General features: G+C 41.6%; 1 long non-coding RNA gene across 1 annotated transcript; it reads right to left on the minus strand.

The window, feature by feature from the left end:
• Window positions 1–57,215: 57,215 nt before the first annotated feature.
• LOC134347554 (uncharacterized) lies at window positions 57,216–116,211 on the minus strand. The gene is made up of 4 exons (XR_010018188.1): window positions 116,168–116,211; window positions 82,455–82,592; window positions 79,021–79,196; window positions 57,216–57,349 (listed from the first exon to the last, which is right to left on the minus strand). It is a non-coding gene; the product is annotated as an uncharacterized LOC134347554 (long non-coding RNA).
• Window positions 116,212–144,179: the final 27,968 nt, after the last annotated feature.

The following is a 144,179-nucleotide window of genomic DNA, read 5'->3' on the forward strand; positions in this document are numbered from 1 at the left end:
TGTTGGGTTTGTGGAACAATCTATGTTCCGTGCCTATTCTGGTATCTGTACCCCACTTTTCCTTCGCTACATCGACGACTGCATTGGCGCTGCTTCCTGCACACATGCAGAACTCGTTGACTTTATTAACTTTGTCTCCAACTTTCACCCTGCCCTCAAGTTTACCTGGTCCATTTCCGACACCTCCCTCCCCTTTCTAGATCTTTCTGTCTCTGTCTCTGGAGACAGCTTATCCACTGATGTCTACTATAAGCCTACTGACTCTCACAGCTATCTGGACTATTCCTCTTCTCACCCTGTCTCTTGCAAAAACGCCATCCCCTTCTCGCAATTCCTCCGTCTCCGCCGCATCTGCTCTCAGGATGAGGCTTTTCATTCTAGGACGAGGGAGATGTCTTCATTTTTTAAAGAAAGGGGCTTCCCTTCCTCCACTATCAACTCTGCTCTTAAACGGATCTCCCCCATTTCACGTACATCTGCTCTCACTCCATCCTCCCACCACCCCACTAGGAATAGGGTTCCCCTGGTCCTCACCTACCACCCCACCAGCCTCCGGGTCCAACATATTATTCTCCGTAACTTCCGCCACCTCCAACGGGATCCCACCACTAAGCACATCTTTCCCTCCCCCCCCCCCTGCATTCCGCAGGGATCGCTCCCTACACAACTCCCTTGTCCATTCGTCCCCCCCATCCCTCCCCACTGATCTCCCTCCTGGCACTTATCCGTGTAAGCGGAACAAGTGCTACACATGCCCTTACACTTCCTCCCTTACCACCATTCAGGGCCCCAAACAGTCCTTCCAGGTGAGGCATCACTTCACCTGTAGTCGACTGGGGTGATATACTGCGTCCAGTGCTCCCGATGTGGCCTTTTATATATTGGCGAGACCCGACGCAGACTGGGAGACCGCTTTGCTGAACATCTACGCTCTGTCCGCCAGAGAAAGCAGGATCTCCCAGTGGCCACACATTTTAATTCCACATCCCATTCCCATTCTGACATGTCTATCCACGGCCTCCTCTACTGTAAAGATGAAGCCACACTCAGGTTGGAGGAACAACACCTTATATTCCGTCTGGGTAGTCTCCAACCTGATGGCATGAACACTGACTTCTCTAACTTCCGCTAAGGCCCCACCTCCCCCTCATACCCCATCTGTTACTCATTTTTATGCACACATTCTTTCTCTCACTCTCCTTTTTCTCCCTCTGTCTCTCTGAATATACCTCTTGCCCATCCTCTGGGTCACCCCCCCCCGTCTTTCTTCCCGGACCTCCTGTCCCATGATCCTCTCGTATCCCCTTTTGCCTATCACCTGTCCAGCTCTCGGCTCTATCTCTCCCCCTCCTGCCTTCTCCTATCATTTTGCATCTCCCCCTCCCCCTCCAGCTTTCAAATCCCTTACTCACTCTTCCTTCAGTTAGTCCTGACGAAGGGTCTCGGCCTGAAACGTCGACTGCACCTCTTCCTATAGATGCTGCTTGGCCTGCTGCGTTCACCAGCAACTTTGATGTATGTTGCTTGAATTTCCAGCATCTGCAGAGTTCCTGTTGTTTCAGTTCTTAAAGATCTGCTTATGTCGGTTGCTATCGTTTGACTTTATCTATCCAGGTGACCTACAGCAGCATTTCAGTTTTAATTTGGTCTTTTGCTTGTTCCTTCTGGTTAGACTCTTTTGCTTTTGTTTTCCTATGGGATATCAATTCAATTTGCTTGACTTTCAAATTATCTGAATATATAATATAGCCCATCCATTTACTGTAGGGGCCAATGAAATGCAACGGAACTTAATCTCCTTGGATGCTGCAAGTATCCCTATTCTGAATTACTGCTAAACCTCTAGAAACACGAACATTGATGAGCAATGGGAGAGGATGATATAGTTGAATTCAGTGGAGTTTTAAAATGTTTATCCTTATTACTGTAGAGATCTTGTTCTATTAAAATATAGATATTCCTTCTTTAATAAAGTCTTATATTTGAAATTTTGTCCTCTGTCTCTTGACCATTGTGAACCAAATTATTCAATGGCATTCTACACTTCTGAAATCAAAAGGTGGCTTCAAGTCAGACTGACTGCTGACAGTACTAACATTATGAAATTCTCCAAATTTAGAGGAAGAATAAACAAACTATCCAAGCCCAGACCAAAGTCCACTGAATCGTGAACCTAATGTTGGTTTTGAAGATGACATTTCCCAGAAGGTTCTTAGAAGTCAAGAATGAGAGTGCGAATCTTATCGTTACAGCCATTCTATTTGATGTTCATCATAGTACACTTCAGATAGGGTCAGCCTGCACCAGAAGGTAAGGCAGAGAAGTAACAAGTGAACTATACTGTAACTGTAACAAACAGTATCTATAATTAGCTGTAACAAAGGAATGTAAGCACATGGCTTCCTTTCACAATACAAACCATTTCAGAATCAAAATCAGACCAAGGAAAAGGTTTAATATCACTGGAATATGTTGTTTTGTGGCAGCAGTACATTGCAATACATGATAACAAAAAACTATATATTAAGTTTATATTAAAAATAAATTAAATAAGTCATGCAAAAAGAGAAAAAATGCTGAGGAAGTGTTCATGGGTTCACTGTTCATTCAGGAATCTGATGGTGGAGGAGAAGAAGCTGTTCCTAAAACATTGAGTGTGCGTCTTCAGGCTCCTGTACCTCAATCCTTGATGGTAACAACGAGAAGAAAGCATGTCCTGGGTGATGAGGTTCTTAATGATGGAAGCTGCTTTTTTGAGGCATCACCTTTTGAAGGTGTCCTGGACAGTAATGAGGCTACTAGTGATGGAACTGGCTGAGTTTACAACTTTCCAGTCCTGTGCAATGTCCCCTCTGTATCAGATGGTGAATGAACTAGTCAGAATGCTCTTCGCGGTACATCTGCAGAAATTTGCAAGTGTCTTTACTAACATGCCAATTCGCTTCAAACTCCTAATGAAATATAGCCGCTGTTGCACCCTCTTTGTAATTGCATCAATATGTTGGGCCCAGGATAGATCCTCAGAGATGCTGACACCCAGGAACTTGAAACTGCTGACCCTTTCCATGTCTGATCCTTCGGTGAGGACTGGTGTGTGTTCCCTCGACTTCCCCTTCCTGTAGTCCACAATCATTCCTTGATTGAATGCAAGGATGTCGCTGCAGCACCACTCAACCAGCTGATCTATCTTGTTCCTGTACACCTCCTCATCGCTATCTGAAATTCTGCCAACAATAGTTACATCATCAGCAAATTTATATTTGGTATTTCAGCTGTACCTAGCCATACTGTTGTGAGTGTAGAGAGAGCAGGGAAGAGGACTAAGCACGCGTCCTTGAGGTGCGCCAGTGTTGATTGTCAGCGGTCCAGGTACTTGGTTGGGTAGGAGTTGATTCTAACCATGACCAACCTCACAAAGCTTTTCATCACAGTAGATATGAGAGCCACTGGGTGATAGTCATTAAGGCAACCCACCCTGCTCTTTTTAGGCACTGGTATGATTGTCACTCTTTTGAAGCAAATGGGAACCTCCATCTATAGCAGTGAGAGTTTAAAGATGTTCTTGAACACTCCCACCAGTTGGTTTGCACAAGTATTCAAAGCCCTCCCAGTACACCATCAGGGCCTGATGCCTTCTGAGGATTCACCCTCTTGAAAGAAGATCTGATGTCAGCCTCTGAGACACAGATCACAGGGTCACTGGATGCTGCAGGGATTTGCACAGCTGTCATTTTATTCTCCCTTTCAAAGCATGCATACAAGGTGTTGAGCTCACCTGGGAGTGACGCATCATAACCATTCATGATGTTAGGTTTCACCTTGTCATGGCCTGCAAACCCAGCCAGAGCTGCCATGCATCCCATTCTGTCTCTACTCTCAATCAGAATTGTTTCTTCACCCTTAAACTAGCCTCCTGTAGGTCTCACCTGGATTTCTTCTATAGTTCTGGATCACCAGTTTTGAATGCTACAGATCTAACCCTCAGCAGACTACAAATCTCTGGGTTCATTATGTCTTTTGGGCCAGTTTAGATAAGGATCCTGTTTAGCAGGTGCTAACTGGGTTACACTTCAGCTTTGCAAAGCAACAACAGAAATATTGAACCAACTATACTAAAAGTCACTAATAGTCTACAGACAAAGAGGTGATTATACAAACATTTAAGCTTGTGTGAAGAAAACTAGAATTAAAAGAAGCAACGCATTAAAAACAACAATTTGAACCTTAATCCAATACTAGTTACTCTTATTAGGCTACGTGAGAGAAGCTACATCTTTTACCTACCTGACATTAGATTCCTGAATCTGACATCTTCTTCCACGTTTTTTTTCATGGGAAAAGATTAAGAGTGAGCAAGATTTCAAGACGTGTTGTAGCCTTCTTGAAGCAATGCAACATTCTTCAATAGACTTCAGCTGGAGCACTCTGTGTAGTTGTTGTGAATGCACTGTAGACAGAATAAGAAAGGACTCAGCGAAGGCTTGCTAGAGTTTGGTATTAATTGGCAGTGTTATTGTTTTATTATTGTCAATTATTGGTACCAAGATATCCTAAAAATATTGTATTGCATACTGTTCATATACATCAAGTCATTACACGATGCATTGAATAACAATAACATTGCAGAATAAAGTGTAAAAGCTACTAAAAAAAAAGTAGAGTGCAAGTAAACATAAAGTGCAAGATCATAATAAGGTAGATTGTGAGGCCAAGAGTCCACCTCATGACATAAGAGGTCTGTTGAAGAATCTGATACCAGTGGGATAGAAGCTGACCACGAGCCTGGTGGAGCGTGTTTTCAAGCTTTAGTATATTCTGCCCAATGGAAGAAGGGAGAAGAGAGAATGTCTGGGGTGGGGGGGGTCTTTGATTTTGCTGGCTACTTTACTGAAGCAATGAGAAGGGTAGACGGTATCCATAGAGAGCAGGCTGGTTTACATGACATGGTGAGCAGGTCTTTGCAGTCACGTGTAGAGAACTTGCCGTACCAAGCCATTATGCATCCAGACAGAATGCTTTCTATGGTACATCGATAATAAGTGGTGAATGTCATTGAAAATATGCCAAAGTTCTTTAGTTCCATGATGAAGTGGAGGACTTGGTGTGTTTTCTTGTTTGAGGCAACTATCTGGCTGGACTAAGACAGGCCATTTGTGATGTTCACTTCTAGGTATCTGAAGCTCTCAATCATCTTGACTTTATCACCATTGATGTAGCCAGGAACATGTGTACCATCCCACTTTCTGAAACCAATGATCAGCTCTTTTGTATTGTTGACATTGAGAGAAAGGTTATTGTCATGACACCACATCACTAAGCTCTCTATTTCCTTCTCGTACTCCAACTCATTGTTATTTGAGATACGGCCCACTACAGTGACATCACCTGCAAACTTGTAGATGCAGTTAGAGCAGAACCTGGCCATGCTGTCATCAGCATACAGGGAGTAAAGTACGGAGCTGAGGACACAACCTTGTGGAGTACAAGTGTTTAGAAAATCCTTACTGATTGTAGTCTGTTGGTCAAGAATTCAAGGATCCAGTTGCAAAGAGAAGCACTGACTTTCAGGGTGTAGAATTTCATGATGAGTTTGCTTGGAATCATAGAATTGAAATAACTAGACAATATTTGGGTGGCAGGATAGCGTACTGGTTGATGTAATGTTTTACGTTGTCAGCAACCGGTACATTGAGTTTCCATTCCTGCCACTATCTGTAAGGAGTTTGTATGTTCTCCCCATTATAGCGTGGGTTCTCTCCAGATGCTCTGGTTTCCTCCCACATTCCAAGCCCAGAGTCAGGGTTAGTAAGTTGTAGGCATGATATGTTGGCACTGGAAGCATGGCGAAACTTGCGGGCTGCCTCCAGCACAAAGCAAATGATGACGCCACGACGCATTTCACTGTTTTAATGTTTCAATGTACATGGGACAAGGAAAACTAATCTAAAAATTAGCCTGAAGTAGATGTCCTTACTGTCTAGATGCTCCAGGGATGATTCTATGGCCATGGAGCTGGTATCCGCCATGGTCCTGTTTCAGCAGTGGGCAGATTGCAATGAACTGAGGTTGTCTGCAAAGGCAGAGCTGATGCATGACTCTCAAAGCTCTTCATAATAGTGATGTCAGAGGCACTGGGCAGTAGTCATTAAGGCACGTTATGTTGTTTTTCATGGGTACCAGGGAGATAGTGAACTTCTTAAAGCAGGAGAGAAAAACATCCTGAAGCAGGGAGAGGTTACAAATGTCTGCAAATACCCTGCCAGCTAATCCGCACAGGATATAAGAACAAGGCCAGGGATACCATCCATGCCTGATGCTTTCCATGGGTTCATCTTCCAGAAGACTGAACTGACATCTGCAATGGTGACTGTAGATTCAGGTACTCCGGAAGCTGTCAGGGTGAGTGGTGACATATCCGTTCTCTTCTGTTAAAAATGCGATGTGCATAGAATGTATTAAGCTCATCAGGAAGGGATACACTGCTGTCAGCAAAGTTGCCCAACCTCATTTTGTAACCCAGTATAATATGACAACTGTACTAGGGCTCAGTTTTGGACTGGTACTGTCTCTTAGCATCACTGATAGCATTAAGGAGGTCATATCTTGATTTCTTGTGAAACCAGAGTTATTTCCATTATCTCAAGCAACACACATAAAAGTTGCTGGTGAACGCAGCAGGCCAGGCAGCATCTCTAGGAAGAGGTGCAGTCGACGTTTCAGGCCGAGACCCTTCGTCAGGACTAACTGAAGGAAGAGTGAGTAAGGGATTTGAAAGTTGGAGGGGGAGGGGGAGATCCAAAATCATAGGAGAAGACAGGAGGGAGAGGGATGGAGCCAAGAGCTGGACAGGTGATAGGCAAAAGGGATACGAGAGGATACGCTTTGCTGAGCATCTACATTCTGTCCGCCAGAGAAAGTAGGATCTCCCAGTGGCCACACATTTTAATTCCACATCCCATTCCCATTCTGTGACATGTCTATCCACGGCCTCCTCTACTGTAAAGATGAAGCCACACTCAGGTTGGAGGAACAACATCTTATATTCCGTCTGGGTAGCCTCCAACCTGATGGCATGAACATCGACTTCTCTAACTTCCGCTAATGCCCCACCTCCCCCTCGTACCCCATCTGTTACTTATTTTTATACACACATTCTTTCTCTCACTCTCCTTTTTCTCCCACTGTCCCTCTGAATATACCCCTTGCCCATCATCTGGGTCCCCCCCCACCTCTTTGTCTTTCTTCCCGGACCTCCTGTCCCATGATCCTCTCGTATTCCTTTTGCCTATCACCTGTCCAGCTCTTGGCTCCAGCCCTCCCCCTCCTGTCTTCTCCTATCATTTTGGATCTCCCCCTCCCCCTCCCACTTTCAAATCCTTTACTCACTCTTCCTTCTGTTAGTCCTGACGAAGGGTCTCGGCCTGAAACGTCGACTGCACCTCTTCCTAGAGATGCTGCCTGGCCTGCTGCGTTCACCAGCAACTTTGATGTGTGTTGCTTGAATTTCCAGCATCTGCAGAATTCCTGTTGTTTTTATTTCCATTATCTGGTGTGTTTGGGGAATCTAGGATTGTTCCCATGCAAAGCAGGCCAAGATGAGATCAACTAAAGATATCTTTAATTATGAGAAAGTAATAATTTCTCCTTACTTATTCTATCAAAACTAATTCCTATGTTGGTAGAATACATAAGGAGGAAGACTTTACCAGACTAATTGGTTGGTGACCAGACATATTCCACTTAAAATAGCTGGAAAAGAATTGAAAGAAAATACAGTGGTACCTCATTACATAAGTGAAAGCAAAAGCCTGGAATGTACTAACTGTGAAACATTCATCAGGAATTTACCTTGGCAATTGGGCAATTTAAAATGTGTGGGGATAAAGCTGGGATGTGGGATTAATTTGGAGGATGGTTTCAAAGAGCCAGCATCATGCAGAATAGGTCAAATGCCCTTCTTCAGTACTGCAAGATTCTGTCTCCTCGGTATCAATAACTATGGCTTGCACTGGTACTGGAAATCCAGAATTTTAAGACCTCCCACATGTTGGAATTTTAAATCAGTCTATGCTGCTTTGGCCTTAACTGCAGAGGCCAGCCCAGTATCCATTGAGGAAGGAAATTCAGTGGAACAGACCACAGGAGCAGAAGAGTTTGAATCCGTTAGCGTTAGCTCAGAGTTGACCCAGGCTGAGGTTGTTGTTCCAATTACAAGCCTGGGATTGGTTACTGCAAATCAATCCTGAAGACTGTGAAAGGCTGATCCAAACCCAGTCTTGAGGCAGAAAGGCAAATTTCTCAACAATTGGGTCTCTGAAGGATGTATGGAAGGTACCGGAAGACAAAGGAAAAGCATCTCTGCTCCTCCATTCCCCAACACAGTGCCCCAAAGTTCTCCACTGCTCACTTTAACTGCCTGTTTCTCACAAAAGCTGGAAAATGTCTCTGACCACTCTAAGCCCTATCACATGCTGAAATGTCCATGATAAAACAGGTTTACTATTCACCCAGCATCTAACCTCTAGAAATGCAGGTGTTGGAGTGGGTTTGGGTTGGCCTTTGACTTTTAATACTTAATATTGACTTGACTTGCTTTTAGAGGTCATAGAATTAACCTCTATTATTTTATGATTCTATATTCTTGTGGATCATAATATTTTAGTCACTGTGAACTAAAAAATATAGAAATCCAAACATAACTCAACTCATTATTATAGTTTGTGATTTTCTCAGAAAATACATCTAAAAAATACATCAGTACAGTACAATGCCAATCTTCAATGGAAAGATCAAGGAACTTCATGCATAATTCAATTAGGCTGGTTCTTATACCTTGCATGTACTTCTATGATCGCTTATGCCAAATCAGTAAAATATCTACCGACACGTTTACTTTCACTGGCAATGGTTTATGCTAATCTGAAAAAGCAGAGAATACTTATTTCCTGCTTTTATACCAGCATTTGGAAATTTACACCCCGAATTTTAGAGAGAGCTGAAGCCAGCATTTCTGGTTCTTAATGGCAACTTCTTTTAAGGAATTGTTTAAAAATTTGAACCCCAGGGACCTTACCTATGTTTTCAGAACTGATCCGATTAAAAATTGAAAATTGCATTTTCATATGCATAAATAATGTTTTGATATCTTCAAATTAGATTTTTCACACATAAAGGAGCAGAGATGCAATTTCCATGCTGAAACCCTGACCACAATTGTTATGATTGATTTTTGACAATTTTTGCTTTCCAGTGTGTGTTAATAAGATTTCAGAAAATCTCGACACAAGTTAGCTGACTAATAAGATTTCTGTAGAAGAGGATATAAATCGTATTGTGTTGCATTATCAATCAAAAAATTTCCACAAAAGAGCAAAAGGCATGTGGCCCATCTTACAAGAAAAATTAAAAAGGGATTTATAATTACAAAATTACAGGAACTTTCTCAAATGTAATACTTGAAAAAGAATGATAAAAATTTTTTAATATATTTGGAAGACAACAGTAGAGTTAAGAGAGGCACTTACGAAAATCACTCCACAGGACCCAGCATAAAAGAGAATCAACAATTACACTGGACTGATGTTACAGATTTTTCATTCCAAACATTCTCACAGTAGGTAAATATGAGCGAGTCTGGCTAGGAGAGGAGGTGGCAGGTCAGCAATTTCTTTTCTTTCACTTTTTTGGTATTGTTTCCTCATGCAGCTGTGTAACCACAGGACAACAGATTCGTTAGTTGTACATTACTTCTTACTTCTTGGACCTCAAAGGGCAGCTGAAGTTCCCCAACCATATCGCAGCCACCACCCTGCGGCCAGACATTGTTCTAGTGTCTGAGTCTACTAAGCAAGTGGTGCTGCTGGAGCTGACAGTCCCATGGGAAGATAGCTTGGAGGAGGTCTTTGAAAGGAAGCTCTCCAAGTACGCAGGACTGGTCAGCAACTGTCAGCAGGCTGGATGGAGAGCAAGGTGTCTCCCAGTGGAGGTTGGTTGTAGGGGATTCATAGCCCATTCTTTAGTTAGAGCCTTCAGCATTTTGGGCATCGAGGGAGAGAGGAAGAGGAGAGCCATCCACAGTACCATCGATGCGGCAGAGAGGGCCTCAAGATGGCTGTGGCTCAAAAGAGGGGAGCCATGGGGTCATAAGTAGCTAGCCATCTGGACACAAGCTGGGGTCTGATCACCTGGAGGAGGCTGTATAATTGTTGAAAGACCCGAAACACCCGATGATTCCAGGAACATCACTGAAGATGTGTCCAGAAGCATCAATAGATGTATGTACACAGCATTCCTTCCACGGAATCTGGATAATGAATGATAGCAGACAACTATAAGGTGCAGTCATATATACAGCAACTGTTCTAACATCTAATTTGGCAAGATTAGAAAACTTTACTTCTCTAAGTGAACAGATCAATTTTAGCATCTTATGACAAAAACCTAGCAATGGAAATATGGGATGAATTATCTTCTGCATTGTACCACTCTGAGGATCTATGATTGATGCATAAATACTAAGCCATTCCTAAATCTCTCCAAGGTTCATCATTAATAATTTTTGATTCTGTGTGCATCACTGAAGAATGAAAATGACGAAGTAAGATATCCGCAGGAGAAACACCCATATCTTATCCCAATTCAAAAATACATGGATAGTTAAAGGCACTTAAAGGATTAATGGTAACAGTTCAGAAGCAGTGAACAAAAAAGACCCTATATCTTATTTATTTATTTATTTAGAGATGCAGCACAATAACAGGCCCTGCTGGCTCAACAAGCCCAAGACACCCAATTATACTAAAGTGCACAGGGAGTAAAAGTACAGCCAGGTGATCAGACTTCCTGAAGTGAGGAAATCCTCCACATCAGGGATTTGGTCCTGCGGTGGTCAGCAAGTGGTGAAGGGGGCAGAATTATGAGGTCTGGAAGCCCCTCGGAATATGTAGACCATGGATCTGCCTCTACATCCACCTGAAGAACCACCAATAGACAATCCCTTTGGAGAATATCATCCTCGATTTGAGTGATCGCACTAAAATGCTCACCATGATGCTACCGTGCTGCCTGTGACAAAATCTGAAATAAAAACAGAAAACACTGGAAACACTCAACAGGTCAAGCAGCATTTGTGGAGATTAAAAATGGATTTCCATTTCAGGTCAATTACCTTTTCTCAGCATTGAAAAAGTTAAAATGTAACAGTTTTAAGCTATAGAAAAGGGAAAGAGGCAGGACAAAAGGGTAGTCTATAAGGGGGGGGAATCTAAACTAGAGTAAACTGTGGAATTAGACTGAAAGAGATTGCTGAAATTAGGTGATGGCTGGAGGGAGGTGGTGAAGTTATCGCTGGAGGAAATGTAAATAGGAGACAGCTGATGTCTGAAAGAGCACAAGAGAAATCAAAAACTGGCAATGGCCAATTATCTGAAACTGCTGAATTTGACATTGAGTTATGAAGGCTATAACATGCTCTATCAGAAAATGGATCTCTATTCCTCAATCTTCTATTAGCTTTGCTATGAAGGCCCTGTCCCTGACTGGCTGAACACTTCACAGAATGCCTCTGTTCAGTACGCTAGAGTGATCTTCCTATCACTCCCACTCTGACCTATCACTGGCTTTGAATATTAATTTTTATTTTCTTCCATTCTGGTATTTCTGATATTATTCACCTTCCTACCTTCTCTAGACACACGCTTATCACTCTCTTTCAACCATTTCTACTATCAATATATCATTCCATTTTATCTCAGACTTTCTCTTTTGTTCTTGCCTTGCCCTTCCACAAATTCCACTAGCCGATCCCTTTCCCCTTTGCACCCACTATCCATTCCCCACAACTTTAAACTTGATTTGTTTCCAGCTTTTCCTCGTTCTGATAAAAAATCATCAATGTAAAACATTATAAACATAGGAGATTCTGCAGACGCTGGAAATGCAGAGCAACACACACAAAATTCTGGAGGAGCTCAGCACCTCAGGCAGCATCTATGGAGGGGAATAGGCTGAGTCCCTTCATCAGGACTGGGAAGGAAGAGGAAAGAACCCAGAATAAGAAGGAGGAAGGGAGGGGAAGGAGTACAAACTGGCAAGTGATAGATGAAATGAAGTGAGAGGTAAAATGGTCCCATCATCTCCACTGGTGCCCCTCCTCCTTCCTTTTTTCTCATGGTCCACTCTCCTCTCCTATCAGATTCCTTCTTTGTTAGCCCTTTATCTCTTCCACCCATTGCCTTCCAGCTTCTTAATTCATTCCTCCCCACTGTACCTACCTTCCATTCCTTCACCTGGTTTCACCTATCACCTGCCAATTTGCATTCCTTCCCCTTCCCCCACCACCTTTTTATTATGGCTTCTGGTGCCTTCCTTTCCAGAGTTGGTCCGAAGTATTGAATGTAACACTTTAATTCTCTTTCTCTCTGTATAGATGTCGCCTGACCTGCTGAGCATCTCCCTCATTTTATGGTTTTAATTCAGAGGTGGAAAAGTTCTATTCGGGAAAATGGACAAAATATTCCTCGCCATCAGGAAGGAGTGAAATTTCTGACAAAGTAACCTGCAGGGGTACAAAGCACTCCATTCCTTCATACAGTAACCCAACAAAGGCCTCATGAAATCTGCCAATGACAAATAGGTGGCAAAGGAGCTCAGGAGAATTTGAAACTTACCTTTTAGGAATAAATCTGACAACCTGCTTTCATTGAACTGGTCTAGCGTCTATGAAGACGAAGAACTAGTTTCTGCACTATTTCAATACATTCTTGAGCGAGTTTGAAATTCAAAGGACTTGACCTTTTTCAATATGTGTAAATTAAATATTAAGCAAAGGCAACCTTAAAATGCATTAAAATAATATTACCTTGTAAAAATGCATAATAGAAAACATTCAAGTATGAGATAGTCAAATGAATCTAGTCCTGACTCTATAGTGTTTTAAAAGGTCACTGTATTTTTAATTTGATTGTCTCGATACCACAATCTCTCCTGTTCCTGCTTAATTAGAAAAGTCAATGCACACAAGTTCACTTCTAGTTCCTAACAGCAATGGAACAAAATTTAGAAGAGGAAAATGGCAAATTATGTTTATATATTAAATAATAATAGTGCAACTTTCTGGACTTTGATGTGTTTTGCAAATCTTCTCAGAATGAATGGCACTTTTGTGTAAAATCTACAGTAGTTCTTTTATAACAATGAAGGCTTTCAAATGAGATAAAAGTTCATGTTCTAACTATCAGTCTCATTTTATCTAACGAAAGCTCAATTTTCTTCTTTCTCATGACATGATAATTATTCTCCACACCTCTCCCTACCAATTCCACCATCTCCAAGGCCACATACGCTTTCATTAAAATGAAATATCAAATTCAGCAACAAGGCCTTGTATTGAACTACGGTATCAGTGCCATGATACATACTTTGATTAACAGTCAATATTGTGAAGTTTATGAGGGGCCAACCCAAGAGATTTTTGATTTTTGAAGAACTATAGTTCAGAGGATTTCACCCCAAACAATTTCAATCTCCTTGCAAATATGAAAATAAATTGCTGGATTAAGGTACCATGAAATAACAGATAAATGGATTACAGGAAGGTTACCTGTATAATACATGAGATGTTAGCAAAATGTCACTGAATCACTTTAACCTTTTCTTTGCAGGAGGACAGCATCACAACTTATAAGTTTATTGGTTTATTTATAAAACATTTCAATTCAAGACAATTTTACTTCAAAGACACATTCTTATTGGCATAACAATGCTACTAAAAACATCACTACGCTGCATAATCAAGTATGACTCTCCCTTCACCTTTGGAATTCAGTTATTTGGTCCACGTTTGAATCAAAATTGTAATAGGCCTGATGTTGGTAAATCCCTAAGTTTAGGTGCTTCATCAATGACCTTCCTTCCACCTTAATGCCAGAAGTGGGGAACTCCGCAGTTAATTCACCACTTCAATGCTATTAACAGCTCCTCTGACAAGACAATGTTTGCACACAATTGGATATCATTTAAACATGGGCTGCTAAGTAACAAGTGCCATTCGCATTACAAATTCAACCATCTGCCCTTGATGTGTTGATGTTCAAGGACATGACAGTTCCTGGCTCCCTCATCTTCATCAGTCTGGGGAAAACTCCACTGATCAGTAGCTTAACAGGGCCAGAGGCTAGAAATCGAGGAGTGAGTGATGCATGAGCAATACAATCCTATCCGCAGCACCATGTTACTGCTCTCTTCCCACAGCCATTTTCAATTGTCTGTCAGTCTCTGTCTTGAATTTTTTCATTGACCTCTCCTCCATAACTCCATGGGGGTAGAGAATTCTAAAGGCCAAAACCTTTAAGAGAAGAAATGTCTCCTAATCTCCATCTTAAATGGGTGACAACTTACTCTAAAATTAAGCCCCCTACTTCTAGATAGCCCCCACTTTGAGGAAGCTTCCTCTCAGTCCTCAACTCTGGGAGAGGGTCAATGGATCTAGCTCATTAGGGAAGTGACCTAATATTGCAGAACCAACAATTTCCATAAATCACATTATAGATAAGGTCTTATCAGATAATGTATTGTACAGATATAATAAACTCCAGTTGCTGAAAAGATCCAAGGATATTTCATAGTATCATCTTATTCATTCACTTTTATTTAATACAATTTAGTCATAAAAGTAAAAAAATGTACATAATCCATTCTTTCTGCTCCAATTTATGTTTTAACTTCATTCATGCTGAATATTTTATTTCTTAACCCAATTTTGCCCAAAGTCTGTAACACTTGTTAGATGTCCTGTATTTGAGCAATAACAGTTTTTGTAACAGGTTTGTTAATTTTTATAATAGCTAAGTGTTCGTGGCTTAATTTACATTATATTGTAAAATTTCTGATTATATGGAAGAGTTTAGAGGAATCCAAATTGGTGTTTTTAATATGCAATCCATTGAAATTCTTGGCATAACATTTATCAGCCTAACATTAATCAGCACAAGCCACATTCAGGTATAAAATGAAGCTTTTAACAAGAAATGCATAAAACATTATAATGAACTTCACAGCCAGTGGCGGAAAATTAATCTGGACAGAACTCTACAAATTATATGCATTCACACTGAAAATTATCTCTGAAAATCACATTTCAAAGAAAGGATTGGGCCTAATTTTACTTATCATTTGACAGTGGTTTCATAGGGTACTGCCAGTGATGTCCTGTTCAAAGTTAGCTCATCGCTGTCTTATCTGCACCTGCACATCACAATAGAGAGATCAGAGACAATTTGCAACACAGTTATGAGTGTATCAGGACACCTACTCCACTGATAGACACAGTGATGAATCCACAAGCAAACCACAGAAATCTAAGCAGAGGGGCAAAATGCTCTTCAAATTTGGCTCCACAGCCTTTTACCAAGGATGGTTGACATTGAATGGGTAATCAACCAATGTCCCAACGTTGACAAGCCGAGGAGTAGTAGTGGGAACAAGCTCCCACTACCTAAGAGTGCTCCTCACGGCATGCGCCTCAAATAGCCTCTGACAACCAAGTCCAACTCCTGGCCTTCTCGTGTGGCTTAGTCTCTAAGCCCAGCGGAACTGTTTCTACTGACAGGAGAAGGGGTGAAGGCAGGTCCTGGCGCCTTAAAACCAGTGCTTCGGGTAGATGGAGCTCGTCAGCCTAGGAAGGCAGTCCGTCTAAGAGAGGGAAAACTCTGATTTCAAACCTTCGCTGCCTTGCGGCCATACCCACTCATGGGAGGGGCTTCGGGAGTAAATCCTGGGGACAAATCCGGAGCTGGAGCCCCTAAGGCAGTCCGACGTTGCCTTCAACTTCGTTCTGGCAACTCCTGCGACAACACTGGTGCCAAGCTGTATTGGCCCTTGCCCTTCCCTTGGACAACATCGGTGTCGTGGAGAAGGGAGACTTGCTGCATGGGCAACTGCCGGTCTTCCACACAACCTTGCCCAGGCCTGCGCCCTGGAAACTAACTGGAGACTAACAGATGCCACCACCACTTCAATCAGCCATGTTGAGAAATGCAAACAAGTGGCTTATTTTCTTTTCTTTATTTTATTTAATCTTTATATTTTAATTAATTTCAGACACATAATTAAGTTTTAAGTAAAAGTACTGTAATTTTTAAATTCATTATTATTAGTTAAATATATTTGACTGTTGTTATTGGTCTGATTACAGAGACATTTGAAAATAAATATTGAGGCTTTTGACTGTAATAAAATGCCAGTATGCCATAAGGAAGATTTGAGGCCACTGCCTGCAACCTGTTTGATCCTCATAGCCTGCTTCACTTTGTAGGATTGCTCCAAGAGCCAAACCTCAGAATGACAAGTCTCAGAGGGCCACAAACACTGCACAGGCAACTCTTTGAAAAGTGTGCGGCGGGTGGGGGGGGGGGGAGGAGTCAGGGTAGGCACCATGAGTGGGTGACCAGATGGAGAATAATCCATCCCATCAAAAATTTAAATTCCAAATTTCTTCCCATTTGAGTTTCTGAAGTCAGAACACCAGATGTTAAAAACATTACCCAAAAATAGATGAGCTCATTTAAGTGACGTGCTGATAAAAACAAACAACCCATTACTCATCATTACTGCTTCATTTACATGGTCAGGAATTAGATTTTGACAAAATGGACATTACTCATCCTGAGCAAAAGACCAAAATGGATTAAGATAGCACATTTCTGAGATAACTTCAAATTTGTTTTGTTCATTAATGTCTGAATGTCTAACAGCTGTTCAATCTGTGTGCCGTTTGATGAGAGGCTTCTGTCTCTTATTCCAAATGGACTTCCAATTGGAAATGTCCCTATAAGTATCTATATTGGAGGAAACTAATAAGGTAGCTTGGCGGTACCTCCCAAAGTTTATACTTAAAGAAACTATACTTTGACAAGTGTTTGTGCTATATAAGATTAGGTTTGATGTGTCGCTCCACCACTCCTACTGGTAATTCTGAAACTGATAAATTTATACCACAGAACACACTGTGTGTTGCCACTGGGGACATAAGTAATATTGGTCAATCACCCATTAGTAAACCATGATATTAACTGCAGATTTAATGTCTCCTGAAATGAGACTAAGAATCACTTCACCATTGAAAATCAGAGGCAACATATCAAAGCAGAACCACTTCACATTGCATTAAGATTCTCTAAAGTACAAGGAGTCATGCATTCCACTAATACAGCCATGTATAATACTTCAAAACCTGAAGTAATGCAAAGGGAGTGCATGTGCTGAACAAATGCTTTGTTCTCTGATCTACAGCACCAGATAATATTCATTTTCTCACCATTTGCCCCAGTGCCTGCCTTTTAAGGTTGTCCAGAATATTAGCATTATTTCGCCCAGAAAGGAACATCTGGGAGTGGCTCTGGGAAAATCAAGAATACCACATTTGACTTTTTTATTAATAATTATGCATTTTAGTGGCATCCTAGCAGAGCACCTCTGTAATGAGTTTTCTCTGCTAATACGATCACCTTTTATAGTACAATTGGATGTCTGAAAACACACATCAGATACAGAATTTAATTGGAGGGCAATATGGTTTAACTATTTCTGAAGTACAATGGTGTAGTGTGGCAGAATTATACCTAGGCGAGGTCCTGCAAGGAAGGTTGTGCCACATGGGACAAAGCAAGGCTAGCCAATTGAATACAAAATTGGCATGGTGGCTGGAGACAAAGGGGTGAGGTAGAGCATAATTTAACAATTTGGAGGTCTGTGATCAGTGGTGTGATGCAGGAATCTGTACTGGGTCTCCTGTTGTTTGCCATGTATGTTTATGATTTGGATGAAAATGTGGATGACATGACTAATAAGGCATTGATACAGATAACAGTGAAGAAGATTGTCAAAGTTTACAGCATGATATTGAACAACTGGGAAAATTGGCCAAGGAATGGCAGAGGAAATTTAACATGAACAACACACACAAAATGTTGGAAGAACTCAGCAGGTCAGGCAGCACCTATGGAAATGAATAAATATTCAGCATTTCATGCTGAGACCCTTCATCGGGACTGGAATGGAAGGAGGGGAGAAATCAGAAAAGGGATGTGGGGGGAGGATGCAGGTCATAGGTGAGACTAAGTGAGATGGAGGAGGGAAGATGAAGCAAAAAACTGGGAGGTGATAGGTGGAAGAGGCAAAGGGTTGGAGAAGAAGGAATCGAGTAGGAGAGGACAATGGATGATGGAAGAAAGGGAAGACAGAGGGAAAGCAGAGGGAGGTGTTGTGCAGGCGAGGAGAAGGGATGGAGTGAGAGGGTAACCAGAATGGGGAATGGAAGAAGAGTGAAGGAAGGAAGGGAAAAATTACTGGAAGTTGGAGAAATCAATATCAATGCTTTAGGTTGGAGGCTACCCAGATGGAATCTCTCGCCTTAAGAAAGGAGGGAGGCAACAGAAAGGAAATTATAGACCAGTTAGCCTGACCTCAGTGGTTGGAAGATTTTGGATTTAATTGTTAAGGATGAGGTTATTGAGTACTTGGTGACACAAGATAGGACAAAGTCAGCAAGGTTTCCTCAAGGGAAAATCTTGCCTGACAAACCTGTTGGAATTCTTTGGGAGATTACAAGTAGGATAGATAAAGGAGATGCAGTGGATGTTCTATATTTAGACTTTCAGAAGGCCTTTGACAAGGTGCTACACAAGAGGCTGCTTACCAAGTTAAGAGCTCATGGTATTACAGGGAAGTTACTAGCATGATTCGAGCATTGGCTGATTGGTAGGAGGCAGCAAGTGTGAATAAAAGGATCTTTTTCCAGTTGGCTGCCAGTGACTAGTTGTGTTCCACAAGGGTCGGTATTGGGACCACTTCTTTTTATGCTTTCTATCAATGATTTAGATGATGGAATAGATAGCTTTGTTGCCAAGTTTGCAGATGATATGAGGATTGGTGGAGAGGCAGGTAGTGTTGAGGAAACAGGAAAGTTGCAGAAGGATTTAGACAGATTAGGAGAATTGGCAAGAAAATGAAATGCAAAGTTAGAAAATGTATGGTCATGCACTTTGGTAGAAGAAATAAATGTGCAGACTGTTTTCTAAACAAGAAGAAAATCCAGAATCTGAGATGCAAAGGGACTTGGGAGTCCTTGTGCAGAACACCCTAAAGGTTAACTTGCAGGTCGAGTCAATGGTGAGGAAGGCAAATGCAATGTTAACATTCATTTCAAGAGGTCTAGAATACAAGAACTGGGATGTGATGGTGAGTCTTCATTAGGCATTGTTAAGGCCTCACTTTGATTATTATGAACAGTTCTGGGCTCTTTATCTAAGAAAAGATGTACTGGCATTGGAGAGGGTTTAGAGGAGGTTCACAAGGATGATTCCAGGAATTAAAGCGTTATGAGATAAGAGAAATGTTTGATGGCTCTGGGCCTATACTCATAGTCATACTTTATTGATCCTGGGGGAAATTGGTTTTCATTACAGTTGCACCATAAATAATTAAATAGTAATAAAACCATAAATAGTTAAATAGTAATATGTAAATTATGCCAGGAAATAAGTCCAGGACCAGCCTATTGGCTCAGGGTGTCTGACCCTCCAAGGGAGGAGTTGTAAAGTTTGATGGCCACAGGCAGGAATGACTTCCTATGACGCTCTGTGTTGCATCTCGGTGGAATGAGTCTCTGGCTGAATGTACTCCTGTGCCCAACCAGTACATTATGTAGTGGGTGGAAGACATTATCCAAGATGGCATGCAACTTGGACAGCATCCTCTTTTCAGACACCACCATCAGAGAGTCCAGTTCCATCCCCACAACATCACTGGCCTTACGAATGAGTTTGTTGATTCTGTTGGTGTCTGCTACCCTCGCCTGCTGCCCCAGCACACAACAGCACTTGCTGGAACTTAAAAGGATGAACAGGGATCTCACTGAAACCTTTCGAATGTTGAAAGGCCTAGAGAGAGTAGATGTGGAAAGGATGTTTCCCATGGTGGGGGAGTCTAGGACAAAAGGGTACAGTCTCAGGATAAAGGGGTATCCATTTAAAACAGAGATGCTGATAAACTTCTTTAGCTAGAGGGTGATGAATTTGTGGAACTTATTACCATAGGCAGCTGTGGAGGCCAGGTTGTTGCATGTATTTAAGGCAGATTGATAGGTTCTTGATTGGCATCAGCATCAAAGGTTAAAGGGAAAAGGCCGGGGAGTAGTGGGCTCCTCCATCCTGAGTTTGGTCTCATCATGGCAATAGAGGGGAATCGTGACAGATTGAAGTCAAATTGAAACACATGGCCACAAGAAGATCCTACCTTTAAGTAGGGCAAGTGCAAAGTGATATATTTGGATAGTGAAACCAGGGTAGGACATATTGTGAATGATAGGCCCCTGGGGAGTGTTATTGAACAGATATACCAAGGGATACAAGTACCTAATTCCCTAAAAGTGGCAATCCAGGTAGACAACATATTAAGAAGGCCTATGACAGGCTAACCTTCATTGGACAGGGAACTCGGTTTAAGATTAGGACAACATGTTATGGATGTACAGGAGAAACAGCACCTGGAATATTGAATGTTCACCATACTACAGGAAGAATGTGTTTAAACCCAAGAAGGTGCAAAAAAAATCACAAAGACCTGCGGAGAGACTGGGTCGTCTGGGGCTGTTTCTCTTGGATCAATGGAGGGGTGATTTAAGGAGGTTCATAAAACTATGAAAGGCATAGATAAAAGGGATGACCACTGTCTTTTATCTAGGTTAGGGGAGTGTAAAACTAGTTAATGCAAAAGGAGTATGATTTGAAGAACATCTGAGGTGTAAGCTTTTCACACGGAGGATGATATGGAATGAGCTGCCAGAAGATGTGGTAGAGCCAGGTAAAATCAGAACAATTGAAAGACCATTGGACAGGCACATTAACAGGAAAAATGTGGAGGGAGATGAACAATATGTGGACAAATGGGACTAACTCATTGTTTGCATTGGACAGATTAGGCTGGAGGGCCTATTTCCTTGTTCCATAACTCTATGACTCTATGATCACCATTCACTCAGTATGAGCTGTTGTGAAATTAACAGATGACATTTTATATGTGCTGAGACAATTCCATTTAATGGAATTAAGTATATAAATAATATGCTACGAACTGTCGACCAACAGGTTTTCCCATTGAGATCCTGGGTATTCAATATGATCAGGGCAACCAGTAGCTTTACAAGGATGTTGACGATTACCAGCTATTGGTGGCCTATCTAATATAAAAAATATATTTTCCTTCAATTTGAAGAGTGATGCACAAAGAGTGCAGTCTGCTTTTCCTCTCTCCTACTGCCCAGTATGGTGTAATCTCATAATCCCTTTGTGATCATAAATTCTCATTCCCAAATCCTCAACAGGGTTCCTTCAAACCTAGTCAACATGGAGATTTAAGTTGCTAATTGCTTTTAAGGCAAGCCAGCCTCTTAATGTGCACGTCTGTTCCTTAAGTTTTCTCTCACTCCTGCCAGTACTCTCAAATGTGTGACTCTCCATTTGACTGGTAGAAGTTCATTAAGAAAAGAAAAACAGGGCTTTTAATATAACCTTCCAACTGAACACACTTAAGGAGTCAACTGACTTTCACATAGAATGGTATGCCTTTGCTCTAAGCATTCGCATTTCGTGGAGAAGATGTTAACTTTGTGTGACAGTACAGAATGAATGATAAGGTATTATAATTCAAATCAATGCAAAGAAAAATCACGAAAGATGTAGATGAGGTTTCTGTCGTTCATTTTATACCATTACACATCAAGGTATGCCCCAATGCATTTCTGATCTTGTTATGATATCAAAGAAACTAGAAGGCAATAATTGACAGCAGGTAGTTCAGTAACAGCTCACCCAAGACTGCAATCAGCAGCAATCTAAAACTATGGAGAAAATAAAGCAGATGTCTTTTTTCAAGTTAATAAACGTATGTGATGTAACAAAATAAACTATTGAATAGCTTCTAATCAAAGAAGCACATGGATGTTAAAGAGTGCATTTATACTATGAGAAGTAATGATATTTTCCTGCCAAAACAACAAAATTTGCAACAGTCAATTTAAAAATCAATTGAACTCTTATATAGATAGATCAATTTTTGAAAAAAAGATTTTAATAATTTCAGAACATTTTAGGTTTTTTATTCTGTCATATGATTATCCTTCTAATAAATACCAAATTAGATCGGTGTGCTTTGCCAAAATAAAATAGGTCAATAATCTTGAAAGAATGCAGAGAAAATTTGGAAGGACTTTACCAGCATTTGAGGACCTGAGTCATAGGGAAAGGTTGAGTACGTTAAAACAATATTCCCAGGAGCATAATGAGGTTAGATCATACAGAGGTATACAAAATTATGAGAGTCATAGAAAGCGTAAATACATGCAGGGATTTTCCCCTGAGATTGTGTGAGACTAGAACTAGAGGCCATTGTAAAAGGTGAAATATTTAAGGGGTACCTGAGAGGGAACTTCTTCATTCAGAAGGTGGTACGAGTGTGAAGCAAGCTGCCAGTGGAAGTGATAGATGTGGGTTCAACTGCAAAATTTAAGAGAGGCTTGTGTAGGTCTATGGATTAGAGACACATGGAGAGCAATGGTTCAGGTGCAGGCAGAAAAACAGGTTGGCATGGACTAGTTGGCCAAAAGGCCTGTTTCTGTGTTGTCATGCTCAGTGACTCTATGACTCCATGACTCCATGATTCTAGGTCAAACACATAAAAAGACACTATGAATGTCCAAAGTTAATAATGTGATTTAGTATTTGGAAAATTTAAATCATGCAAGATGAATGAGTGACCTTGTTTTATTATTAATCAGCACTTCAAAACAAGTTTTTTTTAAAATTTGTTACTTAGTTGGGCAGGCAAATTGAAATTGGTTTCCAGGCAAGCAACACTTCAGATTTAAAATTCTTACATTTGTTTTTCAAAGCCCTCCAGGGAACCAAAACGCCCTGGCCATGTAAACTGTTCCAGCCTTTTAACCTTCTTAGATATCCACATTCATTTAATTCTGTCTTCTTATAGGTCTCCGAATTTAAGTATTTGTCCATTAATAGCTGCCGAAGTTCTAAGCTCTGACTTACCCTTCACAAACCCATCTGCCTCTCTACTTATTATAGATAGATGGGGGTTACAGAGAGACAGTCACACGTTAGTTGCAGGAGTCAGGTAGCTGGGTGACTGTCAGGAGAGGGAAAAGGAATAGGCAAACAGTGTAGAATACCCCAGTAGCTGTTCTCTTCAATGAGAAGTATTTTCTATAGGAGTACTGTTGGGGGTAGTCCTGACCCACCAGGTGAAAGCCGCAGCAACCAGAACTCTGGCACTGAGCCTGGCTTTGCAGCTCAGAAGGGAAAGGGTGGAAGAGGAGAGCAGTAGTGTAGGGGATTCAATGGTTAGGGGAACAGACAGGAGGTTCTGTGGATCTAAATGAGTCTCTGAGATGCTATGTTGCCTCCCAGGTGGCAGGGTCAATGGCATCTCAGATCAAGTCCACGGCATTCTTAAGGGAGAGGGAGAACAGCCTGAATTCATGGGAAAAGAGATGAGGTCCTAAAGAATTAATTTAGGGAGCCAGGAAGGAATCAAAATCACAGCACCTCAAGAGTAGTAATCTCTGAATTGATGCCCAAGCCACGTGCCAGTGAAAATAACAATAGGGTGATAAGGCAGATGAATGTGTGGCTGAAGAATTGGTGCAAATGGTGGGATTTCAGATCTGTGTATCATTAGGATCATTTCTGGGGAAGGTAGTGTATGATCTGTACAAAGCAGACACCAAAACTTGAGAAGGACCAATGCCCTTACAGGCAGGCTTGCTGGAGCTATTGGTGAGCTATCCAGGATCTCCTCTCCTGAACTGCGGCAGCAGACAAGCCCGGGGCTTGAGGCCTGGTCCTCATGACAGCCACCAAGGTCACACAGCTCCTCCACCATCTGTGGCACCAACAACCAAGGGCACCTTACATTACCCATGTCCAACAAGTACCTTACATTATCCATGTCCAACAAGTTCTTGAGAAACATCCAAACCAATCACTTGAGATTACACTGTGTATAATGTGTATGTGTAGAATGCTATGGGGTTTTCCATAATCTTACTCATCAAGGCCTTCCCATGTACCCTTTCTAGCTTTCCTAAGACCCTCCTTAAGCTCCTTCCTGCCTATCTTATAATTCATAATTGCCCCTTCTGATTTTAACAACCCTGTTATTTCAGCACCTTTCCGTAATCTGCCTACTGACCTGCCCATTTGTGTCCCAGGTGCTATTGGGGAGGGGGTAGTTTATAGAATACTCTCAATAGAGTGATTGCTTCCTTTCTGTTTCTGACTTCCACTCAGCCTGATTCAATAGATGATCCCTTCACGACATCCTCCCTTTTTGTAGCTGTGATTCTGTCACTGATTAGCAATGCCACTCCTCCAATTCTTTTACCTCCTGTTCTGTCTCAATTGAAATATCTAAACTCCAGAACATCTTGCAGTCATTCCTGTCCTTGTGACAGCCAAGACTCTAAAATAAGACCTTTAATTAATTATTAAATGGATTAACAAGAACCCATGAACCTCCGCTTTAAATATACTCAATGATTTAGCCTCCGCAGCAGTCTGTGGTAATAAATTCCACAGATTCAGCACTCTCTAACTCAAGAAATTCCTCATTTCACTTCTAAATGGATGTCCCTCTAACTCTAAGTCTGCATAACTCCCTGCTTCTTAAACACTACCCGCCCCTCCACCTATCTTTGTGTCGTCTGCAAACTTGGCAACAAAGCCATCAATTCCATCATCCAAATCATTGACATATAATGTGAAAAGAAGCGGTCCCAATTCCGATCTCTGCAGACCACCACTCATCACTGGCAGCCAGCCAGAACAGGCCCCCATTTATTACCACTCTTTGCCTCCTGCCAGTCAGCTAATTTTCTATCCATGCTAGTATCTTTCCTGTAATGCCATGGGCTCTCATCTTGTTAAGTAATCTCATGTGAGGCACCTTGTCAAAGGCCTTCTGAAAATCCAAGTAAACAACATCTACTGACCCTCCTTTCTGTATACTGCCTGTTATTTCCTCAAAGAATTCCAATATATTTTTCAGACAAGCTTTCCCCTTAAAGAAACCATGCTGCCTTTGGCCTATTTTATCATGCACATCGAAATACCCCAAAACCGCTTTAATAATGGACTCCAACATTTTCCGTTTCTCCAGTGATGCAATGATGCTTCAGTCGGCAACCCCAGCATGAAATCAGTCGTCCATAGGACCGGGCAAGGCCACGCACCGAAAGCCCGTGTCTTCCAGGTGACTCCTGGATTTGTTGAAAATGGTCAGTCATAAGCTCTCGAAGGAGAAACACAGCCACCGTGGACAACCACCGTTCATCAACCTTTTCACTTTTGCCCCCATATTACACCTCAACGCATCCCACTGAATAAAAACTTTGCCTTTTCATCTGCCTGTCCTTCCTGACAGTCTCACTACACACCGCATCTACTTGTATACCAACTGCTCCATCCTCTGCCCTATCACTCCAGTTCCCAGCTCCCCCTGCCAAATTAGTTTAAAGCCTTCCCGAAAGCTTGTGGAGATGTTCTTACCAACCTGTACCTCCTAACTCTGGAGTCTTCTATCACTATTGCTCTGTCTGACTTTACCCTTCCCTCTGAGCTTCGGAGCTGCCATAGTGCCACTGGCCTGGCTGCTGCTGCTGTGCCTTGATAGGTCATTCACCTCCAGCAGTATCCAAAGGGGTATACTTGTTGCTGAGGGGAATGGCCACAGGGAAACCCTACACTGACGGCTTGCTCTCCTTCTCCTAGTGGTCACCCATCTACTACCTGAAGCCCACACTTTGGGTGTGACCACCTCAGTAAAAATCTTATCTGAGGTTTTCAGCCTCCCAGATGTTTCTGAGTACATCCAGTTCCTTGGCCTTGGCAGTCAGAAGTTGTAGTTGGATGCACTTCCTGCAGATGTAGTGATCAGAGAGACCATAAGCAACTCTGAAATCCTACGTCTCACAGGAGGAGCATTCCACTGCCTAAACTACCATCTTGCCTATACCTGTTGTGCATCTAACTTCTCAAATTTAAGTTCTAGTCCGCACCTATTCTCATCCAAGCCTGTTCAGCCAAAGCCTGACCGCTCTAATGCTTGTCTACTTCCACAATGGCTGCTCCAACATTGACCACTCTGCTCGCAAATCAATTCTTTTTATTGGCCCCTGCTGAGTGCCTAAAAGATTGCTTGTGATTGCAGCTGTGCTGCCCTCCAGTGTTTGATTGGTGGAATAACAAGCTGGATTGTGTGCATTCGTTTGCACACTGCCGGGAACTGGACAATCAATTTGTGGGACGTCACTCAGGGACATGGTCTTCATATGTACTTGTGTGACTGCATGTTTGCTTGCTATCTTGAATGTGATTCCATTCAAGGTGGCACCAGTGTAAAAACTCCCTCAGCCAACATGTTCCAGATAGCAAACGAAAATAGCTGTTTTACTTCTTTTACACGAGGAAATCTGCAGAATCTGGAAATTCAAGCAACACACACAAAAAATGTTGCATTCACCAGCACTTTTTGTGTGTGTTACTTCTTTTACGTCTGTTTTTCAGCCTAAAAGTATTTCTGGGACTGTCTGCAATTTACAGCTTGGAGATCATTTGAGTGCTTTGCTGGCTCTGAGAAGATTCCAGGAAGCAAGCACATACTTGGATGGCCTCGAGGCGAAGGAACTTTGAGACAAGGTGCGAACCGATGTTTGACTCTGTTTCACTGCTTAAAGCATCCACTGATCGGTGATTAAAACATCAAGGAAGACTGAGACATTGAGGCAAATGCAGAAGGCGACCAAGATCACAGCACCAGCTGCCTTCTTTTTGATCACTGCCAGAGAAGGAGCCTGTGAGCGGCCTATTGATGTGTGGCTCACTGTGGCAGGCCGGTAGGCCTTTCTGCCTCGTGCAGTGTCCCTCTCTTTCGATGAATGTCGGTGATACAATAGGATGGTATCGTGGTTCTGCGTTTATGAATTGGACTATTGTGTTTATGGATTGTGGACTTATTCAGATTTATGGTTTTTATAGTCCTGTTCTTTTTTATCACCCGTTCATCTTCCATTTTGTTGTGCAAGGAAGGGTGCTTGGAGGTCGATGTTCTGTTAGTTTTTTATGCGCAGGAGGGTTTCATTTTGTGGGTCAATGTTCCTGTTTCTATTTTGTGTGGGGGGAGAGGGGTTTTGAGGGGGTTGCTGATCAAGATACTGTTCTGTTTTGTATGGGGGGGGGTTGATGTTTCTCTCTGAATGACTTTCATTTCTCCTATGTGTAAGAGAGTCTAAGACCAGAGGACACAGCCTCAGAATAGAGGGGTGTACTTTTAGAACGGAGATGAGAAGGAATTTCTTTAGCCAGAAAATGGTGAATCTGTGGAAATCTTTGCCACAGGCAACTGTGGAGTCCAAGACACTGGATATACTTAAGGCAGAAGTTGATAGGTTCTTGATTAGTCAAGACATGAAAGGATGCGGAGAGAAGGCAGGAGATTGGGGCTGAAAGGGTGAATGGATCAGCCATATTGGAATGTTGGAGCTGACTCGATGAGCCAAATGGCCTAATTCTACTCCTATATCTTATAGTCTTATGGTCTTTCTTTGTTTCACGGCTATCCGGAGAAATATAAATTTCAGAGTTGTATATGAATGCATGCTTTGATAATAAATGAACCTTGAGCCTTTGAACCTTTGTGTGCCTTGTGCTCTGTTTTGCTGTGTATGGCCCAGAGGATCGCTGTCTCATTTAGCTGTCATGTATGGTTGAATGATAATTTAACTTGAACTTGAATTTATGTGAAGAACAGAAGAATGACTAGAATGAGCATAGGACCAATCAGGGATAAAAGACAAAATGTGCCTGGAAGTGGAGGAGGTAGGGGAGTCCTTAATGAATACCTTACTTCAATATTCACCAGTGAGAGGCACCTTGATAAACATGAGATCACCGTAGAACAGGCTACATGCTGAAACACATTGTGATTAAGGAAGAGGATCTGCTGGAACATTTGAAAAACATAAGGATAAGACCCTAGAGCCAGATTGTATATACCCCAGGTTCTTACAGGAAATGAGAAAAGAAATTTCTGCAAAGAAACTTGGTGAAGTTCTTTGTGTTTCTACAGGCCACCGGAGTCGTACCAGATGATCGGAGGGTGACAAATATTATTCCTTTGTTCAAGAAAGATAATAGAGATAATTCAGGGAATTATGGACAGTGGGGCTTACACCAGTAGTGAGCAGAGGATTCTTAGAGACAGGATTTATGAGCACGTTGGACAAGCATGCCCTGATTAGCGCTAGAAAGCTTACTTTGTGAGGGACAGGTCATGCTTTACAAGCCTGATTGATTTTTTGAGGAAGTGGCAAAGTAAATTGAAGAAGGTAGAGCAGTGGATCAGTATCACTGGTGTATATGGATTTTAGTAAGGCATTTGACAATGTTTTCCGTGCCAGCCTCCTCCAGGAAATCGGGTGTCATGGTGTCCAGGCTGCATAGATTCATAATTGGCTTGCACAAGAAGGCAGAAGATGGTTGGAGATGGAGTATATTTCACCTGGAGGTTCATAGCTAGTGATATTGCACAGGGATCTGTGATTTTTATATATTGTTACGAGAATACACATAAAATTAAGATGTTTGCTGGCCTGGGCTAGCATCAGTGGCATCAGCAGTTGGTCTGCCACCTGCCCTCAGGGGAAGGAGAGATAAGGAACAATGGAGCAGCGTCTGGAGATGTGTAATGAAGGGATGTGGGAGAGAGAGCTGTCTGGAGCGGCTCCCCCCTTTGAACCCTGAACTGTTTGAAGTGATGGACAGGCGATACCCCAGCAGGGGGATAAAAAGGGACAGGTTCGCTAAGACAGACACACGCCACCCGAGGTAACGAGACCCTGGAAGCGGTGCGCCTCTCACGAGTGGGTGAGAAGTGCCAGACAACGACAAGGGTGGAAAGGTATGATCAGCGGGAACCCGGTGTGTGTCCGCCCTTGCCTGGGTGCCGGGCTCATTGCAGAGGATCGACCGCATCTGGAGGAGGGGTCACAGTCGGTGACCTCAGGTGACATCACCAAGGACCCGCCCCAAATGCTGTTTGTGAGCCATCTCGCTGGTCTGTGAGTGAAGCCGTTCTGAATGATCAGTTGTTCCTATTCTATGTCTCTCTTCCCCCACCTTGTCCATCGCCATGGCAACGATTACTGCGAACTGAACTACTAACTGGACTGAACTTTAAGTCATTTTGAAATTGGTCATTTACCCCTAGACAACGATAGAGCTTGATTGATGCTGTTATCTTAATTCTGTGCACATGTGCGTTTATCATCGCTGAACTGTTGCATTTATTATCCTTTTGATTAGAGTACTGTGTTGCTTGTTTCTTTAATAAAACTTTCTTAGTTCTAGTACTGCAGACTCCAACTGAGTGATCCATTTCTGCTGGTTTGGCAACCCAGTTACGGGGTACGTAACATAAGTGGGGTTCTCGTCCGCGATTTTGAACGCTAAATTTGGGACGGAGTAAATTGATTGGGTTAAAATTCCCGAAAGAAAGAAAAGACAAACAGCAGAAATGGAGGTTGAGGAATTTATAAAGGCGCCGACCTTGGAGGCATTAGAGGATGCCAGGAAATCGGAATTGATAGCTGTGGCCAAACGGGTGAATCTTGCTAAGGTAAAGTCGACAATGAGGAGAGAGGAGATACACAGAGCTATTGTAGAGCACTATGTATCTAAAGGTGTGTTTCCCCAAGGTGAGCTGGGGGTGGTGTCTATTGAAAAACCTGCTGGAGACGCGGTACAGGTACAGCTTGAAAAACTGAGACTCGAGCACGAGTTCCGGGTACGGCAGTTAGAACACGAAGAGAAGCAGTTAGAAAGGCAGGAGAGAGAGAAAGAGTTAGAAAGGCGGGAGAGAGAGAAAGAGTTAGAAAGGCGGGAGAAAGAGAGAGAGTTAGAAAGGCGGGAGAAAGAGAGAGAGTTAGAAAGGCGGGAGAAAGAGAAAGAGGTAGAACGGCAAGAGAGAGAAAGACAGTTGGAGAGAGAGGAGAAACAGAGGGAAAGGGAATTTGAGCTGGAGAAGTTAAAGATAAGGGCCGAGCAGGGTCTCGTGCCGAACCAAGGTGGAGGGTTCCGGGCGACCCAGGAGGTTAGGCTGGTTCCCCCATTTGACGATACCGATGTGGATCGGTACTTTCTCCACTTCGAAAAGGTGGCTATAAGTCAGGAATGGCCGAGGGATAAGTGGGTTGTTTTACTTCAGAGTGTACTGAAAGGGAAGGCCCAACAAGCTTACTCCGCTTTATCCGCGGAAGATGCCCAGAAGTATGAGGTGGTGAAGGAGGCCATCCTCAGGATTTATGAGTTGGTCCCGGAGGCATACCGGCAGAGGTTCCGGAATGCGAGGAAGCGGTGGAACCGCACGTATTTGCAGTTTGCTCGCGAGATGCAAACATATTGTGAGCGTTGGTGCGCCTCGAAAGGGGTAGAGGGGGATTATGACAGACTGCTGCAGCTGATTCTGATTGAGCAGTTTAAAGGTTGTGTCCCTGAGGGTATGAGACCCTACCTCGATGAGAAAGAGGCAGCCACGTTAGCCGCAACTGCTAAGTTGGCGGATGAGTATGCGTTGACGCATAAAATGAAGGTTGCCCCGAGTAAAGGCTACCAGAAGGGTAGTCAGGACGGCGGGGAGAGTCCGCCGGAAAAGTCAGAAAGTAAGCCGGGGACTAGTGAAAAGGATAAGGTAGACCGGGAGCAGTCTGGTAGGAAGTCTCCTGGGGTCGTCTGTTATAATTGTGGGAAAGTCGGACACTTTGCGTCCAGGTGCTTTGCCCCAAGGAAGGAGACGGGGAAAGGAAAAGCGGAAATTTTGAATGGCTGTATCGAGCTGTTAAGCGAACCGCTAGGGAAGGACAGGTCTGAAAAAGTCCAGGAAGGGCGCGAGAGGTTTATCTCGGCCGGATGGGTGTCAGTGAAGGAGGGGTTAAAACCAGTTCCAGTGCGGATCTGGAGAGACATGGGAGCGTGTCAGTCACTAATACTGAAGAGTGTATTAGAGTTTAGCTCAGAGACCCAGACTGGGGAGGTAGAGGTCAAAGGTGTTGGGGAAGGGACAGAGTCAGTCCCTTTGCACCAGATACATTTACAGAGCAACCTGGTCTCTGGACTAGTCACGATCGGGGTGAGGTCCGAATTACCGATGAAAGACGTGGAAGTCTTGCTCGGTAATGACATCGCCGGAGGAATCGTGTTCCCAGTCGTGAGATTGACGGGTCAGCCTGCCAGCATGGAGGCCCCGCCCGCGATGGTGAATTTGGCTGAAACATTTCTGTCAACCTTGTATGAGACAGGGTGTAGTGAGATAAGAGGTAGTGAGGGAGCTGGGACGGACGTAGCAGTAGCCAGGAAAGAATTTGTGCAGACGCAGGAGCGAGACGAGGGGCTGATGGTTTTTGCCGAGACCGCTCTCTCTGACACAGCCTTGACAAGCTATTGTGCGGAGGAGGAAGTGCTAAGAAAGAAAGGGAAATCAAGTACAGTACCCGCAGATGAGGAATGGGGGGTGGTGCAAAAGAGTTATGGGGATGAGGTTTTTAACATGGCCCACGAGGTACCCCCCGGTGGACATTTTGCGGTGCTGGAGGAAACAGTTGGTGGAATCATGAAAGAGATTTACCGGCTGCCCAGGGGGAAGAATGTTATTGATCATGACCGACGCGAACTGAGACGGTCACCGGCTTTTGATATGCTAACAAACCTAGTCGGTGTTAGCGTGGAAATCAATGAAGCTAGGGGCCCCCTGTTAAGAGAAAAGAACCATTTTGAAAAGATTAGGATGGGATCGGTCAGATGGGAGAAGGCTATTGTTTTGGCCAGGTCTACTGATAAGGTCTCTCCCTTAATCCCCGAAGGAGTAATTAAACGACTCGCACCCATGTGTTTGATTGTCCCGAGGAAATGCAAAGAACTGGGACGTTGGGTGATTGTGGTTACAATAGGGCAGCCAAGTAAACAACACCCATATTTTTTGAGTAATTCAGTGACTAAACGGCTGATGAACACAGAGGTGTGTATTGGCAATTTAATACGGCTGTCTGAAGCCAGTTTGATAGTGAACCTTGAAAAAAATGAATTCGGCCACACAAGGGTCACTTACCTGGGAATTGTGGTGACACAGGGGCAGCTGGCAGTGATGCAAGCTACAGTGCAGGCTATCGCTGACCTCCCAACCCCGACAGACAAGAGGGCCCTCAGAAGGCTTTTGGAGATGGTGGGGTACTGCAGGAAGTTTTGCAATAACTCTGCGGTCAATACCCGTCCCCCTCCTACTAAGCCCTTGCGAGAGAAAATTGAGTCGGAATGGGACGACCCTTGTTATTGTGGTCCGGGACAAAACCAAATGAGAGGTTACATTGGTCGCAATTCATCAGTGTTTTTGGCCACTATGAAGTTTGCTGAGTTGGAGCCTGGTCTAAGGGATTATTAATAACACGTGTAAAAGGAACAGAAAATGTGATGACTGTCTGTCAAGGTGTTGACAGCTTCAAATTCTCTGTATTAGCTAAATAACTGTTAAAGATGTATATTGTGTATGTATCAGATAATGTAGTCATGTTTGTAATTTTTACCTCCCGGTAAAAATCCTTAAAGGGGGGAAGTGTTACAAGAATACACATAAAATTAAGATGTTTGCTGGCCTGGGCTAGCATCAGTGGCATCAGCAGTTGGTCTGCCACCTGCCCTCAGGGGAAGGAGAGATAAGGAACAATGGAGCAGCGTCTGGAGATGTGTAATGAAGGGATGTGGGAGAGAGAGCTGTCTGGAGCGGCTCCCCCCTTTGAACCCTGAACTGTTTGAAGTGATGGACAGGCGATACCCCAGCAGGGGGATAAAAAGGGACAGGTTCGCTAAGACAGACACACGCCACCCGAGGTAACGAGACCCTGGAAGCGGTGCGCCTCTCACGAGTGGGTGAGAAGTGCCAGACAACGACAAGGGTGGAAAGGTACGATCAGCGGGAACCCGGTGTGTGTCCGCCCTTGCCTGGGTGCCGGGTTCACTGCAGAGGATCGACCGCATCTGGAGGAGGGGTCACAGTCGGTGACCTCAGGTGACATCACCAAGGACCCGCCCCAAATGCTGTTTGTGAGCCATCTCGCTGGTCTGTGAGTGAAGCCGTTCTGAATGATCAGTTGTTCCTATTCTATGTCTCTCTTCCCCCACCTTGTCCATCGCCATGGCAACGATTACTGCGAACTGAACTACTAACTGGACTGAACTTTAAGTCATTTTGAAATTGGTCATTTACCCCTAGACAACGATAGAGCTTGATTGATGCTGTTATCTTAATTCTGTGCACATGTGCGTTTATCATCGCTGAACTGTTGCATTTATTATCCTTTTGATTAGAGTACTGTGTTGCTTGTTTCTTTAATAAAACTTTCTTAGTTCTAGTACTGCAGACTCCAACTGAGTGATCCATTTCTGCTGGTTTGGCAACCCAGTTACGGGGTACGTAACAATATGAATTAGGTGAGGAAGTGGAAGGGTGGTTTAGTAAGTTTGTAGATAACGCAAAGGTTTTTGGTCTTGTGCAAATTGTAGGAAGTTGTTGTAGTATACAACAGGATATTGATAGAATGCAGAATTGGGCAGAGAAGGGGCAGATAGAGTTTAATCTAGAAAAGTATGAAGTGGTACACTTTGAAAGGTTGAACTTGATAGCAAACTAAAACGTTAATGGAAGGAATCTTAGCAGTGTGGAGGAACAGAGGGATCTTGTTAACAAGTCCATAAGTTCCTCAAAATTGCTGCGCAAGTTGATGAGGTGGTCATAAAGATGTAGTTGGCCTTCATTGGTAAGAGCTTGAGTTCAAGAGCTGTGAGCTATTGTTGCAGCTCTACAAAATTCTGGTTAGACCACACATAGAGCATGGTGTTCAGTTCTGATCACCTCATTATAGGAAGAATGTGAATGAATCTCTGGGTTGTATATGGTGACATATGTGTACTTTGATAATAAATTTAATTTGAACTTTTGAGCTTTGAAGTGGAAGCTTTAGAGAGAAGGCAGAGGAGATTTAACAGGACTAGAAAACATGTATTATGAGGAAAGATTCAGTGAGCTAGAGCTTTTCGCTTTGAGGCAAAGAGGACAAAGGACAACTTGACAGAGTTACATAAGATGAAAAGAGGCAAAGATAGAGAGGACAGCCTGTGCCTTTTTTCCAGGGTGGCAATAGTTAATATGAGAGGGCATTCTTTTAAGATGATGGAGGTTTGTATATGTGGGACATCAAAGGTAAGTCTTTTTTACACAGTGTCTGGTAATTGCATGGAACCGTAGAGTGGGTTAAAGGTTTGGCAAAACATCATGGGTCTGAAGGGCCTATACTGAGGTTTTCTGTTCTCAACATTCCTCCTTGCAGACTCTCCTTCAGATCAATTTCCTGGTGAAGATTTTCTTCACTAGGTTTAACATCAATTTTTGATTAACTTTGTTTCTGTGAAGCACCTTGAAATGCTTTGTTGCACTTCAGGTACTATATAAATGGAAGTTGTTATTTTTGAAAGTTCATCCCCAATTAATTACTCTGAACTGGAACATAACAGTGGTCACACATTCTGCGTGACTTCTGAAATTCAACCTCCCTGACATTAATGGAGCCAAATGTCGAATGTATGGCAGGATGCAGTGCCAGAGATGTACAGTATGTTTAGAGCTACCAACTATGGATGAATTACTAGGCAACTGGGTTTGTTAATAGTCTTCAGTAAGTGGGATAACACAGTTAAGTTAATTGGAAATAGAAACTTGTGCACATTCCACTCAAATTTAATACGTTCAAAATTAGTGCCAAATATCAAGCCACCACCAAAAAGGAACCTTCACTGAATATTCTGGGCTGACCTTTTGACAGAATATTTTTTACATACTGCTGACAAATCAATCATGGGGTTTGGGGGTGGGGGGTGATTGGGGTTGTGAGAGGTAGGAACTGCGAAAAATTAGGAGTTCCTACTCTTCTTTGTTCAGAGATGGCAGGAAAAGGGTGAGCAGATCTCATTACATGGAAAACTAGACTTGAAGATCACCCTGTGTGGACCTCTGAAGCCAGGATTAGGATAACAAAAAAACTTAATTTTTCTTCCCCATCATTTGTAGAGCTTTATTTAAATGAAGTATTTACAATTAATTTTTTTCTACTGGAGATAGCTTAGCCATTAGAGTTTTCTATAATTAAAAGTATATTTTTTCCATTACTTTCATAATAGAAGCTAAAATATATTGCAACATATGAACTTAATATTTAGGGTGACCTATTCTATTCAGTAAACCTCTGAAATCCGGGAATCTATATCATAGTAGGCAGCCAATAATTTTTTAATTTTTTTTATTATATAGAAGATTTCCATGCTGAGACAGATCAGAGGTTTAAGATGGGCACAAGTCCATTGTCACACCTCCCTCAGATGATCATATTCCTAGTGAATTGTTTGACCACCTTTGGCAGGCAAGAATCTGAGCAACACTAGTGCCGAGAAAGTAGCTCAATGGAGGGAGGGAAGCAGAGATACAAGATGGGATAGAGAAGAAGTGGTTTAAATTTGATTCACAGTTAAGACAACGTAAAAGAAACAGCTGCTGTGTTTGTAGCTGGACAGAGGAAGTTATGACAAGAATGTAATCATGGCAACATAACTTAACAGATGCTAAGGGACAACTTTTGTGTGTAGAGTCATAATAACCAGATTCTGAGGCTGTCATACAGGGGGCGCTGGGAGTGGACCCAACTGCAAGACACAGACACTGAAGAACTAGGAACAGGACTTGACTAGAGAGCTGGGACAAGAACACAGACTTGGGCTAAGACATTGGACACAGGCTTGGGCTAGGACTTTGGCTAGGAAAGTGGAACCGGGACAAGGAACTAGGAACTAGGAGCCTGGGTTTGGACTCCGAGCCGGAGGCTGGACAAGGACCCAGAACTTGGGTCTTGACTCGGGCTCAGACCACTGAATTAGGCAAGGACATGACATGGCTACAGAACTGGACATGGCTTGGTTCCTCGAGGCTTGGGTTCTTTGTGACTTGGGTTCCTCGAGGCGAGGACATGACGAGGCTTGGGATCCTCGAGGCGAGGACATGACGGGGCTTGGGTTCCTCGAGGCGAGGACATAACGGGGCTTGGGTTCCTCGAGGCGAGAACATGACGGGGCTTGGGTTCCTCGAGACGAGGACATGACGGGGCTTGGGTTCAGACTCCGAGTCAGAGACTGGACAAGGATCCAGAAACTAGGTCTTGACTTGGGCTCCAGAACTAGGTGAAGATATGACATTGTCTTGGGAGACAGGACTAGGTGAGGCTACAGGACAGAACGAGAGACTCCTGGGCAAGATGAGGGAATTCCAGTACAGGATGACGCACATGGACAGGATGAGGCACATGAACAGGACAAGAACACGAAGCCTTGACTTGGTCGAGGGAGACAGGAACACAGAGCTTTGGTCAAGGGAGGACAGGAACACAGAGCCTTGGTCTTGAAAGGACAGGAACGCAGTGACATTGAACACAGAGCTGGGACCCCTCCTTGGGAACAGGACTTGGGGCCAGGGCTCTACACAGAACACAGAGAGACAGTTCCCAAAACATGGTAGTGGCAAACGGCCAGACCTACCAAGCGAAGGCATGGACACAGAGACGGTTCCTAACACAAGGTAGCGGCAAACAGCCGGACCTACCTAGCAAAGGTGTGGACACAGAGACGGATCCCAACACTAGGTAGCGGCAAACGGCTGGACCTACCTAGTGAAGGCGTGGACACAGAGACAGTTCAAAACAATGATAGACTGTTCCTATCTTGCTCCGGCAGTTGAACTTGACAGAGGTGCAAGCGAGGTTTACAGGCAAGGCCAGGCTTCAGACACTGGTTGCAGGGCAAGGCTTCAGTAGGAAGGGGAAGAGAAGGGATTCAGACAGGGGATTTGGACAGGAACAATCTAGCAACTGAAGTTGAACCAAGAACCTATTTATGTAGCCAGCCCAAAATGTGAATCAGCTGCCTCAATTCCAGCACCCAACAGAAAAAGGGAAAACCAGAAAACCTGGAATAAGGAACGATGGACCAGACCGTGAACCAGAATCCGGACGTCAAGGACCAGAACATGACAGAGGCACTTGCTGTCAAAGGTTTAATCTGACCTTTGAGAAAATACTGAAAGTTACCCGATCAGTGGAAGCAGCAAGAAAAAATAAAAAAGGTCTGCAGTGAAACTGGCTGTTTCGTGTAAAAGCATGCATATGGAACAAGCACAAAACACAATGTTCTAAACATAAAACAGAGTATCATATTAGAAAAGAAAGCAAGGAAACATCTAGCATCTAAATACTGGTTAGGAAAGAAAAAGTCACAAATATTGTTTAAAAGGCCATATCACCAGAATGTGTAAGCATAGAAATAAAGCAAAGCCAAGCAAGCTAAATGAAATCAAGAAAGAAGGCATCTAAAACTTCTGTCCATGTAAAGGAAGAAGAAGTGCTCACAATATCCAGGGCAAAAGGGGCTGATGTAACAAAAATAGAATCATTGTTATCTGTAATGAAAATAAATTACAGACATGATATTTAAGTTTGACACAGGTATCAGAATCACCTTGAAGAATCAAACTGTGCAGGTGGACAGCCAGAAAAAAAATCCCCCGAACATAAAAATCACAACTAAATCTAAAACTGAGGAAGCAATTGAAGTAAAATAGAGATGCTGAAGTGACCACACAATACGAAAGCCAGGTTAAAACATTACCTTTAATAGTCATTACAGTCTTCAGACTAAACCTGTTGGGAAGTGGCTGATTGAAGAGAATACTGCTGGATTGAACGAACTTTCCTCATGCTAAAAGGGTCAGGCCAGCACATTGCACAAGGTGCTAGTGATGCAAGACAGGCTTTCAAAGATGAGCTGAGCACCTAGCAGAGCAACCAGGTCAAATATATGCTGATTCTAATGTTCTACCATGGTTCTTCAAGCAAGGATTTTGCTTTATGCAATGAAACCAGAATTGGACATAGAAATTAACTGGCTTCTGAGAAAGAAAACAATTAAGTACTCTGAACAGACAGCACCTACCTTGCCAGTGTTAAAGCATGATGGATTCATCAGGATTTGCAGAGATTACAAGCTGACTGTTAATCAATTCTTGTTTCTTGAATAGTCCCACACTCCTAAAATAGTAAACCTATTTGCAGTTGTGTCTGGAGGACAGCAAGTCACTAACTCTCCATGTATAATGCATAATAACAGATAGTATTAGGGGATCAATCTTGGAAGCTCTTGACTGTCAACATGCACAAGAACTTACTTACAAGAACTTCATGCATTGTCAACTATCCTTTGGAGTTTTATCTATGGCTGCTATCTTTCAGGGAACCATGGAGAGGTTGCTGGAGGTGACTCCAATGTTCACTGATTACAGGGGAGACAAGAACAAATGCAATTTGGAAAAAGTTCTGAGAAAAATAGAGAAGGAATGCCTACATTTGAAGAGAAATGTTCTTCTTGGTGAATGAAATACAGTGTTAGGGACATTGCTAAAGAATTACAACCATTTCAAGAGTAGATAAAAGCACTAACCAGACTTTCTTCCCCAACTAATATAACTGTGCATTCAGCATATCTGAAATTGTTGAATTATAATAATAAACTTTTGACAAATCTCACAGTGTTTATACATCCAATGCATCAATTGTTATAAAAATATATGAAATTGACGTTGATTGTAGCTCTTTGTCCACTCCAAAGAATTATTGCAGTGAGCTGATGTGTCAATAGAAAGAGAGTTAATCTTACCTTGCGGCTCATCGTCATACAAGGCTGGCATTGGTGCATCAAACGGAAGATGAATGTGAAAAACCATATGATTTATGTTCAGAACACTGGTAGCAAAAGAGACATACTGTACCACTCTCCACCCGACAAAGAAGTTCAGCCATTATGCTTGGAGTGCAGCTGAGTCAAAAGTACATTATGGCTGTCTCTTCACCAGCTATGCAGATCGCGACAGCCAAAAATTAGCTTTACTTTGAGAACACATGAATATGCTCCCAAGCTGGGTAATATTGTGGAAATCCAAACACAAAGCGCTTATGGATCATCTAGAAATTAACTGGAAAGTTTTGTTAAATAATGTTGAATCAATTTGGAGTGAGAGAGTATGCATAATGTATATAAGTTATGTAAAATTCAGGTATAGTATCACTGGCATATGTTGTGAAATCTGTTGTTTTGTGGCAGCAGTACATTGCAATACATAATAGAAAAATATAAACTACAATAAGAAATGCATGTTAAGAGTAAATTAAATAAGTAGTGCAAAAAGAGAGCAAAAAAAGAAAAGTGAGATAGTGTACCTGGGGTTTAATGCCCACTCAGAAATCTGATGGCAGAGGGGAAGAAGCTGTTCCTAAAACGCTGAATGTGCGTCCTCAGGCTCCTGTACCTCCTTCTAAATCGGTGGTCCCCAACCACTGGACCGCGGACTGGTACCGAGCCGCAAATCATGTGCTACCGGGCCGCGAGGAAACGATATGATTTGGCGATAGGAGTCAGCTGCACCTTTCCACATTCCCTGTCACGCCCACTGTTGAACTTGAACACACGCGAGGTCATCAGTGACCCAAGACGCAAATGACCCAAGACATGCAAAGGAATGGGTCCATGGCCCATCTGTGAATGTCCCTAGTGAATCGTCCATGTCAGCGAGGGAAAAAGATCAACTCCTCGAGCTTGAAAATGACGGTGGGCAAATGAAAAGTATGTTTGACATAACATTTCTTCTGCCATTCTGGATCAAAGTCGAGGCTGAATATCCTGAGATAGCCACGAAAGCACTGAAAACGTTGCTTCCATTTCTAACATCATATCACTGCAAAGCGGAGTTTTCTGCAATGAATACAAAGAAAACTAAACTGCGGAATAGACTGGACATAAGGAACCTCCTTCCAGTATTGCTGTCTCCCATCACCCCTCAATGGGACCGTCTTGTTGCAGGAAAACAAGCCCAGGGCTCCCACTGATTCAGCGATATTGGTGTGTTGCAATGATTTTATATGTTCATACGAGGAAACTATGCGCTGTGTGTTTAATATCCGAATGTTACTTAAAACGTTATGATGCTATTGACTTATAAGTGACTTATAATTCAGTGGTCCCCAACCTGCGTGCCTCAGACCGATACCGGGCCGCGAAGGGTGCAGCGGTGGCCGGAGCGCACCCAGCACATCTTTAAGAAAAAGGCCGAAATAAACAAGCCAATTAATTAGATGCTACCTGGCACGTAAATGTCGGCCCAGGTCAGAAGTGATTGCCAATTGCGTCGCCTCTGATCTAGGCTGACATTTACGTGCCAGGTGGCACCTAATTAAATAGCTTGATTATTTCGGCTTTTTCTTAAAGGTGTGCTGGGTGCGTACCAGCCACCGCTGCATTCTTTGCGGCAATGTTTCGGTCCACGGCGTCGAGGACCACTGATATAATTGATTTATCACTATATTCATGCGAGGAAAATATGCACTGTGTTTAATATGAAATTTGTTAGATAGGCCCTTTTAGAAACAAAATTGAGTATATTAACCACTTAAAAGTGACTTATAGTTGACTTACCACCTAGATTCCGGTTGTGATTAACACCACCACTCCCCCCCCCCCCCCACCTCCCATCGGTCGCTCCACAAGAATATTGTCAGTATTGAACCAGTCCACGGCACAAAAAAGGTTGGGGACCCCGGTTCTAAATGATAGCAATGTTTAGAGAGCATGCCCTGAGTGATGGGGATCCTTAATGACAGATGTCATACTTTAGAGGCATCACCTTTTAAAGACATCCTTGATGCAAGGGAGACTAGGCTGGCTGAGTTTGCAACCTTGTGCAGGTTTTTCCAGTCCTGTGCTGTGGGCCCTCCATACCAGACAGTGACACTACTAGTTAGAATGCTCTCTACGGTACATCTGTAGAAATTTGCAAGAGTCTTTGGTGACATATTAAGTCTACTCAAACTCCTAATAAAACATAGCTGCCATCATGCTTCTTTGTAATTGGCATCAATATATTGGGGCCAGGACAGATCTTCAGAAATGTTGACACCCAGTATCTTGAAGCTGCTCACCTTCTAATGCTGACCCCTCAATGAGGACTGGAGTGTGTTCCCATGACTACCTCTTCCTGAAATCCACAGTCAATCCCTTAGTCTTACTGACGTAGAGTGCAAGGATGTTGTTGCAATGCCACTCGACCAGCTGATCTACCTCGCTCCTGTATGCCTCCTTGTCAGCATCTGAAATGCTACTAACATCAGCTGTGTCATTGGTTCATTTATAGATAGTGTTTGAGCTGTGCCTAGCCACACAGCCATGAAAATGGAGAGATTAGAGTAGTGGGCCAAGCACACATCCTTGAGGAGTGTCACTGTTAATCATCAGCGAAGGGTGTGTAGAAATATATATAATGAAATGTTAACATTGGATAGTTGTTCTCCTCAAAGCCCTCATTACTCTTGAAACTAAAATTGGTGAGACTATATTAAAAGCTCTGAGTGTTATTCATGGTATTGTTGCATCAGGCTCTTTGTCAACTTTACATTCATATTACAATGAAAGTGATCATAAAACTTCTCAATAGAAGGCTCCATTAAGCTGCGGATTTTCTGTTCTGGGTCATACTGGATTTGGCCTGCTTCCTACGCTCACTGTCTATGGTCTCTGCTCAGCCACATTTCCAAACAGTTGGACACAGCCCCTAGAAGGCTGTGATTGACCCAAACAATATTTGGCAATGGGATGAATTTTGCCTCCTATCAAAGCTGTCAGGTATTTGTAATGAGCCTTACATATCTCTGATATTCATAGGTATATTAAAACTATTAAGATTTAAGTAATTGAATTAAAAATTAATAGTTTTAAAATAAAATTAATTTTAACCTTAAAACATTAAGAAATAATTACAATTGAATGTGCAATTTAAAAAAACATAATTCAACTTACTTCTTTCCAGGTCTGGAATCCTTATAGCTTTCTGAAGTCGACATTGCTGGGAATCCAAGCATTATTGGGCTCAGCTGTTGGAGTTCAGCATAAGCAGAAGTGACAGATGCACTAGCATCTGTCACTCAGCATGTCCTAGACTTACTGCTGGCCGCAGCCAACTCCATTCAGATCAATGTTTTGCACATTTATGCATGTGTACACAGAGATGTTCTGTCACATGCACAGATTAATCAGTCTGGTTTTAACTTTTACGCAAATGGTGGACTTACCCAGAATGAAAGTCCTCTTATGGAATGTCTACCCAAAATATGGACAACACTTTTCCCCCCGAGATGCTGCTCAACCCACTGACTCCCTCCAGCAAACTGTTTGGTGTCCAGAAGAACAGTTCAGTCAAAGCAAAGTATATAAGTGACAAACAAAATTTGGGATTACTAACAGCAGTTGTGAGAGAATGCTGGAAGAGTGGCTGATAGATAACAACTGAACGAAGTCTGTTCTAGCTATTGGAAGGTCAAGGTCTTGCACAGTGCGACAGGGCTTGAGGACTGAGATGAAAGAGAAAAGCCAGGTTTGAAGGAAACTGCCAAGATATGTGATGTCTAGGACAATGAAGCCTTTATGTTTGCCAAGCTTAGCTTTCTAACATAGCAACTGACAGTTATAGAGATCAAACAGTTGTTTTTGAGTAAGTTAAACTTCCAACAAGTATTCTTTGTTCAGCTCCTTGTCATAAACAGGAGCTAGTCATCAGTCCTTAATGTAAACTGCAAACAATAATCAGTTTGGAGCTAAAAGGACAGCTTTGCAAACAGACAGCACTGTCCAAAGAGCAGAGGGTGCTGGGCTAAGACAATGGGGTTATGTTAATTGGCCTGTTTCAAACCAGACAATACTGGCTAATTATTTTGTTCATGAAAGCTTGCAGACCAGATTGATGCTACAGCGAATAGTTGATCTATTAATAGGTGGAAGATCTGTGTACTCAAAAAGTCAGCTTCACAGCATTAATTGTGAGTATTAGGGAACTCTGTTCCCAGAAGCTCTTAAACCACCTGTATGAAAAGAAATTTGAAAAAAAAGTCATATGTGTGAAGTCACCCAAGTGACAGAAAAACAGTATAAATTCGGGAGAGCATTCGGGTTAAGGAACGGCAAAAGGAATGACAGAAAGACAGGGTGACTAGAATCCATTCCTCTGCCTTTTATTTCTGCAATGGACGATTTGTTCGTCTGCAACTCGTCGGTGTGTCTTTTTAGATTATAGAAAGTGTACCTGTGTTTCCCAAATCCTCTGTATTATAGAAATCATACATAATTTGGAAATCTTTTCAAAGATAGAAAACCTCTAAGTTTTAAATGTGTTTTAAGAATTTTGTCTGAACTTAAACGTGTAACACTAAAAATAAATTAAGTTTTTTTAAAACTACTTTGTTAGCTGGAATGATCTCCTTGCTGGTGGTGGGAGGGAAGGGCAAACCACTTGAATAATGGGTACTGGCAGCTGAACTCACCGTGGAGAATTAACAGGGACGTGAACTAGCTTTTGAAGAGTAGGTGGTCAGAATATAACCTCCTTTTAGTGAGGGTACCCATAGCTACCTATATCAGATAGTGCTTAAGATCTTCGTTTGAGTTTAGAGCTTTGCGGTCAGCAAACCCAATACCGTCACAGATACTGCTTTAACAACACCATACACCAAGTATATTGCTCCTATTATCCATCCATTCACACTGGTTGTTAACCTCTCAGAAAATTATCTCTATTCTGTGTCTTACATCCATGCATCCATCTCCTATTCTTGCCAGATATCCATTCAAAGTAGATCATGCAAGCTAGCACTCTCGCTTGACACGACTTCTTACAAAAGCTTCAGATGGGAAATCACCAAAGTGATAGATACAGGATAAGTGATAAAAAGATTAACTTCAGTGAAATATTTATATGGAATGGCTGAATTTAATCAACACAGCACAATGAATTGTAAGTCTCATATTGAGTTCCACATATGGAGATGGGTTAAACAATTCAAATTAAATGAATGGATTGGAACCACGGGGGTCAGCTTACTGTAGAAATAGCGGGGATTGAATCACAATTCTCCTTGTGTTTGTGAGAGGGAGATTTACTTAGTGTGTAAAAGACTGCTTGTTGTCCAAGCTGCTGCCTGTGTTGCCATACCTCTCCCTCCCCCTCTCCCCTGTCCCTCCCCTGCCCCCTCCCGTTCCCATTTCCCCCTCTCCCCTTCCCCCCTCACCCACCCACCCTCTTTTCTCTACGGGAAACAAGATTGAGTAGCAGACATGTTAACTACCAGCCAATTTCCTTTTGCCCTGCTCATGTAACAATGCCTCCAATGCTTTAAGAGGAATACTTGAAATGTTTCCTCACATTGGGCATATCTGCATTAGCACAAACCAGTGGTGGAAAAAAATTGTTTTTTTTTCCTAAGTGCACACATTTATTGCAGAATTCTCTGCTGCTAATACCGCAAATCAAGAAATCTGTCAAATTCATTTAGTTTACAAATGCTGCTGCACTCTGAGTTGTGATATGCAATGTCTGAAACATAGGTGAATAGTTGTTTGCTGGCACTGTGCTTAACTTTGCTGGCTCTCTGAATGCATTAAACCTCTTTTGGCACTTACTGTATAACTATGAATCTGAGACTTACACTCATGAATACAAACCATATCCTTCCTCATGAGTTGTTGTATTTGATGGCATTCTCTCAACTCCTTCAACAGTGGCATTCTTCCTATTTTATGTTCTTACCTTAGCAATTGCGTTCCTTCAAGGAAGTAGGTGTTGACCCCAATAAATAAATGCATTCGGTTATAGGTCAAAAATGCCCCATGTCCTAATTGTTTCATCTCACACACAGTATACACTGTCCATTGTTTTCTGAACTTGTAGCCTTATTCCATAAGCATTAAAGAACATAGAACATAGAACTAAAAATCTACAGCAGATTACAGGGCCTTCGACCCACAATGTTGTGCCAACCATGTAACCTGCTCTAGAAACTGTCTAGAATTAACGTACTGCATAGCTCTCTATTTTTCTAAGCACCATGTTCCTATCTAAGAGTCTTTTAAAAGACTCCATTGTATCTGCCTCCACCTCAGCCACCGGCAGTGCATTCCACGCACTCACCACTTTCTGTGTGAAAAACTTACCCCTGACATCCCCTTTGTACCTTCTTTCAAGCACCTTAAAACTATGCCCCCTCATGTTAGCTATTTCAGTCCTGGGAAAAAGCCTCTGACTATCCACAAGATTAATGCCTCTCATCATCTTATACACCTCTATCAGGTCACTTCTCATCCTTCATCGCTCCAAGGAGAAAAGGCCAGGTTCACTCAACCTATTCTCATAAGGCATGCTCTCCAATCCAGGCAACATCCTTGTCAATTCCTCTGCACTCTCTCTATAGTATCCACATCCTTCCTGTAGTGAGGTGACCAGAACTGAACACAGTACTCCAAGTGAGGTCTGACCAAGGTCTTGTACGACTGTAACATTACCTCACAGCTCTTGAACTCAGTCCCTCAGCTGATGATTGCTAACACACCATACACCTTCTTAACAGCACTGTAACCTGTGCAGCAGCTTTGAGAGTGCTATGGACACGGACCCCAAGATCTCGCTGATCCTCCACACTGCCAAGAGTCTTACCATTTTTTTATATTTTGGCTTCAAATTTGACCTACCAAAATGAGCCACTTCACACTTATCTGGGTTGTACTCCATCTGCCACTTCTTAGCCCAGTTCTGCATCCTATCGATGTCCCGTTGAAACCTCTGACAACCCCCCAGACTATCCACAACACCCCCAACCTTTGTGTCATCAGCGAACTTACTAACCCACCCTTCTACTTCATCCAGGTTATCTAAAAAAAAATCACAAAGAGGAAGGGTCCCAGATCAAGAAAATATATGAATTCAGATTTTCTGAAGGGAATGGTTGCCAGATTTTTAGGAATAGCTTTTAAGCACTTCCCTCTTTAGCTTCAAGCAAAGATTGTCAATTTAGCACTTGGTGGCCACTTTATTAGGTACACCTGCTTATTAATGCAAATATCTAATCAGCCAATCACGTGGCAGCAACTCAGTGCATAAAAACATGCAAACATGGTGAAGAGGTTCAGTTGCTGTTCAAATCAAACATCAGAATGGAGAAGAAATGTGATCTAAGTGACTTTGACCATGGAATGATTGTTGATGCCACACAGGGTGGCTTGCGTAGCTCAGAAACTACTAATCTCCTGGGATTGTAATGCTCAACAGTCTCTAAAGTTTACAGAGAATGATGCAAAAAAACAAAAATCATCCAGTTCTGTGAGCAAAACCACCTTGTTAATGTGAGAGGCCAGAGGAGAATGGTCAGACTAGTTCAAGCTGACAGGAATGTGACAGTGACTCAAATAACTATATATCAGAATCAGAATCAGGTTTATTCTCACCAGCATGTGAGGTGAAATTTGTTAACTTAGTAGCAGCAGTTCAATGCAATACATAATCTAGCAGAGAGAGAGAGAAAAAAATAATAAATAAATAAATAAATTTAGTATACTTTATACAGTATACGCAAATCAATTATGTATATTGAATAGATTTTTTAAAATGTGCAAAAACAGAAATACTGTATATTATGAAAAAGTGAGGTAGTGTCCAAGGGTTCAACGTCCATTTAGGAATCGGGTGGCAGAGGGGAAGAAGCTGTTCCTGAATCGCTGAGTGTGTGCCTTCAGGCTTCTGTACCTCCTACCTGATGGTAACGGTGAGAAAAGGGCACGCCCTGGGTGCTGGTTGTCCTTAATAATGGACGCTGCCTTTCTGAGACACCGCTCCCTGAAGGTGTCCTGGCTACCTTGTAGGCTCGTGCCCAAAGTGGAGCTGACAAAATTTACAACCTTCTGCAGCTTCTTTCGGTCCTGTGCAGTAGCCCCTCCATACCAGACAGTGATGCAGCCTGTCAGAATGCTCTCCATGCTACATTTATAGAGGTTTTTGAGTGTATTTGTTGACATACTAAATCTCTACAAACTCATAATAAAGTATAGCCGCTGTCTTGCCTTCTTTATAACTGCATCAATATGTTGCAGGGTTAAATCATCAGAGATTTTGATACCCAGGAACTTGAAACTGCTCACTCTTTCCAGCTGATCCCTCTGAGGATTGATATGTCTTCCGTCAGCTTTTGCATCTGACTGACGTTGAGTGCCAGGTTGTTGCTGTGGCATCACTCCACTAGTTGGCATATCTCACTCCTGTACGCCCTCTCGTCACCACCTGAGATTTTACTATCAATGGTTGTATCGTTAGCAAATTTATAGATGGTATTTGGTCTCTGTCTAGCCACACAGTCATGGGTATATAGAGAGTAGAGCAGTGGGCTAAGCACTCACCCCTGAGGTGTACCAGTGTTGATCAACAGCGAGGAGGATATGTTATCACCAATCCACACAGATTGTGGTCTTCCAGTTAGGAAATCAAGGATCCAATTGTAGAGGGAGGTACAGAGGCCCAGGTTCTGCAACTTCTCAATCAGGATTGTGGGAATGATGGTATTAAATGCTGGGCTATAGCCGATGAACAGCATCCTGACAAAAGTGTTTGTGTTGTCCAGGTGGTCTAAAGCTGTGTGAAGAGCCATTGAGATTGCATCTGCCATTGACCTATTGTGGTGATAGGCAAATTGCAACGGCTCCTTGCTGAGGCAGAAGTTCAGTCTAGTCATGACCAACCTCTCAAAGCATTTCATCACTGTAGATATGAGCGCTACCAGGCAATAGTCATTAAGGCAGCTCACGTTATTCTGCTTAGGCACTAGTATAATTGTTGCCTTTTTGAAGCAAGTGGGAACTTCTGCCCGCGGCAATGAGAGGTCGAAAATGGCCCACTCCAACATTGGCGTGCTGAAGAGCTTCTCTGAATGCACAAGTTGAACATTGAAGTGGATGGGTTACAGCAGCAGAATACCACATACATACACTGATTGACTACTTTATTGGGTACAGGAGGTTCCTAGATAAAGCTTGCCACTGAGTCCAAAATCTCCCTAAGAAATTAGTTGTGACATTCCACTAATCAATCTCAAAGAAGGCAAGTAACATTAAAGAAGTTACAACAACCTAATGGTTAATAAAGTTTTCTAAACATCCAAATTAACTCCACGTTGACCAGCTTCATCCAAGCTCATCTTATTCCTCTCTAAGTTCAAAGTGTGGTGGAATTCTCACAGAAAAAAAATAATTGTAAATGTGAGATAAATTCAGTTTCAAAACTAAGTATTGTAAAATAAGGAGAGTGAGGAGTATGAAACGTACAATGGAGATGAAATCTATGATAACTGTGATCCTACCATGTGCTGCAGCTACTCGCAGTAAAAACCTAACTTGCTGGCTATTGACACAGCCCACGTGCTGGCAGATAAAAGAGCGTGTACCGTACAGCATTTGCTGAATTTCTGGTGCAGGGGGTAATCCACATCCAAATTAAGCAAACTGGCTCACTTTGAGGTCTGGGAAAGCATGCCGAGAGATGGTCTGAAGTTCAGTGCAGCCTCTTGAAAGGAATTGTGGAAATGGGCCGCAGTTTATGAACCTCACTCATGAGGAGCAGGGAGCCTTGTGAAGTCTTCTTCGACTTATCTCCCATGAAAGTACATTTGATGGTATACTGATGGCTGATGGGCCACAAGGCTCAGGGCAGACTTTGAGAGATATTTAAATAGATGGATAATTTGTTTTACATTATGAATGGTGGCTTATATATCGTATGTAGCTTAACATATACAGGGTATTTGCAAATTACCCTGTATAAGGTATATTTTCAGGAAAGAAAATCTCCATGCTGAAAAGTGGTGAAAGTTATTCAACTGGTCAACATTGGTTGTTTTATGGTGATCTAGAAACTACAAAGGCAATCATCCTTTGTTTCCTACAAACAGGTATGCTGAGTTCTAAGGATACTGCAGGCAGCATTATGATAAATAACAGCTCATTTGTGATACAAGATGATTTTCCTGGAATACCTTTGTGCCTCTCTACATGGAATAGTGTTTTTGAAACATTTCAACAGAATGCACATTCATAAATGACATTCATTTGGTCACCAGCACTGAGCTTTATAACTTGCAAAAATGTGTTTTGACATTTCTGCCTCTGAAGCACAATACAGCATTCCAAGAATCTCCTTTCCTCTCCACACTTGACTAATCTCTGTGTTCTGTTGATTTCATAGCAGCTAGAATTGTCTTACTGAACATACTTGTATTGCAAACATTTGGTTCTTTAGCTTTCTTTCTCAAATTATGACTCAAGCTAATTGCTGAAGAATGGAGCACATTCCCTTTCAGGCATCCTCTGTGAGTATCAAGCAGCCTGATTTAGGTACAGCACAGTGTGATGGTGTCCTCTCCACTGTCCTGGCCCACCACCATGAGAGTTTCTTCTACTACATTAGTCTGATGCATTTTTAACTGCTGCATTGATTACCTTTCAGTAACACTGGCCATGAATGCTATGACAGAGTTTGCTTTAAACCTAAGAGAACTGGGATCAGAAGATTCTGGAAATATTAGCAGGTCAACAGCATAAGACCATAAGACATCGGAACAGAATTAGGCCATCTGGCCCATCGAGTCTGCTCCGCCATTCAGTCATGGCTGATCCTTTTACTTTATCTCCTCCTGAACCCTAGTTCCTGGCCTTCTTTTCGTAACCTTCGATGCCATGTCTAATCAAGAGCCTATCAATCTCTGCCTTAAGTACACCTAACGACCTGGCCTCCACAGCTGCATGTGGCAACAAATTCCACAAATTCACCACCCTTTGGCTGAACAAAATTATCCACATCTTTGTTTTGAAAGGGCGCCCCTCTATTCTGAGGCTGTGCCCTCTTGTCCTAGACTCTCCCACCCTGGGAAACATCATTTCCACATCTATTCTGTCTAGGCCTTTCAACATTTGAAAGGTTTCAATGAGATCCCCCCTCATCTTTCTGAATTCCAGCGAGTACAGACTCAAAGCCATCAAAAGTTCCATGTATGTTAACCTTTTCATTCCTGGAATCATCCTTGTGAACCTCCTCTGGACCCTCTCCAATGCCAGCACATCTTTTCTAAGATGAGGAGCCCAAATCTGTTCACAGTACTCAAGATGAGGCCTCACCAGTGCCTTATAAAGCCTCAGTTATCACATCCTTGCTCTTGTACTCTAGCCCTCTTGAAACGAATGCATGGCATTTGTCTTCCGCACCACTGACTCAACCCGCAAGTTAACCTTCGAGGTGTTCTGCACAAGGACTCCCAAGTCCCTCTGCATCTCAGATTCCTGGATTTTCTCCTCATTTAGAAAACAGTCCGCACATTTATTTCTACTACCAAAGTGCACGACCATGCATTTTCCAACATTGTATGTCATCTGTGGCGAGAGAAGCAGAGTTAACATTACAGGTCAACAGTGGCCACCCATTTTAATTCTGCTTCCCCTTCCCATTCCCATTCCAACATGGCAATCCATGGCCACCTCTGCTGCCACGATGAGGTCACACTCATGTTGGGGAAGTAACACCTTATATTCCGTCTGGAAAACCTCCAACCTAATGGCATGAACATCGTTTTCTCAAAATTTCAGTAATTGCCCCCTCCTTCTCCTTCACGATTGCCCATTCCCATTACCGTCACTCACCTTACTTCCTTACCTGCCCATCTCCTGGTGCTCCTCCCCCTTCCTTTTCTTCCATGGCTTCTACCCTCTCCTATCAGATTCCTCCTTCTCCAGCCCTTTATTTCGTTCACCGATCGACTTCACAGCTCTTTACTTGACCCCTCACCCTCCCCTCCTGGTTTCACCAAGGACCTTGTATTTCTTCCTCCCCTCCCCCAACCTCTTACTTTGATTTCTCATCTTCTTTCTCCAGTTCCTGTTGAAGGGTCTCAGCCCAAAACGTCAACTGTTTACATGCTGCATGGCCTGCTGAGTTCCTCCAGCATTTTGTGTGCGGTGCTTGGATTTCCTGCATCTGCAGATTTTCTCTTGTTCGTGATTACTTCATCAGAACACTCCTCTCTCTTCATCTGTTGCCTGACCAACTAAGTATTTCTAGCACGTACTCTATTTATTTGAAATTTCTAGCACATGCAGTTCTTTTTTGATTTTCGCGAACTACTCTAATTAATTATACAGAGAGAATGGAAAGGTTTTAATCTCAACAGCCAAGCCTAAATTTGAACTCAATGTTTTGAGGATGTTGGTGTGTAACCTTCAACAGAATTGGTAAATGAGTTTTAAATGGAAAGAATGGCCACCTTCTGGGAAAATGTAGCACAATGTGATTTCTTTGTTATACTAACAGTTAGTACACAGCCTTTCAATTTAGTGATTACCTCTGACTCCTTTTGTACCTAATGCAAAGCAAGATTGCATAATGTGCCAATTAGTCAAATGATTAATGCTTGCAGAATAATTGTTTAGTATGTTAATTAAGTGAACAATAGTGATGTCTAAAAGCCAGTCGATTGTGAAATATTTTATTTAAAGAAATATAGATATTCATGTGGTAGTGTAGTTTTAACTGCTCAGTACTGCTGATGTTTTCTGCATTCTTTATTGTTATGGGCTTGTGCCAAGCTTTCATAATTTACTGCTCTTCTTTGGCATTCTCTTGAGGCTGACAACAACTTGCAGTTCCAAGGAGTGGGCGATGGCTGTGAATGTCTAATGCGACTTGGATATCTAATCTATTTTAACATAAGGTGGCCATCATAGCTAAAACATGGTCTTAGTCCAGTGGGCAAGAGGGTTTAGGACAATTGTCGATCTTGTTCTCCTTGGCCCCCTACCATCCATGATATCTCAGTCATGATCACTCCCACTCTGCACCCTCCCCTTCTCTCCCGTGCGCACTCGTTTCACAGGTTTACTGCTGGATAGACCTCTGCCTCCCGGAGCCAGAGGAGCTGTTGCTTTTCTTTTGACCACTGGCAGAGTTCCCAATTCAAGAAAACCTGATGTCTGTGCTTAATTAGTCCCTGGTTCTCCTGTTCATTCTTACTAAATAAGTCCTTTATTGCTCAGAAACCAAGGATGTTCAAACTGAGCAGTGGAAGTTGCCTGTGCATGGTTTCTTTTAACATGGGATGTTACACATTACTATCAAGACAGGGCAACACACGCCAAATGCTGGAGGAACTCAGCAAGTCAGGCAATATATTGGGTGCCACAGTAGCGAAGCAGTTAGTATAGCATTATTACAGGGTTTTGGAGCTCAGTTCCAATGCAGTTCTGCAAAAAGCCTCTGTAGGTCTTCCCCATGGTTCTCCCCAGGTGCTCTGGTTTCCTCCCACAGTCCAAAGATATACCAGCTTAACTGGTTGTTGTAAATTGTCCCAAGATTACATTAGGGTTAGTCAGGATTGCGGGTTACTGAGATTGGTGGCTCAAAGTGCCAGAAGGGCCAACTACACACCGTGTTGCTAATAATAAGGACCTATGGAAAGGAATAAACAGTCAATGTTTCAGGCCGAGACCCTGCATCAGAAATCAGTCTCTCCAGAATTTTGTGTGTGTTGCTCTGGATTTCCAGTGTCTGCAGAATCTCTGATTTGTGATCACGACAGAACAATATCTTAATCCAGTTGCAAGGCATTTCAAGGTGACTGAAAAACAGCCTCTTCTGCGTGGACATCAATAATCATCATCAAGGATGAGTGGTGACTTGATAAAGGTATATAAGATGATGAGAGGCATAGGTAGAGTGGACAGCCAGTGACTATTTCCCAGGATGGAAATGGCCAATATGGGAGGCCATAATTTTGAGATAATTGGAGGAAAGTATAGGGGGAATGTTAAAGACAGGTTTCTATACACAGCGTGGAATGCACTGCCAGTTGTGGTGATATTCAAGAGACTCTTAAAGAGGCATATGGATGAAAGAAAACTGGATGTTTCTTTGGTAGGGAAGGGTTAGATTGACCTTGGAGTAAACTAAAAGGTAAGTACAACATCGTGGCCCGTAGGTCCTGAACTGTGCTATGCTGTTCTCCGTTCCAATACAGCACATAGGTCTGATTATTCCTTCCTCTGTTTTCCATGCCACAACTCACAGTCCATTCCGCCATTAATTAGCCTTCCCAAGGCTGCCGCCATCTACCGCCCCTCACACTAACATAGCCAATTGCTACGAAGGGAGGGGTTAGGCCTGCCAGGAGAAACTTGTTAAGAACAGGAGGGAATGCATCTGGAATGGAAGCACCAATGCCCAGGGGCAGAACAGGCAATCAAAAGTGCTGGATACAGCCAGGACCATCACAGGCAAAGCCCTCTCCACCGTTGAGTATACTTACATGGTGGACTGTCACAAGAAAGCAGCGTCCGTCATCAAACGCCCTTCACCACCCAGGCCATGTCCTCTTCTCACTACCACTGTCAAGCTGGAGGTAAAGAAACCTTGGTCCTCACTGCCAGTTTCAGGAAGTTACTACCCTGAACTGGCGTGGTTAACTTCTTGCCCTGTAAATGTGTACAGAGAAATGAATCTCAAGATAGTAAGTAGTTAACATTTATGCAAGTTGATAACTTTGAGATTTGAACTTGGAAAGGGGCCCAGTGTCAGTGTGTAAAAGAAAATATAGGTCTCCATCTGTCTGGCAGGACACTCCTCAGGTACCTCCATACACTAAGTGCTTAGAGCACTGAAACCATAGAAAAACTACAGCACAGAAACAGGCCTTTTGGCCCTTCTTGGCTGTGCTGAACCATTTTCTGCCTAGTCCCACTGACCTGCACACGGACCATATCCCTCCATATACCTCCCATCCATGTACCTGTCCAATTCATTCTTAAATGTTAAAAAAGAACCCGCATTTACCACCTCATGTGGCAGCTCATTCCACACTCCCACCACTCTCTATGTGAAGAAGTCCCCCCCCCACCCCGCAATGTTCCCTTTAAACTTTTCCCCTTTCACCCTTAATCCATGTCCTCTGGTTTTTTTCTCCCCTTGCCTCAATGGAAAAAGCCTGCTTGCATTCACTCTATCTATACCAATCATAATTTTATATACCTCTATCAAATCTCCCCTCATTTTTCTACGCTCCACGGAATAAAATCCTAACCTATTCAACCTTTCTCTGTAACTGAGTTTCTCAAGTCCCAGCAACATCCTTGTAAACCTTCTCTGCACTCTTTCAACCTTATTTATATCCTTCCTGTAATTTGGTGACCAAAACTGAACACAATACTCCAGATTCGGCCTCACCAATGCCTTATACAACCTCATCATAACATTCCAGCTCTTATACTCAATACTTTGATTAATAAAGACCAATGTACCAAAAGCTCTCTTTATGACCCTATCTACCTGTGACGCCACTTTCAAGGAATTTTGTATCTGTATTCTCAGATCCCTCTGTTCTACTGCACTCCTCAGTGCCTTACCATTTACCCTGTATGTTCTACCTTGGTTTATCCTTCCAAAGTGCAATACCTCACACTTGTCTGTATTAAACTCCATCTGCTATTTTTCAGCCCACTTTTCCAGCTGGTCCAAATCCCTCTGCAAGCTTTGAAAACCTTCCTCACTGTCCACTACACCTCCAATCTTTGTATCATCAGCAAATTTGCTGATCCAATTTACCACATTATCATCCAGATCATTGATATAGATGACACATAACAATGGACCCAGCACTGATCCCTGTGGCACACCACTAGTCACAGGCCTCCACTCGGAGAAGCAATCCTCTACTACCACTCTTTGGCTTCTTCCATTGAGCCAAAGTCTAATCCAATTTACCACCTCTCCATGTATACCTAGCGAATGAATTTTCCTAACTAACCTCCCATGCGGGACCTTGTCAAAGGCCTTACTGAAGTCCATGTAGACATCATCCACTGGCTTCCCTTCATCCACTTTCCTGGTAACCTCGAAAATCTCCAATAGATTGGTCAAACATGACCTACCACGCACAAAGCCATGTTGACTCTCCCTAATAAGTCCCTGTCTATCCAAATGCTTGTAGATTCTGTCTCTTAGTACTCCCTCCAATAACTTACCCACTACCGATGTCAAACTTACCGGCCTATAATTTCCCGGATTACTTTTCGATCCTTTTTTAAACAACGGAAAAACATGAGCCATTCTCCAATCCTCCGGCACCTCACCCATAGACACTGACATTTTAAATATATCTGCCAGAGCCCCTGCAATTTCAACACTTGTCTCCTTCAAGGTCTGAGGGAATACCCTGTCAGGTCCTGGGGATTTATCCACTTTAATTTGCCTCAAGGTAGCAAGCAGCTCCTCCTTTTCAATCTGTACGGTTTCCATGATCTCACTACTTGTTTCCCTTAATTCCATAGACTTCATGCCAATTTCCTTCGTAATTACAGATGCAAAAAACCTGTTTAAGATCTCCCCCATTTCTTTTGGTTCCGCACATAGCCGACCACTCTAATCTTCAAGAGGACCAATTTTATCCCTTACAATCCTTTTACTCTTAATATACCTGTAAAAGCTCTTTGGATTATCCTTCATTTTGACTGCCAAGGCAACCTCATGTCTTCTTTTAGCCCTCCTGATTTCCTTCTTAAGTATTTTCTTGCACTTTTTATACTCCTCAAGCACCTTATTTACTCCGTTTCCTATACATGTTGAGGTGGCATTAGTCATCATTCAATGCACAAGTGATTCTTATCCTATGAGGTCAATTCAAGTATATGGAGCTAGCAAATAGTGTGATGTCTGCACAGGAAATCAGGTGCAAGCAGAAGAAGAAAGCTCTGCTCTTTAACAAATCATTGTTTGGCCATTCATCTGGAGGAAAGTTAAATGAGGACAGCTGAGCTCACCATTAATAATTGAGGAGACTCTTGAATTTGCATTCGAGCAAGCTGTGTCATACTAGATTTTATAAAACAATGAAACACTGAATGAATGTCTGTCAAGTCAAATGACCACTTAATTTTTTTCTGCTATGAGGTCTGTGAGAATGTCAGTTAATAGCTGGATTCATTCTTCAGGCTTATCGTTTAAATGTAAATCCAAGGAATGTTATGTGTCCTGACACAAGAATGTTGTGCACTACAAGATCATGAGAAGTGACCACTAAAATATCTAACTGATTTATGAGGACTGTGTTAGTGGGCACATGTGTTGGTTGAACAAAAGAAACCAGATTGAGTTAATGGCATGAGAACATAAAATCAAAGTTTGTCAGTCTCTTGGCTGTGCTGTGCTTACAAATCTTATACATATACAGGGCTGTTTTTGAATTTTATTTGGACTTTGCCCAGACCGTGATCGCAATCAGTGTCTGGGGTCCCAGGGGTGGTTTACGAGTCAGTCAGAAATCAGATCTCCCCCAACGACAGCAACAACCAAGTGGAGAAGGAATCGTGAGCCCAGAAATCTTTTAAGAAATCTTTGTGATTTGCTATGTAATATTTTGTGTGGTTTATTTGTGCTTTCTATTTTATGATAATAAATTAGGCTTAAGTTACTGTGTGGTGCTTGTACCCTTATTACCACATCTCCCGTACACTCGAATTGTTGTGTCTGATCAACCCAGCCCATTACACAAGCTGAGGGTGTGTGGCAGAAATCTGATCCTCTTCATAGATCAGATGTTTTTGCAAGTCTTAATCTATAGATTACCATATCAAATTCTCCATCCTTTCAGCCTTACCCACCCCTAGGAACTGGTGGAACTGTCCTTTATTCTTTCATTTGACTGTAAATCACTCGAATTAAAAAAAATACTGCAGATGCTGAAATTGTGAAGTGAAAATAGAAAAGGCTGAAAATTGACCTCCATCAAGGTAACAAAGTACACTAAAGAACAATTTACAACTGTTTACCCTTCAAAATCTTCGACATTTGCATTCCAATCAACTGCAATTTCAGTCTGAAGCCCCAATCTCAGACCATGGGAATCTTTACAAAATTCACCGTCTCAAAATACTTTAAGTGCTTCCTTAGTGTATCAGAAATAAGCCAACACTGGCCCATCCAACATCACTAGGAAAGACCTTCTCAACCCAGTGAACAAGAAATCAATGAAGAGCAAAATGAGGCAAGATGTAAATCAGGTGAGCCTTTAATTTTCCATCTTGTGGGTTAGGTTAAAATCAACTCCACCCAAAACCCCACATTTCAGTTTGCTTGGTGAGAACTGTGTTGGCTTCTGACTCCAGATGAACACTTTACAAAGGACCCATCTTGATCCTTCCTATTAAAGAGATAGAAAGGCCCATTATTAATAATCATAATTTGGCTATCCTTCAGAGGTAATAGATTTCTTGAATACAGAGGAGTCATTCAAGTAGATGAGTTGTCACTCTCAAGATCTTAAAGCATCAATTATCAAAGAAATGTGGAATAAATTTTTAACCAGCAAAAAAGCTTCTGAAATTCTATCTCATTTTAATAGCTCATTTCATTTGCCTCATTTTGTAATCTAATTGCAATGTCAGATCTTTTACAATTAAACCTTCATCATAAACCACACTTCCAGTAGAAAATCAAACAGATTAAAGGACATGCAATGACAGGCCAATCGCTAGCAGTGCTGAAAGGATCAGAAATTAAAACTTCATGTCATTCTTTCTGATAAATTCCAATTCATTCAAAAATGAAATTTCAATCGTTCATTATTACATGACAGCTACTTCCATGGAAATATTAATTAGTGGTTCTAAGTTCAAATTCCAGACATTTATCTGAAATGAAAACTTCTATGGAATGAGTGAACCAGCCTGAGATCATTGGTTTTAGGATGGCATTTGAATGGCTCCCTGCCAGTAAGTGAAAATCCGAATCACTACAGGCACCAGGAAATCTAAAAGAAAATACTGGGAAAACTTAGTAGGTCAGGGAACATCTGTGATAAGAAAGGCATTTAACATTTCAGTCTGCAAACACTTGGTTAGATCTGTTTTTGTTCTGATTAAGTGATTTTGACCTGAAACATTAACTCTACTTCTCGTTCAAAAGATGTTGTATCTATTGAGTGTTCCTAGTACCTATGTCGGTCTCCCCGCTAGGGGTACAATGATATAGTGACAAAACTAGTGGATGAGTAATTCAAACTGATAAATTCAAATTAGACCACAGGAGTTTGGGATTCCACACACCAGTTTTAGCTGAGCGCTCGGAACCTGCAACTCCTTGCCTTCCAGCATATGGTCTGCAAAGATTCAAAAAGACCATTTTCTCAATGGAAAACCAGAAATTAATAATCGATAATCATCAGCAAGTTTTACAATCTTGGCTTCCGTAACTCCCTCTGCAACTAGATCTTTGACTTCCTCATCAGAACATGACAGTCAATACAGAATGGAAATAACATCCCCTCACTAACAATCAACACTGGCACACCTCAGGGATGTGTGCTTAGTCCACTGCTCTACTCTCTCTACATCCACGACTGTGTAGCTAGGCACAGCTCAAATGCCATCTATAAATTTGCTGATGTTAATGTTGACAGTTGTTAACAGAATCTCAAAGGGTGGTAAACAGGAGTGAGATAGATCAGCTGGTTGAGTGATGATACAAAACAACCTTGCACACAATATCAGTAAAACCAAGGAATTGATTGTGGACTTCAGGAAAGGGAAGTCGAGGGAACAAGTCCTCATCGAGGGATCAGCAGTGGAAAGGCTGAGCAGTTTCAAGTTTTTGGGTGTCAACTTCTCTGAAGGTCTATCCTGGGCCCAGCATGTTGATGCAATTACAAAGAAGGTATATCAGCAGCTATATTTCATTAGGAGTTTGAAGAGCTTTGAGATGTCGCCAAAGACACGTGCAAATTTCTACAGATGTACCATGGAGAGCATTCTAACCATCTAGTATGGAGGGGACACTGCAAAGGATCAGAAAAGGTTACAGAAAGTTGTAAACTCAGCCAGCTCCATCATGGACACAAGTCTGCACAGCATAGAGGAAAAATTCAAAAGGTGATGCCTCAGAAAGCTGGCACTCATCATTAATGATCCCCATCACCCAGGACATGCCCTCTTCCTTTTGTTACCATCAGGGAGGAGGTACAAGTTCCTGAAGCCACACACTCAACACTTTTAGGAACAGGTCCACCCTCAGATATCTGAACGGACAATGAAACAATCCATGAAAACGACTCGCTATTTTCCTCCTTATTATTTGCACGACTTATTTAATTTATATATAGTGAATATTAAAAGTTTTCACTCCCACCCCTAGAAGTTTTCATGTGTTATTGTTTTACAACATTGAATCACAAAGGATTTAATGTGGTTTTTTGACACTGAACAACAGAAAAAGACTTTCATGTCAAAGTGAAAACAGATCTCTGCAAGGTTACCTAAATTAATTACAAATATAAAACACAAAATAATTGATTGCATAAGTATTCACACCCTTTAATATGACACACCAAATTATCACCAGTGCAGCCAATTGGTTTTAGAAGTAACAATTAGTTAAATAGAGATCTGTTTTTGGAAACCTGTGTGCAGTCAAGGTGTTTCAACTGATTGTAGTAAAAATACACCTGTATCTGGAAGGTCCAACTGCTAGTGAGCTGGTATCCTGGCAAAAACTACACCATGAAGACAAAAGACTACTCGAAGCATGTTATTGAAAAGCACAAGTCAGGCAATGGATATAAGAAAATTTCCAAGTCACTGAATATCCCTTGGAGTACAGTTAAGTCAATCATCAAGAAATGGAAAGAATATGGCACAACAGTAAATCTTCCTAGAGCAGGTCATCCTCAAAGACTGAGGGACTGTTCAAGAAGGGGACTAGTGAGGGAGGTCACCAAGAGATCTACGACAACTCTGGAGGAGTTACAAGGCTGAGATGGGAGAAACTGCACATACAACAACTGTTGCCTAGGTACATCACCAGTCACAGCTTTATGGAACAGTGGCAAAGAGAAAGCACACACACACCATCCTTACTGTGAAGCACGATGGTGGCTGTATCATGCTGTGGAGATGTTTCTCTGCAGCAGGCCTTGAAAGGCTTGGGAAGGTAGAGGTAAAATGAATACAGCAAAATACAGAGAATTCCAGGAGGAAAACTTGATGCAGTCTACAAGAGAACTACAACTTGCGAGAAGATTTATTTTCCAGCAAGACAATGACCCCAAGCATAAAGCCAAAGCTACACAGGAATAGCTTAAAAACAACAGAGTTAATGTCCTGGAGTGGCCAAGTCTGAGTCCAGATCTCAATCCAATTGAGAATTCATGGCTGGACTTGAAAAGGGCTGTTCACTCAAAATCCCCATGCAATCTGACAGAGCTTGAACAGTTTTGTACAATGGCATGCAAAGGTTTGAGCACACCTGGTCAAAATTTCTGTTACTGTGAATAGTTAAGTGAGTAGAAGATGAACTGATCTCGAAAAGTCATAAAGTTAAAGATGAAGCATTCTTTTCAACATATTAAGCAAGATTAGTGTAGTATTTTTGTTTTGTACAATTTTAGAGTAAAAAAAAGGAAAGGAGTACCATGCAAAAGTTTGGGCACCCCAAGAGATTTGAGCTCTCAGATAACTTTTACCAAGGTCTCAGACGTTAATTAGCTTGTTAGGGCTATGGCTTGTTCATCGTCATCATTAGGAAAGGCCGGGTGATGCAAATTTCAAAGCTTTATAAATACCCTGACTCCTCAAACCTTGTCCCAACAATCAGCAGCCATGGGCTCCTCTAAGCAGCTGCCTAGCACTCTGAAAATTAAAATAAATGATGCCCACAAAGCAGGAGAAGGCTATAAGAAGATAACAAAGCGTTTTCAGGTAGCCGTTTCCTCAGTTCGTAATGTAATTAAGAAATGGCAGTTAACAGGAACAGTGGATGTCAAGTAGAGGTCTGGAAGACCAAGAAAACTTTCCGAGAGAACTGCTCGTAGGATTGCTAGAAAGGCAAATCAAAACACCGTTTGACTGCAAAAGACCTTCAGGAAGATTTAGCAGACCCTGGAGTGGTGGTACACTGTTCTGCTGTGCAGCGACACCTGTACAAATATGACCTTCATGGAAGAGTCATCAGAAGAAAACCTTTCCTGCGTCCTCACCACAAAATTCAGCGTCAGAAGTTTGCAAAGGAACATCTAAACAAGCCTGATGCATTTTGGAAACAAGACCTGTGGACTGATGAAGTTAAAATAGAACTTTTTGGCCGTAATGAGCAAAGGTATGTTTGGAGAAAAAAGGGTGCAGAATTTCATGAAAAGAACACCTCTCCAACTGTTAAGCATGGGGGTGGTTAGATCATGCTTTGGGCTTGTGTTGCAGCAAATGGCACAGGGAAAATTTCACTGGTAGAAGGAAGAATGAACTCAATTTAATACCAGCAAAGTCTGGAAGCGAACATCACACCGTCTGTAAAAAAGCTGAAGATGAAAAGAGGATGGCTTCTACAACAGGATAATGATCCTAAACTCACCTCAAAATCTACAATGGACTATCTCAAGAGGCGCAAGCTGAAGGTTTTGCCATGGCCCTCACAGTCCCCCGACCTAATCTTCATCGAAAATCTGTGGACAGACCTCAAAAGAGCAGTGCATGTAAGATGGCCCAAGAATTTCACAGAACTAGAAGCCTTTTGCAAGGAAGAATGGGTGAAAATCCCCCAAACAAGAATTGAAAGCCTCTTAGCTGGCTACAGAAAGCATTTACAAGCTGCAATACTTGCCAAAGGGGATGTTACTAAGTACTGACCATGCAGGGTGCCCAAACTTTTGCTTCAGGCCCTTTTCCTTTTTTGTTATTTTGAAACTGTAAAAGATGGAAATAAAAAAGTAATCTTGCTTAAAATATCAAAGAAATGTGTCATTTTTAACTTTATGCCTTTTGGAAATCAGATCATCGTTTACTCACTTAGCTATTCACAGTAACAGAAATTTTGACCAGGGGTGCCCAAACTTCTGCATGCCACTGTAAAGAAGAATGGAGAAAAATTGCAGTGTCCAGATATGCAAAGCTGATTGAGATTTATCCACAAAGACTGAAGGCTGTAATTGTTACTAAAGATGCATCTACTAAATACTGACTTGAAGGGGATGAATGCTTAAGCAATCAATTACTTTGTGTTTTATATTTGTAAATAATTTATATCAATTTGTAGAGATCTGTTTTCACTTTGACACGAAAGAGTCTATTTCTGTTGATTGGAGTCAAAAAGGCCAAATTAAATCCACTGTGATTCAATGTTGTAAAACAATAAAACATGAAAACTTCTAAGGGGTGGGAGGGTGAGTACTTTTTACAGGCACTGTATACAATGGATTCCAGTTAACTGGGCCATTGGTTAATCAGCATAGCTGATTATTGGAGACAACTCTTAAGAACAAAAAGTAGTCGAGAAAATAGCCAGGATTCCCTTCAGTTATTCGGGACACCATGCCACATAGTTGGGACAAGAGACTATTGCCAAACTATTGCAGAACTTGGTGTCATTCACATGCATTTGTGTGGCCATTAGACATTACACCAAATGAACGTTTTTTAAATAGCGTCAGTTGCATGTGTTTGTGGTATGTGATCCGTCTGGGCTGACGGACGCCAATTCATCATTTTTCATCAATTCATGAAAGTGATTTTTCATCATTTTGTTTCTTTATTTTGACATCTAAAAATTTCAGACTCGTGCCAAGATGCCATGAAAAGATTTGACACGAGCTGAAAAATTACCCTACTGGACCAAATTAAAAGCCTAACATCATTCATTGTCAGCTGGCAGAGATCACTGGAGTGCCAATATCTATAATCCCAAGCTTGGTACATCTGCGAAAAGAATAGGCATTACACAAGGGTCAATAGAGAACATTCCGAAAACAAAAGTGTGAGGGTAAAGATCCAGATGTTGAAGAAACCTTCAATCAATGGTTTTCCATTGTAACTGGACGAGGTGTGCATGTAAGTGGACCAATGTTAAAAAAAAATGTCAGAGGAGCTAGCTAAGAAGATGGACACGGAGATTTAAAACAACATATAGTTGGCTGTCTTGATGGAAATGTAGACACCAAATTAAATTCAAGAAAGCACGCGGCAAGGAAGATAGTGCTAATGCTGTAAGTGCAGAAACCTGGAAATGTACAAAGCTCCCTGACTTGCTTCAAAAATTTTGTGCAGATGATATCTACAGGGCTAATGAAACAGGCCTTTTTTAAAGCCAGCCGGATTGTTCCCTTGACTACAAACAGGCAATACTATCACGTTCAAAGAAAACAATGAATCACATAATGGATCAATTATCTGCACAGGGTGTCAGCACTGATTTTGTTCATTTACAGTCAAAAGAACACAACAGAGTATGCTACTGGATGAATTCCTCTGGCAATAACTTTTAGGAACTATTACACAGTTTTATAGCATTGTAGTATTATTCCTAGTGTTCTATTTTTTCTGAATTACATTTAAATACATAATTTATTATTTGGTTAAATGGTAGTTGTATTGTTTGTATATTTTTACCTATTTCCATGAGACTTCAGCTAGTTGGAGCAGACCTTAATTGGGCCAAAGTGCTCTGTGTCCGAATTTAATAGAATCCACTGTACATATTTCTTATTATAATTTATAGTTTGTTTCTATGTTAAGCGCTGTACTGCTGCCGCATACGTTCATGATATTAAACCTGATTCTGATTCTGAGGGATGCAGTTAGTAGTTTGTTGTTCTCATGTTGTGATTGCCCATTAAACCACCACATCTCAAGCTTCTCATTCAAACAGTACAACTCTTGTTACATCGCATTGTTCAAATAAAGGTTGCTTTTCAATGACAAGCTGGATAATGCAAGTTAGATTACTGCTGATAGGTTCACTGTGCCCTTAATATCACAACCTAAGAATACATCTCTTCATGCGTTATGGAATTCCTTAGCCAGTTAACAAAATCAAATTCACTAATGTCATCTTCAAAGAGACCTGGCAATGCTCATCCATAACAAACTGGTAACACTTAATTCAAGAGAACAAAGAAAAGGAGATATAAGTGATAAAGCTGAAATAAATTAATCAATGGATTTTTGATCAATAAATTAGTAAATTGGTTTATTAGTGTCACGCATATCTAGTACATGGATTGTTTTTCATGGCATCCATATAAACCATTTCATTACAACAGTGCACTGAGGTGGTAAGAGGAAAAACAATAAAAGAATGCAGAATAAAGTGTTACAGTTACAGAGAAAGTGCAATGTAGCCGAATAATCAGGTGCAAGGCCACAGCAAGGTAGACTGCAAGGTTTACAGTCCAGCTTATCATACTAGATAACCATTCAATAGCCTTATAACAGCATGATAATATCTGTCCTTGCACCAGGTGGTACAGATGTTCAGGCTTTTGTTTTAGATTTGTAAATATTATATGAATCAATGGATGATGGATTAGTGCAGGAAGGTGGAACTGAGCAAAAAGATCAGCTTTGGGCTTATTGAATGATGAAAGCACCTCCTCTTGCTTCTGTTTCTTGTACCATTTTGATATTTGATCAGCATGAAAGCAAACTGAACACTATTCAAAACATCACTCATCAATAGACAGAGGGAGCATAGTAAATACTGTAAAAATCATGACCACAGTTCAGTTTTAATACCAATCATTTGATGCCCTAGCATGGGCCCACATAAGTGAAAATACATTTCAAGATTAAATTTCACAGAATAAAGAAAAATAATGGTTACAGCTTTGACAAGTTTGTATGTAGTTCTGAAATGGCATAAAGTGCTGACTACCAGCAATACCAGGTTTTCTGCTTACTTTGATTTTAATTACAAAATAACTTCAAAAATAACATCTGCTGTGGTTTTGCACCTCATCAGATCAGAACGTGCTGAAATATCTCACTTTTCAGGTTATTTTTGTCTGTGAACAACAACAAAGTGCTCAAATCGTAATATAAAACTTAAGGATTTTTTAAAATGTTCTGTAGAATTCCAGCTGTTTAGCATTTTCTATTTCTTCATTATCGTGTCATCCTTTGTCATGGTTCTCATATAATTTATACTTCATGGCCACCTCTTCTAATATTATAAAGTCCTGTGCACTCTTATCTTTTTTATATTCCATTGTCATGAATATTCAGATAAACTAAATTTCTATGCAAATTAAACTCCAATAACATAATCAAATGGCCCTATTATTAATAAAAACTACAAGGAAACTGGTGATATTGTAAAATGCATCCAAGTTACTTCATGATGCCACAAGTCTAATTTTCATTTGGTTTTGATTTCTGCTCTATTTTCTGTAAAATGCTCACTGTGTACTACAGGCCCTCAACAGTAAACTCTGCTGATCGTTAGCTGCAAAGCATTTCCTTTAGTGAAATTCCCAGTGGGATCCTTCATTCTTCATACACTGACTTGCTCTGTGCTTGTTCATAAAGCTGAACAGAATTATTTCTACCGCACTGACATTCTGACTTTACTCATTTCACTGACAAGTCAACATGACAGAGATCTTCAAAGGAACTAAATTCAATGAATTGGTCTCAGCGTCACACCTAATTAGCATCCCCTGGTATTGAAACCATTAGCTTGATGAGTGAAAACCACAAGTGAATACTAATTTGGACTCATTCCCTCAGGACAATAATTGGAGGTGACACCATTAAAGATATGATACTTCAAAGCTGATAAAAAAATATTGGCAACTGTCACCTTAATGTACAAATACCTAAATTTAGGTCTTAACATGGAAGAGTATTTTTAAGTCTATCTCTTCTTCAATTATTTTCTACTCATCAGAACAAAATTCCAATATTATTCTGAAATGAAATATATGTTCAATATTTTGCCAGTGATGATAGTGCTGAGTAGATCTAAACTGTAACATTGATGGTCCAAATGTGATGGTTTGTTGCACATCACTTTCCATGTGGGAGAAATCAAGAGACATGCTGTTTTGTCAACAATAAAGCATCTCCAATAACAGAATATCCTGATGCACTTGGCAGAAGCACTATGAAACTGAACTTTTACTGTGATTTCCAGAAGGACATGCTGAGACAGATAATCAAAGGCTTGATGAAGGAAATAGGTTTTAAGGAGCATCTTAAAGGTGGAAGGAAAGTTGACGAGGGTAAAGTGGTGGATGTTGTCTATATGGACTTCAGTAAGACCTTTGACAAGGTTCCACATGGAAGGTTAGTTAGGAAGGTTCAATTGTTAGGTATTAATATTGAAGTAGTAAAGTGGATTCAACAGTGGCTGGATGGGAGACACCAGAGAGTAGTGGTGGATAACTGTTTGTCAGATTGGAGGCCAGTGTCTAGTGGTGCGCCTTAGGGATCTGTACTGGGTCCAATGTTTTTTGTCATATACATTAATGATCTGGATGATGGGGTGGTAAATTGGATTAGTAAGTATGCAGATGATACTAAGATAGGTGGCATTGTGGATAATGAAGTAGGTTTTCAAAGCTTGCAGAGAGATTTAGGCCAGTTAGAAGAGTGGGCTGAAAGATGGCAAATGGAGTTTAATGCTGATAAGTGTGAGGTGCCACATTTTGGTAGACTATTCAAAATAGGACATACATGGTAAATGGTAGGGCATTGAAGATCTAGGAATAATGGTGCATAGTTCCCTGAAGGTGGAATTTCATGTGGATAGGGTGGTGAAGAAACCTTTTGGTATGCTGGCCTTTATAAAGCAGAGCATTAAGTATAGGAGTTGGGATGTAATGTTAAAATTGTACAAGGCATTGGTGAGGCCAAATTTGGAGTATTGGATACAGTTCTGGTCACCGAATTATAGGAAAGATGTCAACAAAATAGAGAGAGTACAGAGAAGATTTACTAGAATGTTACCTGGGTTTCAGCACCTAAGTTACAGAGAAAGGTTGAACAAGTTGGGTCTTTATTCTTTGGAGCATAGAAGGTTGAGGGGGACCTGATAGAGGTATTTTAAATTCTGAGGGGGATAGATAGAGTTGACGTGGATAGACTTTTTCCATTGAGAGTAGGGGAGATTCAAACAAGAGGACATGAGTTGAGAGTTAGGGGGCAAAAGTTTAGGGGTAACACGAGGGGGAACTTCTTTACTCAGAGAGTGGTGGCTCTGTGGAACGAGCTTCCAGTAGAAGTGGTGGAGGCAGGCTTGATATTGTCATTTAAAGTTAAGTTGGTTAGCTATATGGGCAGGAAAGGAATGGAGAGTTATGGGCTGAGTGCAGGTAGATGGCACTAGGTGACAGTAAGCATTCGGCACGGACTAGAAGGGCTGAGATGGCCTGTTTCCGTGCTGTAATTGTAATATGGTTATATGGAAAGATACTTCAAAGACGACAGTATCTGAGTTTATAGATAGATCCTTAACACTATGATTCCTAAATCTATCCTGAACCCTTCCAAGCAGGGTAACATTGGTCAGGAACACAAGCAGAACGACTCAATTTTTCTCTTAATGGCCTTGTATGACAAATACTTCCCTACACAAATATGCTGAACTCTTTTACCCATGTTTCCCTTCACATTTAAACACCACTCAAATACACAGTCATCTTGACTGGCATGAGAGGGGAACTGGCCGAAGAACCTGGAGAGATTGCGGAGGCATTAACAATGATCCTTCAAGAATCGATAGATCCTGGCATTGTACTGGATGACTGGAAAATTGCAGATGTTACTCCGCTATTTAAGAAGAGTGGGAGGCAGCAGAAAGGAAACTATAGACCTGTTAGCCTGACATCAGTAGTTCAGAAGTTGTTGGAATCAATTGTTAGGGATGAGATTACAGAATACCTAGAGGCACATGACAAGATAGGCCAAAGTCAGCATGGTTTCCTGAAAGGAAAATCCTGCCTGACTAACCTACTGTAATTCTTTGAGGAAATTACAAGCAGGGTAGACAAAGGAGATGTGGTAGATGTGGTGTACTTGGATTTTCAGAAGGCCTTTGACAAGGTGCCGCACATGAGGCTGGAGGCTGCTTAGCAAGATAAGAGCCCATGGAATTACAGGGAAGTTATTATTGTGGATGGAGCATTGGTTGGTCAGCAGAAAACAGAGAGTGGGAATAAAGGGATCCTATTCTGGCTGGCTGCCGGTTACTAGTGGAGTTCCACAGGGGTCAGTGTTGAGACCACTGCTTTTATTGATGTATGTGAATGATTTGGACTGTGGTATTAATGGATTTGTGGCTAAATTTGCCAATGATACAAAGGTAGGTGGAGGAGCGGGTAGTGTTGAGGAAACAGAGAGCCTGCAGAGAGACTTAGATAGATTAGGGAAATGGGCAAAGAAGTGGCAAATGAAATACAATGTTGGAAAGTGTATGATCATGCACTTTGGTGGAAGAAATAAACGGGCAGACTATTATTTAGATGGGAATAGAAATTAAAATGCAGAGATGCAAAGGGACTTGGGAGTCCTTGTGCAAGATACCCTAAAGCTGAACCTCCAGGTTGAGTCGGTTGTGAAGAAGGTGAATGCAATGTTGCCATTCATTTCTAGAGGTATAGAATATAAGAGCAGGGATGTGATGTTGAGGCTCTATAAGGCACTTGTGAGACCACACGGAGTATTGTGTGTAGCTTTGGGGTCCTTATTTTAGAAAGGATATACTGACATTGGAGAGGGTTCACAGAAGATTCATGAGAATGCTTCCAGGAATAAAAGGGTTACCATATGAGGAACGTCTGGCAGCTCTTGGGCTGTATTCCCTGAAGTTCAGGAGAATGAGAGGGGAATCTCATAGAAACATTCCAAGTGTTAAAAGGCCTGAACAGATTAGATATGGCAAAGTTATTTCCCATGGTAGGGGATTCTAGGACAAGAGGGTATGACTTCAGGATTAAAGGATGTTCTTTTAGAACTGAGATGCAGAGAAATTACTTTAGTCAGAGGGTGGTAAATCTGTGGAATTTGTTGCCACAAGCAGCTGTGGAGGCCAAGACATTGGGTGTATTTAAGGGAGAGATAGATAGGTTCTTGATTAGCCAGGGCATCAAACAGAGTGGGGAGAAGGCAGGGGAGTGGGGATGACTGGAAGAATTAGATTAACCCATGATTAAATGGTGGAGCAGACTAGATGGGTCAAATGACCTACTTCTGCTCCTGTATCTTATGGTCTTATGGTCTTATCTTCAACTCTTGGATTTCAAACACTATTCTTCTGGTGATCACTTTGAGGAGTCTTGCTTCTGTAATTATGATTTATTACATCTCATCCTGGAACCACCCTTTTTGTACTATGAAATCTTGGCATGTCAATTGATTGACACATTCTCTCTTCTAATGACACAGTCTTAAACCACTCTGTATCTGGTGAACGTATTAATGGATTGATTTAATAAATTAATCCATTGTCTTATAGAATTGTCATTCTGTTTGATGTTTGACCATTCTCACAAACAAAAGGTGTTTCAAAAGGAAGTTCTGAATTGATCAACAGTTTCGAACGTTGGTAAATGTATTCTACCAAAGTAATGATGCTGATGTTAACATTTCCAAAAATTGTGAGGACAAGTGCAAATTTGCTGAAACCTGTCATATTGAAATGCCAATCTTGTTACCAGCTTGATTATAGGAGTTCAATGGGCAGTATAGGAAGTCAGACTTGAATACGGCCACATCATTACATGGCCTGGTTACTTTAGCTGTTTTCCTGCTTAATGTATTCAAAAAAACAGTCACTCATATCAACATCCTGTATGAAAAACTTCACTGCATTGCTCCATCTCAATGCCTCCTTTAAAGCTTTATTTAAGAGCCTTGTTGGTTTCTCATGACAGGCCAGGGTATAAAACAGACTGTGGCACCACAGTGGGCTTATATGTGGACAGGTATGGCTAAGAGGCCTGCTTCCTTTCTGTACGAACTTATGACCTCATGACTTAATGACGGATTGCATCTTAACCAAGTGGGGGGAGCGGCAACTGATGGTTAACAAGAAGTTGGAGGTGGAGGTGGGAGTGGTTTACAGGACTGGGACAGTGATTGCCATGGTGATAGGGGATTCTATATTACTATATTATTGTGATGGTGAAATGGGCTGAAACATCATAGATGGAGTTTAATCTAGACAAAGGAGGGGTGATGCATTCTGAGAGCATTAATGAGGTTAGAATATACACCATGAGCGTTAAAGTCACAGTCTGTATTGAGGAACAGAGGGGCCTTGGAGCACAAATCCATAGATCCTTAAATCCATAGTCCTTGCAGGTTGCAACACAGGTAGAAAGCATTGACAGGAAGGGTTATGGAATATAGGCTTCATAAGTCGAGGTGGGCTATGCTCCGAAGTACAGTGTGCAGTTCTGGTCACCATGCTAAAGGAAGTGGTGGTGCAGAGTAGATTCACTAGGACAGTGCATGAATAAAGCAATACAGTTATGAGGAGAGACTGATGAAGATAGGTCTGCTCTCCCTGGAGCAGAGGGTAAGAGAGGACATCACTTAAAAATATTTTTTTTGATAAAATCATGAGGGCTGCAGATGGATCGACTGCAGCAAACTGTTTCCCATATCAGAGGTAGGTAAAACTTAACTAGATTTAGGAAGGGGATGGGGAGATTTAGAAGAGGAGTTCTCTTTTCACCCAGAGAAAGGTAAATACTTGGAATGCACCATCGGAGAGAATGGTCGAAATCAGGTCACTGACAGCATTTAAGAAGTCTGAATGAGGTCTTGACTCTCCTGAGCATAAAGATTATGAACCAAGTGCTGGGAACTGGGATTAGCATGAAAGGGCACCCACTGTCTGGCATGAACAAGTTGTGCTGATTGGCCTGTTTCCACACTGTACTGTTCCATGACTCTGTTCCTCTACTAAGCCAAGCCGAAGTTTATGTAGGAAGTTCTCAAAGCTGAACTTAATGTAAGGCAGCCTGATACCTTCATGTGTAGGAGAAGTCATGGAGGGACTTGAAAAAGTGCCTGAGGGTCTTAAGATTTAATGCAGTCAGAAAGAGAAACAGGTACAGTTGAGATGGGCGGACAAGACTTGAATGGAAGTAAAATAGGGTAGCAGAGGTCTTGATGAACAGATGTTTGCACTGAGTGTAATTGAAATAACCCTGAGGGATTCCATAGTAACAATGCAGGGATGATTCTCTAGGCGCGTTTCAACGAATTAGAATAAAAGCAAGCAAGAGCAGTTCCACCCAGCTGCACAAAGGAATGGAGACTTGCCATGTATTCACAATCAGCACTCACACAGTGGAATTGCCACTCTGTGGGAGCTCAGCAATACTGTTGGCCTTGCCTTCGATTTAGTAAATTTACTACAGTAGCAGCATTCATACATTCCATTTAGCATAGAATCAATCGAAGTGCTATGAGCACCTTTCACTTAGTGATTTTCAGCAGCACCGCAGTGCCAGAATGAAAGCTATGAAGATATCTCATTTGTCTACAATCATAAAGAAAACTGTGTAGTCCTGCACTTCCACAGGGATAAGCATGAATGCTACACAAGCTAATTATTTAGTAAACTATAAGAATACTGTGGGCACCCTGCCGCTCACAGTGGGACCAGAATATGCATTCAGTGCTGGATCAATAACATTACATTTTTTTTGACTATAGATCTCAAATAACAGGGTATATGAGATCAGACCATTTTGTGAATTGATCTGAAGTTACCTGACCTCGGGAAAAATGCACAGTCTATTTAGAAAGTAGCCTGTTGTTTTGATGATAGTTCGCAGGAAATCACATTCAAACTGTTCCAGTTTACATTACCGATAAAATGGAAGAATCTAGTTCAGGATGCAGAGCTCTTTGCATGTTTGATGGGATTATTTGCCATTGTTATTCAAAGTTACTTGCATCCCTACAAGGCTTACTCCTTCTATCACATGCCATTTATCAATCAAGCAAAAGGAGACTCCTGGAAGAGTAGATATTGATTACCTTGAAATCTAAGAGAGAGGAGAATAGAGTTAGCTTTTACAATAGAACAGTAGGTGTAATAAATTTAACAATCTTAATTGAGGCATGTGTAACAACCCTTCAGGCCTTCCAGTTTATGATGGCACTGGTGAAGTTCAGCAAATACTTTTCAACAGCAAACAAAATACAGGAAATAACTAAATACTTCAATAATGACTTTTTTTCTGGTAAACGATCAGCGCAAAACAATGGCCTGTAACTTCCTTTTGGAGTTGGAGGCAATTTGATGCGGCAGAACAGAGGCGAGGCAGTGAGCCCGTCACCAGGAGCGAGGAAAGACCTGAGGTTCGATCAATTTAAGCACCGGACCCAAATAGAAAGGTCAGGTGCAGGCTGAATCGAGTTGGCATGGTCCAGGCCCCACAGTGTAGCAAAGCAACAGAACCTGATGTTTGAGTGCCAGTCCAAGTTGATAAAGTCGGGTTGTCAGAGCCAGAGGGGAGGGACAGGCCAGTTTAGCTCACTGCCTCGCGATGCTTACTCAGCTCTGAGCTGAGTAAAGGCTGCGGCTTCGTGTCTTTGACTCCCTTTCACAGACCTCAATTCTGAACGCTACGTGCTTGCATTTATTGTTTGCACATTTTGTTTTTTTTCCTCTCTGCACATTGGGTGCTTAAATGGTCTTCTATTACTAATGGTTTCTTTTGAGTTTCTTTGTTTTGTGGCTGCCGGTAAGGAGATGAATCTCAAGGTTGTATAACGCATGCATACTTTGATCATTCATACACTTTGAACTTTGAACTAGAAAAAGTTATTAAATGAAAGCGAGCCACTGTAAAATCTGTTGGTTGAAAAATGTTTGATCAACACTAATAAAGCCATTAAATTCTAGTTCTTGGTATAGATTGAAACAAACAATGATAAATAAGTAAATACATCTAAAATTCAGGTACATTGTGAATTAATTCTGGGTGCAAAGTAGCATGACACATAAATTGCATCATTTAAAATGGGAAGGGTCGTTTATGGTATCTCTTCATTAAGTAAAAATTAAGGTGTAAAACTAAAGGAGTCAGAAGGAACTAGCAACAAGAAATTAGTGGTTTATAGAAAGCAAATTGTATGAACCATAGGGGAATTGGGTATACAATAAATGGCAGGGATCCTTCACAGCACTGATGTACAGAGAGATCTTCATGCTCAGATCCATAGCTTCTACAGCCACGATGAGGCATCTCTCAAGTTGGAGGAGAAACAACTTATATTGTCTGGGTAGCCTCCAATCTGATGGCACGAACATTGATTTCTCTAACTTTGAGTTATTTAACACACCCCTTTCCACACCACCCCACACCACCCCCTTCCATCTTCAACCGTTCCCTACTTTGGTTCCCCTCTTACTTTTTCTCTTCTCGCCACCTGCCTATCACCTCTCCAGGGATCCACCCTCCTCTCCTATCAGATTCCTTCTTCAGCCCATTACTTTTTCCACTTATCACCTCCCAGCTTCCTACTTCATCCCTATCCACCTACCTTCCTTCTCACCTGGTTTTACCTATCACCTTGTAATTTGTAACCTTTCCCCTCCTTCCATCTTCTTATCCTGGTGTCTTTCCAGTTCTGATGAAGGGTCCTGGCCCAAAACATCGACTGTTTATTCCTTTACGTAGATAATGCCTGACTTGACCTGCTGAGTTTCTCCAGCATTTTGTACATGCTCCTTGAAAATGGCAAGACAAGTAGTAAGGAAGGTAGATGATATGTTTGCCTTCATCAGTTAAGGAACTGAATATAAGAGTTAGGAATTCATGTCGCAGTTGTATAAAACTTCAAATAGGCCACAAAAAGGCAATTGTATAAAATTCTGATCATCACACTACAGGAGGGATGTGGAGGTTTTGGAGCGAATGCAGAAGAGTTTCTGCAGGATATTGCCTGGATTAAAGTATTAGCTGTAAACTGCAGTTGGACAAACTTGGATAGTTTCCCCTGGAGCATCAATGCTTGAGGAGTGACCTGACAGAGATGTATAAAATTATAAGCATAAGATAGTCTTTTTCTCAGAGTTGAAATGTCAAATACTAGATGGCATAGCTTTAAGCTGACAGGAAGAAAGTTTAAAGGAAATTTTTCAAAGAAATTTTTTTAAAGGGAGTGGTAGATGCTTGGAACGTGTTGCCAGGGAAGTGGTAGAACCAGATACAATTAACATGTATTTAGACAGGTAGGGAGTAGGGGCATGTAGATCAGGAGCTGGCAGATGGAATTAATTGGATTGCCATTATGTGGGCACAGACATGTTGCATATTGGACTGAAGGGCCTTTTTTTTATGCTGTACGATTCTATGTTCGGTATTCCATGTTCAATGTAAGTCCTGGTGCAGTGGCTTTTGATCTACCAACAGTGACAGCTGAACATTTCCATGAACTTCTTATCTAATGTCTTGTGGGGGTGTGCCTGATTCTGATTGTTGGAAGTTGCTTCTGTTGTGATTGATTAGTTTAGAAGTTGCAGCTGCTTTTCCCATTGGATAACTGCCTGGAGTCCAGTTTCAAATATCCTGGGTATTTAAAGTAGCACATGGAAGGAGCTTGCTCTCTTCTTCCTTTGTTTAATGCAAGGATGCTCAAAACCATTGAGAAGGTATTCTTTACATGCACCTTTGACCAAATATATTTGTCGAATGTATGCATATTATTGAATATTCAGCTTTGTAGTGTCTGTAACTTGGGGAACATGAGTGTTTGGTTGAATGTTTACTGATTGTAAATAAATAATTAATATACCTATTCAGAGAGAGTGTTTTCTGTATCAATTGCCAGACCCACGAACCTGATTAAACTTCACATCTTATCTATAGGATTCATTGTTTATATCACAATTAATAATCAATGTCTAATTAATAGGAAGTAGTCAAACTTGTTCAGTTGAAATGGCTTTTGACTCTCTACAATGGAGTAACAGCACTTTGTTATAATGACTTTAGATTTATGTGACTGCATGGTTCCTAGGGATTGACCTCAGTGTCTCAGCTCCTTGATTTCATTTCATTGTAGCGGCAGTTATAAGTGTTTCTGTACCTTTGCCTTTAAATCCAAATATTTTTCCAAAGAAAAGTTTTCTTATAATTTATCTTCCTCGAAGTGAGTGCTTTCTGTGAAGTGTTCTGTTAGTGACTGCTCCCACTAGCCCCTTCCTATTGATGTTTGACCTTTTCTGATCACCTCTGAAGCAATTATGCCAACCAAACCCTGTATCTGACCACCTCTCAACCTGATTTTCCCTCCCCACTAACGTTCAAGCATCTTGTGTTTACCAAATCCTCAATGATTTCATGATTCTCAACTGCTACATAACACATTACCCATGTCTCAAATGTTTCACAGTCCTCCTTTCCTAAGTGATCATTTCCCTGACACCCAATGACCATCCCAGCCCTCAACCTTCCCTCACCACCTCCTGTTCAGTGGTTAATTATTCTTTGACATTCATTATTCACAATACTAGGAGACCATGCAAGAAAAGTAAAATGATCCCTACCACTTATGAAACCTTAGCCCAAGGTTTAGTTTCAGGTCGCAGGAGCCATTTCTTAACACAAGAAGCAAGAGATTCCTTTTCAGTAATTAGACAATTACAAAATGGCCAATAAAAAGATGTTGCTATGCCTTTGGCTATGATGTTTGTGTCCCTACTGGCCACAGGAGTAGGTCCAGAAGACATATCTTTTATGTCTCCAACCTCTTGCAGCTACATATATGCTCCTTTTATATTCCCTCTTCTGGCTTCTTGCCTTCTCCTGATTTTAAACACTGCATTGACATTGATGATATGCTCTCTGCTGATTATCATCTTTTAAGCATTACATTCGTCCCCTAAACCAGTCCTCTAATCTCTCTCTCCAGTTTTAAAGAAGATGTTCATTTTTAAACTGATCGCTTTGGCCAAAGCTAGAAAATAATATTAAAATGCTGATTTAAATAAACCCGCAATTAAAAGTCAGGGAAAGATTGCTTTGAAGAACTGGAAAAAGATTAAAGTGGGAAAGTCTAACAGGATTTCAGAAAATTATCACAATGAGGTAAAAGAGGACAATTAAAAAGATGATCACAATTACCACAAAAGAAATTACAATAGATTATTTTACTGTTCAACATGGGACTGTAAAAAGGATGTACGAACCAAGCTTTCTGATTATTTTTATCTTAACTCGAGATTAAGTTACATTTTAAAAAGGTAATGGTAGCATTAATATTCCATTCAGAGAACCTGGTGTAATGAATTATAGTGGACAGAAATAATGAGTGTACGGGGTCTTTCTTTTGTTACATTTAAAATGGCGACTTTGTTATGTTAATCTGGGGAATGCGGCTTTGTTGTGCTTTAACGCTGAAGAGAGTTTGCGCTAACAGTTTGTTTTACTTTAAAATGAGATAACAGGGTTCTATTAGTCAATGGGTGGTTATGTATCATTTTGTTTTCGGATACCATGCTGTATGATATGACTGTGGACTGAGTTTTGGCAGGGAGTCGGAGGAGAGACGAGGAAGACCGCGGACGTGTGGAGAGGCTCCGTTCGATCACTCAGGGTGGTCCCGAGCCATGAGTCGACGGAACTCGGGTGGTCATCTGAAGTCGAATTGAGCTCCAACGTAGCGCGCAAAGAACTTGGACTTTGATAAGTGTTGGCGCCTTTTTTTTTCATTACTTTCCTCTCTGTATCAAATGTATATTAATGTCATAGAATTAGTAATATCTATAAAGTGTACTTGTTAAAATTTACTGGGTGTGCTGGTTGATGATTGATGTTTGTGATTGATTCGGGCGGCAACCGACCCTGTGGAGAGTGTTGAGGCGGGTGCTGGGCTGGATTTCCCCTAGACATACTCGAGCCAATATAACGGAACGTTACAAGTTTTTCTGTTGTCTGTACTGAGATTTTGATGTTAGAAGAAGCCTTTGAACCATCTACAAAATGCACTGCCAAAACTTATCAAAGATTCTTTGCCAGTGTCTTCCAAACCCATGATCTCCATCACCTAGAAGGACAAGGGTATCAAGTACCTTTGGAATGCCATCACTTGATTTGAATTGACTTTATTACTTACATCCTTCATATACATGAGGAGTAAAAATCTTTACATTACGTTTCCATCTAAATATGCAATGTGCTATTTATAGTAATTTATAATAAGTAGTATGTACAGCAATATCACATAGAAACACAGTTGTGTCAGCATGAACTTGCTAGTTCCTCCTCCAAATCATATAACATCATTACTTAGCAATATCCCATCTTCCTCAGTAGATCTAATACAGTGCTGCAAATCCCTACACAACAGTACCTTCAGTCAAGATGTTTTGAGAATTCTAGAGAGGGCAAAATGGGTCCTTAGTCTAGACTGAGGGTGGTAGTCCAAAGATCTTAAGAGATGAAGCTGAAGCCTCTACTGAGGGCGGAATCAGAAGGGATGGCGAAAACACAGCATGGGTGAAACTGGGCAAGTGATGGAGTTAGAAGAAAAGGCAGGGAAGTTGCTGTAGGTTGGCTGTAGTATTGAAATCCAAGAGCTGTTGAGATTTGCCATCTTTGATATCTAAAATAAATGAAAATTAAATTGTCTGTTGTGATGCTGAACTTCACAAAGGATTGACAGCCACCATGTCCCTGTAAGGGTAAAAGCCAGGGGTAACAAGTTCTTCAAATGTTGAATATCAAAGGGTATTGAGGATTAGATAAAGAGTACAAAGGTAGTATATGACAAATATATGGAGCTGAGGGCAAACCAGTCGCTTTAGAAGGAAATTAGGAAGGTAAAGAGGGGTCATGTAATATCACTGACAGACCAGATTAAGGTATTTTATAAGCATATTCAGGGGAGAAGAATAACCAGGGAACTTATGGCCTATTAGAGACTAAGAGACGGTCTGCGTATTAAGCCTAAAGGTATGGAAAAGGTATTTGTTGAATCCAGGGTAATTTGACAAACTGAATACAAAATTGGCTCTGCAATAGGGGTCAGAGGGTGATGGAAGAGAACTGCAGGTCACAACAGCTTTGAGATAGAATAAACCAGTGTCATTGCAAAAATAGTTTGAGCTTGAATGCACCAGGCAAAGGTGCAATGGAACACTGCCTCAATAGTTTAATCTTGATCTCAATCCTTTCAGTGTTTCAGTTTCAAAAATGTAATGTTACTCCTGAAAGCATCTTTGAATGAAGTTCAAAAGATTTGCACTAAATATTAACCCTACCCAGAAAACATCACAGACCTCCAGAAATTAATCACCATTGTAAATATCACTACTTTTCCTCACTTGCAAGTTTTCAAAGAAGTCGAGGGTTTTTCTTTCAGTGCATGGATATTAATAGGTACACTTTAAGAGCTATTAAACATAACTGTTTTTAATTTGCTAATTAACAGACTATTGCACACATATAATTAGTAAACAGCACAATATATTTTAAAATGTTTTTAATTATTTAAAATCATGTTATTCACATGTGGTGAACTGGATTCTTTGATTAAAATGCTAATTTATATTTACAAACCTGTTTTAGTTGCATTCATCAAACTGCACCAAATCGTACTATTTTACAATGTAAATTTTAGTTGAAATGAGAGACATTCCAAACCATTCCCAGACCGCAGTGGTCCATGGCAGATATTACATTCATCAATATGCAAATCAGTTCTAGTAGAAACCTGGGAAAAATCACTTTTCAAAACAAGTGTAATGTGGGTACAACATGCATCCAGAATGTTAATTGAGCTGAAAGCCTTTATCATTAACATAGCAACCGGAGAAAATGTTCTATGCAAAAAGATAGGAGAAGTTAGTGGTGCATGATCTGTGAACAATCCATCCACCATACATGAAATTTGCTAACAGCACAGATGTGCGATTTCGATATTTAAGCAATCTTGTTTCAGACGGGTGTGATGTTCACCCATTTACAGACCTACCGCAAAATTGTGCCATTGCAGCTTACATTTTAACATTACTATTCATAGGAGCAAACTCTTGAGCATAAAACAAGCAGTCGAATTAACCTCATAATTGTTGATTGCTTACCTTCCATAGAAAAAACAGCATGGGTTTGAAAATTATCCCACTATGTTCCAGGGAGAAGCAAAAAGGCTTAGAGAAATTAAAAGAAGCAGGCGAAGTATTATTTTTCATGTCGGCCATGGATAACATGAGATCAATGGAGACATTAATAGTTTCTTCTCCAAGATGCAAACCTGTAGCTAAAATGAGAGAGAAACAGGTAAGATACACGGAGAAAATAATTGATACCAGTGAAATGGAATACTTAATATTTCACAGAGAGTTGTACTCATATTGAATGCAACAAAGAATGTCTGTGTTGAATGATGGAAAAATACAAGGACTGCAAAAAAAAAGTTACGGAAATATGGTGGCACTGGACTATGTTTTGAAAGGTCATCACATTGCATAGTATCACTCACCAAAGGAAATGAAGTGACTGAGTTTCACTGGCCAGGTCATGAAATGAAAGATGTGGACAGGGTTTCACTAATAAAAAAGCTACTTACCAACTATCAGGAGAATGAAATAAAATCTGCAAGAGGAAGACAATAACTACTAGAAAATAACTTTTCATAGGGAATTAAAAAACTGGCATTAAACCAGCAGTAGCTGGATTGTCCACAAAAGATAAAAGCATGCATACTGTTGTGTTCTTGTTCTACATTTTTGGAACCTTTGTCTCCATTGATCTTCTTCCTCTTGCATTACTATTTATGAACATACAAGATTCATAAGCAGGAAAGAGATATCTGAACAATTAAGTCTGCCTGGAAATTAATGACCAACATTTCCTCCCTCCTTCCCTTTCCCCTTATCATCTTCTTACTCGCTGTTCTACAGCAATCTTCTCTGCTCATCAGGAAGGCTGTTCCAGCTGCTTCAGCCTTTCTGAGAACCTGATAGGCGGGTAGAAAAGTTATCTAAAGAATCTTCAATCAGCTATGACTTTAGAATGAAGAAAATCACTGTCAATCTCAAATCTTGGTACAGGATGTATGGAATTTTTATATGCAGTCTTAAACCCTGTACAATCCTGCTATAAATATTGAAGGTATGCAATTGCAAGCTTCTTGTAGGAGAGGGAAGAGGGTATGCGTTAATGTGAAGCTTGGTCTAAAGTGAGTTAATTTGGATGTTATGTAAAATTACAGTGCACAATCCCTAATAATAGTTCTATTTGAGTATCCTTGGATGACTGACATAGCAGAGTACCTACGTAACTGCAAGAAAGTACAATAAAACAAATTCCTAACCATTAGGCTTTCAGAAAAATGAAGCAAATAATGAGAAAAATGATCTATATCTTTTCAAATTATGAATAATCCTTAGAGATTAAACTTTTAAGTTTTATTATTTTAGACTTAATTTTAGGGTGTTTTTGTTTTAAATTTATTTGGGCAAAAAATGGTTAATATGAAAATCAGCCAAGAGATGCATTAGCTTTTCAGTCTGTGTAGGGATAATATTTTGAACAAGCTCCCAGCTTTTCCAAGTAACGTTGCTGGTAGCAGGAAATTATATGTCTGCACAGTTTGTATGCCAGTTATTAGAGTATTCCTCCCAATGTCATAGTTGGTAATCGGGACAGAGGATTCAGGTGTGAGGAAATCTAAAGAGTTGAAGAGAAAGGACGACTTAATGATTTAGGGTCATGAAATGGGCAATGAGTCTTTTTTCAGTCCAACATCCCCTGTCAATTAGACAGACCAGACCATCCACATACCCAACATCTAGAATATTATATTGCAGGAAATCTAACTTTTAGAAGAGATAGGAAAAATGGAAAAGCAGAAGCATAGCCCCAATACAAAAGATGGGATAACAGACACCAGACAGAAGGTATCTTGCTTAGAAATCAAAAAATAGAATTTTTTAGAGGGGAACAAAGAAACAGGTTAGAAATATTGGTGTCATTTGTCAGTAGGCCCTCAAATAGTAATGAATATAGTTTATTGTGAATCAGGATATTATAGGTGCATTTGACAAGTGTAATACAGTAATTACGGGTTTACATAAAAATTCAGCAACTCAAAGTAGTAAACACGTGGAGGATGGTATATAAAATGATTCTGTGGGTTATTGCTTCAAAAAAGGGGCAGGTTATGTTAGATTTGGCCTTAAGCAATGAGAAAGGGGTAATCAATAATCTTATATTTTAGTAACTTTTGGCAAGAGTGTTCATAATATGGTAGAATTTTATATTAATTCTTAAATATAAATTAAAAAATGCAAAGATATAAAGCATCCTTTGAATATGTTCAACTGAGAAACTACTTTAGATGATATGACTGTAATTAAGACATGTACAACATTAAAAAGTCCATATAAATGTATATCCTTTTAAAGCACAAAAATAGGAAAACCTCAGATAACTGTCCGTCTCCGCCGCATCTGCTCTCAGGATGAGGCTTTTCATTCTAGGACGAGGGAGATGTCTTCATTTTTTAAAGAAAGGGGCTTCCCTTCCTCCACTATCAACTCTGCTCTTAAACGCATCTCCCCCATTTCACGTACATCTGCTCTCACTCCATCCTCCCACCACCCCACTAGGAATAGGGTTCCCCTGGTCCTCACCTACCACCCCACCAGCCTCCGGGTCCAACATATTATTCTCCGTAACTTCCGCCACCTCCAACGGGATCCCACCACTAAGCACATCTTTCCCTCCCCCCCTCTCTCTGCATTCCGCAGGGATCGCTCCCTACACAACTCCCTTGTCCATTCGTCCCCCCCATCCCTCCCCACTGATCTCCCTCCTGGCACTTATCCGTGTAAGCGGAACAAGTGCTACACATGCCCTTACACTTCCTCCCTTACCACCATTCAGGGCCCCAAACAGTCCTTCCAGGTGAGGCATCACTTCACCTGTGAGTTGACTGGGGTGATATACTGCGTCCGGTGCTCCCGATGTGGCCTTTTATATATTGGTGAGACCCGACGCAGACTGGGAGACCGCTTTGCTGAACATCTACGCTCTGTCCGCCAGAGAAAGCAGGATCTCCCAGTGGCCACACATTTTAATTCCACATCCCATTCCCATTCTGACATGTCTATCCACGGCCTCCTCTACTGTAAAGATGAAGCCACACTCAGGTTGGAGGAACAACACCTTATATTCCGTCTGGGTAGCCTCCAACCTGATGGCATGAACATTGACTTCTCTAACTTCCGCTAGGCCCCACCTCCCCCTCGTACCCCAGCTGTTACTCATTTTTATGCACACATTCTTTCTCTCACTCTCCTTTTTCTCCCTCTGTCCCTCTGAATATACCTCTTGCCCATCCTCTGGGTCAACCCCCCCCCGTCTTTCTTCCCGGACCTCCTGTCCCATGATCCTCTCGTATCCCCTTTTGCCTATCACCTGTCCAGCTCTCGGCTCTATCCCTCCCCCTCCTGTCTTCTCCTATCATTTTGCATCTCCCCCTCCCCCTCCAGCTTTCAAATCCCTTACTCACTCTTCCTTCAGTTAGTCCTGACGAAGGGTCTCGGCCTGAAACGTCGACTGCGCCTCTTCCTATAGATGCTGCTTGGCCTGCTGCGTTCACCAGCAACTTTGATGTATGTTGCTTGAATTTCCAGCATCTGCAGAATTCCTGTTGTTTGTTGTTAACAAGGTAAGTTTAAAAAAAACTAGATCAAATGAAAAGGCTCATGATGTTATGATGCGGATACAATGAGGTCTTTTAAGAGACTCCTGCATAGGTACATGGAGCTTAGAAAAATAGAGGGCTATGGGTAACCAGAGGTAATTTCTAAAGTAAGTACATGTTCGGCACAGCATTGTGGGCCGAAGGGCCTGTATTGTGCTGTAGGTTTTCTATGTTTCTATGTTGCAAAAGAGAGCAGTAGATTGGAAAAATTTTGGAACTCAGCAAAGGAGGACCAAGACATTGAAGCCTATGAGTGTAATCTACCATGCAACACAAAAACAGACTCTGGCAACTTCCATGGATATACAAGAAGGTAAAAGCTAATGTGGTTACCATAGAGAAAATTAGAAAGGTTAAAAAAAAATCATTTTTTTCTTGGGTTGGGAGGGTATCATTAGCCAGGTGCTGCAGGAATTACTGCTGGCTCCCCAGCTGTTCACAATCTGTATCAATAATTTGGAAACCACCAGAAACTCGGTTGCAGTTTTGGTCATGGCCTATGAGATGTTTACAGGAAGTATGTAGAAGCTTTTGTGATGAAGAGAATGGCAATTTTGTGGCAAAGGTCGATAATGGATTGTCATGAGACTCATGAGCTTATTTACCACTTTCAATAAGTTGAGGTTTAAACGAGTGTGCTACAGTTTTCATGAGCGCTTGTTTCTGACAGTTTCTATCTACTCCATTTGTATACCTTCTGAAACAAAATTGCATGAATCATACTTTTATTCCGTCATATCATCCAGCTTCAAATGGAATAACTGAGAGGTTGTCTGAATAGAATAGTTAAAGAAGCTCTCTATAGAAGCATTATATGATTTTTCAAAACTCTGCATGAAGTAACAACATAGACAATTACTTGCTGTAGCACAGAACAACTTGGCAGACTACCACAGAGTATAAACCTGCAGAATTCTTGAAGAGGAGAAGAGTGAGATCTGTTCAACCAAATATGGCTTCTAACAGAAGTAGTTGAGTCAAAATCATCACCACATCACTAAACAGAAAGAATGCCATTCCATGCAAGAAGGAGTTTGTGATCTTCAGTAATGTAGCAATTCAACCTTGCACAAATGTGTGGGAGTAACCATAAACGGGGGTTGCAGAGTTAAGGGACATTTGGTTTGAATTAGTGACAACATCTAAAGCGTTGTGTAGATCAAATGACCTCTGTTAGAGATGAACCTTTTAAATATGTGATCACTTAATCACAAAGTTTTGGTCAAATTGGATCCAATGTAAACTATCGGAACTGAAGGACCAAATTGAAGCAAGTCCAGCAAAGAAACGGGATCACCATTGATTCAAAAAATTCACCTAACACCAAAACCGACGAAGATGACGAGAGGTTCTAAAACCTGACCACTGGATTAGATTGATCATGAAATATGTAATGATAAATTCTTTGCAAATTACGGTTGAAAATATAAAAATCTGATAGAAGGAATTACTTTAAAAAAGATCACTTGTTTGTATCACTAGCAATGGAAATATTGCTATCTGTGTATCTTTATGTGTATTTATCTGTGTTCTGATTGGACAAAAGTCAAATGAAGAATTTGCTTTCCAACAATGTCACAGCCCACTGTCTCAGGATTGTAAGGACCTAAAATGTAAATAAGCTGCGTTCTCTAGTGTAAAAATAAACTATTACCACTTAAGGTCTTCTTGAAGAAATTACAGATGAAACTGAACAAAATCAGGCCCAGAAAAGTACAGTATCCCTGATGAATCCAGCTCTGTGACACAGCGAGTAGAGCTGCTGCCTCACAGCATCAGAGACCTAAATTCAATCTCGATCTTGGGTGCTGCCTGTGTGGAGTTTTCATGTTCTCCCTGCAACCATGTGGCTTTCCTCTGTGTGCTCCAATTTCATCCCACATCCCCAAACCGCTCAGATAGGTAGGTTAGCAGGCCACAGTGAATTGCCTAAAGTGTGTAGATGAATGGCAGAACAGGGGAGTTGATACAATTTAGAGAGAATAAGATTAATATACGATTAGTGTAAATCGGCAGTTGAAAATTTGCATAGGTTTGGTGGGCTTTTTCTCTACTGTATTGATAGCTCCAAAAATCTGTACATGAAATACAATAGTTAAATTTTATTCAGTGAGTAAATACAGCATGTGTTGTGATTCCAGGACAGAAAGCCACAAAGGAATCATCATCAATCCTGACGAAGGGTTCCGGCCCGAAACGTCGACCGATCTTTTCCACGGATGCTGCCCGACCTGCTGAGTTCCTCCAGCGTGTTGTGAGTGTTGCTTTGACCCCAGCATCTGCAGATTATTTTGTGTTTACATCATCAATCAATGTTAGGTGCTGAGCAAACTAATCTCAGCCAGTGGGAGTAACGTGGTTAGTTTCAATGGCCCTCAGCAAGAAAGAGTAAAATAACTGCCACTACTTCAGGTCTGTGTTACTCCCTGCTGGAAGTCACAGATGTGTGCACATTGATTGTGAACAGAAACTGCAATGCTAATCATTTCTCTTCAAAGAAGTAATAAGCTGAGGCACGCACACAAAACAGCAACGCTGTCGAAGTCTCAGAGACTATTAGTATGCAATAGATCGTTAACTTAAAACAAGGGACATATAATTAAGGAATGAAACTGCTTTTGTCAGATTTTTTTGCCACACTTTGAATTCACTGGTTAGGCTATGGGGTAAAACTAAAACACAAAACAATCAAAGAGACTATCATGCAAACACGAGGAAATCTGCAGATGCTGAAATTTCAAGCAACACACATAAAAGTTGCTGGTGAACGCAGCAGGTCAGGCAGCATCTCTATGAAGAGGTACAGTCAACGTTTCGGGCTGAGACCCTTCGTCTTTTATGTGTGTTGCAAAGAGACTATCATAAAGATCATTATTACCTCAGAGAGTTATTTTTCACCATTCAGGTTTTTGTTGGTCACCCATGGCTTGATGAGAGAGGGTGTTATTTAAGTAAGAAAGTTGCATCCTGGTGATGTCATTGGGATCTACCAGCCATTTTTACAGAACTTAACAGTTTTAAAGTTTCAGTCTAGAAACTCAAATGGTTATGAATTCTAAATGCAGGAGGCTGAGATCAACGTCAGGGCTTGTACATAAGGCCCAGGGGTTAAAATCTCCCTGTCCACATGTATTGATCAGTGAGAATAAGGTTTCTGGATGGTGTGCTGCCTGCTTTAGACTATGCACTACTGATGAGGGTTTTAGGATCAATTTGTCCTGGTGATCTAAGGTCTATTACACTATTTCTTTGCAGATGCTATTTCAGTTTCATTTCTTTTGCACCATCCTGTCTACCAGCTGCCAATAAAGAAATCTTTCCAAGTATAAAAGGCGATCAACTACAGGACTAAACATACATCGATTCAAATTGTGCCACTGTTCAGACGTTTTATCAGAGTGCTGCTTCTCTGTCTCCTGCATTTCTTGCTGAACTGTGCATGAGTTAGGTGAGAAAAATAGATATTCAATGTAACTAGCAGCATTCATTTTGTAGTATGCACACAGGGTCATGGCTTAAGGCATTTTCTTTATTATCTGTAATTTCCATCAGCCTCCTGTCTAAGATAACAGAGGATAGCCAGTAAATTAAATGCCAGTTAAACAACATAACTCACAGGGAATGCCAGTTCACAGTCAGGCAATAATTCCATGGCAATTCAATGCACATAATGTATAATATATACAATTCTTTTTGAGGTACCCACCTGATATTCCAGAAGGTGTATGTGTTAATAGTTAATGTTACAAAAGAATTAACATACAACCCAAAATAGACTGGTTTGAAACAGTATAAAGCTAAAAGCCAGAACCAAGAATTAATCATATTCATTCTAGCTTTATGAAATGGGGCAGTGTGAGGTGAACAAATCCACCCCACAGAGTGAAACAGGTGCGTTGACATTTTCAGTACAGCCACTAGAATAGCAATTATGGTTTTAACAATGATGAGCCTGAAATGTCTTCCAGGAAATGTGGTACCATTCCAGTTCCCTATTCTCAGTGATGACCTTGTGTACCAGGTTTTTTAGTCCAACAAAGGCTCAGGCTGTTTGTAGCAAGCAATACAGCATAGACATTAAAAGACGCCCTACTCTTGTAAGCTGCAGGACTGAAAGCATGCCTGATTTTTACAGAATTCGCATCCATGATTTCATATGCTCTGTGCCAAATATCTTCTAATAATACCACAATATCACAATCATAAACAAAGGCTTCCAGCAAGGTGTGAATAAGCTGTCACAACCATGCAGAACTGCGTGCTCAGCACTGTGACCAAAGAATCTTGAGTGTCTGCTTGACATGAGGAAATTGGTCAGGTTATTTCCATCAAACTTTACACTTCCATACACTTTAATTGACTGAAATAAAGTTACGACCTAGCTTTCAGAGTAAGTCTCCCCTGAGATGGATGAAGTTATACTGAAGAATGAGGAATTCAGCAGAAAACTTCAAACAACTATTTTCTGGTTTTGTGGAAGTAGACACCAAAAACCTCCCAGCAATACAGGAGAAACACAATTGTTTCGTCAACGAGGAATGTAACAAAATCAGCATTAGGGAACTAATAGTACTGGAGAAGCCATTCTGATGACCTGATACTTATGGTTTTGAAGGGGGTGGTGACAGGGATAGTAGATTCACTGGTTGTAGTCTTCCAAAATTCCATAGATCCAAAAATCGTTCCCACAGATTTAAAAGTGGCAAATGTGACCCAACTACTTAGTAAGGGAAAGAGAGAGAGAAAAAAAAGAGAGAACTGTGTTCAGTCAACAAACAATGTGCTGCTGGAACTCAGTGGATTGAGTAGTGTCTGTGGGGAAGAGGATTTCTCGATGTTTTGTGTTGAGACCCTGCATCAGTACACTAGCAGATTATTTGTTGCTCCATATTCTAGTATCCATAGTCTCTTGTGCCTCAACAATTCAGTCAGTCTAATATCAGTAGGTAGGAAGGTGCTGGAATCTATTGTTAGGAAAGTGATAAAAGGGCACTTAGGAATTAATTTGATGGATTTATGAAGGTGAAATTGTATTCCACAAATCTGATCGAGCTTTTTGAAGTTGTAGCAAGAAAACTAGAAAAGAAATGACCAATGCTTGTGATGCATTTGGAGTTACAGAAAGCCTTTAATAAAGTACCACACAAGAGCTTACTGGAGAAAATTACAGTGCAGAGAATTGAGAGTAATATATTGACATGGATTGGTTAATGTACAGAAAACAAACTAGTAATAAATGGGGCATTTTCAGCTTGGCTGTGATTTGTAGAGTACCATTGGGATCATTGCTACAGCCCTAGCTATTTAAAGACCATTATCAATGAGTTGGATGAAGGGATCAAGTGTAATACATCCAAGTTGGCTGAAGATACTAAGTGGATGACAGTGGGGACTTAGAGCATGCAGAGAAACTTCAGTGGGATACAGACAGGCAAGGTGAATGGTTAGGATGTCGCAGATCAAATATAATTTAGAAGATATGTGTTCAGCTATTTTGTTGCAAGAGGATCGAAACAAAGAGAAGTTTTATAAATAGTGTGAGATTGAAATGTGACCAGAGATACCTGAATGTTGTTGTATACATATCATTGAAAATTATCTTTCAGACGATATAAGCAATAACCATGTTGGCTATTATCACAAAGGAAAAAATAAGCATTTGTGCTCAATTATATAAGATCCTAGTAAGACTCATTCTGGAATATCATATGCAGCTCTGGTTTCCTTACCTAAGGAACAATATATTTTCAATTAAAGGAATTCATGGAAAGTTCACCAAAAGACAAGACCATACGACATATAGAGCAGAATTGGGCCATTGGATCCATAGAGTCTGCTCCACCATTTGATTATGGCTGATTTATTATCCCTCATAACCCCATTCTCCTGGCTTCTCACCATAACCTTTCAAATCTGCTCTAAATATACACAATTATTTAGCCTCCACAGTTGTTTGTGGCAATTAATTCCACGTATTCACCACCGTCTGGTTAAAGAAATTCCTCATCTCTGTTCTAAAGGGGTGTCCTTGTATTATGAGGATGTCCCCTCTGGTCCTAGCTCTCCCACTATTGAAAACATCTTCCCAACATCCACTCTGTACAGGCATTCCAATATTTGATAGGTTTCAATGAGAAACCCCCTCCTCCATTCTTCAGGAGCCATCAAATTCCCCTCATAAATTAATTCTTTCATTCCCAGGATTATTCTTGTGAACCTCCTCTGGATCCTCACCAATGCCACCAAATCCTTTCTTAGATAAGGGGCCCAAAGCTACTCATAATACTCCAAGTGCAACCTGACCAATGCCTTATAACAGCGGTCCCCGACCACCGGGCCGCAAAGCATGTGCTACCGGACCGTGAAGAAACGATATGAGTCAGCTGCATCTTTCCTCATTCCCTGTCACGCACTGTTGAACTTGAAAATAGGGTTGCCAACTGTCCCGTACTTGCCGGGACATCCCGTATATTGGGCTAAATTGGTTTGTCCCGTATCTCCCCTGCTAAGGTAGAGCGTTCCTATGAAACCTTTCATGCCAAAATGGTGTGAAATGAAGAAGCAATTACTATTAATTTATATGGGAAAATTTTTTGAGTGTTCCCAGACCCCAAAAATAACCTACCAGATCATGCCAAATAACACATAAAACCTAAAATAACACTAACATATAGTAAAAGTAGGAATGATATGATAAATACACAGCCTATATGAAGTAGAAATAATGTATGTACAGTATAGTCGGGAAGATGAAGGCAAAACCGATTTGTGGGGGGGAGAAATATCAGCATGTACGCACATGCGCACACAGGTGCCCGCGCAAGGCTTCATGGTCATGGTAGTCTTTCCTGGGATTTGACTGCTACTTTTGTCCCTTATTTGGGAGTGAGAAAGTTGGCAACCCTAACTGTAAAAGACATGTTGAGGTGAGTTTAACCCTACTTGAACACCCCCCCGGTCGACCGGTCCACAAGAATATTGTCAATATTAAACCAGTCCGCGGTGCAAAAAAGGTTGGGGACCCCTGCCTTATAAGGCAGCATTACATCCTTGCTTTTATATGCCAGGCTTGACCCATGAGGAGAGATTAGCTAATATGGGTCTCCGCTCTCTTGAACTTTGAGGAATGTCAGGTTGACACCATTAAAACATTTTGATTTCTTGACAAAGATGAATCTTGTAATCTCTTAGCCCAAACAATAATGAAGGCACAATCCATTCAAGACCGATCAATTTTGGTACATTAGTGAATCATGAGATGTTTGGTATGTGCTAGGCATGGCATTAAAATAAATAGTCCAACATGAACTTAATGGATGATGAAAATGACACAAGGAACTAAATAGTCCCCTCCTACCTTCATTTCTCATGTTTTCAACATTCCAGTTTCTTACAAACCATACCACAAAATGAATGATTGACAAAACAAGAAAAATGATTCAGCCTTTAAAACTAAATAATGCAAAAGTTAGTACATTTTCTCTTAAAATACTGTAAAAAAATAACAAAGTAATAAGGGAGTGAATAATAAAGAAAGGGAGCAGAATTAAAATTATTTAGTTTTGAAATCTTTAATTACGCAGCATAAAATTACAAATACAATAAAACGTTCCCATGTCTGCATAGAATTAGACCTTTGAAATTGGCATTGTTCAAGAAAAGCTAAACTTTATCTGCTAAATATTAAAATTTTGCTTACACTCTCTCATTATAAAAATAAAGTGTCTCAAGCACACCTGCACATGTAATGTAGCTGACACTACTATTATATAATACCCAAATACAAACACAGCCGCATAATTCTATATAAAAATGGTGTCAATTTTGCTTCACTGAACTCGGTCCTGACATAATTTTCCACTGCATTGACCCTTTTTCATTCCATTGGTACCTTATCTAAATATCCTTTGGCAGTTCTGTAACCAAGTGGAACTAAAACACTGGATGGCAATCTTTATAAAGCTATGACTATCTGAAAGTGCAATGGCAGGGTCAGCCAAGAAATGATTAGCTAGTATGACTGTCGAAGGGCTACAGCTGATGACTGATGAGTGGATTGTGCTATCTTTACGGGAAGCTTTTCAGGGAGGCTTTGACTAACTCATCACAGGGAGAACACCACACAGAAGTTCAAATTACTGAATTTCAAGCAGTTCTTCATAAATGTTCCACATTGAGATGCTGTGACTCCAGGGGTGAGCCTAAATGGAAGGTATGATTTTCATCATTGGTGAACTTTGGTAATCCAATTTTGCTATTCCCCCCCAACCCCACCCCTAGTTGAAACAGCATACCCTATGCAAATGGAAAACACAGTGGCATGTTTTGAAGAATCACATTAATGACTGAGATTTAGAGGAGTTGAAAACAGTGCAAATGTACATAGAAACAAAAGGGAACTGAACATTTACCATCTCCATCAGGAAATTCCCCTTAAGTGCTATAATGGAGTAATCAGTCATTAGTTACATTCTAGGATGCAGCATAAGATTTAGTTGAGCAATACTGTAACATGGTAAGTGTGGTATGCTTGAGAAGAGGAAGGTGACTTTCAATGTATGGTTCCCACAGCTCCCCTCCACTGGAGTTCCTTTCCTGTTATTTCTGAATCAGTTCAATACCATTTGATAGAGATTGATTGTCACGATTAGTCAGCAATTCTACTATCAATATACCAAAGGACTGGAATGTAAACTAGACAGGCATCCGTCTACCTTTGTCCAGAAATTCTTATGTTCCTCAAAAGCATAAATGCAGGAAAAAATGTATGAGGTGTTGTGAGGGTATTAACCCAAATTTGCCTTATTCTATCAGAAATGTTGACTTACTGCAGTGTAATATGTGGTCTGGCAAAGGAATTAGGATGTCATCACTCATGTTGTAGAGAATGTGCTGAGGTTTTGCTGATTATACTTTTCACAGTGATTAATGAAACAGCAGGTTGTAAAAACTTTTGTTTAGTTAGACTGTGTATTTTGGAAAACGAGGCAAGGCAGCATTGCTTAGTAATTGGAAGAGCTGATGGAGCTTAAATATCAACAGAAACTATATATATTTATAGATGCTAAAGTGGAGGGGGGAAGCTATAGCAATCAAAGTGTTTGGGACCAATTCTGTGTCAAAGGGCAAGTGAGACACCCTCATCCAAACATGGTCCAGATGCAATTCCAATCTTAGAACAGGTGAGGAATCCCTTTGCCAGAGGCATTTAAGACACTATGGCTGCAGTAGACTGTAAAAGTGCTGTGCTCCTAGGAGGGAGATGGAGTTATTTTTAATGCATCACAGTTGGCTGCCTACTGTAACCTAGAGTAATAGGAAATGGTCCATTTATTCCCAAAGAGTTAAATATGCTCCATTCAAATTTCAAAGTTCAAAGTAAATTTATTATCAAAGTGCATAGATGTCACCATGTACAACCCTGAGATTCATTTTCTTGCGGGCATACTCAATAAATCCATAATAGAATCAATGGAAGACCGCACCAACCTGGGTGTTGAACCAGTGTGCAAAAGACAATAAACTGCAAATACAAAAAGAAAGTAATAACAATAAAAAGTAAATAAGCAGGATATATATGAAGAACATAAGATAAAGAGTCCCTGAAAGTGAGTCCATAGGATGTGGGAATATTTCAATGATGGGGAGAGTGAAGTTGTCCCCGCTGGTTTAAGAGCCTGATGGTTGAAGGGGTGATAACTGTTCCTGAACCTGGTGGTGTGAGGCCTGAGGCTCCTGTACGTTCTTACTGATGGCAGCAGTGAGAAGAGACTATTGCCAGGGTGCTGGGGGTCTCTGACGACGGATGCTACTTCCCTGTGACAATGCTTGGTGTAGATGAGCTCAGTGGTGGGGAGGGCATTACCTGTGATGGACTGAGCCGTGTCTACTACACTTTGTAGGATTTTCTGTTCAAGGTTGCGATGCAGCCAGTCAATATGCTTTCAAAGTATTGCAATATAATACAAAATACGCACAGACGCAGCTTCAGGAGAACTGCACGTTTCCCCATACTGCAAGGTGCATTGAATACATGAATATCACTGAGTGGGTACTGCTGTAGGCTCTGTGATATACTACAGTCATTTGTGTTTCAATGGCTAGGTAGTGTGTGCCACAAACTGTGCATCATGTAGTTCATGGCCAGTATCCTGACATTTGCCTTCATTCTATGAGAGTCTATTTGCCTCTTGAATTTGAGCCAAATTAACAAATCAAAGGGGGGAGGGCAAGGCTTGAAAATTTTCTCTGATATATAAGCGATGCATTATTCATCTTGCATAGAGGCAGGCAAGCTGCCACACAAACTGTATCGGAGCAGTTTCTTGGCGTACTTAAACTATGCATTTCTTACTAGATCCTCTCTGCAGGAGCCCTGTAGTGTTCAGCAGAGGGAGCGTCAAGATTCCTTAGGGTCCACACAATGGTGAATGACCTCCTCGCTGGGTGGGATCAGCCTTTGCTCCCTGCCAAAAGTGAGTAGAGGCAAGAGGAAGAGTTGGAGAAAGAGAATCAAAAGACAACCCCATCAACTCATTTCTGCCTCAGCTGCATATAAAATGGCTCCATCTGACTAAACTACTGAAAAACATCATCTCAGTTATCCGTCCACCTGCTGCCTCACCTGCCGTTTCCTCTGTTAGTGACCATCACAGTCTCTGCTTAAATATAAACGTCACAATAAAAGCCAATGGGAAGTGAACACTGCAAAGCAAATTTGCTGATAAAACCATCTAAATACCACCAAAGCATCCGCAGATAACCTTGTGCATTTATTTGATGCATGATTCAAGCCCTCACCAGAGTGACTCATGAAAACTCCTGCCTTTCACTGGAGAGCAGACAGTTGGTCCTTGGAGGATAATCTTGGGTGAGGAGCAGCAGCAGTTTGGTCTAGTTGGCTGACAGCAAAGGCACTGGCAGGTGGTAGCACTGAAATCGGAGATGTTGCCAGCCTGAGAGAGGTGTTTTGTGCTCCACTGAGCCACTGGCACCAGGAGCTGGAGTACAGATTGCTGGCTTGTAATGCCGTGCAATCCCCTTGAACAGGTATCCACAGACATGATGAGCAGCATGTAAGCTTGTCATACAGCAGTTTGATATTCTTATTTTTTGGCGTCTGCCTGCGTGCGAATCTGTACGTGTGCATCTGCATGTGCGTGTGTACGCGTCTGTGCGTGTGTGTCTGCGAGTCCGTGCGTGCGCCCGTGATGATGTCTTCCTCATGGCTTTTTTACAAGGCGCGGAGTGAGAGAGAGAGAGAGAGAGAGAGACTGTGAGACACGCCGCTCCTCACACAGACACTTTGGCAGTATTTTCCCTTTATTTTACGAGGTCGAGTTGCGATCTTGATACTCAACCCAGCACGGATGGAAAGCGTACTCGGGAGCGGACCCGACTTAGTTTCGAACCCAGGAACCTCCGCTCCCGGGTTCGGCGCCGATGTCGTTGCGCCACCAGCCAGCCCAGCAATTTGATATTCTACTGCACCCTGTGTGATGATATTGGGTTTGCTGACTGTGATGTTTTAAACACAAACGAAGACATTAAGCCCTATCCAATATAGATAGCAACAGGTACACTGACTAAAAGGAGGTTATGTTGTAACAGCCTATTCCTCAGAAACGAGTTCACTTCCCTGTTTATCCTTCATGGCAAGTTTAGCTGCCAGTACCCACAGTTTGAGTGGTGGATCCTCTCTCCCTAACATGAAGGACATACTTCCAGCTAACAAAATTGTTTAGACCAGTCTATTTATTTTTAGAGATGCAGACCAAACTCTTAAAACATGTTTAAAACTCTCAGAGGATTTTTACATTGAAAAAGATTTCCAAATTACAAACCATTTCTAAAACGCAAAGGATTTCCAAAACACACATGTTGTCTTGTCCATACTGCACCAAGCACAGATGCTGGGCTATAAGTGAGTAGGAGCAATGTGTAGTTAAGTGCCTTGCTCAAGGACATAACACGCTGCCTCGACTGAGGCTCGAACTCACAACCTTCAGATCACTAGTCCAATGCCTTAACCACTTGGCCACGTGCCAACACACATACAATTCCTATAATCTACAAAGGCATATCAACGTGGCAGATGCAGGCTGTTTTCTGGTAAAGGTGTACCTGGTAAGTGGGAGGCCGTCAAAATTGAAATACTGAGAGTGCAAAGCTTGTATGTGCCTGTCAGGATAAAAGGTAAAGGTAACAAGTGTAGGGAGCCTTGGTTTTCAAGGGATATTGAGGCCCTGGTTAAATAAAAGATGGTGCGTAGCCGGTATAGGCAGGCAGGAACAAATGATGTATTTGAGGAGTATAAGAAATGCACGAGAACACTTAAGAAGGAAATCAGGAGGACTAAAAGAAGACATTAGTTTGCTCTAGCAGACAAGCTGAAGGAGAATCTTAAGGGCTTCACAGATATATTAAGAGCAAAAGGATAGTAAAGGACAAAACTGGTCCTCTGGAAGATCAGAGTTGTAACCTATTCATGGAGCCAAAAGAGATGATGGATATCTTAAACAGATTTTTTTGTGTCTCTATTTAATCAGGAGATGGACATAGAGTCTATAGATGTGAGCAATGCAGCAGTGAGGTCATGGAGCCTATACAGATTACAGAGAAAGTGTTGTTTGCTGTCTTGAGGCAGATAACAGTGGATAAATCCTCAGGGTCTGACAATGAGTTCCCTCGGACCCTGTGGGAGGCTTGTGCAGATATTACAGGGGCCCTAGCAGAGATATTTAAAACATCCTGGGCCACAGGTGGGGTGCCAAAGGATTGGAGGATAGCTATTGTTCTCCCATTGTTTAGGAGAAGTTCTAAGAATAAACCATGAAATTACTGGCCAATGAGCTTGACATTAGCAGTAGGAAACTTGGGTGAAAAATTTGGATTCATGACTGTTTAGACACATGAAATTTCCCTATCATGAAATTTTGAGATTTCAATTCATAATTCAAGTCAGAATAACTGATACCAAGATTATGGAAAGCATTTTTGTTGGTCCACGAATCATCAATGACAGGCAACTTGAAGAACTTCTCGTGGGACCAGACAAAATCACATGGAAGGCATTCAAAGACATTGCTGAAAATTTTCTTGGTAACTGCAGAGCACCAAATTATGTGCAGGTGGTTAACAATGTGCTTCAAGCATACAAAACCATGAAGTGCAACATGTCATTAAAGAACCATTTTCTGCATTCCCATTTAGACGTCTTCCCTGCAATTTTTGGCACTGTCAGCGACGAGCATGGTGAAAAATTTCACCAGAACATTGTGGTAATGGAGAAACAGTAACAGGGCAACTGGAATCCATCAACACGGACTGATTATTGTTGGACACTTAAACGAAATGTTTCTGACACTGAATATAAACGAAAATCTACAACGAAACATTTTTAGCTTAGATAAACTTTTGCAAAGCATCAGCACCATTTTGCAGTTAAACGCATTATAATCAATAAAAGTTAATTTGTTTCTCCAAATTCCTATGTGATAATAGTAATCTGAAATTATATTTGTGTTTAGCTTCAAGCAGTCTGTAATAAACAAAACAAAATTCTGAGGAAGCAACACTTTCAGAAATATTTGTTGTCAGCTGTTACTTCTTGTCCCTATTGCAGTGCTTAATAAAAATTCATTCCATGCCATATGATTAACGTAGAGTTCTGATATTATAAACACAAGAGATTCTGCAGATGCTGGAAATCCAGAGTAACACACACAAAATACTAGAGGAAATCAGCAGATCAGGCATCATCTATGGAAATGAATAAACAGTCGACATCTTGGGCCAAGACCCTCCATCAGCACTGCAGTCCTGATAAAGTTTCTCAGCCGAAACATCGACCGTTTATTCATTTCCATAGACACTGCCTGATGAGCCATAAGACCATAAGACATAGGGGCAGAATTAGGCCATTTGGCCCATCGAGTCTGCTCTACCATTTCATCATGGCTGATCAATTCCCCTGCCTTCTCCCCATAACCTTTCACACCTGACTAATTAAGAACTTATCAACCTCCAACTTAAATATACCCTATGACCTGGCCTGCACAGTCACCTGTAGCAACGAATTCCACAGATTCACCACCCTCTGGCTAAAGAAATTCCTTCTCATCTCTGTTCTAAATAGAAGTCCCTTTATTCTGGGGCTGTGCCCTCTGGACTTAGAATCCCTCACCATTGGAAACAATCTTTCCACATCCACTGTATCTAGGCCTTTCAACATTCAATAGGTTTTGATGAGAACCCCCTCATTCTCAGCAAGTAAAGACCCAAAGCTATCAATCACTCCTTTCATTCCCAGAATCATTCTCGTGAACCTCCTCTGAACCTTCATCAATGTCAGTATATTCTTTCTTAAATAAGGGGCCCAAAACTGCCCACAATACTTCAAGGAAGACCTCTCCAGTGCCTTACAAAGCCTCAGCATTACATCCTTGCTTTTATGTTCTAGTTATTTCGAAAAGAATGCTTACATTGCATTTGGCTTCCTTACACCAACTCAGCCTGAAAACTAACCTTTAGGGAATTCTGCACAAGGACTCCCAAGTCCACTTCTCTCCTATTTAGAAAATAAAGTATGTTTTTATTCCTCCTACCAAAGTACAGGACCATACATTTCCCGACACTGTATTCCATTTGCCACTTCTTTATCAGTTCTCCTAATCTATCCAAGTCCTTCCGCAGACTTTTTCAATACAACCTGCCCCTCCACTTAACCTTTGTATATCCGCAAACTTGGTGACAAAGCATCAATACTGACATCCAAATCAATGATATACAATGTAAAAGAAGCGGTTGTAATACCAACCCTTGCAGAACACCACTAGACACCAGCAGATAATCAGAAAAGGCTCACTTTAATCCCAATCCTTGCCTCCTGCCAATCAGCCAATGCTCTATCCATGCCTGTATCTCTCTTGCAATGCCATGGGCTCTCGTCTTGTTAAACACCCTTATTTTCAGCACCTTGTCAAAAGCCTTCTGAAAACCTAAGTACACAACATCAACAGATTCTCCTTTGTCCATGCTGCTTGTTATGTCCTCAGAGAATTCTAACTGATTTGCCAGGCAAGATTTGCCATTAAAGAAACCATGCTGACTTTGGCTTATTTTAACATGTGCCTCGAAGTACCCAGAAACCTCATCCTTAACAATCAACTCTAACATCTCCCCAGCCACTGAGGTCAGGTTAACTGGCTTATAATTTCTTTTCTTCTGCCTCCTTCCCTTCTATTATGATTATTGTCTCCTAAGGGCTCTTTTACCTTAATCAGATCCCATTCATTACACAGCACCCAATCCAGAATAGCTGATCCCCTCGTGGGCTCAACCACAAGCTGCTCTAAAAAGCAATCTTGTCGGCCAGTGATCCCCAACCTCCAGGCCGCGGACCGATACATTGCTGCGAAGAATGCAGTGGTGCAGCAGTAGTCAGAAGGCACCCAGCACACCTTTAGGAAAAAAGCCGAAATAAACAAGCTAATTAACTAGCTTGATCTGGGCTGACATTTACGTGCTGGGTGGCACCTAATTAATTAGCTTGTTTATTTCGGCTTTTTTCTTAAATATGTGCTGGGTGTGTCCCGACTACCGCTGCACCATTGCATTCTTCGCGACAATGTATCAGTCCGCGGCCTGGAGGTTGGGGACCACTGGTGTAGGCAGCCTATAAATTCTCTCTCTTGGGATCCAGCACCAAACTGATTTTCCCTATCTACCTGAATATTGAAATCCCTCATGACTATCTTAACATTTCCCTTTAAATGTGCCTCTTCTATCTTCCATTGTAATTTGTAGTCCACATCTTGGTTATTGTTTGGAGGCCTGTATATAACTCCAATCAGGATCTTTTTACCCTTGCAGTTTCTTAATCCTACCCACAAGGATTCTGCATCTTCTGATCCTATGTCACCTCTTATATGCTCTTTTATGATCTGCTAAATTCCTCTAACATTTTATGTGTTGTTCTGAGATTATTTTGCTTTCTAAAGCTATCTAAGACTTCACAAAAGCTTTGATGCTCAAAAAAATAGTCATAGCTGGTTAATTTAAGCACACTTTATAGTGGAGATAGAGTCTGGTACAGTATTTTGCCTCTGAGGCTGGTTCCACTCATTTCCAAAACTTTGTCAAGGTCAAACACATCTGACCATTTTCACTGTAATATGTTCAGATTTACCAGTGGGGGTGAATTTTTAGACAGAAATCTTCTGTTACTAGGCAACAGAAGTCTCTGGAATGTATCTGGTGGGATACTGCAGGGATTGGTCATTGAGCCCAACAACCTGGATTGACTATTTAACTGAAGGGACCAGCAATCACATTTCCAGGTTTATTGATGACATGAAACTATGTGAGTTGGAAACAAACAGGCTTCAAAGGGATATAGGAAAGTTGAATGAGTAGGCAACAACAAGGCAGAAGGAAGATGTGGAAAAATGTGAGATTATTCACTTTGATTGAAAAATAAGAATTTAAAAAAATTTTTCAAACAGCGAATGGCTGAGAAATTTTGTTGTTCAAAGGCACCTGCAAATCCTTGTACACAAGTCAATGAAAGTTAAGATGAAGGTGCAGGAGGCAATTAGGAAAACAAATGGCATATTGACTATTTATATTAGAGGGGCTGAGTACAAGCTTAAAACACTCTTATCATTACATCAGACTTTGTTGATACTACACCTGGAAAACTGTATACAGTATCATCTTGGTCTCCTTACTTCAAAAAGTTTCTGTTTGCTGGAGGTGCAGTGCAGTGAAGCTGTGCCAGTCTGACTCCTGGGATGGAAGATCTATCATGTGAAAACAGTTGAGCAGATTAGGCCAATCACAAACAAGAGAAAATCTGCAGAAGCTGGAAATCCAAGTAACACATACAAAATGATGGAAGAACTCAGCAGACCTCTCGGCCCAAAATGTCGACTGTTTACACTTTTCCATAGATGCTACCTGGCCTGCTGAGTTCCTCCAGTGTTTTGTGTGTGTTGCTTGAGTATATTAGGTTGGGATTTCCTAGGGTTTAAAAGTATAAGAGATGATCTTATCGAAAATACAGAATTCTTTGAGGACTCAACAGCATAGATTTGGGAGGCTGCATCTCCTTTCTGAGGAATCCTAGAACTGTGGGTCACCGACTCAAAATAACCAGTAGTTCTTTCAGAACTAAAACGATGAGAAATTTCTTCAGTAATATTGGTGAATCCTTAGGATTTCCTATCCTATAAAACAATGGAGACTCAGTTATTGATTGGTTTCAGAACAGAGGTCAGTAAGTCACTGGATACTAAAAGATAAAGGAAAGTGATGAAAATTATGTTTGAGGTAATAGACCTTGTTGACCAGAGGAGCAGGATGAAAAGTCAAATGACCTATTCCTTTTCCAATTTCTGTTGTCTTTATGCATTGTAAGAACCATGTGCACCATTAAAATGAAATTCAAAGATGCAGCATTTTCTTTGCCAGTTGATAAAGGCACTAAAGTGCCCTAAATGGCAAGGGTATAATCAGTCACAGATCAGACTAATTAAACCAATAGTCATCAGAGGGATTGCTGAAGCCTACTACACTACAGCTACGTTTTCCCTCATGACCATCTGTTCCATCTCCTCCCTAGACATCATAAACTGCTCCTGGTGTCCACTCTTGCTCTTTGCAACCAGCACATGAACTCTTCAGGCAGAACCAAAGAGCTTAACATAAAGGTCACTTGAAATGAAGGAGAAGATTGGCAACAACACACACCAAAAGCTGGAGGGACTCAGCAGGCCAGGCAGCACCTAAGAAAAGAGTGCAGTTGACGTTTAGGGCTGAGACCCTTCGGCAGGACTGCAGATTTTTGGATGTTTGCGAGAAAATTGGGAGCTTGCATTGGCTGTTTGTTTGTAGGGTTGTTCATTGAATCTGGAGGTTAGGTTGCAAAACATTTCCTCACCAGTCAAGGTGATATCATTAGAAGGCGTCTCATCTGGAGAAAAAGCTTCCTAACTCCTACTGAACAGACAAGAAAGAGGCTAACTCTACCATACATCAGGAATATTTCCAAAGAGAGAGTAAGACTGCTCCAACCACATATAATAATGGTAGCACACAAACCCAGTACAACCATCAGAACACTTGTCTCGAGACCCAAAGGTCCAACAGCCACAGGGAGAAAACAAATGTAATATACCATATCCAATATGGAGACTGCTCCTAACACTATGGGGTATATGGGGCGTCAGGGAGAGGTAGCACCTCTGTTGGGGGAACATGCTGCGTCCTTTTCAGGGAGGTTAGTCCACCTTTGGTCCCCACCTGGCACTCAGCTCTCACCTGTGGCTCCCCGTAGCTGTTTGCATGCGACAGCGGCCACACCCCGGGCAACGGCTTCGACAAGCCGGCTAAACCAGGTGAGGGTAGCCGACGGGTCTAACCCTCGGTGAGTTAGGGAGTTGTCTATCCCAGCATGTGAAGACAGACTCTGGCGGACTGAGTGGACGAGACCAGCGGAAGGTCCAACGGTCAAGAAGGCGGTCTCTGCAAGCGTCGTGGAAAGTGCAGAGCAGGACAAGACACAGAAGACGTCCTGGTCATCCACTGCGCCTGGTCCCATCTCCAGCCGTCTAGACTCTGTCTTGCCACTGGATCCAGATGGGAATTGGGAAGAGAGAGTGAGGCTGACGCTGCGCAACTCTCCCTCACTTAAATCCAAATCACGCGCTAGTCTCGACACCATCATTATGGTGTCGAGGTCCTCTTCAACGTCAACAATGGACTAACAACAACAACAACAACATGTAGGACAGACGGGGAGAAAACTACCCACAAGACTATATGAACATCAGCTAGCCAGAAGAAGACACAACCCTCTGCCACTCATCTCTGTAAATGAAGACGAAGAGGGACGCAAGTTCATCTGCAAATACAAAAATGCTGGCAGAAGCACAAAACAAGCGATCAAGAAAATACTTAGAAGCTTGGTTCTCAACAGAAGAATCTATTAACAAGCATATTGAACTGGACACAATTTACAAACCTGTACGTCTGGGGGATTGGAGCCAAAAGGTGAGCCACAGACCCCTGAGGAACCAACGCTCACAGTGACCATTAACCAGGGTTACATGCCAGCGGAGATCACCCAGGAATCGGTTGGCTGGGGCCTAGTGGAGATTAGCAGCCAGTTCGACAGCCAACCAATCAGAACAATGAGTCGGACAAATATAAATGCAAGCACTCAGCAGAAACAACACTCAATTATGCATTGATTGTGTCACCTCGACTGGGGTGACACAAGGTTTGTGAACTAACCTCCAAGCTTGGCGAATGACTCTACAAACACGAAGGTCATTTGTTGATGGCACTATCAGATGATTTGAATGATTCAAATGTGTAGATCAATTTCTAAGTTTCCCCAAATGTGCTAACAATTCTTCTATATGCTAAATTGCTATTTCTATCCATGGTGGAACACAAATGTGAAATAAGGGCAGTGAAATGCTGCAGTACTCCAATTTGTGAGTAAGTCCTTCAAAACTTTCATTATTCTGCACTGGTTGACCATTTTGTCATAAACACAGACAGATCTCGGTGCAACTCCATCAAAGTCAATCTAAGCAATTTCATGACAAGTGAAACTCTGTTGCATCTAAAAATAATACAGTGTCTAGTTGCCTCAGGTACCCCTGATACTGAGTGAAATGTACTGCATAAATTATTTTGCAAAGGATGGAATACTTATTAAAGTCAATAAAGACTTTTTGGCAGTTTGACCTACAGAAAACATAATTTCAAATATCATGTTATATAGGCTTGATTTTTGAATCAGAGTAAATAGTCTTTTAGTTGCAGAAAATTCACAGAGGGAAGATTACTGTTTCTCTCATGTATGTCAGAAGCTTAATTTAGAAGCCATTTATTTTCTTGAAATGCATTATGGAAGGTCCTTGTGGTCTTCTGAAATAATTTATAATGACAAAATCAACCTCATATATCGAATTTCACCCTTTTCCCAAAGCAAAATGAGCTCTACAATGATTGTAAGTAACATGTTATCATTTTACTTATAAAATTCAATATATTTGCCAGGAAGAATAAGTTATTTTGAAAGAAGGGAAAAATGAATGAAAAAGCTTTTTCTCTTTATCAGCCACGGCAGGCATTTGAAATTGTCATTCATGAGCTTGGCTTAAATGTAATGAGAAGTTGGGTGATGTTTATTTCTTTGTGATATTTGATGTTTTAACTACTGATTTGATTATAGAATTTGCAGATCCAGATGACCATTTTTTAGTGGAGCTATGGGTCTTTTTTTATTTCATCTGTAGAGCTTAGATCATTTGTTCACGGGTTTCTGTGGGTAAGGGTGAGGATTCAGGAGATGCATGATAAAATAGTAGTAGTCAACATGGTTTCCTTAAGGAGAAATCTTGCCTGACCAATTTGTTGGGATTCTTTGAGGAAATAACAAGCAGCATAGACAAAGGAGAGTCATTGATTGTTGTTTACTTGGATTTTCAGAAGGCCGTTGACAAGATGCCACACATGGGGCTGCTTAACAAGGTAGGAACACATGGTACTACAGGAAAGCTGCCAGCGTGGGTAGATTTGCTGATTGGTAGAAGGCAAAAGGTGGCAATAAAGGGGGCCTTTTCTAGATGATTGCCAGTGCTCCTCAGGGATCGGTGTTGGATCTGCTACTTTTTACGTTACGTGTTAATGATCTGGATAATGGAAATGATGGTGTTTTGGCTAAGTTTGCAGATGATACAAAGATAGATGGAGGGGCAGGTAGTGTTGAGGAAGCAGGGAGTCTGCAGAAGGACATGGACTGTTCAGAAAAATGGGCAAAGAGTTGCAGATGGAATACAGTGTAGGGATCATGCACTTTGCTAGAAGGAATAAAGGTGTAGACTATTTTCTAAATAGGGAGCAAATTCAGAAATCAGAGGTGCAAAAGCACTTGGGAGTCCTAGTGCAGGATTTCCTAAAGGTTAACTTGCAGGTCTGTGTCAATAGTAAGGAAAGCAAATCCAATGTTAACATTCACTTCCTCAGGACTAGAATATATAAGGTGTTGGTCAGACCACATTCAGAGTATTGTGGGCAGTTTTGGGACCCTTTTTTAAGAAAGGGTTTGCTGGCATTGCAGACGGTCCAGAAGGGGTTTACAGCAATGATCCTGATGATCCTGGAAATGAAAAGGTTAACCTGTGAGGATGGTTTGAAGACTCTGGGCTTGTATTCGCTAGAGCTTAGAATAAACTTGTGGAGTTTAGTGCCAGATGCAAAAAGCAAGCAGGGCCTGTTAAGACTTACTGTGGAGATCGAAATTGAATGAGCAATTTGGTATTTGACAAGGGCCAATGAAAAGAAATTAGGTTTAAGTGGAGCAGCGATTGTGGGAGCAGCCATTGTTGGAGCAGGACAGAGTTAGAATGAGGAAACGAAGCTTTGGCTCAAGAGATTACAGCACAATAGATGGGGGCTAGGTTGAGGTTTCTGTCAAAAATCAATTTTTTGCTTTATTAATGCCTAGCTTGAGTAGTGAGAATGGATCCAGGTCAATGGTGTGCTCCTCATGCAAGACATGGGAGATCTGGGAGACCTCCAGTCTTCCTGATTGCTACATCTGTGAGAAGTTCATCTGTGTGCAGCTCCTTAGAGGCCATTTTGGAGAATGAGGAGGTGATAGATAGGAGCTACAGGAAGGTAGTCACCCCTAAATTATAAGAGACAGGTAACTGGGTGACTGTCAAGAGAGAGAAAGGAAATAGATTGACAGTGCAGAGTATCCCAATGATAGTATCCAAACAGGTATATCACTTTGGATACTTTTGGGGGATGCTGCAGGTGAAAGCTACAGCAAACAGGTCTCTGGAACTGAACTGGCTCAGTGGCTCAGAAGGGAACGTGTGGAGAAGATGAGTGCAGTGCTGAAAGGGGATTCAATAATTCGAGGAGCAGACAGGAGATTCCATGGATGTGAAAGAGATGCCCAGATGATTTGTTGCCTCCCAGGTGCCAGGGTCAGGGACGTATCAGATCAGGTCCACAGCGTTCTAAAGGGAGAGACTGAGCGGCCACAAGTAGTGGGACATATTGGTAACAACAACATAGGTAGGAAATGCGATGAGGTCCTGAAGAGAGAACATAGAGAGCTAGGGAAAAAACTGAAAAGCAGGACCTCAGGGTAGTAATCTCTGGATGCTGTCAGAGCCACGTGCCAGTGAGGGTAAGAACAGGATGACTTGGCATATGAATGTGTGGCTAAGAAACTGGCGCAGGGGGTAGGGTTTCAGCTTTGTGGATCATTGGGATCTCTTCTGGGGAGAGTATGACGTGTACAAAAGAAACGTACTGCCCCTGAGCTCGAGGGGGGCCAATAAACTTGCGGACAGGTTTGCTAGAACTGTTGGGGAGGGTTTAAACTAGCTTGACGGGGGGTGGGGATGAGGATGGGCAGATGGTATACTGTAGATACAGTGTGTAGAGGCTGTGTGGTAGGATAGGCAGATGACGGGGCAAAATTGAACTCAGTGAGATGGGTTGAATTGTGCCTATTTATCGCAACAGGCATCAGGAGCGAGGGCGATGAACTTAGAGCATGAGACAGTACATGGAACTACAAAGTTGTGGCCATTACAGATACTTGTCTGTGACAAGGGCAGAATGGCCACTGAATGTGCCGGGGTTTAGATGTTTCAAAAAGGACAAGCAGGGAGGTAAAAGTTGTGGGAAGTGGCATTGCTAATCGGGGATAGTATCAGCCACAGAAAGGGAGGATGTCATGGAGGAATTGTCTAATGAGTCAATGAAGGTGGAAATCATAAACAGAATGAAGCAATCACTTATTGGGACTCTTCCAACAGAGACACGAAGGAACAGATTGGGAAAGGTGCAAAAATAGCAGGGTTAGTTTCATGGTGACTTTAATCTCCCTAATATTGATTGGCACCTCCTTAGCGCAAAAGATTTAGATGAGATGGAATTTGTTAGATGTGTGCAGGAAGGATCCCTGACACAATATTTAGACAGAGCAACTAGAGGAGAGACCATACTGGATCAGGTACTAGGCTATGAACCTGGTCAGGTGACAGATCTCTTGGTGGGTGAGCACTTCAGAGACAGTGACCACAACTCTCTGACCTTTGCCATAACCTTAGGCAGGAACAGGAGAAGACCATATAGAAAAGCGTTTAATTGGGGGAGGAGGAATTATGATGCTATTAGGCAGGAACTGGGGAGCATAAATTGGGAATGATTGTACTCCGGGAAATGGACATTGTTTAGGGAGCACTTGCATGGGGTTCTGGATAGGCTTGTTCCAATGAGCAGTGAAAGAATGGTAGGGTGAAGGAACAAGAGATATGGAACATCTTGTCAAGAGGAGAAGGAAGCTTACTTAAGGTTTAGAAAGCAAGTATCAGACAGAGCTCTACATACTTGCAAGATAGCCAGGAAGAAGCTGAAGAATGGCCTTAGAAGAGGTAGAAGAGGGCATGAAAGGCCTTGTGAGTAGGGTTACGGAAAACTCCAATGTGTTCTACACATATGTGAAGAACAAGAGGATGACTAGAGAGAGGGTAGGACCAATCAGGGATAGAAAATGAAACATGTGCCTGAAGTCGAAGGGGTTAAGGGAAGTTCTTAATGATTACTTTGCTTCAGTATTCACTAGTGGAAGGGACCCTGATGCTTCTGAAGACGATGTAAAACAGACTGATATGCTAGTACATGAGTACAGCAAGGAACAGGATGAGCTGGGACTTTTGAAAAACATTAGGATAGATAAGTCCCCAGGGCCGGATGGGATATACCCCAGGTTACTATGGGAAACAGGGAAAGAAATGTTCATTGCATCCCCACTGGCCATAAGAGTAGTATCAGATGATTTGAGGGTGGCAAATGTTATTCCCTCCTTAAGAAAACACATTAGGGATAATCCTGGCAGTTATTGACCAGTGAGTCTTACCTCAGTGGTGGGCAAACTATTAGAGAAGATTCATAGAGACAGGATTTGCGAGTGTAGCCCCCTCACCAGGCTTATAGCAAACCTGGCACATTAGCCAGCTCTGCAAAGAGCCACGTGACTCAGCGGTGAGAGGGCCACCTTTCATAAACAATATATGCCCAGGGTCGGTATGATTTGGGGTTCAGCCAAACAGGAACATTCATGATGTTCCAATTAATGAAGTCTCGAATTGAGCGAATGCTGTGTAAATACTGCCCATACACAATTGTTGGTCGCATAAAATTATAAAGAATGTATATTTACAAATTTCAGTTTTATCAAACAGTAAAAAATAAGATGGCCCATTACAGTTAAACCAATCCCATGTGCGCATAAATTTGGAGCTCATCCTGTAGTTGTCATTTACTCACGCACTGGACCCATGAAAGCGCACACCACATTCTGAACTTTGTTCAAAATCCATCTCGAATGAACGGGTTCTCTCTCAGGAGTATTGGCTCTTCCTCCTTGCAGCCATTCATCTGCACAAAGCGCTTTGTGCAACGGGGACTCTCCTTGCAGCGACATTCTGCAGCATCTGCTCTCCTGTTCTCTCCACAGCTCCTGCCAAAAAAAAGACCCTAAACCAGACTACAGTCCATCATAAATTTCTCTTCAGCCCGCTCTCGAGAACTTCCTCCCAATTCCACTATCCTGACTGGCTGACACAACAATCCTAAGTTGAGCAGCAGGGCTTCTTATCTCTAGCCGAAACCAGAACATTCTACCAGCAGGACACAGAGCTCTGGCAGAAACTGCTAAAATAAAATAGCTACAGCATAACAGTAGAAATCTTAACCAGGGTTTTACACCAGCAATTGGAGAAACGTGGTCTGATTAAGGATAGTCAGCATTGCTTTATGAGGGGCAAGTCATACCTCATGAGACTTAGAGGATATTACAAAGCACTTTAATGATGGTAGAGCAATGGATGTGGTGTATGTGGATTTTAGTAAGGCATTTGATAAGTTTCCCCATGGTAGGCTTATTCAGAAGGGTAGGAGACATTGGATCCAGGGACAGTTGGTTATGTGGATTCAGTATTAATTCATCCATAGAGGCAGAGGAGAGTTATAGGTGGAGCATATTCTGCATGGAGGTCAGTGACCAATGATGTTCTGGGACCCCTGCTCGTTGTGATTTTTATGAATGACCTGGATGAGGAAGTAAAATGATGGGTTATTAAGTTTGCAGATGACACAAAGGTTGGTGGAGTTGTGGATACTGTAGAAGGTTGACACAGAGTCACAACAGGACACTAACAGGATCCAGAGCAAGGCTGAGAAGTGGCTGATGGATTTCAGCCAAGAGAAGTATGAAGTGAAGGGCTTTAGCAGGCCAAACTTGAAGGCAGAATACATTGTTAATAGCTTGATTCTTGGCAGTGTGGAGGTACAGAGGGATCTTGGGGTCTAAATCCCTCATAAATCACAGATCCCACAAAGTTGCTGCAAATTTTGATTGGTCATTTAAGAAGGTATATGGTGTGTTGGCCTTCATTAGTCAGGGGATTGAGTTCAAGAGCCACACTTGAAATATTATGCTCAGTTCTGGTCGCTCCCTTATAGGAAGGTTTAAAGAGGATGCAGACAAAATTTACCTGGATGCTGCCTGGATTCGAGAGCATGTCTTATTAGGGTAGGTTGAGCAAGCTAGGGCTTTTCTCCTTGGAGCGAAGGAGAATGAGAGGAGACTTGATAGATGTGTACAAGATGATAAGAGGCATAGATAGAGTGGATGGCCAGAAACTTTTTCCCAGTGTGGAAATAGCTAATATGATGCGATAATTTTAAGCTAATTAGAGGAACATATGGGGAGGGGATGTCAGAATTACATTTTTTCACACAGCGAATAGATCATGCTGCCAGGTATGATGATAGAGTCAGGTACATTAGGGATATTTAAAAAGATTCTTGATTAATAAGAGTGTCAAAGATTGGCAAGAGAAGACAAGAGAGCAGGATTGAGAGGGAATATAAATCAGCCATGATCAAATGGCAGACAGACTTAATGGCTGAATGGCCTAATCTACTCCCAAGCATTATGCTCTTATGGTCCTTGAATGTGATTTAAATGCCTCAGTAAATCTGATCTGGTTCCTTAAGATTGTAATTACCGGAGTGGGGGGGGGGGGTATAGTGGGAATAATCTCCCACTTCCTATTAAATTATCCCAATGACATGTGTCATAAATTCATAAATAGCCTCTGACAACAAGTCCAGCTCCTGGCCTACAAAGCCAAACAGAACTGTCTCTACTGACAGAAGAGACAAAGGCAGGTTACTGGTGCCTTAAAACTAGTCACTTCAGGCAGCTGGGATTCATCAGCCATGGCTGGCAGCTCATCTAAGAAAAAGGAAAACTCTGATCAAACCTCTGCTACCTTGCAGGTATACCCACTCGTGGGAAGGTTTCGAGAGTAAACCCATAGAAAAATCCTGAGCTGGAGTCCCTAAGGCAGTCCTACATCAAGTTCAATGCTGACTGGTAATTCCAGCCACACCACTGGTGCCAAACTGTATCAATCTCTGCCGTTCCTTTTGATTCATCAGCTGCATACTGCATTGTCAACAGTATATTTTACTGCCCAGACTTGCAGAATGGCTTGTGTATCGACTAAACATAGACAGCTAGGATGCAATATCCGCGTGGTTGACCACCAACAGGGGCCCTCCTCCTCCTCAAAGCTTATCTGAAATTTAAGGAAGTGCGGAGTATAATGTAGTTATCTTAGGATATATATACTTTTCATGTTTTCAAAATATGAAAAAATACGATTCTACACGACAGAACTTGGTATATGTAGTTTTGTCCACTAGGAACAACACAAGAACATAAGAACTGGGAGCAGGAGTAGGCCATCTGGCCCGTCGAGCCAGCTCCCCATTTCAATAAGATCATGGCAGATCTGACCATAGACTCATCGCCACCTACCAGCCTTTTCCCCATAATCCGAAAGAATAATAATGTCAGGATAGAGAGGATGATAGGTCAAGCTGTTCAGAAGAAAATTCATATAAATCCCATTTTTGTAACTTTTTCCACCCCTACAGGCCACAGATCTTGAAGAGGAAGTGAGTTCTGAAGAGGAATGGGGACACATAGTGGACATTCAGGCTGGAGGGGCAAGAGAGCGAATTCACAGGCATGGTGTATATGAGAAGTAGTATAGTGTAGGTAATGTTTTAAGGTTGTGGAGTGTGGCACTATAACCTTAAGACAATGTTCCATGTACAGTACTTCACCACTGCCACATTGTGGATACCAGAATTATACAGTATTGTCCTAATCAAACAGAGTTGAGTTACACTCCACAGTACAAGCAAAAGAACTAGATGTACCACAGTAGTGAGAAAAATGGCATATCAGCTGCAAGGGTCTATATTGCTGGAGGGAGACTGGTGACCCTATGACTTAAGCAAGGGGCAGTAAAACAGAAGGTTGAATCTCTCAGATCTGAATTAAGAAGAAGCCATGACTAAAAAGAGAGACAAAGCAAGAACAGAAACAAAACAGGAAGGGTATATTGGGATACTCAGTGAATCCAGCAAAGTGCATAAGGGATTCAGCAACTAAGCATTCAGCAATAGACCTTGAACAATTGGATATATTCTTCAATAACATTGCCTATAACACTGTAGAAGTTATAAATGAAAATCACACAGAACATAAGACTTACAAGCAAGAGTAGGTTGTGTGGTCTTTTGAACTTGATCTGTCATTCATCACAATTGTAGCTAAGCTTCTGCCCCAGCTCTGTTTTCCTGCTCTGTCCCATTTCAGTTGATTCCCTTAATATCCATCAACCTTAAGATCTGTGATTTGAATGAACATAATGCAGTGGCACTTTACAACACAGTTGGGGTCTGTGTTAATGAGATGATTCATATTTTGAAGATTCCTTTTGACCCTTCATCATCAGAAATGTCTCAAAGTTAAACACACATTTTCAAATGGCAGAGGAATGACTCAGCAAGCATATTGTCAATTTGAGAAAATAGACAAAATGTTGCTTTGCAGACACAAGAATGCAGATGCTGGAAGCTGGAGCTACACACAAGATAGTGGAGAAACTTACCAGGTCAGGCAGTATCTGTGGAAGGAAGTAGATAGTCAACTTTTCGGGCAGAGACCTTCATCTCGACTGAGAGATAGTGGAGAGACAGCCAGTAGAAAAGGTGTAGGGAAGGGGTGGAGCAGGAGTTTGCCAGCAATGTGAACCCAGATGAGGAAGGCTGATGGGAAGATGAGGAATGGGAATGTGGAAATAGTGACAGTAGCTGAAAGGGTGCAGGCCACAAAGAGCTAAATTTGATGGGGCTAAAGTCTGAAGGGAGATGAAGGTGGAACATGGAATCAGATGAGGAAGCTGAGAGGAGAGAGAGGAACAGAGGGGGAGAGGAACCAGCGAGAGGAATGTGTTGGTGATGGGCAGATGGAGTATGTGGAGGAAACAAAGGTTTTGCAACATTTTTGGAGCCTATGTTGTGTATGCAGACTCCCTGATCAGATGACTAGGTAGAGATTTCATGTTTGCCATTGCTTACCTTCACTAAAAATTATATTTATTCTAATATAGTTTGGCATTGAAGGATGCAAGGAAGTCTTGGTCAGCGCAGGATGTGGGACGTAAAACTGACAGATACAGCAATGGCATTTGCTTCATCTTCTCAACTGCACTCATTGGAGTGCAGAGGGTGGTTTCAGTGAGAAACCAACAGGTCACTTCTGAAAGGCAGGAAAGCCTGCTATCATCATCAGAGCAATCCATCCCAGAGAGAGACTTTGACTGTCATGATACTACATGCAGACTGTACATGATAAATAACATCAACTCAACCACTAGTAGCCAAGTGGAAAGCTGCACAATTTTAAAAAGATCACAGCAAATGGTCTCATGTTAAAAATGACTATTGATATGCTTGTGAACCATACAGTAATAGGGTTTGATAGAAATCAGTATCCATTCAGTTAGGTGCACCAACTTGCAGTGATAAATTGCTGTAAACATACTCAGAGTAGTAACAATGAAATTGGGAAAAAGGTCACATGGGCGGCTCAGCATGATGAAAAGCAGATCAAATTACAAGCGGTGGCAACAAACGGTGCGTAATGACCTACACAACTGAGTAAAGATTGGCTGCAGGTAGAATCTGCCTGAGCACCTATTGGTAGTTTAACTCAGCACAGTCGGGGACAGACAAGTTGGAAGGACAGTATAAATTATAGAGTAGTATCATTAGGTACAAAGCCATACATGCAGATCAGTGGGCAGTCCATCAAACCAAGACTTAGCAGTGTGATTGTGGGAGTGATTATCAGATTTCTTTGAATAAAACCAGCAAGCAAAGAACTACATCTACTCCCAATTCATAGGACCTGCAGTATGTGTGAAGCTGGTAGGAGCAACATTTTCTGCCATTTGGAGTTGTCCCATGTTTAGGCCTACAGAATGCAAATCTGGCAAGTCAGTGCTACAAGCAATTAATATGCACAGGAGGCTATATATTGTAACTATAAACATCTGTCATGCGGGGTGAAGACAGCCCTAATGTATTTCAGATAGTGATGAAAAACATATTTAGGTAGTTCTCTGAAGACAATTTAATCAGAGTATCAAAGTCCATGCAGTAGAACTTCATACTATTAAAAGAGTATTAAAGAGACTACATTGTCATAATATTTAGTTGAAGCAAATGCACTTTTGTGCAAGGTAAGGACATAAATTTGGGCCTCAAGTTTGAATTTAGTGCTGGTTGAACACGACTCAATAATGTTACAAAATTCAATCCTTCAACAGTCCATCTTTACTGCATCTTCTTTCAGCTGCTATGAAAAGATGAGCCTTGGATCTAAAGTGAAGTGTAGTGTCAGGCATAGAAGAAGTATAAGGCCAGCCTCAGCAGCAACTCATTCCTTTTCTAATATGATCTCAAATACTCACTGAGCCTCAAATGAAGCACAAACAACAATGGGACTGGTAACATCAAAGTGCATGTGATAACCTCAGGTCATGATCTATCAATCACAATCATATCGTGTGTAACCACACTCCCATTGAACAATAGCATGCATAGATTGGAAAGGATCTCCTGGCTATCATTTCTGGGGTTGCTTGGTATAAACTCCTTCTCAGACAACGTTCTACCCTGGTCTTTAACCATAAACTGCAATTCTTCATCTCTGACTCAAGTTCAGCCATTTTGATGGTGGCAAATTAATAACTACAGCATTGGGCTGCATTGCTCTCACATGGAGTCACAGAGCACTACAACACAGAAACAGGCCTTTCAGCCCATCTAGTTGATGCTGAACTGTTACTCTACCCGGTATCACACTCTCTCTATTTGGGACCACTGTACTGTATATCATTTTTTTTAGATTATGAGGACACACAGTCCTCTTTTATTGTCATTTAGTAATGCATGCATTAAGAAATGATACAATGTTCCTCTAGTGTGATATAACAGAAACACAAGACAGACCGACACTGGAAAACTGACAAAAACCACATAATTATAACATATAGTTACAACAGTGCAAGCAATACCGTAACTTGATGAAGAGCAGGCCATGGGCACAGTAAAAAAAGTTCAAAGTCTCTCAAAAGTCCCATGATCTCACGCAGACGGGAGAAGGAAGAAAACTCTTCCTGCCACGAGCCTTCCAGCGCCGCAAACTTGCTGATGCAGCATCCTGGAAGCACCCGACCACAGTCCGACTCTGAGACGTCCGAAAACTTCGAGCCTCCAACCAGCCCTCCAAAACCGAGCACCGAGCACCATCTCTGCCGAGCGCTTTGACCCGAGTACCGGCCGCCAGCAACAGGCAAAGCCGAGGATTTGGAGCCTTCCCCCTCCAGAGATTCTCAATTGCACAGTAGCAGCGGCAGCGAACTGGGCATTTCAGATGTTTCTCCGGATGTTCCTCCGTGCTTCTCATGTCTGTCACCATCAAATCAGAATTGTGCACGGCCCCCTATTTAACAAATACGATATCACTTCACTGGAGAGGCCGCACGCGCTGCGTTGCGTCGCCATCTTCTCCTCCCACCATTAAGGAATCTTTGACAAACTCTATCCCATCTGGGCCTTTTTACAGTATGGAGCCCCAGTCAAAATATGGAAAGTTAAAATCACCCTATTTTCACAACCTATTTTTCTTGCATCTGACTGCTATCTCTCTACAAATTTGCTTCTCTAAATGCCACTGACAAAGTGTTCTATAATATTATCCCATTATTGTAGTCATCCCTTTGTTCTTCCTCAGTTCTATCCATATTACTTCAGTAGGCAAACCTGTCCTGTCTGAACACTGCCATGACATTTTCCCTGGCTATTAATGCCACCCTTCTCCCATGAGACTTTTGGTATCCTCTTTAATATTATTGGCTAGCTTACATTCATATTCCATCTTTAATTTCTTAATGACTTTTTAGTTTCCTTCTATTGGTATTTAAAAGCTTCCCAATCCTCTAACATCCAATTAATTTTGCTCTATTATATGCCCTCTCTTTGGCTTTTGCCTTGCCCGATGCCGACCCCCTAGGCCTGAGTCAACGTAGTAGTAGTAGTTTGGCTTTTATGTTGCATTTGACCTCCCTTGATAGCCATGGTTGTGTTATCCTGCCTTGAAAAATCTTCCTCCTCTTTGGGACGTTTTTTCTCCTATGCTTTCCGAATTGCTTCCAGAAATTCCAGTCATTTCTGCTCTGTGTCATCCCCGCCAGTGTTCTTTTCCAATCAATTCTGGCCAACTCCTCTCTCATGCCTCTGTAATTCCCTTTACTCCACTGTAATACTAATATATCTGACTTTAGCTTTCCTTCTCAAAATTCAGGGTTAATTTGATCATATTATAATCACTTGCCCCTAAGGGTTCTTCTACATTGAGCTCTCTAATCAATTCTGGTTCATTGTATAACACCCAGCCCAGAATAACTGATCCCCTAGTATGCTCAACCTCTGCTCTAAAAAGCTATCTTGCAGACATTCCAGAAATTCCCCCTTTTGGAATCCTGCACCAACCTAACTTTCCCAATCTACCTGCATATTGAAATCCCCCATGATCTTTGTAACATTGCCCTTTTGTCAAGCATTTTCTATCTCCCACTGTAATTTGTAGACCACATCCTTACTACTGTTTGGGAGTCTGTATAGAACTCCCATCAGGATCTTTTTACCCTTGCAGTTCCTTAGCTCTATCCACAATTCAACACCTTCCAATCCTATGTCACCTCTTTCTTTTTTTTGTAATTTATTTTTTATTGAATTTCATCATCAAACATTTCCATAAGATGTATTTCAGATACTGTACATATATATCATATAATCATATTTGTCACAAATATCCACATAATGTTTATCTGAGGTAGACACTTATAGAAAGGAGAGGAAAGAAAGAACAATCGAAAGAAGAAAACTATGTACATAGTAGGGAGTGATCTTTTTTTTACAACATATTCATTGACTTGTGAGAATAAAATCAGGCCTATGAGGTGTTAAGTAGTTAAACCATTTTTTCCAGCATGAATAAAATTGCTCCAACTTATGATTAACAGATGCTGTTATCTTCTCCATTTTGTGAATGTCCATCGTAATTTTCATCCATACATTTAGAGTTGGGCTCTATGTCACCTCTTTCTAATGATTTAATTTCATTTTTTACCAACAGAGCCATGCCACCCCCTCTGCCTTCCTGCCTATCCTTTCAATACAATGTATATCCTTGGACATTAAGCTCCCAGCTATAACCTTCTTTCAGCCATGATTCAGTGATGCTTACAACATCATACTTGCCAATCTATATCTGTGCTACAAATTCATCAACCTTATTTCGTATACTGTGCACATTCGAATATAACACCTGAAGATCTGTATTCACCCTTTTTGATTTTGTCCACCTTTTACATTGCAACTCATCCTGTTGACTGCAATTTTGCCCTGTCATCAGCCTCTCCTTGCTTGGAGTCTTACTACACATTGCCTCTGTTTGTAAACCAACTACCTCACCTTCAGCACTATCATTCCAGTTCCCATTCTCTGCCAAATTAGTCTAAACCCACCCAAACAACTCTGGCCAACCTGCCCGCAAGGATATTAGACAACCTCAGGTTCAGGTATAACCCATCCCTTTTGTATTGGTCATACCTTCCCCAGAAGAGATCCCAATGATCCATAAGTATGAACCACTGCCCCACTCCCTCAGCCACATATTCACCTTACCCTCACTGGTACATGGCACAGGCAGCGATCCATAGATTACTGCCCTGGAGGTCCTGTTTTTCAGCTTTCTACTTAGCTCCCTAAAATCTCTCATGTAGACTGTATTAGTGAACTGGAGCTGGAGACTGCAGAAGCTGTAGCCGTAAGCACATACTACAGGTGTAGCCGTCAGTGATACTGGAGGTCTCCCTGTTTTCCCACATTCCACAAGAATTCCAAACATAAACGTCAAATCTTTTACTCTATTGTAGATTCCATGCAAGAGAATCACCATAAGCCAGGAACAGCAAACTTACACACTGTATTTTCCAGTTTATATGATTGCCGGAGCTACACAATGAGACGTCGCACTTCCTATGGTAGCAGGAAGCTGCAGCAGCCATCAACGAGGACAGTCTGAATCTCTAGAGGAGGTGGCATGAACTAATTATGAGCTGAGGTCATTTGAGGTGGGGCCATTGAGGAGTTATTTCAAAATATTGCTGGGGTGTGTTCTTATCAACATTTATGAGCACCTGGCACAGTCTGTGGGAAAGCTAATGACTGGCACATCGAACAATGCGTACTCAATATGTCAGCATTGCAGGGCTACAGCCACCTGAGTTCCCACAAAAATGTGGAAATGGACAACTTAGCTTTTCTAATGGGTGCATATTACTTTTCTTTCTGGTTAAGAATGGATTATTTCTTTGTTTTGCTGATAGCCTGTGGTTCTTGTCTTGCTCTCTTCAGTTTTTAAGAAGCAGCAGGCTTACAAATATGAAGTGCAAAGTGTAAGTGTTGCTTTAAGGTTGGTGGGGTTGCTGTTACTTTTATCATGTCATTAACTTTTGAAATTGAGTTACACAGTTATAAAAATTTAAAATTAATTCAAAAGAAAAATGAGCAGGGATCATCACACAGACCCTTGAATCTGCTCTGTCATTTAACTGAATCATGACTCATCTCATATTTCCAGGAACTCTGCTTTTCTGCCCACTTCTTTTTTTGTCTAAGTATTTATCTGATGCAGCCTTGAGCTGATGATTCAGAATCCACAGCTCTCTAGGGCAGAGATTGCCATCGAAGGAAATAAATCTCTGGCCCTCACATTGTGCCACTTAGTTCTAGATGTTGCTAACAAGAGAGACCATCCTCACAACTACCCTGTCAGGCCACTTTGAATCACGCGTTTGCTTGTTCTGATATTTTTCTACAAAGATGTGGAGGGGTCTATAGTGGCGATAACAAAGCAAAAACGAGAATTAACTTCAGAATAGCTCCTGAACTACATCTGCTCACTCTAAAACGTCCGCTATGATGGCAGCAAGTTTGGATGCAGCTGCCGCTCAGGGACCAACAAAAGATGTTTTTGTCTTTATCAAATGTCATTTTACAATTACAAGACAATGCTGGACATTTAGAATTTCAAGTATGGTAGGTTTACCCTTTCTGTGAACTGATTGTTGGCGGACCGCGTTACTGCCTACCACAGAAACGCATTGGAGTCAGTGCGTGGTGCGCAGTCTCACAGCCAGTGACCATCTTGGACGTTTCTCTTGCGATCACAAGACCCTGTTGGACATTGGAAATGTAAAATGCTGCAAGTATGGTTTCTTTGTTTATTGGCAAGAGTGATGGCGGGGGGAGTTGCTGTGAGGCCTCAGTTGTAGCCAGGCCTAGGCCTCAAGCCACAAGCCACCTGTTGCAGCAGTCCAGGCGAGGAGGAGACAGTGGAGACAGTGTAGTGCACCGTCCATGCTGGGTTGGGAGCTGTCCGCCCAGCCATTGGTGCTGTCTTCCAGTGTTCACACAGTGGAGTGACCAACTGGATTGTGTGTATGCATGTGTACGTTCATCTACGCACGACTGAAAATTGCTTGTTCTTGCTGATAACACTCATGTACCATCAATTTACAGGGCACGTCACTCGGGGACTTCGGATATATATAGTGTGTGTGACTGTATGTTTACTTGCTATCTTATACGAACTATATGCGCCTTGAGCTGTGTATGACTATTGGTACTATGATTTGCACCTTGGCCCCGGAGGAAAGCTGTTTCATTCAGCTGTATTCATGGCTATTCATGCATGGGTGAATGATAATTAAACTTGAACGTGAACTTGAACTTAATCCGGTTTACTCTGTCATGCAGCCACTGAATGGTTTGCTTATAAATTGGGCAGCTAATCATTACCACGGGAAAGGAGATTTGTCATGGTGGCGGTAAAATCAGTTTATTGAATCTAATGAATTATCAGCTTTAAACCAGGAACCACTGAGATGTAAAAAAAAATCAGGGCAAATTAAAAATCAGAGCATTTATTACACTCTTAGTATACTGTAGGCTACTTGTACCTGTTTGAGCAACATTGACTCTTGAAAAAATAATATCCCTGAAAGACACTCCACTTACAAATCTTTCCACGTATCCTAAATCCAAACCATTGCTTTTCGTCTCCCCTACATCATATTCCAACTCCCAAGCTCATTTCCCCGACTGCTGAAGGACAGCACACTGAATTCCTTTTTTGCCACTCTGTGTACCTGTGTCGCCGCTTTCAACAACTCTGCACTTGTACAAATGCTTGTCTGGTGATGAGGCTGGGCAGCATAGTAGATTAGTAGCTGGTGCAACGCTTTACAGTGCGCCAGCTGTGAGAGCGGGTTTCAAAATGCACCACTGTCCGTAAGGAGTTTATACTTTCTCCCCATGATCGTGTTGGTTATTTCCAGCTGCTCCAGTTTCATCCCACCATTCCAAAGACGTACTGGTTAGGGTTAATGAATTGTGAGCATGCTCTGCTGGTGCCAGAACTGTGGCAACACTGGGGGGCTGCCCCCCCGTCACATCCCATATGTTTCGACCTATATGTGAAAAACGCAAACACGAGGAAATCTGCAGATGCTGAAAATTCAAGCAACACACACAAAAAATGCTGGTGAACGCAGCAGGCCAGGCAGCATCTATAGGAAGAGGTACAGTTGACGTTTCGGACTGAGACCCTTCGTCAGGACTCAGGAAAAATAAGACTAATCTTTAAAAGGATGGGTGAGGAGCTCAGAGGGTGAATAAAAGCTCAAAGAAGGAAAGATTGAATCAGGGAGAAAGGAGAATGGATTACAAGTTGGGCAGAGAACCAAAGGGGACATAAGGGGTCAGTGTCAGAGCAAGAATAAGTTCAGTGGCATAGAGCAGAGACAGAATAGAGAAATTAAAGGGGAGTGAGAAAATGCTTCCTGTGAGAGAGAAAATAAAAATATGACAGAGGGACAGGTAACAGAGCGATAAACCACCATGTTCCATTATTTTGCTTTGCTGTTCCCCCCCACCACCCCTGACTTTGTATATCCACAGGGTGAATGACAAAATATTATCACCATGGTTTCACAGCAGGCGGTGAAAAAGGCGAATGGTATGCTGACATTTATAGCGAGAGAATTCGAGTACAGGAGCAGGGACGTACTACTGCAGTTGTACAAGGCCTTGGTGAGACCACACCAGGAGTATTGTGTGCAGTTTTGGTCCCCTAATCTGAGGAAAGACATCTTTGCCATAGAGGGAGTACAAAGAAGGTTCACCAGATTGATTCCTGGGATGGCGGGACTTTCATATGAAGAAAGACTGGATGAATTGGGCTTGTACTCGTTGGAATTTAGAAGATTGAGGGGGGATCTGATTGAAACGTATAAGATCCTAAAGGGATTGGACAGGCTAGATGCAGGAAGATTGTTCCCGATGTTGGGGAAGTCCAGAACGAGGGGTCACAGTTTGAGGATAGAGGAGAAGCCTTTTAGGACCGAGATTAGGAAAAACTTCTTCACACAGAGAGTGGTGAATCTGTGGAATTCTCTGCCACAGGAAACTGTTGAGGCCAGTTCATTGGCTATATTTAAGAGGGAGTTAGATATGGCCCTTGTGGCTACGGGGGTCAGGGGGTATGGAGGGAAGGCTGGGGCGGGGTTCTGAGTTGGATGATCAGCCATGATCATAATAAATGGCGGTGCAGGCTCGAAGGGCCAAATGGCCTACTCCTGCACCTATTTTCTATGTTTCTATGTTTCTATGTTTCTAAATATTTTGTTACTTTCATTCTCGTTTTCGTAAGCAGGCCAAAAGTAAGTGACCCAGGAGTAAAATAAGTGAAATACTGATTCAAATAAAACATACAGGGTTATATATTACATTTATAACAATCACCAGTCACATATAGATGAGAGTGATATCTGTTATTTCCACAAAGATGTTTCAACGAGACCAGCTGGGTATGGTTTCAGATCTCTAGTGAAGATTTTGCATACCCTACCCACAAGAGAGGATACTAAACAAGATTTATTTGCAATCTACGTTCATGATAATAATCATTTGGCACAAGTCTAAAGAAGAGCAGATAATCCTACCCAGTACTACACATAAATAACAAGTTTGCCTGTGTTTGCATTTCTCCATAATCCAAGGATAAACGAGACTTAAATGATCATTTTCTGGCCAGTTAAATTGCTCGCATAAGGACAAATTTCTTTTATACATACTCCACATCTATCGTATAAAGCATATTTCCTGCAGTTGCCAAAATTATGGAAATTAATGATTTTGAAATTATACTAATGATGGTGTTCCAGATGTATCAAGGATGTTTATTCAGTCTGAGCTCTGTAATGTATTCAAAATGCACTTCCTTTGCATCCTAAAATCCAAATGGGCTTTATGATCCGGCTGACATTTCTGCTGAAGTAAAAGCTGTGTGGTTTTCCTGTAAGGTGAGCAGCAACTCAGATTGAAATCAGGCCGCGAGTTGTGTTGATTCCTCTTAGTAAACGGCAGTCAGGATAGTTGTTGACGTCAGAATCCTCAGCATCCTCAAGAGGCTGAGATCCTGCTGCCTAACACTATTATCTTGATTACAATCTATACTTGCTCGGCCAAACGGGAAAATTGCCAGAATGATTTCCAGTCAGACCTCCACTGGTTCGTCAGGATCCTAGATGCACATGTTAAGAAGAACCCCTTTGGCTCTGTGCATCCTTTTAGTTGCCTGCACTGAAAATCATGGAAGATTAGCTCCCAAAGGGTTTAAAGAAATTTAACCATCCACCCACCCAATTTCATTGCTGCAGTGATATGAAAGTCTATTTGACAATTTAAGGGAAATGCTACGCTTAACTTGCATGGTTAAATGGAGATCCCTAATGTGTTCCACTTCTTAAATATTTTAATTATGGTTATTGTTACAGCTGGAGCACGGCAATGTGGTCGGCGCCCAGTTGTGAAAATTTCTGCTATAACTGACAGCCAGTGCCAATCTAAATATCCAGGAATAATGCATTCAAAACTGCTGGATTTTCCAATAGTGTGTTAAGTTGGAAGACTTTTCGAGACTAAGAAGATTCTTTTATGTAAGTAATAAATGCAAATCAGTATCCTGTGATATAGAAAGTGCAGGAAGGTTTGTGATTCTTCCTTTCCAAATAATGAAACTTATCCTTCAACAATTGCTTTCATTCTTCTTTTCTGTAACAGTGAGTAAATACTGGACCCTCTTAACTCAGTGCAGTTTTTAAAGGCAATAAGTAAATTTAAAGTAATACTCACAAAATGCTGGAGGAACTCAGCAGCTCAGGCAGCATCAATGGAAATAAATAAACAGTCAATGGTTCGGGCAGCGACCCTTCATCAGGACTGGAAAGGAAGGGGAAAAACACCAGAATAAAAAGGTGGAGACAGGAGAAGGAGGCTAGCTGGAAGGTGATAGATGAAGCCAGGTGGGTAGGAAAGGTAATGGGCTAGAGAGGAAGGAATCTGATAGGAAGGGAGAGTGTGCCACAGGAGAAAGGGAAGGAGGAGGTAAAAGTCAAGTGAGAAGAGGTAAGGGGCCAGAGTGGGGAATAGGAAAAGAGGGGAGGCAGAGGGATTTTTTTAACCAGAAGGAGAATTTGATATTCATGCCATCAAGTTGGAGGCTACCCAGACAGAATATAAGGTGCTGCTCCTCCACCCTGAGGGTGCCCTCATCGCAGCACAAGAACAGCTATGGACCAACATGTCGGAACGGGAATAGGAATCAGAATTAAAATGCTCTGCTTTTGACGGATGGAGCGGAGGAGTTCAACGAAGCGGCCCCTTAATTTATGATGGGGATCACCAATGTAGGGGTGACTGCATCAGGAGCACTGGACTCAATAAACAACCTCTGCAGATTCCCAGGTGAAGTGTTGCCTCACCTGGATGGAGTATTTGGGGCCCTGAACGGTGGTGAGGGAGGAAGTGAATGGGCATGTGTAACACTTCAGCCACTTGCAGGAATAAGTGCCAGGAGAGAGATTAATGGGGAGGGACGAATGGACAAGGGAATCATGGAGGGAGCAATCCTTGCGGAAAGTGGAGTGATAAAGATATGTTTGGTGGTAAGATCCCTTTGGAGATGGCAGAAGTTGGGGAGGATGATGTATTGTATGTGGAGGTTCATCGGGTAGTAGGCAAGGACGAGAAACTATCACTGCTAAGGTAATGAGAAAATGGGGTGAGTGCGGATGATCGGATGTTGGGGAAATGGAGATGCTGGTGAGGGCAACGTCAATGGTAGAGGAAGGGAAACCCCATTCTTTGAAAAAGGAGGACATCTCTGACGTCCTAGAAAGGAAAGCCGCATCCTGGGAACAGATGCGTTGAAGACCAAGGAACTAAGAAAAGGGAATTGTATTTTTACAAGAGACAGGATGGGAAGAGGTATCATTAAGATAACCCTTAGAATTGGTAGGTTTGATTGTGGATGATCAGCCATGATCACAGTGAATGGCGGTGCTGGCTCGAAGGGCCAAATGGCCTACTCCTGCTCCTATTGTCTATTGTCTATAAAAGATGTTGGTTGACAATTGGTCTCCAGAGACAAACAGATTGAGCAAGGGGAAGGAGGAAAAAATGGACCAGGTTAATTTAAGGACAGGGTGTAAGTTAAGAAGAAAAGTTGATGAAATTGACGAACTTAGCGCGGGTGCATGAAGCAGCAGCAGTGCACTCATCAAAGTAGTGGAGGAAGAGTTGGAAAGAATTTACCGGGGAAAGCTTGGAACATGGACTTTTCTATATAGCCAGTGAAAAGACAGGCATAGCAGGGACCCGAGCGGGTGCCAATGGCTACCCCTCGAGTCTGGAGAAAGTGGGAAGAGCTGAAGAGAAAATTGCTGAGGGTGAGGAGTGGTTCTGCCAGACGGAGGAGGGTGGGGTGGAGGAGAACTGGTTGGTTCTTTTATTGAAAAAGAAGTGGAGAGCTTTGAAACCTCGACAAGGGATAGAATTGTATAGGGACTGGACATCCACGGTGAAAGTGAGGCAGTCAGGGTCAGAGAAGGAAGTGAAGTAAACATAACTTCACTTTCTATCTGGAGTTATTGAATTTCTTTAAGGTCATGCCGGATTCAACTGTAAAATGGTTGCAGAGGATAATGGTTGTACATGGCCTATCAGCGGAGTCAACAGAGCGTTACCAAAACGGATTTCATGCAGATCAGCGGTGGTTATTTAAAAAGGGAGATTCAAGAGCATTTGTCCATTGAACGTGGTCTGTCAGCGGCATCAACAGAGCTCTACCAACTAAATAAAAGTACAGAAGGGATAAGCGGAGCGGCCACTATCGGGAGCAAGCCAGTGGCAAGAGTAGAAGTGACAGGCTTTGGCATCAGCTCGGAGGAAGGCATCATCTCTGTGTAAAGCATCTGTTAAGGTTTCCTTTTTGTTTTTTACCCCCCCCTCTTACTGTACCATTTAAATGGCTGTGGTGTATTCTTCCTGAAGTGCATCCGGCTACAGCTCCTTGAAGACCACGTTAGGGATCTGGAGCAGCAACTAGATGACCTTCGGCTTATACAGGAGAGCGAGGATATAATTGATTAAAGTTACATGGAAGTAGTCACCTCAAAGATGCAGGAGGCGAGTAGCTGGGTGATCATCAGGAGAACTGGAAATAGGTAGTTAGAGCAGCACCCCATGTCCATTCACCACAAAAACAAATACGAGGGGTGATTGATAAATTTGTGGCCTAAGGTCAAAGGAGTCAATTTTAGAAAACCTAGCACATTTATTTTTCAACATAGTCCCCTCCTACATTTACACACTTAGTTCAACGGTCGTGGAGCATACGGATCACGGACTTCCAGAAAGTGTCCACAGCAGGGGTGATTGATAAGTTCGTGGCCTAAGGTAGAAGGAGATGAGTTATACAACTCTCGTTATATGCACATGCAGTTCAATTCTTTGTGATTATGCAGAAAGATTGGTAGGAGGCAGCGAGTGGAAATATAAAAGCATCCTTTTCTGGTTGGCTGCCAGTTACTAGTGGTGTTCCTCAGGGGTCGGTATTGGGACCACTTCTTTTTATGTTGTATATAAATGATTTGGACGAAGGAATAGATGGCTTTGTTGCCAAGTTTGCAGAAGATACGAAGACTGGTGGAGGGGCAGGTAGTGTTGAAGAAACCAGTAGGATGCAGAAGGACTTAGACAGATTAGGAGAATGGGCAAGAAAGTGGCAAATGAAATACAATGTTGGAAAATGCATGGTCATGTACTAGTAGAAATTAATGTGCGGACTATTTTCTAAACAGGGAGAAAATCCAGGAACCTGAGATGCAGAGGGACTTGGAAGTGCATGTGCAGAACACCCTGAAGGTTAACTTGCAGGTTGAGTCAGTAGTGAGGAAGGCAAATGCCATGTTAGCATTCATTTCAAGAGATCAAGAATATAAGAGCAAGGATGTGATGCTGAGGCTTTATAAGGCACTGGTGAGGCCTCACCTTGAGTATTGTGAACAGTTTTGGGCTCCTCATCTTAGAAAAGACGTGTTGGCATTGGAAAGGTTCCAGAGGAGGTTCACAAAGATGATTCCAGGAATGAAAAGGTTAACATACATGGAACGTTTGATGGCTTTGAGTCTGTACTTGCTGGAAATCAGAAGGATGAGGGGAGATCTCATTGAAACATTTCAAATGTTGAAAGGCCTAGACAGTAGATGTGGAAAGGATGTTTCCCATGGTGAGAGAGTCTAGGACAAGAGGGCATAGCCATAGGATAGAGGGGCACCCTTTCAAAAGATGTGAAGAAATTTTTTTAGCCAAAGGGTGGTGAATTTGTGGAATTTGTTGCCACATGCAGCTGTGAGGCCAGGTTGTTGGGCATATTTAAGGCAGAGATTGATAGGTTCTTGATTGGACATGGCATCAAAGGTTACAGAGAGAAAGCGGGGAACTGGGGTTGAGGAGGAGATAGTAAAAAAACAGATCAGCCATGATGGAATGGCGGAGCAGACTCAATGGGCCAGATGGCCTAATTCTGTTCTGATGTCTTCTGGTCTTATAACAGTGGATTTTTTAGGGGAGTGGTGGTATTGAGATTCACCTATAAACAATAAGGATAATTCAGTCCTCAAATCTTCAGGCATCCAGTTTCAACATTCAGCTTCTTACAGAAGGAAGAACAATGTGTAACCACAGTCAGAATTACTTCTGAGAACTACAACATTTTGAAACTCTGCATTAACTTAAATTTTTATCAGGACTAGCTTTTGTCCATGCAGAAAATTAATAAAGCTTGTACTACTGTATGGATTTGATTTAAGTTTAAAATTACCATTTGGAAAGGAAGCTGCTCCATGAATACCACATCACAGGATCTTACTTGTATTAATAACTCAAAAGTAATACATTTGATATTCCCATGAGATATGGTAGATAAATGGAAAGATATGGAAAATGTACTATAGCTAATTTATTGGATTGAGAAAGTTTGGAGACACTTTATGTCACTGATTAGTCGGTCTGCTAGGTATGAGAGAAAACCACAACATGCAGTTTTTATATTTCGGGACAAGTGCTTTCTTTATATTTGTATATTTGAGGGTCTTTCTGGAACCAGAGAAACATCGTTGATCTCTTTCACCTAACTAAAATATTCATGTTAGCAATTGTACAATTGGCGTACATTTGCATTAACTTGGTACACCCACATAGGCACGACTGCATTTGTACATCACACTTTGGAGACGCATGTGGACTAGGCACACTGGGCATGTTATGTACAGACCTCCGGCCTGTTCAAGGTCACTGGAGGATTAAACAGAAGATAGGAATCCAATGAGAGAGAGTAGGGTTGAAAATCATCCTGACCAGACCAGTGGTTTATAAAAATGAGCACAAAGGCAGGAGGGACCCACATGGCAGAACGGTAAGCAGCTGCATTAAGTCTGATTATCATACATCTTTGATGCTCCCTTTAAGCCCACTTGCAGGGACTTTGGGAGGCCTCAGGATACCAGTTCAGACCCCTGTTTTGAAGAAATATGTTCATCAGTTTTGCAGCAAAATGTTAAGAGATTGAACATTTAGTTCAGCACAACCAATAATTCAGCTGGCTGTTATTTCCAGTTCCATCAAGGCTATTTGATTTTTGCAGTTTGTTAAAAAGCAAGTTTTATTACTAAGTTAGCATTGGAGACAAACTTAACATCAAGCTGTTTTTATTGCAGTGCACCAGAAATGTCACTCTTTCTAAAGTTATCTTGGAGTGTTTACATTTGGTAGTATCTAGAGAAAAATGACTGCAAAAAACTGATTACTACACAGGAAAAGAAAGGCCGTGATCTGGGAGTAAAAGTCCCCAGTGAGGAAACCTCTAAAATCCAGAAGCTCAAATTGCTTTGCAAGCTTGCTAGACGTGCTCCTTCCGATCATAATTTAATTCTGCCGTGTTTGGATGTCAGTCCCTGCTCATGATCCCAATGAGTCTAGTGAAATGGTGCATGCTCTCAGGATGAAATATGTAGCAGATTACTGACTGTGTTGACGCTTTTGCTCCCAGGAGGCTGATATTCAGGCACGCAGTATGGAGCTATGAAATTAGAGCTTTCTATGTAAATGCAGATGGATCTGTTTGGGAATCATGCAGAGTGGAGTGAAATATGCAGGGCTAGCTCCAGATTCTCTGTGAAAATGTGACATACATTGTCATTGCAATTGTAACAGCATGCAAGAAGTGGAACACAGAAATGGTGAAGCCAATATTTAAATGTTACATCTGTCACTTTTTTTAAGTTCCATTTCAGCTCTCTATTAACCTGTTAACAAATGGTTTACTTTCATTTTTCACCGAGCAATGTTCCAGTTCACTTCCGTATGTTCCCATATTTCATTGCTGCCATCTCTAGGAATTACAAGGTATTTCAGCTCAAGGTCTGTGCCATTTCGTATTGAACCTGAAACAGATGAACAGCCCTAGAAATTCAAAATGCCCATTAACAGATGCAGTAGTAAATACAAGAGTGCCACTCCGATGAACATTTCACTGGAGGGCCTATTGTTGCAAATTTCAGTAGGCCGCAAGGCCCAGGATAAGCATCCAGGAGGGGTGAGCGTGGAAACCAAGTCCTTAATTTTCGGCTTTGAAGGGTCAGGAAGGAGGTTGATTAATTTGGGGGGGAGATCATTTGGTCAGCAGAGGTCACTGTGGTGTGGGAGCGGCACGCGCTAAAGGCTCGAAGATGACAATGAGCCTGTCTGTTTGGTGCTGTGATCTGGCACTGCATTGTGAAGACTTAGCTCCTCAAGAGCACCCAGTGACAAAGGATCCCAGAAAAAAAATGTTCCAGTTTCCCCAAAAGGGAAACTCCTCAGGAAAGACATGGTCCTTAATGCAATAGATATGAGGAACACAAGGTTGAATTATGATCTGAAATGCCGATCAAATTTTCAAATTGGAACAATTCAATCTATTGTGCATTTTATTAAATGTTTTGTTTAGTCCTCAATATGATTGTTTCTCAGCAATCAGGTAACCATGGGAATCTAGAAATTCTCTTTCTTCATCACTAGTTACAGCTCCTGAGCATGAATAATTGCCCAACCTCAGCTGACAGCCATTTATTTTCTAACGAGCCCTTGGCAAGTTCTATTCTCTCAACGGTGGCAATATTTCTCTTAGTAATATTTTTAATCAATGCAAACACATACCTAACAAACACAACATGGATACATGAATGCCTGCTTTACTTTTGATTCTTAATGGCAGAGAACCAGAGCAATGCATACTCTCCTCTCTCTTGTTCACACAGTACTGGCAAACATGACCCATTTTCTGTCTGAAGACATTAAGGTTCAGCACAGCCACCAACAGCCCTGCAGGAGATGGCATACTCTAAATAAAATCTGAAGCTTTATGCGCTTATACATTTAATAGAAGTCTGGAACATTACTGAAATAATAATCCAAGTGAGATGGAATGAATAAACATGAACTCTGGAGAACCGACTGAAAGTATAAAATACGTTAACCTTTTGAGTACAGGACTATTTAATAAAGAATCATTCGAAAATATATCCTCTGATATTAATGATCTTTGCAATGTTTACTGAAGTAAATAATTTTCTCATAAAAGGGCCTTCACGTAACTGACTTGAAATATATGTAGAAGCTACTGTATATTTGTAAATCAATACATACACTGAATCTTAAAAGCAATGCCTCATTTTAACTCCAGAAGGAAATGAAGGGGAAAGTATACAAGGTTTGTCTCAGGAAACTTACCAAGTTAAACCTTGGGAAGCTTTGCTGGATATTAGGTAGCAAGAGATCACATTGGACTAGAGATTTTAGGAGGTGAAGAGAAAGGGGAATGCAGAAATCATACTTTGACAAACTAGAGGAGCACATTTCTATTTTGACATTGTCCATACCACATTACACACAATTGCTTTAATTTCTTAAAGGCAAAATGCCCTTAAGTGCCCTCAGTAAAGTACCTAGCTCTTGTGAGGACAAAGTCTTGTATTTTGTAGGAAAGCACTCAGCTTTTCCTGAAGTGCTGATGAAGTTGGTGCTATCTTCTCTGTGCCAGATTACCCAACATTGCTTCACCTGTAAATGAGGCTAATAGCAACTCAGTTGGATGGTATAGAAAGAGGAAGCTTGGTCAAGTTGGTTCCATGTGGCTTTGACTTGCTTGCAAAAAAGTGATAGCAACATCCATTCCACAGCAGTAAATACCCTGAAAGCTGAGAAAATTCACCCCTTTAAAGGAGCACTTATTGACTGCCTACAAAAGTTTGCAAAAGCATCATACACAAAAATGGTGAATTAACTCATTCTATGTCAAGGCATTAAGCTTCATTTTGACTGGTAAATCGTTTTGGGTCTGAGATGTCTGAGATTTTCCTTTAAAACAACAGCAATTGAACAAAGGATTTATATTCCAGGGAAATAATTCAGACTGCAATGAAGTTAAAGCAAATGACATAAGATACAACTGTTATAATCAGAGTGTTGATCCCTTTTCACTTTTGAGTTACGAGGAGCTGTAGGAACAATAGGTCATATCCCTCAATGATTCCACCAAAGGGTTAATGCATTAACTTCACTGCCATTTCCCAAGGGTTCCCAAGTGAGGGGGAGGGCGCGAAGGAAATCTCATTGAAACCTGTTCAATATTGAAAGGCCTAGATTTAGTGGGTGTGCAGAGGATGTTCCCAATAATCTGAGAGACTTGAACCAGAGGGCATAGAAGGACATCCTTATAGAACAAAGATGAGAAGATATTTCTTTAGCCAGAGGATGGCGAATCTGTGATATTCATTGCCACACATGGCTGTCGAGGCCAAGTCATTCAGCATATTTAAAGTGGGGGTTGATAAGTTCTTGATTAGTAACAGTGTCAAAGGTTACAGGGAGAAGATAGGAGAATGAGGTTGAGCAACAAAATAGACCAGCACTGATCACATGGTGAAGCAGACTTGATGGGCTGAATTGCCTAATTCTGTTCCTAAGTCTTATGGTTTTCCCAATCTGTTTGGGCAAATGGGAGAGTATGGGCGGGGGGGAGAAGGAGTGAGTGTAGAAAACCTCTTGAGAATGCTTGCTCCACTCCAGCATGCTCCAACCTTACTGCCACTGATCGAACATACAAGTCAAAACTAGGCATCAAGCAGTTCTATGAGACTATGAGAAGTCTACAATTAAGTCATTCATCATTATTATTTGGGCAAAGGTAGCACAGCAACAATATGAACAATGAGTTGCTGGACCCCTGGGATGGCAAGCAATGCACGCAAATATCATATTCTCATTTATCCATCACTAAACATCTGCAATAATCTCTTAAGTGAGACCAGTTAATCACTTACAATGAGAGGTTGTATTTTGAACCAGTGCATTGGGACATGCATGCGATATTGCAATTCCTTTGCACAAAGATTTGCATTAGCCTGTTTGCCACTTATAATGCTCTGGATTCTTGGGAAGGAAGTGCCAACCCACAAGATATATAGTAGAAACAAAGCAAGTGTTAGGCATACTTAGTGGTAAAACATCATTAATGAAGAAAGAAACAGAATTAAAGCTTCAAGTCCATGACTTTTCACAACAAATGATAAAAGGCAGAAATAAAACACCTTTTATGTTGCAGAGAGGGTGGAAAGTAAAGAACAAAGTGAACGCCTCAGTGGGATGGAGACCAGGAGAGACTGACTGATTGATGCAGTAAGTATTGGTGCTGGCTGGGACAGGTGGGTAATTATTAATCATGGTTACCCTCTCTGGAGGAAGTATCAATAGGAACAAATGACAACAGAAGAGCAAAGAAAAAGAAAACAGAATGTTGGAACTCTGAGAATCAAGCTGGAGAAGCAAAGCAATACAAATTGCTGGAAATCTGAAACAAAGGCAGACCATAATTGAAATAGTTCCTGGCATCTCTGAAGACAGAAACAAGTTTATCATCAGTTGATAACCCTAATCAGAACCGATCAATTCTGCTACAAATGAGAAAGGATGATTATCTGAAACTATTGAACTTAAATGTTGAGTGCTGAGATATGTGAGCAGGCTCATCAGAAATGAGATATTTCCCCTAAACATGTTCAGATCTTTGTTGCAACAGTGCAAGAGGACAAACGAAGGAGGTCACACTCAGAACGCAATGGATAATCAAAGTGGCAGTCAACCAAAACATTCTGCGAAGTGGTTATTTAAACTGAATCTGATTTATCTAATATTGAGGAGACTGAATACAATACACTAAAACTGAAAGCAGTACAAATTAATTGCTACTTGATGGAAGGAGTGTTTGGGTCTCTGGACAATGATACAGTGCACATGTTGCATGGGAGGGTTGCTGGAAATGGAAGAGTAAACCAAAGTGTCATGGAAGTAACAATCCCTTTAGAATATTAATGTAGCTAGAGATGTTTCCTTAGGTAAACAGACACATTTTTCTTTACTCTCTGTGTAGCACACTGGCTAACTTGGCAGATGAACAATCCATAAAAGGTTAATGCAGTAATGACCTTCACAGCTACATAAAAAGCTGCCCCAGTTCTTGAAGTTGCTTACATGGTCAGCCTGTAGCAAATGGTACATCATTGCCGCAATCTCTGGAGGAAGGCCAAAGTGACAAAGGGAGTTGTCAGGAAGTAAATACTGGTCTGGACATATTACAGCTGAAACTGTATTTTCTGAGCTAACACAGCAACTGCATATATAACCATATAACAATTACAGCACAGAAACAGGCCATCTCAGCCCTTCTAGTCCGTGCCGAACTCTTACCCTTACCTAGTCCCACCGACCTGCACTCAGCCCATAACCCTCCATTCCTTTCCTGTCCATATAGCTGTCCAATTTAACTTTAAATGACAACATCAAACCTGCCTCAGCCACTTCTGCTGGAAGCTGGTTCCACACAGATACCACTCTTGATGACGAAAGAAGTTTCCCCTCGTGTTACCCCTAAACTTTTGCCCTTCAACTCTCAACTCGTGTCCTCTTGTTTGAATCTCCCCCACACTCAATGGAAAAAGCCTATCCACGTCAACTCTGTCTATCCCCCTCATAATTTTAAATAACTCTATCAAGTCCCCCCTCAACCTTCTACGCTCCAAAGAATAAAGACCCAACTTGTTCAACCTTTCTCTGTAACTTAGGAGATGAAACTCAGGTAACATTCTAGTAAATCTTCTCTGTAACAAGCAAATTAACTTCGAAATTTGAACACATGACCTTGATGATTTAAGAAAAATTAAATCTTAAGAATTAACATTTGAAGATTTGGTGCACTGTAATCCAGAAAACTGTGGGTCCAAAAAATCAGAATATGCCGTCCCAAAACCTGCATTAAATTGGTAAATTGGTTTATTGTCATGGGTACTGAGATAGAGTGAAGACTTGACTTGCATAGTATCCATACAGATCAATTCATTACAATGGTGCATAGGGATTGTATGAAAACACTCAATCTTAACGAATTTACAATTCATGTTTTCAGTTCAGAATGTATTGCGATACGATGTTTACTATGTTCAAACACCTGAATTCAACCAATGCATTTGTTAAGTGCAATAATAAAGAAAGCTAATTCACAAAATACGCAGGTTAGAACAAAGTATTTTACAGAACACTATAGAGAATGCAGCCTGACCTAATGCAGCCTCAATCACCTTTGGTTCGTAGATTCCTCTTTAAGCCTTTGATAGTAGGTTATTTTCTTCTCTCTTGATGACTATGTTTGGTTTGTGAAGAACTGTGATAAATCATTCAATATTTCCTTGAGTATTATTTTCATGTATTGTACTGCAGCACAGCAAATAAAATACAAGTTTCATTTGTACAGTAAAGTTATAAAGACATAATGCACCTATTTTGGATGATTAGAAGGTATATTATGACAAGTAAAAAATAAATAATTAGTTAAATACTTCAAGCAACACACACAAAATGCTGGTGGAATGCAGCAGGCCAGGCAGCATCTATAGGAAGAGGTACAGTCGACGTTTTGGGCCAAGACCCTTCATCAGGACTAACTGAAAGAAGAGATAGTAAGAGATTTGAAAGTGGGAGGGGGAGGGGGAGATCCAAAATGATAGGAGAAGACACGAGGGGGAGTGATGAAGCTAAGAGCTGGAAAGTTGACTGGCAAGGGGGATACAGAGCTGGAGAAGGGAGAGGATCATGGGATGGGAGGCCCAGGGAGAAAGAAAGGGGGAGGGGAGCCTAGAGGAAGATGGAGAGCAGGCAAGGAGTGATTGTGACAGGGACAGAGAGAGAAAAAAAAGGGGGGAATAAATAAATAAATAAATAAATAAATAAATAAATAAATAAATAGATAGATAGATAGATAGATAGATAGATAAATAAGGGAGGGGTAAGAAGGGGAGGAGGGGCATTAACGGAAGTTAGAGATGTCAATGTTCATGCCATCAGGTTGGAGGCTACCCAGCCAGAATATAAGGTGTTGTTCCTCCAACCTGAGTGTGGCTTCATCTTGACAGTAGAGGAGGCCATTGATAGACATATCAGAATGGGAATGGGACATGGAATTAAAATGTGTGGCCACTGGGAGATCCTGCGTTCTCTGGCAGACAGAGTGTAGGTTTTCAGCGAAACGGTCTCCCAGTCTGCATCGGGTCTTGCCAATATATAGAAGGCCGCATCGGGAGCACCGGACGCAGTATATCACCCCAGCCGACTCCTGGCACTTATCCATGTAAGCGGAACAAGTGCTACACATGCCCTTACACTTCCTTCCTTACCACCATTCAGGGCCCCAAACGGAGGCTGGTGGGGTGGTAGGTGAGGACAAGGGGAACCCTATCCCTAGTGGGGTGGCGAGAGGATGGTGTGAGAGCAGATGTGCATGAAATGAGAAAGATGCTTTTGAGAGCAGAGTTGATGGTGGAGGAAGGGAAGACCCTTTCTTTAAAAAAGGAAGACATCTCCTTCATCCTGGAATGAAAAGCCTCATCCTGAGAGCAGATGCGGTGGAGATGGAGGAATTGCGAGAAGGTGATGGCATTTTTGCAAAAGATAGGGTGGGAAGAGGAATAGTCCAGGTAGCTGTGAGAGTCCATAGGCTTATAGAAGACATCAGTAGATAAGCTGTCTCCAGAGATAGAGACAGAAAGATCAACAAAGGGGAGGGAGGTGTCGGAAATGGACCAGGTAAACTTGAGGGCAGGGTGAAAGTTGGAGGCAATGATGTCAACGAGCTCAGCATGCGTGCAGGAAGCAGCACCAATGCAGAATGTACTTCTCTGTTTCCTCTCTAGATTACATGACTTATGATAATTGCATACAAAGAAAATATTTCATTTAAGTCCAACATCAATCAATTTTTTGCATATTCAGTTTTGACCAACCATAGTACTTATCAGCATCTGAGTGGCAGTATAGGTCTAGTAACTTATTATTTGAGCAATTGAATTAAATTTCTCAACAAAAGTTTTCTTGGCTCAGTTATCTTCAGCACAATTTTTCATACCAGTTAGTTATTTCAAATTAGTTTTTATTTCCCAGTTTCAGATTTGAGTGCTTCCCTTTCTTGCCTTTCTCATCGGCAAGTCTCCCTCACCTCCCAACAATCAGATCTTGATACTGAATGTCAAATTTGACAATACTTTTGCAGAAATACAAGTAGGTGATACAGCATATTCACAACTTACACCTACATACTGCTTCATAACAGCAAAATGCCTTCAGCAAAACTAATTCAGGGAAGAGTTGTGGCAGCTGATGAAAAGCTAAACCTTCGTAATAAGATTTCAGAAGTTCTGCCAAAGTGATGGACGGAAGATGAGGCCTAGCTTACCAAATATTTGGGGATATGATGCCACGCAGGAAAAAGGGAGCAAGGAGGATAGGGGAAGGGTGTGGGGTCTACAATAATCCAGTCACAAGAATAAAGATGGAAAATGGAGTGTAGAGTGGGAGGAAGTTGATGAGGTACAAAGGCACAAGATCAAATAAAAAATGTTGACTTGATCTGCTGGGAATGAGGATGCTGAAGTGTGCTTAGAAGAAAAGCAAAACCTGATGTACAGTAAGGTTTAAATTGTACTCATTTACATAAATTGGACTGTGGATCGGTGCTACTGCCTTAAAAGACCATATGATATAGGATAAGAATTAGGCCATTTAGCCCGTCAAGTCTGCTCTGCCATTTCATCATGGCGGATCCAACTTTCTTCTCAGCCCAACTCCAGCTTACCCCCATATCCCAAGATCTGACCAATCAAGAATCAATCACCCCTGCCTGAAATATACATAAAGACTTGGCTTCCACAGCTGCCTGTGGCAAAGAATTCCACAGATTCGCCACTCCCTGGCTAAAGAAATTCCTCCTCATCTCCATTCTGAAAGGATGCCCCTCTACTCTGAGGCTGTGTCCTCGGCTCCCATCATAGGAAACGTCCTCTCCACATCCACTCCATCAACGCTTTTCACCATTCAATAGGTTTCAATTAGGTCATCACTCATTCTTCTGAATTCCAGTGAATACATACTCAGAGCCATCAAATGTTCTTCATATGACAAACTGTTCAATCCTGCAATCGTTTTCATGAAACTCCTTTGAACATTTGCCTTCCTCACCACAGATTCAGACTGTAAATTAACCTTTAGGGAATCCTGCACAAGGACTCCCAAGTCCCTTTGTACCTCAGCTTTTTTTGTACTTTCTCTCCATTTAGAAAATAGTTAACCCTTTCATTTCTTCTGCCAAAGTGCATGACCATACACTGCCAGACATTATATTCCATCTGCCACTTCTATACCCATTCACCGAATCTATCTAAGTCCTGTACCTTCTCTACTTCCTCAAAACTACCTGCCCCTCCACCTATCTTCATATCGTCTGCAAACTTAGCAAAAAAGCCATCAATTCCATCATCCAAATCATTGACATATAACGTAAAAAGAATCAGTCCCAACATAAACCCCTGCGGAAAACCACTAGTCACTGGCAGCCAGCCAGGAAAGGCTCCCTTTATTCCTACACTTTGCCTCATGCCACTCAGCCACTGCTTTACCCATGCTACAATCTTTCCTGTATTACTATGGGCCTGTAGCTTGTTAAGCAGCCTCATGTGTGGCACCTTGCAAAGGCCTTCTGAAAATTCAAATACATAACATCAATCAATTCTCCTTTGTCTATCTAACTTGTTATTTCTTCAAAGAATTCTAACTCTTCGTCAGGTAAGAGTTTCCCTTGAGGAAACCATGCAGGCTGCAGCCTATTTTATCATGTGCTTCCAAGTACCCCAAAACCACATCCTTAACAATCGACTCCAATACCTTCCCAACCACTGAGGTTAGAGTAACTGACTATAATTTCCTTTGTTCTGCCTCTCTCCCTTCTTGAAGGGTGGAGTGACACTTGCAATTCTCAAGTCTTGCGGAATCTTGAAAGATCATTACTAATGCCTCCACAATCTCCTCAGCTACCTTTTTCAGAACCCTGGGGTATAAACCATCTAGTCCAGGTGATTTATCTACCTTCAGACCTTTCAGTTTCCCAAGAACTTTCTCCCCAGTAATGGTTCACACACTTCATGACCCCTGACACCTGGAACTTTCACCACACAGCTAGTGTCTTCTGCAGTGAAGACTGATGCAAAATTCTTATTCAGTTTGTCCGCCATTTCTTTGTACCCCATCACTACCTCTCCAGCACTGCTTTCTAGCAGTCCGATATCCACTCTCACTTCTCTCACACTTTATGTATCTGAAGAAACTTTTGGTATCCTCTTTAATATTATTAGCTAGCTTACTTTCATACTTTCATATCATTTACTTACCAATTTCATCACTTCAAAGATCTTACATTCGAATCTACTTATTCCAAGAGGACAAGTAGAGATGCAGCTGATTAACTTTTACTACCAAAAAAAAGTGATTTTGACTACAATACAAGAGGTTTTATGGCCACTTCTATTTTTAAAAAAAGAATAAGCAATTGGGTTTGATACTTTAGGCAGGCTCCCTAGACACTCAAAAGTTGCATTTCAAGAAACTGGATCGCATAGCGCTGTTTCTTTCAGCACAATCCAATCTAAAGTCAACTCAAATTATACTAGTAATAATTTCTGAGAGAAAATCGTGAAATTGGATGAGGTAGCTTGGTCAGGATCCACATAGCCACATTTGTTGTTTTTCCAGTGTCAGGCAAACGCACATCTAATGATGTCAATCATAAGGCAAAAATGCTTGAAGCATTCCAAAGATAAACATACCCTTCCAGTTCAGAGACTAGCTGTCTTATGGTGATTATAAAATAATTAAAAGCACAATGCAAATCCTACTGTTCAGACACCCCCTCAAAATAAAGGATAATGTGATTCCACCCCAGTTCTGCATGTTCTGAGGTGGCTGCAGAGGCCAAAATGGCAATCACAGGTTTAGCCACAACTGCGGCAGCAAGTGTTTGGTAGGAAAGTAAGCTGAGTAATTAAGGTGGTGTGCTCTTTCCATCACTTACATGGAGCTTTTGTGTCCTTAGGGTGCAGGGACTTGAGGTTCTCAATATCATACCAAGTGCTTCTACTCAGCTTTGAGTGGTCATGAGTGGTTAGAGGTCCCCAGGAATCAATTGGGATGTTGCCCAGTTCTTCCTGGAAACTTTAAACACTTCCCTGATTCAATTCCTCTGCCTACCTGGTAATCATTGTGAAAGAGTTCAGAATTGAATGACCATTTCATGTGTCTGCTGTCAAGCATGCAAATGATGTCATCTACCCAGTATTACTGATTGAATATAACTAGGTCTGAATGCATGGTCTAGGAGAGGGCTCATCCTTCCAGAGAACTGGGAAGATCTTATGGAGACAATATTGGTGGCATTTTTGCAGTGCCTTGAGTTACCAGCTATTAGTTGTCCTTGGAACAAAAATGTCAATAAAAGGAAAATATAATCAAGGCATCCAAAAGCAGTGGATGTTTGGCAGCTCCTGTGGGCTGCAAAATTTGATGGGCTGTCTGTGAGGTATCAAAGAGCTTCCTCTGAAAGGTCCTTGAAAGCTTTAGCATCGGTCTTGTTGCAACAGCATTTCTTTCGACACATGTTTTGGAGCGAAGTTGGCGGAGGTAATAAAGCAGACTAGATGGTGATTGTCTCAGTAACCTTCAATACCAGTTGTGCCTCAGATGATTTGACCATTTTTGCAGTCACTTGCTTGGATGATGACAGAAGCCAAAGCTTAGACCTAGGATGTTACCCTAATAATCTGTTCTCAGCTAAGCAGATTCTTTATTGTGTTGAGGCCATGCTCCAAGAGAAGGGCCCATGGGAAGTTAGCTTTCCCTGTTCCTTTCTTGCTGATCAAACCCTGCCAAGGAACTGCGTCCCTTCCCACCCTGGCAAAGAATCAGTCCATCTCCTCTTGGGACGACAGATTGGGGTTTTATCAAGAAAATCAAAATAGAAAGATTTAAAGCTTCCAGAGTGCTTCTCTCAAGGGGTATGAAATTATGCCTCTGCCAACTTGGCTCCATATTTGAATCAGGCAAAGGATAATTATTTCCGCAGAGAAAGTCATTGGGATTATGAACTAGTTCTTTCTTGATGGTGAAGCTCACTGTGAGGGCAACATTCCTCCTTTGGTTTTTCCCTCCAGAAAAAGATGTACCCATCACCTTCTTTACTATTCCCATCTTCAGCCTGTGAGGTTTCTGTTGCTATCAAAGCATCCAAGTTCCAGAGTTATGACAGCTGAGCTGTGTTCAAGTCTATCACGTTTGAGATTGTCCATCAGGATGCAGCTATTCAAGGTCTTGAGTTTTACACTGTGGAGTAGAAGTTGTCCTGTGTGCAAGTCCTAATATGGAATGGTTGTTACATGTCCACAGGGGCTTTGCAGACCAAGGCTTCAATACATTGGTAAGCAAGACCAAGACAACTGAATATAATGTTCAGACACGTATATACATGCATACTGGAGTAACTCTGCATGTTCAAACACACGTTACAACATGGGTTTCACAAGTGGCTCACACACCTCCCACAGTGCTGAGACAGGCGCCACCTCTTCTTTGGAGTACTAGATTACTGAGGAACTAATTTTATGGGTACACAGGAGGGCAGTGTGCACCATGTATAATTAGCAAAATTAAATCATATATCCATAGTACTGGATGCATCCAGAGATGCCATAATATTTTTCATCACTGCTCCAGGAATTCCCTCTACCATCATAATTTTCATTCATAGGTAGCTCAATCGCTCCCCATGCTCCCTCCTCGCTCTTCTCCATGGCAACTTTAGTGTGCTGGATGCCAACCGCCGTAAAACAAGATACAGAACTTTAGTGTGCTTTGCTGCCATCTGGCTGCCTAAGGGACTGCTACTAATGACTGGTACTCATCCTTGATTGTGGCAGCTGTGATAGATTGGTAGCATCCCCACTGAAAATTCTGCAGGTCACAGTTGCACCCATCTTCTTGGGTGGAAATCTCACTAAGCTGATTACGTACTTGCCTGCAGTTAATTTTGCAATTGTTATGTGAAGCCTGATTTGGTGCTGCATGCACCAAACAAAAAGAAATCCAATTTCCAGGAAAATGTATCTGGGAGAATTAAATCTGCAAGCTCGTTGGCAGAAATTGGTTCACCTCCATGCCCCATCCTCCTGTCAAGAGGAGTGTATATCACCCATTATCTATGCATAGATTCCTTTTAAGTTTTGAATTATTATTTTTTATGCTCCCCAAATCACAGCAGACTGGAATTCACAGCATGTAACTATTCACTCCAGCTGAGGCAAGTACCTTGTGCACATGTACTCTGAGTCTGGAACTCAGATCATTGAGGGAGTATTGAGGATGATTGTGCTTAACACAATGCCTGAGATGATTCATCTCCAACAATCACAAATCACCTGCTTTTGTGCTCATAATGAACTGAGGAAGTTCTCTTTGTTTCCTAACGTCTTCAATTTTATTGAGGGTCCCTGCTGTCAAACCCAGTAAAATGCTGTTTCACTGTTACATTTGCACCACCTCTGGAAGTCAGCTTTTTAAGCTTGTGGAGAGCAAGATTTAGTGTTCAGCAGGGAATTTCTTGCAGGGTATATGGGAAAAGGACACAACTAATCCTGTGGGATGGTCCCTGAGTATCTGTATGAAAAATTTACCTCTCAGATCACCTTCAAATCTTCTTCCACTCACTATAAACCTATGCCCTTGAGTTTTAGATTCCCCTATCTTGTGAAAAAGATTGTGACAACCTGTCTTAGTTCTGCCTCTCATGCCCTTTATAAACATCTATAAAGGGCATAAGCCTCCTTTACTCCACTAAAACATTCCAGCCTATTCAGTCTCTCCGACTCTACTCAAGCTATCTTCTCCCTGTAATAGTCTTGTCAGACTTTCCTGTACCTTCTACCTTAATCACATCCTTCTCATTGTATGGCAACCAGAACAACGCACAATATTCCAGGTGCAGTCTCACCACTGTCTTGCACAGCTGTAACATGAGGTCCCAACTCTTGTAGTCAGTGCCCTATCCAATGAAGGTAAATATGCCACACACCTTCTTCACCAATCTATCTGTGTCGCACTTTCATCTGCAGATGTACCCCAAGGTCTCTCTGTTTCATAACACTCCACAGACCCTGACATTTACAATGTAAATCCTGCCCTAGTTTAGCTCTCAAAAGTACATCACTTCAGACTTGCCTGAGTTAAATTCCATCTGCTACTGCATGGTTCGCTATACCACTTGATCTAGATCCTGCTGTAACATTAGACAACCTCCTTCAGCACTAATACAAACTTACTGATCATTTATATATATGGCAAACAGCAGGAAAGCTAGCACATCACTGCAGGCTTCCAAAACCATCCTCTACTAACACTACTCTTCGATTCCTTCCACAAGCCAAATAAGTATCCCAGTGATTATTTCATCCTATTAGTATATTTCATCCTTCTGGATAGCCCACCATGCAGAACCTTGTCAAAAGCCTTGATAAAGTCCATGGATGCAGTCTCTACCATGCCCTCTTCAGTCCTCTTCAACTGGGGCGGCGCGGTAGAGTAATGACTACCACAATGCTTTACCGTACCAGCAACCTGGTTTTAATTCCTGCCGTTGCATTTAAGGAGTTTGTACGTTCTCCCCGTGTTTGCGTGGGCTTCCTCTGGATAATCCGGTTTCCTCCCATGGTCCAAAGACATACCGGTTGGTAGGTTAATTGGTCATTGTAAATTGTCTACTAATTAGGATAGGGTTAAATCGGGGGCTGCTGGGCAGTGTAACTCGAACGGCCAAAAGGGCCTACTCTGAGCTGTATCTTAATCTAAAAAAAATAAAAAATCCTTTTGCTCACCTCTTTAAAAAAAACTCAAATTTACTTAATACAACTTCTCCATGCAGACTATCCTTAATCAAAGCCATACTATTCCTAATCAATCCTCATCTTTCTGAGTTCAATAGATTGTATGTCTCAGAAATCCGTTTTGTAATTTATCTATCAAGATATAATATAAGAAATCATAGAAGCATGAGTAGCCTGCTGGCCCCTCAAGCCGGCGCTGTTCTTCAATAAGATCATGACTGATTTGGCCGTGGACTTAGCTCCATCTACCTGCTTTTTCTCCAAATCTCTTAATTTCCCTGCTATGCAAAATCTATCTGAGTATATTTAATGAGGCATTCTCTACTGTCAGCCTGGGCAGAGAATTCCACAGATTCACTACTCTCTGGGAAAAGCAAATTTTCTTCATTTTCAAAGGTTCATTTATTATCAAAGCATGTATCCACATACAACTCTGAAGTTTGTATTTCTCCAAATAGCCAAGAAACAAAGAAAGAACATGAAAGTCGTTCAGAGAGAAATATCAAACCCACCCCTACCCCCTATACAAAAAAGAACTGCATCCTGATCATCAACCCAAAATCCCCTTCCCCCCACACAAAACAGAACAGGAACATAGACCTCCCCAAAAAACAGCCCCTCCCCCACACAAAAAACTAACAGAACATCAACCCCTAAACACCCTCTGCTCGCACAACATAATGGCAAAGGTACAGGTGATTTAAAAAAACATACTAAAATAGGGTTGAACATTGGCTCACATAAGTAATAATCTGATCTTCTACTTTTCAACTAAAGTGGATGACCAGCATTGTACTCCATCTGCCACAACTTTGCCACCTATATTTCTCTCCAAATCCACTGGACAATTTGTTTTTCCACTCACTTTAGTGTCATCAGCAAGCTTAGATATGCTACTCTCACACCCGTCTTCCAAATCATTAATCTATATTATGAACAGTTGCGGGCCCAGCACTGACCCCTCTGATGCTCCACTCACCACCGACTACCAACCAGAGAAACACACATTTATCCCAATTTTCTGCCTTCCATTGGTTAACTAATGCTCTATCCATACTAATACAATATCTTGAACTCTATGCATCATTATTTTATTGTTAAGCCTCTTGTATGGCACCTTATCGAACACCTCCTGGAAACTTAAGTATACAATATCCACCTGCTCCTTTCTATTCACTGCACTCATTATGTCTTCAAAGAACTTCAGTAACTTTGGCAAACAGAACCTGCCCTTCATGAATCCATGCTGTATATGGGACCACCTCTATTGAGATGTCTCACTTTTTCCTTCCTTAATGATAGCTTCAAGTATTTCTCAAATACAGATGATAAGCTAAGTAGCCTATAGTTATGTGCATTTTACCTACATCCTTTTTTAAACAATGGTGTGACATTCAGTGTCTTCCGATTTATCAGCACCCCTACCCAGACTCCAGGAAATTTTGGTAAATTATCAAACTTTTCTGCTTTAACTTCCACCATCTCTTTCAGTACCCTGGGATGTGTCCCATCAGGACCAAGAGATTCGGCTATCTTTAGCCCCACTTGTTTTGTGCAAGTTTACATTCTTAATCTATTTTCCCTTTCTTTATTGGTTGCTTAATGTTTCTTGGTCCCTTTATAAAGTTTTTCCAATCTCCCAACTTCGTATGCATGAGCTTTTAGTTTGATGCCTTCTTTTGTTTCCTTACTTAATCAAAGCTGGCCCTCACTGTCCTTGCTTTTGAGTAGAATATACTTTTGTTGACTTGTTTTCTAAGCTCTCTTAGAAAATCTTCTACTGATACTCAAATGCCCCCCCATATCTAATCTAATCTAATCTAATCTAGCCTGCATTCTCAGTCTACATTAGGCAGCTACTTCCTCATTCCATCATTATCTCCCTCCTTTACACATAATACGCTGGTTTTAGATCAAACTATTGAACCCTGCATTTGTATGAGAGATTTGATGATACTGTGATCACTCTGTCCAAGAGGATGCCCAACAAGATCATTAGTTTTACCTGTCTGATTACACAGTACCAGATACAAGGTAGCATTTTCCCTTTGTAGGTTCACTAACATGCTGTTCAAAAAAGCGATTATAGATGTATTCTATGAAGTCCTCCTCAAGACTGCCTCAACAGATTTAATTCACTCAATCAATGTGTAAGTTAAAGTCCCCCATGACAACTGTCGTTTTGTTTTTTATTTGGCCTGTGCCACTACAATGTTATTACTTGGTGGTGTACATGCAACTCTCAGCCAAGGTGTTACGCTCTCTGGCATGTCGCTTTTTGGCCTGTCTTGCAGCTGTTCTTAAATAAAGGCACAATATTAGTCCCCTTCCTGCACCTCACCAGTGGCTAACAAAAATATGAAAACCTCTGCCAGGACCTCAGCAAATTCTTCCCTTGCTTCCCAAAACTAGTCAGGCCCTAGAGATTTATCCACCTTTATGTACCTCAAAATCACCAATACCTCCTCATTTGCAATATTGATATGTTTCAGGACATGACTATTCCCTTTCCTGAGTTCCAGAGTTTCCACAGTACATCAGAATCGGGTTTATTATCATCGGCATGTGACGTGAAATTTGTTAACTTAGCAGCTGCAGTTCAATGCAATACATAACCTAGCAGAGAAAGAAAAAATAATCATAATAAATAAAACACAATAATAAATAAACCAGTAAATCAATTACGTATATTGAATAGATTTTTTTAAATGTGCTAAAACAGAAACACCTTTTTTAAAAAACAGTGAGGTAGTGTCCAAAGCTTCAATGTCCCTTTAGGAATCGGATGGCAGAGGGGAAGAAGCTGGTCCTGAATTGTTGAGTGTGTGCCTTCAGACTTCTGTATCTCCTACCTGATGGTAACAGTGAGAAAAGGGCATATCCTGGGTGCTGGAGATCCTTAATAATGGACGATGCCTTTCTGAAACATCGCTCCCTAAAGATGTCCTGGGTACTTTGTAGGCTAGTGCCCAAGATGGAGCTGACTAGATTTACAACATTCTGCAGCTTCTTTCGGTCCTGTGCAGTAGCCCCTCATACCAGACAGTGATGCAGCCTGTCAGAATGCTCTCCGCAGTACAACTATAGAAATTTTTGAGTGTATTTGCTGACATGCCAAATCTCCTCGAACTCCTAATATAGTCGCTGTTTTGCCTTCTTTATGACTACATTGATCTGTTGGGAC

The sequence above is a fragment of the Mobula hypostoma genome, chromosome 6, assembly GCF_963921235.1.
Source record: "Mobula hypostoma chromosome 6, sMobHyp1.1, whole genome shotgun sequence".
Taxonomy (NCBI): Eukaryota; Metazoa; Chordata; class Chondrichthyes; order Myliobatiformes; family Myliobatidae; genus Mobula; species Mobula hypostoma.